At 36.0% G+C, this 105,163-nt stretch overlaps 1 protein-coding gene across 1 annotated transcript; it reads left to right on the top strand.

The window, feature by feature from the left end:
• Window positions 1–40,815: 40,815 nt before the first annotated feature.
• LOC149775536 (metalloprotease mig-17-like) lies at window positions 40,816–97,370 on the top strand. Its single transcript, XM_089944432.1, has 10 exons — window positions 40,816–40,910; window positions 41,290–41,367; window positions 61,634–61,791; window positions 66,353–66,396; window positions 75,204–75,318; window positions 78,801–78,971; window positions 79,593–79,728; window positions 91,306–91,416; window positions 91,747–91,788; window positions 97,294–97,370. Exons 1-9 carry the CDS (start codon window positions 40,824–40,826, stop codon window positions 91,786–91,788), a joined length of 942 nt encoding a protein of 313 aa, XP_089800558.1. The 5' UTR covers window positions 40,816–40,823; the 3' UTR covers window positions 97,294–97,370.
• Window positions 97,371–105,163: the final 7,793 nt, after the last annotated feature.

The following is a 105,163-nucleotide window of genomic DNA, read 5'->3' as shown; positions in this document are numbered from 1 at the left end:
ATTTCAATGAAGTCATTACATTATCTTCATACTAAAATAACTGGTGGGTCAAGAAAACATTATAAAGCATGAATGGCGCGGATATTCGCAATGTCTCTCACAATTCTACGGGCCAAATGTACACCGGCAGCTTCCATTGTAAAGCACTGTCACTGACAATTAAAGCATCTTTTATTCGCATGTTCTCCTTCAAAACTACTGACGGTAGACTCAAAGGAATAGCCGAGGTAGTCCGACTGTATGTTATATTATTTGTTAGTTGTGGAGAAATTTCAGGCGGACCAAATGTATGAATTTTCTGCAAATTATTACTCAGACATATCCTAGGCTTGATTTTATTTCTCTGAGATAACTTCAGTCGTCCTAAACTGTCGTGGGAACACCGGCAATCTCTATCGGAAGTGTCTCTTCTAGATCATATCTTAACCAATGCGATGTTAATCATGCCTTCATAAATGTTACACGGCATAGCTACCAAAACGTTATCTGAGATTAATTTAATTAAACCGGATCCACTGGATTATATTGTCGCACAATGATATGTTATTATGGTTTTAAAATCCTGCACTTGTCCCTAAAGCACATTACATATTGATCGAATTCCCAGGTGTGAAAAATGGATTGAGATATGAGATGGTCATTTTCATTAGAAAGTTTAAGTGCCTAATTTGAAATCATTTACTATATTCGTGTCCTCTAGTCATCGTGTTTGCTTAAAACATGCTAATGCGCTGCTTATCAAGGGATGCAAATAGCTATTTGTTATTTTCTCTTAAATTTGACGACTTGTAAAGGCTATAATGTATGATGTTGAACAAACAAAGCAAGTAGTGCATCTTCTGTACAGAGTAATGGGCACTCTGCACGTTCCAATCGATTTACAATTACCAATGCTAGATCACACATGTTTGCCTTTTCGATGTATGCATGTGGATCTGTGGGATTTTGGAAATGCTCAGACTGTTGAAAATGCTTACTTTAACAGTCAAGGGTTTACAAGAAAACTTAAAAGAGCACATTACTTATTTTCGGCATTCAGAGGTTAGAATTTTTTTTACTTCTATCTTAATTGTCACATGATTGGAATTTGGAACACGATGATCAATGGAAAATACTCCACAATTTCCTCCCATAAGCTGTGCAGTATGATACTGAGTGATATACATTCAGGTTTAATTGATAATTGGATTGAATATGTTTCAAATATTTTCATTTAAATTGGATAAAATATAAAATTTATCAACAATCAGTATGTAACTCTCAGACTATAAAATCAAACGTTGCAGGTTCTTTACATATCTTATTTCTTCAAGACTGAGCGCAGGACTACCGCTACATCGAAGCGTATGTCTTATCAATTACTCGAATGAGAAGGGATCTTTGAAAGGAATTCATATCATAAAATTGTAAACATTTAATCGCCTTTACAAATATTTTGACCTAACAACCACAATCTCCACATCTAACACTTTCCGAACAAATGAAGGAAAACGATAGTGAACGCAGCGAGTGCCGTACGGATGCCATAACTAATGAATTACACTATCTGGTTGTTAGTCATTTGTTTCTGAAGAGAAAAATGTAAATTCATTCCATCTAATTGTGACACTAATCCCTAAGTTAGGAAGATTCATAAACATGCTCAACATTAACACGTCTTGTTAAATTTGTTGACATCAATATGAAATCGATTATATAATTTTCAGCAACATATAAATTTCATACGAATGGAATTTGCACAAGCATACACGTATGAACAAGTATGCATGTAAAGATATTCATGTTATGTGTTTGTGTATGTAGCTATAACCGTATGTACGTGTAGATGTGTATGTATGTACATACATGATATAAAAACACTTACACGTGACTATTTAATTTGGATTGAAACTGAGGGATAGAATACGATGGCATGTGCATAATACGCGGCTGTTATGAGTAACTTTCCATCTTTATGTGACAGATATGTACGTACTTACGCACGCACGCACGTACCTACGTACGTACGTATGTATGCCCATTTATCTCAATATAAGTTTGAACTTGCGTAACGAATCTGAGTTCCAGACGGCCTAATATATGATTGGATTTCTTACATAAGCAACACTTAAAATACTGTAAATGGTTTCACGCTTTTCTTCCGAAGAATGCTGTTTTCAAATCAAAGTAAACACCCTCGAGCGATCTTGAAAAGCTACACTTAACAGTTGAATAAGAATATTTCTTGGGTCTGCTTACATTGCCCAAGGATGCAACACAATGACAATCCGGTCCTGTCATAAACGTGATGAAACCATCGTGCAAAATCCGAGAGCTTAAATATCGATGTTTTGCATACTTTAGACCCAGAATTTTAAGTTACGTTTATTAAGTTAGAAGTTCTTGGGCTAATTTTGATGTCTATTGATTAACTTCGCAACAGAGAATAAGCCTTCAATTTATAACTTCAGAAAACAAACATAATCCGTTAGAGGCTATGACAACTATACCAGAATAACGCTAAATGCATCGTTAATTCCTCTAATATGATGTCAGACTGGTCATGTGTTGCTATCAGTGGTCGTCCATTCGTATTAATACAAAAATATATTAAGCAACAAAGAAATGAATTCCGTGTTCATAGGTTTGAAACCATATAAGTATTATGTTTGTGTATATATGTGGAAAGTATACATAACTTGGTTACATTTTATAAAGGCAAGAAGAAGAACAACAACACTTTAGGGAGTATCAACTATGAATAATAATAATAATAATAATAATAATAATGAAGACTTTGTATAGCACCTAATCTTTAGAAGCTATAAGCGCTTTACAACATTGGAAAACACATAAACTAAATAACAAATATTAAAAAAAACACCATGAAATTAGAAAACATAAAAAGCATGCTGAAAATGTTTCAGGTAGGAAACATTATCTCTTTAAGTTTGTTTTTCCAGTTGAAATAAGTGTGTTTTAAGAGCACTCTTGAATGTGATTACTGTGTCTTTGTGTCTAAGTTCAGTGGGCAATTCATTCCACGTTGCTGGGACCTGGTATGCAAAAGAACGTTATCCATATGACCTGATTGCGTAAGTGTGTACTTAAGGAATTTAAGATGTGTGCTCATATATTTAACTAAGACATAGGAAAAGTCTTGGATACATGTAGGAATTAACAAAATTGTTTTTATGTGATACGATATTGGTAGCTATATAATGTCGTGTTTGAACTGCAAAACGCAGTATAGCGTAAATTTATTTGATCCACGTTTGTGAAAGTTTGATCCACATTGTTCAAAATTCTGATAGCAAACTATCGATACAAACTAATGTGTAAATCCGTACGTAATAAAACTGATAATTAATTGTTATAATTAGCATGCATAACAAATCATAGTTAAATCCCAATTAAAACCTGAGTTGGAAGGTCATGCACATTACAATCAATGCGAGAACTAGTTCTGCTACCCAAATAATTTCACTAAAAGTACAATATGAAAAAGATAACAAAACGTTTTAGTTACTTTTGTTGTTTGCTGTTATTGCTCCGTTAACAAAATCTGTTGAATTGAAAGTAACGAATACTGATGATCAAAAAAAGCTATTATTATTATTAGTATTATTATTAGTGGCATATTATTATTATTTTATAATTTTATGACATTATTAAGGTATCATCATCATCATCATCATCATCATCATCATCTTCTTCTTTTTCTTATTATTATTATTATTATTATTATTATATAGGGCTTTGAGAACTTTGTTTTCTTTTTATTATTTTCTCAATTTCTTTTTATTGAGGAAATAAGAGTAAATACAAGGTAGAACACCACTTAAAAAATAACGTCCAAATGAATGATTAAGTATTCGTTCACCTCGGTATTTATTTTCTTTATTTTACACTAACACTATGAAACTAGGGCACGCAGCATACACAGCGCCTTATAAACGTGTCCTTTGCCAAGGTGTATTATTAACACAATACCAGAACCATTTTCCTTCTTGTCGGTAGCTTGGACAGCTCCTTTTCACTTGGTGTATGTGGCCTCAATCTCAGCGTTTGCCTTCCATATATGTAGCTTATGATGCTTTGCACTGGCAAGAAAAATTTTAATAAAGAATTTCCTAAATAATAACGTGTGTACACCAATCCGCTAAAAAACAAATATGAGAATTACAATTGTTTAAATACAAACCTTTTGGTAACTGCACATTAAGAATGTACAAACGTATATCCTTTAAAAAATACAGAACACAAAGTGAGGCGAGAGTTTAACAGAGTTCAGGATGTGACATGTCCTAAGGATGTTTAGTATTCGTACATGTACGGATATTAGATGTCATCAGGGTGCTTAATATTGGCAGTGTTTTGAAACTCATACACAATCTTGGACAATATGACAGTTACTCTTAGAGGACCCCCGCCCCATCCACAAAACAGAACGTTAATAAATGATGTACATGGATGGATTGTGGTGATGACATTCATAACGTCAGACAGGCTTATGCAATCCAATGCAAGTTTAAATAATGCATGACAATATAGAATACTGGACAAAGAAAACTCAAAATCGAAAAAGACAACGTGGAATAAGCAATACATAATCGTTTGTGTTCATACTATTTGTTGCAGGATCTGCCACAGTTTACGTTTATAAATACGTTATGAGTTAGTCATCACTGTTTTGCTGTGTAACTCATTAAGTATGCAAGCAGCAGACCCAATAGTGCTAATGTAAGCAAACTTGCATATACAGGTAGGGAAGACATAACTCGCCCAGGTAATTTCATTGTCTGCTTGTTATATTGCTAATAATTTCACGCAATGCTGCCTTATTTCGAAAGTTACCAATACTGTATTTTAATTTTGTTTCAAGTAATGAATTGCCCTTGTTACCTTCTCAAGGACAGTAGTTTCTCTTTATACCTCATTCACCCAGTGTTAAACATTCCAAAATATTTTGTAGACAGAGCACTCGGTTTTGTACCACGCTTTTCCCTAAATAGTTCTTCTTTGGGGCTTTTCACTAAATTTATACTTTTCTATAACTTTTAAAATTGACCTTTCAATTCATTTTCTTTCTTGTTCTGAATCACAAAACGTTCCCCATATATGTTACGAGGACAATAACGTTTGCCCCTTTACCTCGCGCACTTTCCAGAAGTTCTTGAAATACAAAGACACATATTTTATTTCAATTTGTTTTTATGTTTGTGTAACTCTTGAATATGCTTCGTATACACTTGAACGTTAAAATATACGAATTATTTACACAATTTAATGTGGCATTATCTTCAAAGATGCCATAGTCATTTAATGGCTCGTACTCTTGTGTAGTACAGAATACGCTGACTTCAGATGATTGTTTTTATCCAATTCGTATTCCTCTGTTTTGCTTAATGTAAATCAAAGTTCCTCCATTTCCTTTAGAACTTTATTTGTTCCCATCGGACGACAGGAACTATTGACAAATATGTAGGATTTATATTTTCCTTTGAAAGAGGTCGTGTCAGTTTGTTACGTTATTTTCGTATCGTTATCTATATATACAACCAATGCTGTAATTGGTCTGACGTGAGACTGTTTTAATCGTTTTGCTTGATTATATTAGTGCTGCTTCGTTTTCTAGTAGTGTTAACTGAAATGGTTGCCAAAAAATGCCATTAGAAACTGTACATTCATATTAGACCTTTCTTGATAGGTTCAGTGTGATAACAGCTATGCTCAAATGTAAGCCATTTCTGCGGAAATTTATCAGAACTAGAAGCACAAAAGTGTCACACGACACCCCATTCCATTCGGTCTTTTGATTGACGAATCAAAGAATTCGCTGCAATATTTTAAGAGAATAACAACGGAAGCGAATATTATTCGATCAAACACTGTTTCACATTATCAGGGAAAATAAAGTAAAATCAACATCTTATATTATTGCAACGATTGTAGGCATATCTGTCCCTCATCATTTTAGACCCAACCAGATTTGTCATAATTATTTCAGTAGCGGAACATATGAAAACAGAGCAACACTAAATAGCAATATAATCATTTTATTCACTAATTAACTTGCTTAGATATTTCAAAGAACCAAAACCTAACCGCTCTACTAAATTGTGTTAAGGGTTTGATTATATTTGTTAGCTGAATTTGTAATAATTCTAGCCCCACAGACCCCTTTGTTGGTATAAAGCAATTTGATATACCAATACTATATGCATATCAAATTGTGATCAACCCAAAGCTCATAAATGCGCATATATAAATATTGTTTCAACATTAGGTCATGGTTCAACAGTAGGCCATAGCTTGTATATTCTTCAGATCTGTGATGACTTACCACTAATTAATCATTCACATGAAATAAAATAACGATAGAAATACAAATAATGTCTAAATCAAGTAAATATGGGGTACATTTTTATCAAAGCCATCTCTGCTTCCCTTTGATCCCTCTCTCTCTCTCTCTCTCTCTCTCTCTCTCTCTCTCTCTCATACAGGAGAGAATAAGTGAAAGTCTGTAGAGTGAGAGAGAAAAAGACATCTGAACTTGCACCAGGTAACCTACAAGAACCTGGAAGTTCGTGACCGTTAGGAGCACGCATTCGTGACGGTTAGGAGTACACGTTTATAACAGTTAGGAGTACATGTTCGTGAATGTTAGGAGTACAAGTTCTATGGGACTATGCAGTGTTCACAATACCAATGACACAAAGCTATAATAGCCTGGCAAGATTATACGGTACATTTGGCGGGGGGGGGGGTAGGAGGAAGACACATATTGTAATCTAGTTAATATTTTGTTTCTTTTTCTTTCTTCCTCCCATTTTATCAAACTCATTAATAAGGGTCTAAAAACAGAGTATTTAATATTAAAATGTCAGAAGGCTGTTCCACCTCCACTCCATCCGTTCTCTCACTGAAGTAGTTGGTATGGCCGAAAACTAATCGACCAATAAGGAAACATAGGGATGGGACAAACATTAATGCCTTCATGGTAGGTCTCCCCAACCGCATCACCACATCTCTCTCTCTCTCTCTCTCTCTCTCTCTCTCGTATGGTCTGTCATCACGTCTCCCTATCTCTATCCAAAGTAGAACGTCACCAGCAAAAATCCATGAAAGAACCGATTGTGACAGATTTTCGCCTATCAGGCAATTATGTCTCTGATAGCAACATGTAGTCATACAAATCAACGGAAAGAGGAAAATATAATTGGAGGATAGAAACAATTGTTCGTTCAGTAGCAATATTAATTAAATAATAATAATGACGTAGATCAACTGTAGTACATTGAACTGGTTTAATTACCACTTGCTGGTTCCTCATTACGATTTGTTTATATTTTCCATTCGTATCAAAATGTTAGGTGATGTGTGAATGGCTACTACGTTCAATGTCCTATTCAACCGGAATGTGTCTTTCATATGCTTTTAAAATCTACCGATTTGAACATTGTCGGTACTTAACTTCTGAATCTTCGAAGTTAGGGTTCAGATTACAACTAATATTTATTGTTATCTATTCGAACATTCAATAATCTTTCTAGAGTTTCACCTGCCAAATATTTGTATCTCATATAATTACAGTATCACATTCATAAGAAATTTGCACCGTCTGAGCACCATCTGCATATCTTTAAGAGCCTTCCTTTACACCAACGCTTTTTCATTGTACAAAGTGCGAGATTTCACAAATAGTGTTATGGAATAAAATGATTAAAAACATTTTAAACAAGACTTTTGATATTTATGTAAATATACCCAAACTTAGATTTAAAGTGCTAAAAATTATAAGGTTATTATCATTATAAATGTGACATACATATTTTTTAAAAATGAAAGAAGAAAAAAAACTAGGATAATATTATTTGTACTTTTCCGGTCATAACTGGAAGTCCACGGAGCTTCAAGTGTTCAGTCTTTTATTTTCTTTATTTAAAGAAGGAATATATTTTCGAGTCTAAAATTGATCATTTTGTTCTCGAAAGAAAATCAATTACACCAAAATATATTCCTTCGTGTAAAGTAGTTTGGTGCAATTGAATATTTCTCGGAAACTGAATGATCATTTTTTTATGCTTTTAACTGTGTTGGGACGATTTCATTAATGGGCAAGTGATTATGTATTCCACATAATATTTTTCCTGTACAAACACAATTAATGTAAACAATGTTTTTATAATGTGTTCATATAAGCACCATGATTATTTCTCCTATCTTAACGAGCCAAAAAACAGTGTTATAAGTTAAACGCTAAAAGCAGGTCTCCATGCCGTGGAAGGGCATACAATAAAGTAAACTTCTTCATTGTGAGAGTCGCAGTTCAAATGATAGCTCGAGAATCAGGATGATGAAGGCTTGTATAGAAATTGGTGTTATAAATGAATAATTCATACATATAAGGTACCCAATACAAGGTGATTATTATTGCGTATGTTGTTACGACTTTACGGTCATAAACTAAGCAATAGAAAGAAGAAAACCCAAGTAGGTTTGTGAAACTTAAAAAGCAATTTAATTATAAATGTCATAAAACAAAATTATTGTAGTAACAAGAATCGTGACGTTACTAAGATAGCGTCGTCCAGAACTCCTTCGAATAATCCACAACATTTGCAGGGTAATATTAAAGTACAAAAATAAGCACTTTCTATTTCTTCTTGAATATTTAAGTACATTATAAACCACGTCTGCAGACTTCAACAGGGACACAATAAATAATAATGAGCCCAAAATAAGGAATAAAACTGATTACTCAGATCTCTCCGTTCATAGACTGTTTATTACGGCTAGTTTCAAAATATACCCCACGTGACGAATCTTACTACTCATTTATTGCAAAATTTCCTATTAAGGCGACTTAGCCAAACCAACAGAAAATTACTTATTTTTTCTAGAAACGTCGAAACCTCATTAGCCAATGAGAAATGAATCCAAAGTACTATGAATAAGGTTATTACTACTAGTTTATATATCCTATGTAATATTACGCTCATGGCAGACTCTGGTCGTGTAGTCAAAATCTAAATTAAGACATTCTATACACTTTGCAGCCATGAAAAATAAATCACAAAAATAAGATAAAATCATGTACCAGGAGTTATAAAAATAGATACATATTAATAAATCATTATGGTAGAACAATAATATTAAAAAATAGATACATATTAATAAATCATTATGGTAGAACAATAATATTGATCATCGTAATAAAATTAATTTACTCTCTAAAGTTAATGTACAATTCATGCGTACCTAAACATTTCTCCCCTTAGGATGTTAGTGTGGTTTATATTTTAGGAGGCCAGCGTCCCCTCATGATCTGAGGTAGGTTTAAAAAGCAGGGGATGAATACAGATTGGAACATCTAAATGAAGATAGAGATCACTAAGTCTCATCCGAGATCATCATCTTAAAGATCACAACCGTCACGTGACCCATGACTACACAATGGGTCGTGGAAGATACCTTCAGAATAGAAGACAAGATAGTATTAATCAAAGGTCTAGAGGATTGTTGCTGACATGGCTTCAAAGTAAAATTGTTTTATGTGTATTTTTAGAGCTGTTCTCGTAAATGATCAGAATAGGTTATGCGATACAAATTGTACTCCAATCTGTCACCCATGGTTTACTATGGATACAGCACATATATGCGGGTTCAGTCATGTAATCATCCATACAACTTCATCTTGAGATATTATCGATATCAGACGCACATGTAAATGGTATCAGCAGCTATCCTGAAAATACCGAAATCAGTATTTATCCGACGAAGGGACGTACTTACATCGAATTTAAATAAAACTTTTCTTTCGAATTGTCATGGTACCAAATGAATGTGATGCCAGTGTGAAACCCAATAAACATGGCTGCCCAGGCAGAAACTATGGGATTTTATTTATACTCCTCCTGAACGGATGAAGATATTAGCTTGAGACCTTTATTTAGATGCTTCTGCAATATGTAGCTAGTCTCCCCCCCCCACAAAAAAAGAGTACATAATTAGAAGTATACGTGATGTAAAACACAAGATCACAAGAAGCATGCAAATGTTTGATTGATGTATATTATATTATATTATATTAAATTATATTATATTATATTATATTATATTATATTATATTATATTATATTATATTATATTATATTATATTATATTATATCATATTATATTATATTACCATGTTGCTATAGTTTTCATGGATCTAATCCACATACAGCTGGCGCTTTATTAGGCAAGGTATTATATTCCCCAACAGGTCATGCAAAATATAGATTATGATTGGATATCCCAACCGTTTCAAGTATGTCAGTGTACAGACTTCTAACGAACCTTTTTTTTAAAATTGTAAAATTAACACAGTATTCTGTAAACCAAAGTAACGCGATAGAAATTAAAATTAACTCGCTAGAATCTAACCCAACAAAAGCAACTCTCAAAGCATTCGATATTAGTTTCAACACATTAAAATATATTTGAACGCGTTAATATAGATTTTTAGCCTGTTAGTGTCTAACAAGTTAGGGCATCACTATATTGATGTAATCGTCATATTGTTGTGCCCTTAGGGAAGGAATTTTCATTCAGCACTCACTCAGCAGCTTCCTTTCCTGATATAAATGAAATACGTCAGATATATATTACACGTGCAAGACACGCGACTAATTCCAGCCTCACGCATAAGACTATAAGTCCTTAAACTAAGAAAGGGAAAATAGCAAAAACCAATAGTTTTGTAAAAGTCAACAAATAATGTATATCCTTAATATACAATGTGAACGTTTAAAAGAAAAGAGAACAGTATTGTGAATTAAATCTCAAATAGGCATAAACGTTCTATGACAAGTCCAAATGTATGAAGTTTTAATTCAATTCTAGTCGTGTGATAAATATGTTTCAATATTCAATGTGTTGATGCGCCTAGAGACTCGAATGTGTGAATATAACAGTGGCATGGAGTGTGATTATGTCCAAACAGTATTTTGATCTATCACAATAATATAATTCCAAATGTCACTATAATTCGAAATCAATGTTCCAGTCCAAGAATAATAATCGGCGCTTTGTAATTCCAGATAATTTTTCAAGTATTTCAATATTCACGTTAATTTACGGGTAAAAGGAATATGGGCATATTTTGTACGGCTTGTAAGGTTGTCTTTTACATCACCATACATTGTTAATAATCTGGAATGAATGAAGTTTGGTCTGGAATGAGAGGCATTTGCTTTTTGTGTCGATTCTACTCAGTTCTGTTGATCATGAACTGGATTTATTAGCTGGGACAATTCCACACAAAGTACAGTCTATAATTTGAGCAGGGAGGGTTCTATTCTGTCAGTGAATGTATGTAATCATAATGTTGGGAAATATGAACTCTTTCAATAATAATTATCATAAAGGACGTCATGGAATATGAAGTTCATTTCATTTCGAAATGCAGTAAGGAGAAGGCTATTGCAGTTGGAAATGTCGAAATTTTATTGCAATTTCGAAGTGTGTAATCACGTTTTAGAATCCATGACATGGCTCATTTAATTCGGTTTTGCTGAACTAAGAAAAACATTTTGGGGAAATTCAAGATTCACAAATTTACTTATGTTTTTGGCATTCACTTTTACCAGCTAAAGAAGACACATGTGTTAGCCATGTTTCTCACATGATCTTTCTTGGGACCCCAGCTATGTTATGACCTGTATGGTTTCTATCAATAGCCTAAATCCAAAAACACTGTTATCAACAAAGTTAATGCTAATAATTGCAAAGCTGCTGGTGTGTGACAGTTCGTTTAGCCAACGGAAATAATATTTCTTCGTCATCTTGGATTACTGGCTCCGAGACCCTCACTTTCCTACCGAAACATTCAGCTGCATTTTTCCACGATTTTTGTCCTTTGACTTATAAAATCTCTGATATATTTGCGATAGTCCTTGCCATCAGTATGCTTTTCTATGCTATTTGTATATACTACACTTGTCATAGTCTACACCATCCCTTTTATGAAATGCTACGAACGTTTCTCCTATATAACTGTTTAAATGATCATAATGGTATTTTCAATACTGCGTCTCTCATACTTCTTTTAGACATTCCGAATATCCCGTTCATTTATTTGCTTGTTTGAATGTTTCATTTGTGACTCAGTGAATTCGTCCACGTTGATAACTTTTATCACGTTTATATTCAAATAGATGAAATAGCTACTTTAGTTCATTCACAAATTTAACAAACTAAAACCTACAGTCTATTACATGCGTGTACATGGTATCTTTATAAGGTAGTTCCTAATACACTACTATTTTTAGGCACACGTGTTGTGCACGTGCGTGCAATATCAAGGTGTTCAGTATCGCAAAATATTCTGACAATGTGAAGGTAAGTAGACAAAAATGAGCATATAATAATGGATTTTACTGATCTGCTTCTTGTGCAACATTCTGGGCTCTCTGTAAAGAGTTAACATTGCAGAGAAAGACTATGGTCGTCTTTGGGCGACCTGATCTAGAATTTTACTGAAACACGAAGAGCACTTTCTTGCTGGTACTTGGTTGTTATTGAGTGTGCTCGCATAACAACCCGAGGTGAGCTTGGCATGTTCTGGTATTTTTGTTCTTGTCGACTACATCCGAAGCCGTGATTTCGGTTATCAAGACTAGAACGAGTTTCTTTGTGTTAGTGTGAGACGAACCAAAATTACATTGTACCTGGCCTAGGTACGTATACCTACACTTATATGTATCGAATCATGCTACGTTTAATAGAAATGGCAATTGGCTTCCTACCGAGCTCTGAATACAGAAAATGACTGGATCATCCTGGTTATCAGCAACATCTGCACATCCTTATGTTTATGTATTAGAGCCAGGTGAGTTGAATCAGACCCTTTTAGCCCTAATTTTCTAGTTGTACAGACCTCGGCAATTGTTTGATTTATTTTTCCCATGCGCTTTCTCATCAAATTTCGAGGTTACGACATCTGGTCTGTAACTGTCTGTTAAGTAACAATGTAGTATATATCCACATCGTTGAACGGATTTGTGATAAAAACTCCTTATCTCTAATTAATTTTAAAAAATAATCTGCTGTACGCAAAAAGCATTTGTGACTGAAAATTATATTATTGCAAGTTTTTTTTTAGACAGTCCATCTCTCTTTCTCTGTCCATGCATTTATGGATTGTTCGATAAAACAAGAAAAATTATAACATCTGTGAAATGTTTGTATTCGTCGCATTTGAAAATTCTGTGAATAAAAGGTTGCGATCGTTTATAGAAAGAAAGTATGCACTTTTCTCAAACATTAATTGTTACAGGATTCATTATTTTTATTCCATGATTTCTTCGGGATATTGAATTCGACATACCTTGACATTGTTTGGCAAAAATGTAAAAAAGTTTTGAATTACAAGGAACTTGTCTGTAAGAAGAGTATGTACCGTTCCCTAAACAAACATTTCTAATGGAGAGCAAAACAAAAAAGAGGAATCTTTCGAATTTCACTAACAATAAATTAATTATTCTCTCTGTCTCTCATGATGCCCCAGTGCTGACATCACTATAAACTGTCACACTGCGGACATCTCTCTCTCTCTCTCTTTCTCTCTGAATATGAAGGTTGAAATAGTGCCACCGTAACGATATACGTACTTAGTATAATTAAATCGGACAAAATGCGTCTCATGGTATTACTTACCACAGATTTACATTACGTTATGATGGTATTTCAATCAGATTGTGTTTCAAGGTATCTTGTTAATTTCGTATATTGTTGTATCATAGCTAATACTGAAACGGCATACAATTTATTACCCTCTTCTCTCTCTGTCTCTATCTTCTCTCTGACCCCGTCCCCTCTCCCCACCCCCAGAATAAGCGATCAAACAACACATCGATGGAAAAACATCAAGGGTTAGGTAGCTAAGACGTTTTATACGGTGTTGAATACATTGTATGTTTAAATATACATGTATGTTGTTGGGCATTTCACTCGTGACAGTCACCGTCAGCAGGACACCAGTGTACTGCTAATGCCCGTGCTTTCTGTAGATGAACTTACGTTGGGTTTTATGCTATCTGCATAACATCAATTAGACACATGACGTATATATAGACAAACTATTGATGATGATAATGATGATGATAATGATCGTATCATAAGGACAGTGAGATAAAATTGTCCAAACGACAGAACTGGCGTTAATATTAATACGTCAATACATACATACATACATACATACATACATACATACATGCATACATAGAACAAGCAAAATATCAGTAACTTTACTGGAGCAAATTTACATATTCATCTATGGATGTAAGAGCATTTTTTAAAATTATTTTTGTATTGGCAGTTATGTGCATTTTTTTCCTAGAATGAGTACATGTGTATAACGCACTTCATCTAGTGTCATATCGTTATGGATAGCAAACTATGTCCGCAATTGTTTATTCAGTCCTTCCAGGACGTTAGTGGACATGTAGATTTTGGACTGTATCCACTTGTCTCCATGAAGGACAATTTATATCCATTGATGGATGGTTGGCACATTATTATACATCATCTTTGACGAAAGGATTCAGTTTCCTTTATGGACCATTGAAAAAGGTTATCCCATGACGACTGTGCTGAAATCTCCATCTGCGAACTGCATACATATTCAACGTTTAGAAATAGCCTAAACTAAAGAGAAGTTTTGTTCTTCACATCTTGATAAGGATCCAGACAGATATCTCGATATGAATATATGAAAGTTCATCATCATTTGTTGAACGTTACAAATATCGGCTAAATGGCTGCAGCTTTCCAGTGAACCTCTGTGTTGAATAATTCATTTCTCCTTCAGCAATCATGATGGCGTAATACAAACAAATAACTAGTACAGCCTGTCTTCTAGTACTCAGTACGTATACTGTTGGTATGTACGCGTAAAATGTTTTCAAAATATGCCAAAAGGAAGAAAGTAAAAAGTGATGTAAACCGTATGAAAATAATGTCTATACAAACACCTGGTGGTTTTACAAGTAAGGATGTTGCTGACAAACCTAATGCGCGTGACGCTACATCTACTGTACAGGATGTAGAAAATAACAAAAGTTCATAAGATAAATAGGCGTGTAAGCAACTAACTGTGCGTATTGAACATTGGGTGTAGAGAAAGATCCGGAACAATAAAGATATAATAACCCTTAGGGATACGTATTTTCAATACAATATCACTTCTAGTGTTAAAGGAATTAGATTCTAATGTAGGAATTTGCAAACATGGATACTTATAAACGGTAGACACGTTTTAAATCTGAAAATCAACTTACAATTTACATTTTCAAACAAAATTTGAACATTAAAACAAATTTAAAGTTTTAAACAATTAAAAAGTAAAAATTGAAAAGCTTTAAAAATAAATTGTACAAAATTAAAAATTCAAATATTTACCGAAATAAAAATTAAATGCATTAAAAATAACTAGCAACAACGAAATACTATTGAATTTATATTAAATAATACAAAGATACATAACTCAGTGATAAAGATATTATTGCCTCTTTTAATGCTTCCAATATAAGTGAGAAGATTGTGCAAATTTGAATTTAGTCATATGAATAAGCAAACTGTGAACAGATTCTTTACGAAATGGCTTTTTATTCATTCAAAACAAATAAAATTGTGTGGAGATTCCACTAATTAATCAGACTGCTAATTATTCTGATTTGTGTGAGAGTAGGTTAATTATTGGAAGGACAGAAGAAAGGATGTACGGGCAGAAGGACTTATTTAAAAAGTATAGAGAGATTTCATCTATAGTTGATAAAGGTGATGACACAGTTCTTTCTAAGTATCCACATAAGCCAGTACTAAGACATTTCAGGCAGGTGATACGAAATGTCTTGCATCAAACAGTAATTAAATATTAGTATAACTACTTGGCCAATTGTTTCGTTAAGTAAACTGAAACGTAGCCGAAACAAACTTGCCTTCAATGACATAATCTTGCCCCAACTAAATGTATATAATTCAGATTCTAATTGCTAAACCGATCCGTGTTCCAACAGAGGCCAGGCAGTACTTGAGTTAACAATGAAGAAAGGTGTATTTTTTCTTGTCGTCTGTCTCATGCTGTATTTCATACCAGGTAAGCCTTTGCTTACTACCAACTCGCTGTCGAAAATATATATATATATATATATATACATACATACATATGTATATTGTTATTAATGTAGCATTGCCCGATTTCTTTTATCAGTTATACTAAAGAGGACTTTTTCTTGCTTGGCCTGAAAGAAAATCTCTAATAATGTATTTTTTTATTATTTCGTTTATCTTGTTCGTTTATTCGGTTTGTATTCTCAGTTTTTTTTTTCTTATTTCTCTTTTACTAGCACATACCGATTCGGAAATGGTATGGCTGAAAGATGTGAACACTAGTTTTGAGACAGACAAACGGACAGTCAGTGACCCTGACCTCCCTAATGAGTTGTCCTTTCATCTCAATCGCGCATCACAAGTTCTGACCTTGAACTTGAAGAGGAATCACGGGATCGATCCAAACGCTGATATCTATGTCGTTCAAAAATTGATAGACGGCCAATCTCATCTGGAAAAAACGAGAAATCTGGGAAAGGAGGTAAGCATTCATACATTAAGACAAACACATATGGCTTTATTTATTTATAGCTTCTTAAAATGTCATTCTTTGATAGTACAATAGATATAATGATTTTGATTCTTAAAATGTCATTCTTTGATAGCACTATCAATATAATGATTTTGATTCTTAAAGTGTCATTCTTTGATAGTACTATAGATACAATGATTGTGATTCTTAAAATGTCATTCTTCGATAGGACTATATATATCATGATTTTGAATCTTAAAATGTCATTTTTCGATAGTACTATAGATACAATGATTTTGATTCTTAAAATGTACTTCTTTACTGGTAATATCCATGTAATGCTTGCGAAATACTCTTAAAAATTAAACCATCTAATGACAAGGTATTTAAGAAAGTGGACTTCTTATACATAATTGTGTTCAGAATTTTTTTGAACATTTGCACTATTTCCTTTCCAGACATGGATAAGATTTCTGAAACATTAGTAAAATCATCTCCAGAAATATACTATCATTCTGTTTCAATTTATTTTGTAGAGACAAAATTATAAAAGGGAGATATATTGACAGTACGAGTTAATTCTTCTTTTTATCTGCGCATTAGTTAATGTTTGCACATTTATAAAAAAAATTTTTTTTAAATACGAGACAATTACAGAAGTACAGAAATTAAATAAATTGTTAATCTGCGCGTAGGTTGTTTAAAAGAATCTTAGAAAAGGTTTGCAAATGTTTAAACATTTTTGACCTCAAAAGAATGTGCACTCAGATAAACCATAATATGTTGTAGATAGCAGTTACAAGAACTGTCCTTAAGCAGAGACACGTCCTTGACATTACAGTCCACCTAACTATTTAAAGCCCAAACCAAATTTTCCAAGAAAGCTAATAAAATGAATCGTATTGTATGTTATCGACAGACACCAATAAGTGAATCAAATATGAAATGTTATCGAGATAATAAACGAAGAAAGAAAATAAAACAAATAATACAGAAACCGCTCCAGTGGCCTAGTGGTTAAAGCGTCCGCCTCGGATGCGGGAGGTCGCGGGTTCAAATCCCGGTCCAGTAATATCAATGACTTATAAAAATGATACTAAAAGGTGCATCGCTGAACGCTCAGCATTTAGCGGTTAGTTTTAGAACTAGTTGGCCAGGTGTCAGCATTCTGTGACTTGATGAAACATGATACTACATGTGTGTGGCATATGCCCCAGTGCTAGACATCACCATAAACTTACACACTGCAGACATAGTAAGGATATGATTGAATTTCTTTTAAAGATACATTAAAAATCCAAATCACACATATAAATAATACAAAATCTTATCAACGAAATGTATATATATAAAGTGGGGCTTCTACAAATAAATACGCTGTTGACAAAAACCTAATGCTAGTGTACCGGATACCTTAAATAACAACTGGGTATAAGATAAAATAACTGCGTAAATATCACTGGATATAGAGAAAGATCAATAATAGGAAATGCAATTTCATGATATCAGTATAATATTTCTTCCAGCGTATGACGAATTCGATTATAATGATAGCATTTACAAATATGAATAATTATAAACGATACAAAAAAATTAAAAGTTTTTAAAATCGATGTACAAGTTACATTTTCTACAAAAATTAAAAAGTAAAAAATACAAAAATTTTTTCGATTAAAATAGGAAAATGAACAAAATTTATAAAACTTGAATAAAAGTATTTACAAAATAAAAAAATGCGAACATTTTTAAAAACAAGAACTAAATACATTAAAAGTAACTACCAAAAACTAAATATGAGTGAAATCTATAACAAATAATCCAGATATACATAACACAATGATGAAGAATTTATTGCTTGTTTTAATGCTTCCAAACTATAAGTGAGACGAAACGTTATACGCCTTTCATACGTATGCAAATTTAGAATTTTTACATATGAATAATCAAAATGAGAACAATATCACTACAAAATGAATTTAGGATTTATTCAAAACAAATGTAATTGAGAGCAAATTCTACGATGTTAACAATCAATTAAGAGTTTTGGGGTATCGATCCGTGTTTAGTCCAATAATCTTCGGAAAAATTCGAGAATTCAGTTATGTGAAGGTGCAGATATGCTTCCTGACGTGTCGTATGAAATAAATCAGTTATGGGATAGAAAACGTGAAAATATATCATTTTACATAGAAAACAGACGTACGAGCATAATGAATACTGGTGAAATGAATGGTGCCTTTAAAGATCATTACACAGATCACGCTAATCATGATAGGCAGGACTACAGTAAAACTCAAGAAAAACTCAGACAGAAACGACATGCTGACATTTTAATCGAATCATGTGGTCTAAACAAGCATTAAGCCGAAATGTACAACTGCGTTGAAAAAAAAATGTTTGCTACAGGTATCATCGCTCCAAACTGACAATCACAAAAACTTAATGTTCTGATGAAAAAATGCATCATTTTTTTAAATACACAAATAAGTTATAAACAACACAGAGACTCTGCATTTATTGTTTATGCTGAATCGTTAAATCTTTCAGTCTCTAAACTGTGCGACACTAATATGCAAGCGTGATACTTATTGAAAAGATGTAGCATTTAAATAATAATAATAATAATAATAATAATAACTACCTTAAACAAAGATGATAAAACAACTAATTCCATGTGCACACACACACACACACGCAAACACACACACACACACATATATATATATATATATATATATATATATATATATATATATATATATATATATATATATATATATATATATGTATGTATGTGTGTGTGTGTGTGTGTGTGTGTGTAATACAAAAATAAGGAGATAATAAACGGAAGGTTTTAAAATGTATACTTAAATATGTAATGTATTTGTCCAATAAAGCTCGTATGACTATATGGTCTTGAACTAAGCGACAGGAAGAAGAGAAATCAAAACGTTTATAAAATTAACAATTAAGACGACGTTACATTTATTGTGAGTTAAATCCTAAATAATCCTGAACGTCCTATCATAACTGCTAAATTATAGAGTGTTCTGAATGGCAACAAAGATGGAATGTGCCGATGTACCAGGAGTTTTCAACAGGTTGGTGTAAAAACAATCTTCATATATCACAATGATATAATCCAGAATGAATTCACAATAACCTCCAGGTAATGACTATATCCAAAATAGTCATAAGAACTTTGTAATTCCAATGAATACTTTTTAAACAAATGATTCCTCTCAAATGTTAGATAAACACAACAGTAACTAATTCCCAAAACTCAAATTCAAGGTGGAATGAATAATATTCTTGATCATAACCTTATACAAGTAGGATAACCAGGGTATGGGTCAGAATGTTGCTTCCAGAACAGCCTAAATTTTTACATCATTTTATACTTTTATCTCAAGTATCAGAAAATAAACAAGTTATAACTAGTAAACTTGACAAAAGGCAGGTACACGCCAAGAAAAATCCTCAGTCAAGGACAAAAATCAAACGATCACAACAAAGTAAATATAAATAACGCATCCATTCATATATGAAAAGAAAGAATTATACAATCAAACTTTCTTTTACATATTTGTCAAATGTACATATTATACAATAATATTTAAAACTACTTATACAAATACACTATACCTAATCAGCCACATATATGATCAATTAAAATCTGTATTACCTAAACAAGAGCCACCGAAACAGCTACACGTGTAACAAACTACAATCAGGCTATTTGTATATTTGGCTGCTGTCATACCTAGATATTTACAAGCATAACTATATATTTCCTGCCTCAATGCCGTTTAATCTAAACTGATACATGGCTACTTTAATAGGTTCTGGCTTACTACCAAGACAGGGAAAATGGGGCATTCATGACAGTAAGATGTGACAAAAGAAACAACGGACAGTGTAACAGAATCATCGTAAGTAAATTATGAAATTAATTAGTATGAAATGTATCGACTGTGTGAGGATTCAATAATTCGATCACAATATATTTCCTTCCTCTGTCTGATTCAGTGATATATCAGTTGTATTTTCAGACATTGACATAGGTGTAGTTGATCAATGACTTACAGAGGAAATAGCTAAGACGAATATCACTCACACATAAACACAGACACGCATACAGAGAGAACACACATACACATACATAGACACACACAAAACTCATCGAAACACACGAGTGCTTGTTAGACATGTCAACTGACTATCTCTCCATTGTTATTACGTTCTAGAGGTAAGGAATAAACTCGAAACATACAACTTGAGATCTTTAGACAAAACGTAGTGTTTTTCTATTCTTTTTTATTATAAAAATATTTCATTTGTATGCAAAGTTTGGAAGATTTTTGTTGGCGCATTAAATGCCTAATGCGAAACATAGCAAAACGTCTATCATATACGAAACTAACACTTCGTAAAGAGCATCATTCTTAACACGCAGTTTAAGCATTCTGGTACGCTTAAATATTTTCAAAGTATTGTAACAACTCGTGTGTCTTAGTTTCTTATATGTCTGTCTTCATTTGTAAATTCAACATATAAAACAGAGGCGATCATTTGATTATAAAGTATTGGTGTTGAGAAAATATTTCTCAAACGGAAGAATCAGTTACTCAAATAGATATCAGTCATCATACGTAGTAATTCTGAGTTTTCTTACAACCAACCAAGCCATACTGTTTTTCTTGTCGGGTTTGTGGGTGTTAAACCTAGACATTGGCAAGATTGACAGTTGTACAGATATTGTACCGCATGGTTCGTCAAATTGAAATTGCTTCTGTAAAAGGCAGGATAATACTTCCCGGTGAATGAGTTTGGTTCGTCTTCAACGAAGAATAATAATACTAATCAGGAGTGTAGCAAAGCTCTTCTTCTGCATCTCCCCTACGTAATATAATGGAAGTTCGTCACGTTCTATGAAACCAGAGTACGTATAGTGCGTTATGATAGGGAGTAATCTCACTATTAAGTTTTCATATCATAGTATCTCCTGACTTTTTAACAGCTGCTTTTAGCGCCTTTAACAGACTCAAATATAGAAAAGCACCACCAGCATCCACAAGATCTGGCTGGTTTATAATCCTATTATTGTTAAGACTGTCTAGATCTTCCTAGTGCGTCGTGTTGACATGTCAATCTTAATCGAATCATGCGATCTAAATAAGTATTAAGTCGAAATGTATAGACACGGCAATTATCATGGGCAACCGAATGCAAACTCACGCGCGATAGACAACGTTCCAGCTTATTGTAAAATAGGCGTATTTTTTCCCGATTAATGGCTGTCAGGATATTCTAAGATCCTTGTCTGATACCACTATCAACGCCAAACCCGTTTATTTTTTATTCCACAGTGGACTCTTCCGTTAATTATTTTATCTCCGGATGCAGAATTTCTCTTCAGTAGTGGTATCACACGTGTCGCTATTGCAGACACAACTGAGGAAAAGATGTTTTCATATCCCTTGCGTAGCACTATTGCTGAAGTCTGTAAAGACAAAAATTAACACAGAAGAATAAATAGAGACAATAGAAACCCAACCTAATTGATACCCTTTGATTACACACACACACACACACACACACACACAAACATATATATATATATATATATATATATATATATATATATATATATATATATATATATATATATATATATATATATATATATATATATATATATATAATTTTCCCTTAAATAAGAACGGAAACATTCGAATAGGAGACGTAAATTATGATCTTGTGCCAGCGGAAACTGATGTCACAACGAGAAACTTGTTAGATGTTCCAGATCGTCGTGGGTCACGCTATTTTCTGCATGACCAAGCAACTGTCCAAAGAGATATTTTACGCAAAAAAGGTAAGTGTTTGTATTTACTTTAGTGTATTTGTATACAATATAGATCATAATTTGTATTGTATAGCCATGAATGTAACATTAAGTAATTAATCTTTTTTCTTGATGATGCTATACTGTTATAATTCCAATTATATAATATTTACATTCTCGATTTATCAGCTACGGTCTAGTGATATATGTTGCTGTCTAGATTTAAAAAGAAGTGACCTTGGATAGAAAAAATGAAACCATTGTCCCTCCCGCTGGTTCAAGTGCCTTTTCGGTTTTGTTTAATTTGAGGATAAAGGCTAGTTACCACATACAGGAAAGCTAAACTCACCTTGCCATATTTTTGTACATGATAAAAAAATATCTCCTCTTGCAGATGAGGCAAATGTCAATACCAAAAGTGTAGAACAAATACTTATGGATTTCCTCCGACGCTTCCCACAAGAACAAGTCAACCGAAACAACTTTCATCCCACGAATTCCATGTTATCATCCAGAAATGTAGCAGGTTTACAAAATAGACGAAAAACAGGTGAGTCAGCTATAATAGACCTAACAAAAAGATTGTTCGATATTATCACACGTAAGGACGCTACGATGTTATACCATTGGAGGATTGTAAGTTATTATCACATTTCAGGATTGTAAGATGTTAACACGTGAGGATGGTAAGATATTAACACATATGAAGATGGTAAGATATTATCATACATGACGATAGTAGTAGTATCATATATGTGGATGGGAAGATAGCCCCAGATGAGCATAATAAAGCTGTCACAACTCAATTCACTATATCTTATTATTCCATTTAATGCTCTGACGTCTTACATTCCTACTGAGAGTATACCTTAGCCTGAAGAACAAATCATTTTACGTGGAACCTATTTTGAACACAACTACATCAATATGTCCTAGAAGAGAAGTATTAACAGGACACATATTTGTATTGGTCATAATTGTTAGAGGATCGAACTATGAATCCATAATAGTTTTGTCATTTCAAATTCAACTCATAGATTCACGGGACAGTATAAAGGAAGTCTACTGGGTTGACATCGCCGTTCTGATAGATTCAACAATATGGGAGCGGTAAGTGTTCATCTGGCATAAAACACACGTGTATGTATGTATGTATGTATGTATGTAAGTATGTATGTATGTATGTATGTATGTATGTATGTATGTATGTATGTATGTATGAGTAATTTCTTGAATAACGAAATATACACTGTTATATATATGTATATCGACTTATATTCAAGTATATGATCCATTTATTTACTTGCCTACTTACGAGCCATCTTGAGTGTATTGTTAAAGTTATCCAACATGCATTCGTCTACCTGAATATTATATATATATATATATATATATATATATATATATATATATATATATATATATATATATATATATATATATATATATATATATATATCATAAGTCATACAACAATTCATATATGTCTCTATCATGTGGGGCTTGACCATGCATTAGTTTACCGGTCAGTTAATATCGAGGATTATATGTTCGGGTCTCTGTTTACATGCATACCACATTATATGACATGCATGGAGCAGCAGGGAAGGCGAACAGACCAATGGTCGAAAAACGTCCAAACGTCGAAAATAAGCCTCCCTACAAATGATCGAAAACAAGAAAAGCGTCGACAGATTTTAAAAAAGCGTCGATACTTTACTGAGAGAGTCTCTATGGAATTTCTAATTAATATTACTTTATTGTCGTTGGTGATTTTTTTCTAGTTTATTATGCACGCGCTTTACGCAATTACGTCAACTTGAGGTCGCGCCCTACCTGCTGCTATTAATTTATCCAAATATCTAATCAAGACCTACGCGATATCGGGATCTAGGATTATATAAATTTATTGTTATAAATCCATGCGGAGTAGCTTGCGCTCGTGAAAAGAAATTTCTAAATTTAATTATATCCATATCTCCGCTACACCAAGTTTGATGAATATTGCGCAACGTATGTGTGTCTACGCCATTAAACACAACTAAAACATTACAGTTATCCCTGATTACTTTCGGAATCTGTATGTATCGCTTAGTAACACATCAGTGTTTTTATGTCTTCCTCGAGAAAATATTCTAGCTGGATTTGATTGTTTGTCTAGCATCACATCATCGTATACAAATAAATTATTAATAAATCCATCTAGATCATCTACAGATGGTGCTTCATCAATATCTATTATAAATTTAATGACATCGTCATCCAGTAATCGCGCGATTTCATTAAAATCTTTAAGCATATCGTAGCATCTCTGATCATCAACTGATGGTGCTACCAAATACAACTTATCCCATTTCAACCATCTCATTATTAAATTAAGCAGTAGTTGCGTCTTACCCGATCCAGATGGACCTATTGTTATCATCCTAATTGAGTTCGGTAACGCTGGATGATGTTTGACCGGTTCTTGTTTCCTTGTCGCTGAGAAATCAATTATATCCATGTTATATATAAAATATTTATGGATCTATATTGTGTTAAATGTAGAGCACGTACTCCTACAATCGACATAACAACGGTCAAAACAAAAAATAATAGATCAGCACTTACTGGTAAGTGTGGACGTTGTGGTACAAAGAAATTTAAATTTATTTCTGGTGATAAACAACCAAAGTCAGATATTATTTTAAAAAGAGAGCCAGAAAGCGAGGAGGTGATATTGCAGGCAAGTTAACGAAAATACCGGAAACTCCGTGGGCTAAATACCCTGGAGAAAAACATCTACCAGGATATAATTATTGTGGTCCTGGTACTCGACTTGATATCAGGCTTGACAATCAGGATCAACCAAAACCAGGCGAGAAACCAATAAAAGCTATTGATTAAGCGTGTCATGTTCATGATGTAGAGTATAAAAGTGAAAATCTACAAGACAGACATATCGCAGATGTGAAATTAATTCATGCGTTAAATTCTATAAAAAATAAAAATATATGAGAATCATTAGCTAATTGGTTAAGATCCGCGATGAAAGGTAAATTAACGCTAGGTGCTGGCAATTAATTATAAATGGAAACGATTTATTATTCCTCAAGAGGATACTGGAAAGGTAACGCAGCAATTAGTAAACTCGCTGTTGCAGCAAAAGTCACACGTGTTACCGCTAAAAAATGGTTATCTAAACAGGCAATATGGCAAATTCACCTACCACCACCGAAACAAATTCAGTATGCATATTTCGATGTCAGCGTCCCTAATGAAGTTCATCAAGCTGATATTCTGTTTTTACCAAATGATACTGTGTGTTAAAAAACGTACAAATACGCGCTAACTATCGTTGATGTTGCAAGTAGATATAAAGAAGCAGAACCATTATTGACAAAGACAGCTGCTGAAGTAGCGTCTGCGTTTGAACGAATTCATCAACGAGGATCCGGACCACAAGGTGGTCTACAATGGCCACAGCTGCTACAGGTTGATCCTGGCAAATAATTTCTTGGTCCAGTTTTATCGTTGATGAAGCAACATAATGTCACCATCAGAAGAGGACATACCGCAATTCATCGTGATTAGGCAATTGTTGAGCGATTTCATCGAACACTCGCTGAGCGGTTATTTGGATATCAATACGCTAAGGAATTTATTCAAGGCAAGAGATCTCGTGAATGGGTTGCAAGATTACCAAGTGTGATAACTGCGTTAAATAATGAAGTAACTCGAACGACCAACATGAAACCTATTAATGCAATTACAAAAAAAATATACCAATACAACGACGTGATTTTTCAACGCAACCAGTATTAGGTAATACCACTGTAAGGTACTTATATGAACCCGGTGAACTCGAAGGTGGTAAAAAAGAGCGACTGATCCTATTTGGAGTGTTACCACACATAAGATATCCACCGTGACAAGATCCTCAGATAGACTCGCAATCTACAGATTAGATGCAGCTGCTCCTCAACGTGGATTCACACGTGAACAATTACAAGTAATTCCTGAGGATACGCAATTACCACCGCGATCACTTAACTAGCACCTCTACGTCGATTACATTCAAGACAGGTCAACATAGTATTTTCTCGTGTATGGCCAAGATTGTTATTTTTTCTATCTACGGTAAATTGTCCTGGATCATTTTTCAGATACCGCCATAACATCACACAATTACAACTTGTACAATGATTATTCTGTTGTTGTTTCAACGTGCTGATAAATTCAACATCAAGATCAAATTCAAATTTTTTTATCGCTTTGTTTATAACCAGCTAATTTTTTTCTTATTATATCATTGTCAATATCATCACTAGTCACTGACTCGTCCAGGACAATTCTCCGCAACTGAGATATTCTTCTGACTGGAGACACTGCGAAATAAACTAAGTTTGACCACTCGATACGATCATCTATAATCCAAACAATTGTATCAGAAATAGTTAATCGCTGAGATGAGTGAATCGTCATTGCATATCCTAGTGTCCACGGAGATTTGTTCAACGATAATGCATCTTCAACAGCGTTGATAACAACAGTGATACTATCATTTAATACTAAATTCTGTTTCTCGGTCTGTCCTGGTATATCAACATCAATATTCTGCCGCCGTGTATCAGCTGGTCGATAACATAACGGAACTGGCAATGTTGGAAATTTTTCTTTATGTAAGTGAAACAATTCCCGTTGAAGTGTATCACGAGCTATTTTTCTACTTGCAACTATCAGATCATTCGGTTTCCACGTCAGCAGAAAGTCGTTCATGGGTGTTTCTGAAATTATTCCACGCATTACTTCACATTGAATTTTATTCGGCTGTAGTCTGATCAATTTCTTTTAACTATTTTAATTCTTCATCAATTGCTCTATGATCATCATTTATTTCTTCGTAATAATCAACGAAATTTTTTAACCAATTATGTGGAGATGGTCCAACAAACAGTGGTGGTTGACCATGATCGCCGCACATTATCACAGCAGTATTTCTTGTTAACAACCAATCTGGAAATGTTTTTAATGTTTCTAACGGCACCGTGCATATTTCATCCCAAATGATGATCCTTGGAATGTATTTTTCTCCCATTCGATCAGGAGTCCATGCATCACCCTTCCATCGGAAGAAGCTATGATCAGTACAAGACTGTATTCCTCGTTGTTTCATCTCTCGCGCGAGTCTGTGTGTGGTTGTCAGCACGATCATATCTGAGTTCTGAAACAGTTCGATCGCTCGAGTGGTTTTACCAGAACACCAGGTCCGTTTAGATAAATTGTTTTATTTCTAGTTATTGGATCGTACACCGATGGTGCAGATGATAATTCTAGTGTTTGATGTTTTTTATAATAAATATCTTTAACCGCAACATCAGCTGATTCGGAATAATCAAGTATATTTTCCTTTTTTATTCTCCACGAACCCCATGATGCACAAGTACCGATATGTAGTTGTTCTAGTAATCCTGAATATTTTTTATTGATATAAAACGAATCCGTAGCGACTCTGACAGCGAGTGTAGAAACCTTATTTATCATCGATAATAGATTTATTGAAACGTACGCGAGCATCAATGATCTTAAATGAGTATACTGATGTGACTCACCGTCCATATAGCTCACAATTGTACCTAATTTAGTTCCATTTGACAAGAAAGCAATTTCTCGACTTATAAACGTATTTCTATTCGTTGTATCAGCGATTATAAAATCTAACTCAGCATCATCCATAATCAATCTTGTACAATGTCGTCTGTGATCATATGCTCCTCCTTGGGTGAACTTGCCGATTATTTTTCTACCGAGATCTTTTGCGATTTTATTCTCGTAATCGGTTTTATCTGGATTTTCATTATCAGAATATTTCTTTTGTTGTGGTAACCAAACTTCGGTTTGTTTCCGGTATGATATAATTGCTTCACTTACAATCAATAGTGTTAATATCGCACAATCAAGCATATACCGTAATAGTACTATTGGTGCCCACATTTTTTCTGAAAAAAGTTTTCCAAACCAGGTATAACAAATCGCATGGAGATCTTTAGACATTTCAAATGACTCGATACAAGCAAATCCAGTTAAGTCAAAATCCGGTAATGGTCCATTTATCAATACTCGTGTCATCTCGTGCGTCGGATGACCGAATCGCTCAAAGTACACAGAACAATCTCCGTAGCCAAGAAAACTTCCATGATAACATACAACCATATCAACCGAAATAACATCTTTATGATCGTATTTAGTATTCCACAATCCACCGTGTCCGTATTCGACACAACTCAGTATTATATCATCAAGAAAATCAGACCGAGTTGGCTTCCACGAATTTTCTCTCTAGCAAAATGAGCCGCAACTGACGGAACAGTAAAACAGTTGCTCAATAGTTCGCCAGTATCATCAGTATATTGCAGCGCAAGATTTTTCATTTTTTCGTGGAGAAGATCTGTTCGATAAATAACGCCATTCGGACTTACAAACTGATCAAATTTATTTTTTTCTTCCATATCTGATTCGTCGTTAGAACTCTGAAACAGCCATACTGACACTGGATCGTTTTTACTTATCTCGTTAAAAAAATCAAACATATCTCCGCGATAATATTTAACAGTTCGATTTCGTGGAAACACTGTTACTGCGCTAGTCCACGCGTGCGCGTTATGGTCAATAATTTCGATCGAAGCTCCTTTTGATTTATATTTTGATTCATATAATATTCTCCTGTTATCGTAGCTACGGTTATTGGGAATTTTAATTTTTTTCCTAACTCAGTGACATCTTTGATAGACGCACCGGTATCTTTAACCATCTCGCCCCACTCGTTTATTATTTTACGTCTTTTATCTGTTAAACCTTTTCCATGGGCCGCGTTTGTAAAATGTCCTATTACTCGTTCAGCCACACAGCTTATTTTTGAAAATTTCATCGGCGCCAGTTTATTAATGCTGGGTTTTTCATTTATCACATAGATTCCATAAATAACTGCTGTCACAGGATACGCTCGCTCATAATGCGGTTTGTCAATACCAGTCAACGCTCCTGGTTTGGAATTTCTACTTAGTATGACAGTTTTTTATTATTGTGGACAGGATAATATTTGTCACTGATAATCCAATTATCTGTTTCTGTTAACACGACAAATGTTATTCTGAAAAGATAACCTCTGTCATCGAGCTGCTCAATAATAGCTGCCGCTCGTTTGTCATTAATCGTAGCGTCGATGATATCTTTGTTGCGTATAATTTTGAACGTTGACCATACATGAGATACACCATCTGCGTGAAATTCTTTCTTGGCGTCGTGAATTTTATTGATCAAACTTTTTATTTTTCTTATCAACTAGATGTTTTATTGGTAAATCAGAAGATATCCTGTCGAGGTTGAATTTATTTGTTTTCCAAGGCTTGATTCTGGATTATCTCTCAAACTCATCCATATTATATTTCAGACAAGTATTTAAATAAAAAATATTATATATACAATGTCTCAACAGAACAAGTGCAAATGGTTGATGATCGGATCATTAACTCCCTGCAATAAATCCTGCAAGAAGGAGTTTTGTGGACAACACTTGCAGAGCGTTCGTAGAGGTTGTTTGGGACCGATACCGTGCCTGCGATGTGGTGTTGGAGTACGAGATAAAACAGAGTTATGTGCACGTTGTGGTGCAAAAAATATCGCGAGCTTAAAAGATATTATGATAAAAAAATAATGTCAGTGACGGAGCTATAAAATGGGTGGAGGACTATTTAACTAAGTTTTCAGACAAATTATGATTTAAACAAATAATATTATTGTATAATGGAGCAATATGAATTTGTCCTACATCCTATAATAACAAACTACGAATCAAACCTTGATGGTGTGATCAGAAATTGTATGTTGAAAAGACCAGTTGGTACTGTTACTAATACTGCTTATCTAATGTTTGGTGCTGGGAAGAAAAAGTATTACTGTCATCGATTTGTGTATGAATGTCATAATGGCTTGATCAAAGACGGTCTTGTGATTGATCATATTGACCGGAATCCTCAAAATAATAATTTATCCATCCTTCAAGCTGTTACACAGAGCGAGAACTCTGCAAGTGGTAATACTGGTAAACATGAAAAAATTGCAAAATCAGTTAAATCTACAAATACAGAAACCGGCGAAGAAATTATATTTCAATCAATAAATTCTGCCGCGAGATATTTTGATATTCACCCATATTCAGTACAAAAAGTCGCGGAAAATATATATAAATCCGCTTTCTCAAAATAATATAAACAGAAAATCATGTTTCAATATGAATAATGGAGATAAACTATTATCAATATCAAGTAATTACGTAGAATTATATTTATTAACCATTTATTTAATTTTTATTTTTGGTACGCTTTTTACCCATATACTACTCATTTTTTCGACTTGAGCGAAAGGGAGATTATTCTGTAAATATATTTCTCCGTTGATTTCTGATTTTTATGGTCGTAATTACTCAATTAACCATCTACGTCGTAAGTAATACTAGTAATTATACTCGTAGAAAGATATTTATGGTTTTTTAACGTACAAAATAGAAGAATAAACGTATTTTACAACGTACAATGTAGCGAGTTATTTTTTAATCTGTTACGAGAGATCGAGGCAAAACACGCTGTTAGTGCAGATATTTACAATATGTTCAGAAACCGCTGTTATAATGCAGAAATATTTAAACCGATCTGTAGGTAATAAAACATTTGATGGTGCAGTGGTAGGAGATGTACATATATTTTATCAAGGCAGAACACGCTGTTTGGCTGCAGATATTTACAATCTGTTAAGAGAAATCGATACAGGACACGCTGTTACATTTATATGTTTACAGTGTGTTCAGAAACTGATCTGTAGGTAACTATAAAATATTTGATGGTGCAGTGGGTGAAAATATTCAGTTTTAGGATACTTTCGCTATTACGATAAAAGACTATGTTTTCAAGGCAGAAATCGCTGTTTTAATGCAGAAATATTTACAATCTATTCAGAAACCGCCGTTTTAATGCAGAAATATACACAATCTATTTAGAAACCGCTGTTTTATTATATCCATACAGAAATATACACAATCTATTCAGAAACCGATATAATAATTTCTGAAACATATATTTGTCAGATGATTCCGTGCCCTATTGCATGCGTGTAGAATTATTGAACGCGAGGCCCCGTAATCGAGTCTCACGACTGACAACTGTCGGTGGTTACGCATATATGTGATTTTTATACTTTCCGCGACACCGTGGCCTGAAATCAAGATCAAACCAAGGCCGGGCGAATATCCGATATCTAACTCAGCATCGTCCATAGTGCTTCATTCTAAAGTCAGTGGAAAAATTACTGGCATCGGTTACCATTGCTCCATTTGAACCTCAATGGAAAATTACTGGCATCGGTTATTACTCCATTTTAACCTGAATGAAAAATTACTGGCACTGATTACTATCCATTCTAAAGTCAATGGAAAATTACTGGCACCGGTTATTACTCCATTTCAACCTCAGTGGAAATTTACTGGCACTGATTACTATCCATTCTAAAGTCAATGGAAAATGACTGGCATCGGTTGAGAGAGTGTGTGTAAAAATCTGTTGTGTTTAGAGAATACCCCCGTGTCGTCATTCAATAAACACACCCAAGAACACGGTGGTATTTGCGGCTGTTTCATTGTTAAAAATTTGATTTAAATATATATATATATATATATATATATATATATATATATATATATATATATATATATATATATATGTACCGTATAATAATGAACTACGAAAATATTAATGATGTTATTTCTGCAATTAAAAAATTGGAAAAAAAAATGGAATTAATATATCTGATGAACTAAATCCTAAAAAAAATAATTTCTGATTTGAAATTTTGCAAGAACATAAGAACCAAGGAATACACACACTATCATCCGAATACAGGTTCATAAAACGAATTCAGGCGGCGATGTTTCAGTCGCTAGCTACTATAGAAGATGATCAAGTGAAGGAATTCGTTCCCCTCTCTGCTGCAATAGAAAAAATTCGATCGGAATTATCCCGCGAGTACGAAGCAAAATAAATAACTAGTACTCGTATAAGACAATTAAGAAAAATTATGTCAGATCATGAAACGACCGAGCTCGTATAATACTTTATCAGAAATATTTATATTATTCAGAAATATTTTATTTTTTCTGAAATATTTATTTTTTCTGAAATATTTTATTTCATTTTATATTGTTCAGAAACATTTTATTTTTTCTGAAATATTTTAATATTTTATTTTATTTTATATTATTCAGAAACATTTTATTTTATCAGAAATATTTATTTTATTTTATCAGAAAGATTTATTTTATTTTTCTGAAGTATTTTATTTTTTCTGAAATATTTTATTTTATCAGATTTTTTTTTATTTTTTCTGAAAATTTGATCATTTTACATAATTCTGAGTACCAACTACCCCATCAAAATTACGAAATTGATTGGTTTGTACGATTCTGAGTATCAACTACCCATCAAAATTACGAAACTGATTGGTTTGCACGATTCTGAGTACCAACCACTCCATCAAAATTACGAAATTGATTGGTTTGCACGATTGTGAGTACCAACTACCCATCAAAATTACGAAATTGATTGGTTTGCACGATTCTCAGTATCACCTACCCCATCAATTTCAGAAAAAATAAAATATTTCAGAAAAAATAAAATATATTTCAGAAAAAATAAAATATTTCAGAAAAAATAAAATATTTAAAAAAATAAAATAAATATTTCTGATAAAATAAAATAAAAATGTTTCTGAATAATATATTTCTGATAAAATGAAATAAAATATTTCTGATAAAATAAAATATTTCAGAAAAAAATGAAATATTAAGATCAAAGATCTGTGATCAAAAATCATTACGATAAAAGTCTTTAAGATGAAGATCTACGATCTTACATGTAGATTTACAATTATTTCCTCCCCACGAAGGTCAATTAATCGTCCTATGTGGTCGGTGAGTTTGAAATTGATTCGTGAAAAATACTGATTATGTGTGCGTAGATAAATATGATTAGTTGGCTGTAGCACAATCAAACTCCCAGGAGATATTTGTGGAGTGAACGTGTATAAAATATATCCATGTTGAGCCTGATTTGACTTTCCAAGATCTATTTGATAGCTGCCATCGATAACATCACAAACAAGATTGACTGCGATCGATGATGTTATATTAACGATTCCTGGTGAGACGTGACGTCTGTCATTTTGTTGATTGTTGTTATATCTAAGGATATCATCAGTCTGTGGAGCTATTTTTCTCCATGCCTCAACAATGTTAGGAAAGATCTCATTGATAAGATCATTGACAGATTTTTTTAATTCGTCTGCGTTATATCCGGGGAATTTATAATTCGGTAGATCAGCTTCTGTTATCGAATATTTGGTTAAAAGTTGTTGCTTCTTGCCGCTCTTATCATCAATTATTGTCTGGATTACTTGCTGGTGGATATATTCCATATCGGATACAAACTGATTTAGTGTTTCTATACTCACAATGATTTTTTCGCTTGAACTTGTTATATCAAAGATATGTTGTTTGAAATATTGCCGTAGTTGCTCTAGTTGTATTTTGTGTCTTTGGTTGATTTCTTTAAAGTATTCAATCATCATAGATAGGGTAATCAGTTCATCAATAATAACACCTCTTTCTTTAAATTGTCCAAAAAACCAAGCTATATTGTCCCTGTCGAGAGAAAACCCACTTCTCAATGTTGAATTTTTTAAATTACGTAGTCGTTCCCGGTATAATGGCTTAATTTTATGATATGATTGCCTATCCGTGACATAATCAGACTTTTTCGGTTCTGGTGGTCCTTCATATGTCGGCATGACTTCAGGCCAACCTAGTACGGATCTTATCGATGATTGATAAATATCAACGGCGTAATCAGGTGAATATATTTCAATCGTTGCTGATAAAGTTGGCTTATGAACGTTAATTGATATTTTTTATTCTTTTCCTGTTATTGATTTTATTCTACGTTGAAATTCTTCTTTGATTTCCTCGACCTCATAACTGGCAGTCGGTATTCCAACAACGACCCAATCAGGTGGTCCATCTGGTTTGTTTTTATTAGCAAATACAACGAATTATTTGCTGGTGTTCCATTAAATGATTTCGAACTGATGTTTGGCCAACTGTAATATACTCGTAATTGTGCTAACGCGATTTCATTTGCGCGAATCGCAGTTGGAAAATTAACACTAAATTCGGGATTAGTCGAGATTACTGAGATCATTGTTGTTTTTGGTAGAGCTGTGTTTGTCACAATCTGTTAAAGTAGCTCTACTGATGTTATTATTAATACTCGTACCTTTAACAGCACTGTTATATATTTTAATAATTTCTGAAAACTCGAAATCAGATATAATTCCATCGCTGAGGTTTGCTGATAACAACGAAGATAACTTCGAGTATGCGGCCGTCGCTGTGTGTAATTTTATTATGTGATCAGATAATTTTTCATTCATGCAGGTGTATTTTTTTTTGATACGATATTAAAAACACCTGAAATTGTTGTTGTGGCTGAAATACAGATTGTTACGGCTACTGGTGCCATCCTTGTCATTGTTGATAATATAGCACCTGTTCGAGCAACAACAGCGGATGCTGAATAAACAATCACGTCGACGATAACCAGTCGTCGACGATATTTTTTTACTTTTACTGTATATTGTTTGATGATATCTTTTAATTTTACGTGCCATTCACGCGCTTGATTGTACCTATAATGAGATGCATCGTCGATTGAGGTACTCATTATATTTTATGCAGTAAATAATTGAGGTGTTTCAGCTACAAATTCCAAACACCACCAGTAAGATCTTGCGTTTAATGTTTTATCAGCTGCTTCTAACATAAATTCTTCTTCGGTTCCTTTATTTAATACAACAGACACAACCCCGGAAAACCTATCGGTGGAATGTCTCAAATTTTGCAGCACTGAACACAGATAGCCTATACACGCCAGTGACTGTTGCGGTATATTTAATAGTTTTATTCTGCGTTGACCATGTTGCAAATCCCGATGATACCGTGTATACGATGTTGGTAATATACCCGGGAGTTATTCCATGTGGAATTTTAATCAGACTAACTTTATTGACGATCTCAGGAATCCCTGTTACGATGTCTTCGAGTGTTTCTTTAATTGTGTCAATATTCGCCTTGATATCAGAGAGTTTTATATCAGCGGTGGGCGGAGTACCCAAAAATTCCTCTGCGGCTCCGCTAAATTTTTGAAAATTTCTACGAAGTCTTCCAAAAGCGCCTACGTGAACATCATGCTCGGCCCGCAACGTGGATAATTTACCATCTACGGTGTTGTAGTTGGTGTCGACGTATTTTTTCGTTGTTGCGTCTTCGTCGGATGTTGGATCTCTCAAAACTACTATCTTATTCATGCTGAGTTCTCTTGTCATTGTGTCGCTGCTGTTTTTCACGCGATTACCAACGCTTCTTGCAATTTCATTTCTGATGGTTGCAAACGACATACTTGAATCCCTGATTTTTCTGTCATTAGTGAACACAGGGATGTTATCCGTGACCGCACCGAGTACTCGTCGAACTATGTCATTCCATTTGATGTTACTCGTTTTTAAAACACCATATCGGTCCTGAAAAACAACAACTTCATCTCGGTCAACTACAGCAAGATTCAAAATATCGGCAAGTTCATCTTTAGTAGCGTACTTTGATAAATCGATGTTATCGGATTTTTTCTTACTTATTTTCTTGTAGAGGAAGATCTTCCGTAAATATCAACCATTATATAAGATCCTTGATCTGTTTAAAACACCTTGTGCGCAACGAAGCGGTTACTTGTATAATCATGCACAACTTTATGTGGTGGTTTGGATGATTTTGATATAGCGTTAAGTACATTAATTGCTTCACGGCCGCATATTGGCGGATCTGTCATTGTTTGTGTTGGTAATGTCGAATACCAAACTTTTTTATGAAGTGGCTCGACATGCTTGATAAATTCAATGGGTGGAGCTAACCCGTACGAATCGAAATAAACAATTCCACGTGGATCATTTGCGTATGATACCCAATGAGTACCGGGTCCTGAATTCGAGTCAAGATTAATAATACCCATTTCGAGTTCATTCGGTTGTTTCGGTAATTGATCTCGCATGAAAACACATCTAAAGGCAGATATTTTTAGTTGTTTAGCAGCATTAAGTAAATCAAAATTTGATTCTGGAACGTCTAACGGATTGTTCCTGGAAGCCTCAGACCTCTTCCCCAACGAGATCCTGCTAATCTTAGGCCACGTCCCTTTTTTGTACCCCTTTCCTGTTGCTTTCTTTAAAGCCATTCCAGCAGCTGTTCCAACAGCACCTAACGCGGCTGCTTTTGCTACGGCTGGAGCAGCAGCAGCTATTAATGCCGGAATGGCCGCGAGAAGTGGAAAAATACCACCTTTTTTAACCATGTCCTTAATGGCGCTCGGAGAAAGATGAAATTGAACTCCGGTTTTTGATTCTAGGGCTTTATTGAGATGTTTAATCTGATTATTTGTCAACGATAATTTGTTTGGAGCGCCACTAGAAATCTGATCTCGCTTTAGTGATATTTTTGTTCGGTATTTGTTGGCGTTTTTTGATTGAAGTTTCTTCACCTGACCGGGAGTCAGAGTGACATTAACATGACTGTACGACATTTTATGATGAATACTTACCACGCTCCAAATAATGATTAAAGATTTTCCACTGGTGCATCAACGACTCTCATTCGGCCGCTACCACCTTCAAGTAACATGGCTTTATCGCTGAGTATGACCGCGATTGCTCCATAATCAACACCACCACCTGTATTTAATGTTGCTTTGAGATGTATATCAACGACAGATTGTTTTAATAGATCAATATGCTCCAACGAAAAATAATAGATAGGATACAAAGTTCTGAAATCATGTTGTGATATTTGCAAACCGGTATCCACATTTTGATCACGTCCCATGAATGACATCAAACGATGATATACACGTCCTATATGATTTTGTTCATAATTAAGTTGTATATTCTCTGTTGGTTCTTGTTGTCCGTTTATCCGTAAAGAAATATCTGTGATACCTAGTTTATCAAATATCATATGAGAGTGAGTTTGTGAGTTTAATCGATCATAGTTCTGAAATGCAAGAAAAATATGCCGCAATGCAGAAACACCTTGTTGTGATGCTATATGCCATGTAAACTGACCGTTAGTGTTACTTTGTATACTATCCGTGCTTGTTGTTAACCATGACAACAGGGATTTACCACCTGTGTCCATGAAAGAAAGTAATCGCTGTTCTTCTGCGATCGTTGGAGTCATCACCGGCATCCACAAGGAAAATTTTGTTAATACTACTTTACCAGCATCACCAGCAGGTCTCCACAGAGCATCGTTACCATCACCCTTTCTTACAAGAGCAACCGTGTGTCTAGCTCCAAAGATAACTTTTCTAACATTTCTACAAAATCCAAAAATATGCGATAGTGGAATTGTACATGAAAAACTTCTATTGGCTCCTAGCAACATATTTTTACGTGTTGCAAATCCCAAGTTGAAATTTGGGTTAGCACCATGAACTACTGGCGTCACATCAGCATCAGCGTTTCCGGCAAAATTTCTTGGTCGTCTTATATTATACGGATCGCTTTCAGGGTGACCAGAATTATCTTTTACAAATATCATCATGGGATCTGCTGATCTTGTATAATCATCCGAATATCTTGCTAATCCTATTATTGTTGTAGCAACGTCGACATCTTTCTGAATCGATTCAATATTTTTTCCATCAATCATATAAGTGGCGCTATCAAACAGTGCCATAATACCATTGTTGACAAAACCAACTTTTACTGCATCTCCGTTATTAGTATCATCCGTTTTTACAATTGTACCTTCTACCTCAATAAAAGCCTCAGCGGGTAAAAAGAATTTACTTGTATCATGAACTTGTAGTTCAATTCTTCCACGTTGATCTGGTAATCGTGCGTCATAAGAATAAAACTGATAATCGCGTACAGACTCATCTTTAAGGACAGGTGCTTCCATGTCCAATGCTGTGTCGGACATGCGCTTGAGCATTTTATTGTAATTATTTTCGTCTAACACGTTGATTACCGCGTTCGGGAAATTCCGCTTCCGGATATTAAACTTGAGATATTATTTCCCGATTCACCGAGTCCTTGATCTGCTAGTTCTGCTAGTTTTTGATTTGCAGCTTGATTTATTATTTTACTGACATCTGCGGGCATCACTTTAGTACTTTTTAATTTTACTGGTGGTCGTTTTCGTCTTATTAATCGTGCTAGTCTATCTTTGATCACCGAGAACGCCTTACCAGCAACACTGATAATTGCACCAGGAGCTTTTTCACGAACAACATCGATAGCTTTCATCGATAATTGTTTTGTAACAGGTGTTACGTTTGGGGCTAATCTTGTAAATAATCCCTGAATAACATCACCAAGTCCATCTCCGTAAATTGCTCCGTAGACTGGTAGTCGTGAGTTTACTACTCTGACCGGTACAGGTCTACGATAATTATTATGTATGATCATCTTATCTTATTTATCATTTATCTAATCGCGGTGACTAATCATCAACGAGTTCATCTATAAGTTCCCGGTAAGCGCGATATCCATAATACCACCTTGGAATAATCGTTGACAAATATCAGCTGCTTCATAAATTATTTCTGGTAAATTATTTCCGGCACGTTTTCCTCCTATGAGAACTTCTAACCGTGACACGTCATTGAGGATAGTATCAGGACAAACAAAATTATTTCCCAAACCTCTTCCCGTTGCTCCTTCTTCCTTACCTGATGAGTATAATCCTTTCCTTCGTCTAATTTCCTCCAATTCCAGATCTTCTTTTTCCCTTTGTTTTCTTGCTTGTTCAATTGTTTTAAGTTTTGACATCAACTTTTGACTCGGTGAAGAAGATTGTTGTTGTTCTATATGTTGTAGAGGTGGAGGAAGTTGATATTGTTGTTCTATTTGTTCCAGTCTCTCTCTCTATAAAGTCATTATACTTTTTCGTCAAGATTTCTGTATTCTAAATCATCATCTCTAGCTTGTTTTTTGTTTCTATATACGCGATATATCCATTTAATAAGATTATCATCACTTACTTTTTCATGACCGGGTTTTAAAATACTAGTTCTTTTAAATATACCAATTAATATTTTTTCAGGTAGTTCTTCACTTTTAGTATTTCTAATATCATCGACAAACCCTTCCTTAAATCTTGCAATCAATTCTACGTTTTCTTTTACTGGTTTGGGTTTAGGTGCAAGTTTTCTTCTTCACGTTGGCGACTTCAGTACGAAGCTTTCCAATACCTTCAAGTATTTCTTCATCGACGGGTGGAGGTTAAGCCGCAGCTATATCAGTTGGAAGATCTCGTAAAATCTTCTTTGTCTGTTTAGTTCTTCTTGCTATTTTTTCAGTTTGTTCTGCTGTTTGTTTTCATACCGGAAGATCTTCTTTGATGACAGTTGTAACTTTGTCAGGAGCTGCAGTGACGGGTTTAAATAACTTTTTAGTGTCTTCCTCGTACTCAACTTGTGCTTCCTGCTGTGCTCGTAAATTTTCTCTAAATGAGTCTCTAACAGGAAGAAATTTCTTAATTGCTTCTAATCGTTCTCTTGCTATTCTTGCAGTATGAGATTCATAGTGAACCATTTTATTATAACAATAATTTTTTTAATTAATAGTAGCAGGGAAGGCGCGACCTCAAGTTGACGTAATTGCGTAAAGCGCGTGCATAATAAACTAGAAAAAATCACCAACGACAATTAAGTAATATTAATTAAAAATTCCATAGAGACTCTCTCAGTAAAGTGTCGACGCTTTTTTAAATCTTTCGGCGCTTTTCTTATTTTCGATCATTTGTAGGAAGGCTTATTTTCGACGTTTGGACGTTTTTCGACCATTGGTCTGTTCGCCTTCCCTGCTGCTCATGGCCTATCAAGTTTCGGCAAATTTTCGGTTGGCTGGAACTTTACGTGCTATTTTATTTTTTAAATTGAAAATGCGACTGGAATATGGAGTTCAATGATGAATACAATCCAACAATTAAAGTAACACATTTTGTCTCTGTATAAATTCTTGCGAATTCTAATCCATGGCAAAAGTAATGCATATCGCAAAGAACCTTAATGGATTCTTTGATAACAAATTGCTAAGATATTTTGTTTCTGAAAGGCGAACATTTTAGAAATTCATACCTGGGAAACCTACGTAGATTCGGTCAAATCTATCCTCACGAGCACCTATGGATAACGTATAGATTTCATCTCTACCTACAGATTTGAAAAACTGATGCTTTCACAAACAAATGCTATCCAAGAAGATGATGTTCAGATAAAAAGAAAAATTAGAGAGGCTTACTCACACATTATCAACGGTGTAAGTAACGGATTCCTAACTTTAAAACACCTTTACATTCTATTAATTTACATCCTGAATTTTTAAAGCAAAGCGTAACAGATTTCAAACGGAAATGTGTAATCCAGCAAGACCTAAACAATCACCTTTTAATTGCCAAAGAAGAATGTCTTTCGTGATATTTGGATTTAAACCAACTGTTTTAATTTCTTTATCCTCTCCGAGTTGTACAGAGTATGGCATATACAGTTGACTATATCCATAAAGTATGTTATGATTGTGCATCCTTTGTTAAAAAGTTAGAAAAAAGTAACAAAATATTAGTGTGTTGGAGTTAATTTCAGAATTTATTATTAATCTGTTTATGGGGTGTTTGTATTTATTTCCCTTTTTATCATAGGTAAACCTGCTCTACAAAGAAATAGACGATACTAACATAGAAATAAATATCAACCTTCGTGAATTTTTCATCTTTAAGGTAAGGAAGTTGCGGGATTTCCACACGTCCATAAGAACTTACGATAAGTGTTCATTTTGTTTCTGAACACATGATTTAATGTAAATTCTTCATTATAACAGCTGTAGCAATCCTATTTACAGTCTGATAGAGGTATGTGTTTTTGTGGACTTGACGATGACTGTAACAATCGGAGTTGCTATCCAACTTGGGGTGTAGTGTGAAGAGACAACGACTGTTACAATCTGACAGTAGTGAATAGGGACGGTCTAGGGACTAGGGACTTCCATGTTAAAAATTTTATATCCTCTCTGGGGACTATGTACAATTTAACATGGGAGAAAAAAATATCCACTCTGGGGACTATGTAATTTAACATGGGAGAAAAAAAATATCCATTCTAGGGACAAGGGGAATTGAACATGGGAAAAAAAAACTATCCATTCTAGGGACAAGGGGAATTGAACATGGGGAATAAATCGTGGGACTGTCTAGGGACATGGGGAAATGGAACAGGGTCGGGACCCTATTTTGATACTGTCCCGACCAGATGGGTCTATGGAAATGGAACAGGCGAAAATTGAAACAGGGAGGGGTCTCTATTTTTTATTTTTTAAACAAAAAAGAAAAAAAATGGGGCTAATCAATGAAAGTCAAGATCTTTTCGAGATCTATGAGTGGTCCTGAAAACAAATGTATCAGACTTCTTTATTACGACCTTCCCGAGCTAAACACTCCAACCCTGTGACTACGCCTACCGTGCCACCCTTAGTGATTTCAAGCAAATCATCATCATCAACAGTACGCAGTCCAGAAGTAGGCCTTGGCCGTGGCAAAGGCTTAAGACAGTTAAAGTCGATTGCTTAAACTCATCCCTACACCAAAAAGGCCCTTTTCAGGGCCACCCACGTCTATCGAAAAGAGATAGACTTTCAATTGCCAACATCCATTCAAACTAAAAAAAAACACATTTTACCCCTATAGTACGTGTGTATGAGTGTGTGAGTGTAGGTTCTTATTTTAAAATCAAAACCCAAAGACACTTACCTTTTTATACCTAATTTATTCTTTTATAAATATTTACAATCCAATTCACAATTCACAACAGAGCACTTTAAAAAGTTCATAGACTTCTTCTGTCTCATTGTTCACTCTCTCTTAATTTCTTCACTGTCATAGTCTTTTCCTCCTCTTCCTCCTCACTTTCTTACCTTCTTTTCTTCTCCTGTTTCTTTTTCTTCACCTGTCTGTTTTCTTCCTCTTCTTCTTCCTTTTCTTCCTCTTCCTCTGAAGAATACCTCTCTTCTTCTGACTAATCTTGTTTCTTTTTCGGGCAATCTGGAGACCAATGTCCTTTTTCTTGACAATAATAACAGGTATCTTGACTTTTGTCTCTTCTAACCCCTTTTTTTCTTTTTTGACGGCTTGGACACTCTGAAGACCAATGCCCTTTCTTCTGACAGATATAGCAAGTATCTTGACTTTTATCTCGGAAGGAAGGAGAGTAGTCCCTCGGCTGGTCTGAAGAGAATTTTCTAATGACTCCTCGCAAAGCTCTGATGAAATGTTCGATCTGGGTAGTCTCTTCCATCGTTGTGCTCGGTTTGAGAGTGAAATGACTAGTGAAAGGACAAGACACATACCCTTTATATACGCTTGTCTGCTATGACTATAAATTAGTCCATGGTGTTTAAACTTTAGTCATTTGACTTTTTGCTATTAAGATAAAACGATCCAATTCATTTGAGAAGAAAGAAGAAAGTAAGAGGCAGAAATGTGATATATCGCCTCGTACCAGGGATGAAGTCTTGACACAAATTCATGCCAGTGATTTTGAAGAGGACATGAGTGAACCAGAATCCAAACCCTCTAAGCAAAGTTCACCACCCTTAGTCAACCCTGAAAAGTACTATGACATTCTAGAGACGGAAAAGCGTCCCTCTAGAAAATTTAGAACTACGGCTTACAAATACAAGGTGAAGTTTAAAGATTTCAAGTCCGAAGTACCGTTAGAGAAAGCAGAAGGGTTCATCACCGAGATGTGGGATTCTTTCCTCACCACACTCAAGCGACAATGTCAACCCAAAGAAGACGATCGCTTGAGACTTTCCATACAACACGACGGCTTGAAATCCCCTGTTTGGATCGAGTTTAGCAGCCCTGCAGAATTGACCGCTTCCAAAGTCATGGACAAGATTCAACACGTGCAACAATCCAATGACCAGTTTGACACCAACGATGGAAAAGCCACACTGGACATGACCCACGTCTCTCCTCCTCAAGGGACCGGACAACGCAGAAAGACCTTATTGGTCAACAACCTTCGCATTACCAAAACAAGTCTCGTCCAAATTAACAATTTTCAAGACCAGATGTGTTTAGCCATCGCGGTGGGACGAACCTATGCCGACAAGAACGACACGGTATAATGGAAAAGAGGCTTGGAGAACATTCGAAAATCGAACCGAGGCAAACAGCGAAGGGAAGAAGAACTTCTGTTATAACAAGCAGGCTTGTCCAAAGACACACCCTGTGGCATTCCTGACATGCAAAAATTGCAAGATGTCCTAGCTCCACGCTACATCTTGAAAGTGCACCCTCAAGAAGTGCGCGGGTCTCTGTTGTTTCGAGGGAAAGACTTTAAGGATGGAAGATACATTCACCTCTATCATCACGATGACCATTTCGATACCATTACCACTATCACTGGATTCCTCGGATACAAATATTACTGTGAGAAATGTGACTATGGTTAAAATAATCGAGAGCAACACAAACATTGTGGATCGAAATGCTCAGGATGTTTGGCCTCTCAACCCTGTCTGAGAGAAGGGCAAGAACCAGTGCAATGTCTTGCTTGTCTGCGCACGTTTGTCAGCCCTGCCTGTTACCAACAACATCTGAAGACGCAAGGTTCACAGCAGAAATGTGCTTGTCAACTGCTGAGATTGTGCCCTACGTGTGGACAAGGTCTATGTACCAACAGTACCAAGGCACACGTATGTACAGGAAAGAAAAAGTGTCACATTTGTCACCACATCGTGGACTTGGAACACCAACGCTACGTGCAAAAATAACAATCCCAACAAGAGAAAGAGGATGGTCACAAGAAGAAGAAGAAAGGCAATTTCATCTTGTTCGATTTCAAATGCATGCAAGAGACCGGCATTCACATTCCTAATTTCTGCGTGGCTCATCGAGAGTGCGAAAAGTGCATTCAAGAACCTATTTTCAGCCATTTCCCTCACTGAAGCAAGATTCCTGGAGGGCGTGAAAAAATCTTTTGAGGACCGAACACGCTAGCCGATTTCGCTCGATGGGTCTTAGACCCCATCGACAAGACGAGGAGAAAAGAGGACATCGAACGTTACGGAGATTGTCATCGCCATGCCACGGTGATGGCTCACAATTTCTCCGGATACGATGGACAGTTTATTTTGAGATACTATACGGAACATGGCACCGAACGTCCTAAAGTCACTTTGAACGGAGCCAAGATCATTTTCATGCAAGTGGGACAAGTGCAGTTTAAAGATTCGATGAGCTACTTAGCCATGCCTTTGAGTCGAATGCCTAAAACGTTTGGAATGACAGAAATGGCTAAAGAGTACTTTCCACACTTTTTCAATACCGAAGCCAATCAACACGCCATTCTACCTCATTTGCCTGAGACTCATTATTACCACCCTGACAACATGCGTACCGAACAACGAGAAGCTTTCTACGCTTGGTACCAGGCTCACACCTCGGACCCTTTCGACTTTCAGGAAGAAATGTTAAAGTATTGTCGTTCCGACGTGGACATTTTACGGCGATGCTGTGGAAAATTTCGAGAACTGTTCATGGAACACGGAGGGGTGGATCCTTTAAAAGAAGCTTGCACGATTGCCAAGGCGTGTTCCTTAGGGTACCGGCAACGATTCATGTCTGAAAACACCGTGGCTGTCATCAGTCCTCAAACGACCAACTATGTCAAACGTCAATACTCGGTCAAAGCCCTACGTTGGTTACATTACTTGTGCGACAAGGATGACAAATGGATTCAGCATGCCCGCAACGGAGGAGGCGAAAAGACCATCGGAACGCATTCGGTCGATGGCTGGGACTTAGAAAACCCCAAGATCGTGTACGAGTTTAACGGTTGCTTATTTCAGGGATGCCCCGTCTGTTACCCTGATCGCAGCACTAAAAAACAGTTTTTACAACGCACCATGGAAGACTTGTACCAGGCCACTTGTCAGCGACGCCTGAAGTTAGAACAGGAAGGATACCAAGTGGTGGAAATGTGGGAACACGAATACGATCACCGTTTGAAAACCGATCCCGAGTTTAAACACCTCGTGGAAAGTTACCAGTTCATGGACCCGCTGAACCCGAGGGATAGTTTGTACGGAGGAAGGACCAATGCCACCTGTTTGCTGTAATAAGCTGACGAAGAGAAAGGAGAAGAAATCAAATACTTGGACGTGTGTTCGCTGTATCCCTATGTGTGCAAATATTGTCGCTTTCCTGCAGGGCAGCCACAACTGTTCACCGACCACATCGACCTGAAAAACATTCGACAATACGAAGGCTTGATCAAGTGCAAAGTTTTGCCTCCCACGAACCTATACCATCCCGTCTTACCTCACCATTGCCAAGGCAAACTGATGTTTCCTTTGTGCCGTACTTGTGCTGAAACGTGCAACCAAGATCAACCTTGTCATCACACCCAGGAAGAACGGGCCTTGACGGGGACATGGGTCAGCGTAGAATTGTTCAAAGCTCTGGACATGGGATACCAACTGTTAGAAGTGTACGAAATTTGCCACTTTCCCAAGACACAACAATACCACAAGGGTGATTAAAATTGTACGAAGCTTTAGAACTGTTAGGTGAACGTGTCCTGTGCTTTGACACGGACACTTACATTTACATCGATCACCCGAGTCAACATCACTCTGACATCGAATGAGACCGTTTAGGAGCCTGGACAGACGAGCACCCCGACGACAAGATTCTAAGTTTCGTCAGTGGTGCTCCAAAAAATTACAACTACGAATACCGGGACAAACAAGGAGAAGTGCACACGAAGTGTAAAGTGAAAGGATTGACTCTGAATTATCGTACCAGTCGAGTGGTGAACTTTGACGTATTGAAAGAAGCCTTGCAGTCTAGAGAAGATGAACACTTTAAAGTGACCACCTATCAGCCCAACAAAATTGTACGTTTACCCACCCATCACATCGTCAGTCGACAGCTGGAAAAAGTCTATCAAATCGTGTACCAGAAGTGAGTGCGACTTCCCAACCACTTTGCCGTATGGACATGTCGGTATAAAACATTGGTTGTAAGAGGATAGCCACCCACCAGAAGGATGACTTCGCCACAGCAAGAATCGAGTGAGAAATCCAGTGAGAACTCCAAGTTCAAACCCTACCATTTTCCAGTTTTCTTGCCTGACTATTGTGATTGTGCCTGTCGATTGGACACGTTTCAAAAATGGCCAACGGATAGGAAAGGATTACCTACTTCGCATGTTTTAGCTAGAACAGGATTTGTCTACTTGGGACCTGAGACTGGATTGGGATACGAAGTACAGTGTTTCAGTTGTGGCCTGAAGTTACGAATGGATCTATGTATTTATAAAGATTCAGCTGTTCTGGAACATACTCGATGGTCTCCGCACTGCCCTTACCTTTCTATGGCCTTTCCACCCATTACACTACAGTATAATTATGACGGCACCTTAGAGACGGTACCTTCCAAAACTAAACATAAAAAAGGAACGATGTACAAGTTTGAGACTGCATTGCGACTAGTATAAAAAGGGGCTATGGTCAAGATCGATAGTTCATTGTGACTACCAAGACCAAGCGACCAAGATGAATACTTTCAGAGAAACACAAAACTAGTTCAGACAGGCACAATTCAAGTTTGTGGCCTCTGAAGTCGAATGCGATTGTGAGCCTTGCGATGGGAACGATGCTGTACGTTGTGACCTTAGCGATGACGTAAAGCATCATGGGAACTTTAGTGTCACTACCCCTATCATGGAAAGTGATGCTGTGCGTGTCAAACCTGAGGGATGCGAAAGCGATGCCGCTCGTCCTCTTGGACACTTTGCTGGGTTTCGTTTTAAATCTGGATGCCCACCTTCACATCTACCCTCTACGGATGTCATCCAGCCTTGAGCAAACTCCTGTCCATGTCACCCAACCCTCATCGAAACGAACCTGTGAAAGACGAATATTCGTTTCCTGTGCGTTTGTCGGAATACTGCGACTTTGAAAATCGTCTTCAATCGTTCAAAGGAAAATGGCCTAAGTATCTGGGAGGACCGAAGAATTAGCCAGAGCCGGATTTTTCTACTTAGGCGAAGGAGATAAAGTCAAGTGCTTCAGTTGCGGTGTGTCACTTCACCACTGGGAACCACAAGATTCGGCTTACCTAGAACATGCTCGTTGGTCACCGAATTGTCATTACTTACCCTTAGTGGGACCGAGACATTGAACTAACTTACCATGTCGTTGAAGAAGAAACCAAATTGGTTAGGAATCAAATGTTGGACATCACCGAGACCAGTATTTAAACTTCATTTCAAAAACGGTATTGAATCATTACCTAAAGAACTGCAAGAGAAGATTTACAAGGAAATTTGGCAGGGTCTTGCCACAGTGAAATCTCAATGGGTGACTGTAGAACTTTTGTGCCGAGAAATTCACAAGAGGAAGGTGAAAAAAGTCAACCAGTGTGTTATATTTCTCTGGGTCAAGGGTGCATTCATCCTATTATATTACTCTAGACCGTTTACATCAAAAGAGTTCAATGAGATTCTTGGACGTTACCCTGAATGGCAGTGGTCAGAAATTACTCACTATGTGGATTACTTTTGCTCTAGGAGAAGATTGTGAATTGTACGGACTGACCTATTCATGGATACTTTGCTAGAGAACATTCGTGGCTTGCCTGTGGAGTTGAGAGAACGCATTTACCGAGAACTGGTCAAAATACAAGTGAAACGTAAAGAACAATTGCATCCGTTACGTCACCGGTGTTTGAACCACTGGTACCTGACTGCTATACAAGGACTGATTCAGTTGAAAGTGTTCCATTGGACAGACATTGATCAACGACCCCCTGGTTTTAAAAAAGATTGGTTTGCTATTGATGATTCTATCTACTACATTGTAAAGTTACTACATCGAATTCCAGAGGAAGAGTTAACGAATTACCAACATCTTTTACACAATGTCAACTTAGTGAAAGAGGAAACTTCTGAACGAATTGCAATGTGTAAATTGGTGATTAAACGATTTAGATTGGACACTAAAGGGAAACCATGTCTGTGCAAACGGTACATTTCTTGTGTCAGAAAGAGAATTTAGTACGACCTATTCATGGATACTTTACAAGAGAACATTCGTGCTTTGCCTGTGGACTTGAGAGAACGCATTTACGGAGAGCTGGTCAAAATACAAGTCAAACGTAAAGAACAATTGCATCCGTTACGTCACCAGATGTTTAACCACTGGTACCTGAATGGTATAAGAGAACTGATTGGTCATAAATTGTTTCAGTGGTCAGACCTTGTTCAACACTTTGAGTTAGTGAATGAACGAAATGTTCATCATTTTGGTTACTTCGAGATACACCTAGTACAAAACATTGAGGAAGGCAAGTTAAAGGATTACCAACATATTTTACGTGGAATCTACTTAGAGGAAGAGGAAACTTCTAATCGAACTCTGAAGTCTAGGTTACAGTATGGAGCATTTAAACTTCCAACTGGAGAACGAAGATCTCTGGGTAGAAAGTATGTGTATTGCTTCCGAAACAAAGAGACTATAAAAACAGGAATCCATGCCACGACTTTTATCACATGTGATTGAACAGATTCCGTGGAAGGAACTCAATGACCATATTCAAACCGTGCATCATTACCATCAATTATTACAAGAACTGTATCTATTCAATTTGGGTCGACGCATGGTGTGTGTCTTAGTGACTTGTTTTCTGAGATTTCGTTTACCAGTCGATTCCTTGTGGACTCTTTATGAACAGTACTTACCATCCAAATGATCTTAAATGGTCACGAAAGACTCCTCTTGCTCAAAGCCGCATACTTCTCGACCTCTACGGGAAAAAAAGATTCGTCAACTTTTAGCTACCGAAGACGTGTATGACGATGTGTGTGTAGCTTGTGACTTACACCCCCATTGGACAGATGTCCGTGACTGGAAAAAAGAGAGTTTTGAGGCTTGGACCCAAGAAGTGGCACAGTATGCTCGAGAGTTGTTCAAGGAAAAAAGTTACTTTTCAACCTGTGTTAGTGACCGTACCAGAAGAAGAACCCGTCACCCAGGACAGGACTGTCGTGAACATGCCAGAAAGACCCTTTCGGGAGGACACTTGTGTGATCTTACCCCCTATAGAACTGGTCAGAACATTACCCAAAACATGTTGTACAGACACTTGTGTTTATTCCACGTTGATGGTTTTCATGTGCCTTTTATCGTTGTACTTAAGCCTTTGGCTTTTATGTATTTTTGTCTTTCGTGTTCATGTTTAAAACATTCAATAAACGTGTCCTGAAAAAAGGATATAAACTCTTGTCTTGTCTGTTTTCGTGTCACAAGTGACATTCCTAACGCTACCTCTGCTGTCTCTGCTCCCTCCTCCTCTACAGTCAAAGTCATCGACGAACACTTAGATTGTGCCAGTGGGGATGCTTTGTATCTTCGCCATCCCTTTAACATGCTCATTGCTGGACCTAGCGGTTCAGGCAAAACCGAATTCGTCAAACGTTTGATCGAACATAAACATCATTTGATCGATCTTCCACCTCAACGCATCGTGGTCTGTTACAAAGAGTGGCAATCGGCGTACAGCCTCTTGCGAGAAAGTCAAGGCGATTCCATCGTGTTTGTGGAAGGCATTCCTAAAGAAGACGACGGAATCGTCTATGACTCCCGTCAAACCCATTTGGTCATATTCGACGACATGTTAGGAGAAGACGAAGAAGACATTAAACTGTGGTTCACGCGCAAAGGGCATCATCGTAATGCCAGTGTCGTTTACATCACCCAAAATTTGTTTCAACAAAGTAAAGCCCATCGCACCATCAGTCTCAATGCGCATTACGTGGTCTTGTTTAAAAGCCATGGAGACAAATCGCAAGTGCAAGTCGTAGCCAAACAGTTAGGAACGCCTTGGCTAACTCAGGCGTACGACGATGCCACTCAAACTCCACACGCTTATTTACTCGTCGATTTGAAACCTACGACCCCCGAGGATTTGCGATTTCGTACCCAACTGTTTCACCACTGGTGCCAAGACGGAGGGCCTGTCCTGTACACGTCTCCGTCCTCGACTTAATTTCACTCCAAAAAAAATGTATAAAAACCTCAGACACTTTTCGTCTGTCTCACACAGTTTGAACATGACGTCCCTTCAGTCGCATCTTCCCGTCAAATTGATTCGTGCCTTGTATGGCATCAGTCGAGAAAAAAATCCACAAATACGGGCTCGTGTCTTAGAAGCTAGTCTCAAAGAAGTCTTACGATGGTTCACGCTGACAGCACGTCAATTACTACAAGGGATCATTCAGATTCCTCATCAAACCAAACGCTTTTTTGATCGAAACAAAGTCACTTTGACCCAACTGGTCCGCATCGACACTCAAACCAAAAAACAAATCATTTTGAAACCTGGAGGGAGCGGTACTCTAGGAGGGGTCATCATTCTCTCCCTCTTAAGATGAGATCCTAATGCTCCCAAAGTTCTCCCCAAGAAAAAGGTCAAACGAAGCTCCAAGAAGAAGAAAAAGAGCCACGGTGTCAAGACCAGGTCCCCAAGGAGACCCGTGTCTCCAAGAACTTCTCCAGTGGCGGGACCCTCCTCTTACCAGTCACCACCCCGGAAAAAGAAAAGCCCCCAGAAAAAGAAGCAGAGAAAAAGTCCCCAGAAAAAGAAAAGCCCACAGAAAACTAGTCGCAAGAGAGGCACTTCGGCCAGGACGTAAATTTACACTCGCAAACCACGACCTGTAACGGCGGTAACCGCGTCTCCGGTAGCCTCAGGTTCATTCACTTCTCCGTTGATGACACAAGAACTGAAAAGTACTTGGAGACGTTGATCACACCAAGAACTTCTCCGTTGATGACCCCTGCACGACGTGTCATGCCTGTCCTCAAGTTGATACGACGTAAAGACAATCAGTGGCGACGCGATCCAGTATAAAAAAGGGCCTGTGACTAAGTAGGGGTATTAGTGTTTTTGGCGCTGAAGACTCAAAGATGTCACCCTCCAGAAAACATCCCTCTTCTAAACCCCAAGGAAAGAAATGGAAAGGACTGCCTCCTCGTTTAGTCAAACATGGGGACATGTTATCTGTCCTGTCCAAAGATTCTCCACACCTACTAAAATAACTCATTCAATCAGCCTCATCGATAGCGTGTGCGAATGTTATTTGAACGTGTAGAAAGGCACGATCCCTTTGTCCAAACACCAGAAACAATGCTTAGGCAAACATCGTCACGTTCTTCGCCAAATGGTTCAAAAGAAAATTCCCATTCGTCAAAAGAAGAAGATGTTGGTCCAACGTGGAGGAATTTTACCCCTCATGCTAGGCCCATTGCTGAAAGGAGTCTTGGGAACCATGTTGGGAGTACTGGTGGTAGCAAGATAAAAAGGCCCTCTGAAGTCCCAAGATCTCAGAATTGACCCTTGACAACCCCATGGAAGGACGAAAGCTAGCTTTAGTGCCTTACAAACGATGGATGGAACACCATCGTTGGCAAGAACAACACACCCAGCATTTACCTCCCAATCCCAATTTGAGCGAGATGTCCCAGTTACAACACGAATTGCAGTCCTTGATGGATCGCCAAGATTTGTCCGAAACAGAAAAATCGCAAAAGTACGGTCAACTCTTGCAACGACTGCAACTCTTTCACCAGAAAGCCTCAGACGAAACAGCTCTTCCCACTCTGAAAGATTTTAAGACCTTGATGAAAAGTCAGCACCATCATCACTACTACCACCACCACTACCAGTGACCAAGACAGAAAAAGGAGAAGAAGACGAAGAAGGGTTTCAAACTTCATCAGAAAAAGTACGCAAGTTAACAACACAACCTACCTCCAGAATTGGATGGATTAAAAAGACGATGACCACCCCTTCTTCATCAGAAGAGAAAAAGAAGGTGAAGACAGATGTGAAACAAGAAAAGATATCCCCTGTTCAAACATCCTCCTCTGCGACAACTAATGCCGGTCGCACACGCAAAGCATTGCAATCCAAGAAAATACCCCAAGAGAAAAAGAGTAGCATCCTCCAAGAGTGGGTGCCTTATTAACAAACAAACAAACACAAAATGGAAAAAGTGTTAGCCAGCATTTACTACGATCCCTCCCATCCTGCAGGAGTTCAGAAATTTTATCGTGCTGCCAAAACGCGACTGAAAAGTCTCCGTTTACCTCAAGTGCAACAATGGTTACAATAACAAGCTACTTACACTTTTCACAAACCCATTCGACGCAAGTTTTCCAGAAGTCGCACCCGAGTGGAAGGCATCGATCATCAATGGCAAGCCGATTTAGCCGATGTCTCTCATTTGGCCAGCTACAATCGCGGCTACAAATACTTGTTTTGTGTCATCGACGTCGTTTCCAAATTTGGCTGGGTCGTACCCTTGACTTCCAAATCGAGCAGTGAGTTAGTGCGAGCCCTGCAACGGGTGTTGAAACAAAGCGGTCGTCACCCTCTTCGATGGCAAACGGACAAAGGCACCGAATTTCTGAACCAAGCTTTCCAGAAAGAAACGTGACATTCATTTTTTTACCACCGAGAATCCAGAAACCAAAGCCAGCATCGTGGAACATTTTCAACGCACTTTGAAAGAACGCATGTGGAAATGTGAAGTACATCGACATCTTACCGCACCTGGTGCAAGCGTACAACCAATCTTACCATCGAAGCATTCGACGTGCCCCGCAAGAGGTGACTCCCGAGAACGAAGCGGAGTGTTGGCCGTAGGAGATTGGGTACGCATTGGCAAAACCAAACGCACTTTCGACAAAGGTTACTTACCTAACTGGACGACCGAATTGTTTCGTGTCACTGGACGAGTGCATGGCCCTCATCCTGCCGTCTATAAATTGGAAAACATGAACGGAGAAGTGCTCAAAGGAACATTTTACTTACCCGAGTTACAACGTGTCACCAAAAAAGAAGACGACGTGTACGACATCGAAAGCATTCTCGAACGCAGAACCCGTAAAGTGGGCAAACGACGTGTCAAAGAAGTCAAAGTACGTTGGAAAGGATATCCACCCAGTTTTGATTCTTGGATCGACGCTTCACAAGTCATCGACTATAAAAAGAAGTGACCATCATGCCCTTTCACACAAACGCAGCTACTACGGCTACCACTCCTTCACCCAGTTCTTCTCTGCAAGATTTACAAAAACAACCCTTGTGGGTGTGGTGTGGAGAACGTGTGCCTAAAACGCACATCGTCTTTTTCTGCCAAATCTTCGCGGTGTATTGTGTCATCGGGGCAGGCATTGCCAATTTGAGTTTGCAAAAAGGAGACAAATAATTGTGGACCATTTTATTGAGCAGCTACATCCGTTACCTGCTTCCCAATCCTTCCCTGAAATTCTCTTCCAACGGGAACAACGGGAACCTTGTGTCCAGTGCCAGTGTCAGTCACCACTCCAACAACAACAACAACCCCATTTTGGGCGGAGATACTCCTCTGACTTCCAGTAACCCCTTGGACAGTCACAGAACTCTGGAATTATGAGTCACCAAAACCAATTTTACTTAACCTTACCCAGTGACAGTTCCATGGAGGTGTTTCCCAACAACACGTTGTGCTGTTACATGGCCAAATTACCTCAGGCCATCCAATTAGATCACGAAGCCCATTGGGAAGTGGCTTTAGTGGAAATGATTCACCCTACACAAATCCAAAACATCACTGAAAAGCAAAACACTTTTGAGGTAGAAATCATGAACGAACAATTTCAACAAGCCATGAAAGAAATCGGGTTTTCAGGGGACACAAGACCATCCAATAATTCACCCTTCAGTATCTACACCTTGAAAATTCCTTCAGGGTTTTATTTTAGTGGCCAACATTTGGTGGATACCATTGCTTACAGGTTCGAGTTAGCCTTTGGCAAAGCCCTGAACAGAATCAAAAAAACTGTCACCCTGGAGTACCATAAAGTGGCTCCTCGCTTACTGATGAAATTCCAGGATACCCAAACGTTGTCCATCGGTTTTAATCGTGACTTGTTTGATATTTTAGGTGGAGACACAAAAATCGCTCCAAATTTTAAACCGAAGATCAACAGCAATACGGAATTTTACAAGTTTGTTCGATTCCCTGTAGAACTGAACGAAGGACTGAATTTGATGTTTGTATACTCCGATGTGGTGGAGTATGACGTGGTGGGACACACCTCCGTACCATTACTGCGTGTCATTCCTTTCAAAGTGGATAGTGCCACAACCAATGAGCAGGAAGGTGGAAACACCTATCACGTACACCGCGAATTTGTAAATCCTCACTATTTGCCTGTCAGTAAGTCGTATTTGGACACGGTCAACATTGCTATAAAAGGAGATCTGGGACAAAATATTCCATTCACCAAAGGAAAAGTCACGGTGAAACTCCATTTTAGAAAACGGTTCTCTCACGATTCGTAAGTCATGTATCCAGTGTACCGAGGGGTTGCTCGACAGCGAGGACACGGTTTAGGAGATATGGTGAAATCGGCCTTTTGTTCGGTGGCCCCAGTCTTGAAACCGATGGTGACACGCGGATTGCACGCCTTGAAAGATGCCGCACTGACGCAAGGCAAAGAATTTCTCGAAAATGTCATCATCGACAAACAAAATCCCAAAGAAGCTTTCATGAGGGCAGGCAAAAATGTCTTACTGCAAAAGGGTAAAGACCTTTTGAGCCGGCGAGAAACACCTATAAATGCCCTGCACGCTACCGAGTTAGGCATTCAGCAAGGACAAGGCAGAAAGAGACGACAAAGAAAACACCCTTTCACCAGACTTCACACGTCTAAAGCTAGAAAGACAAAGAAAAGAATAACCGTCCGAGACTTAGACGTTTTGGATTATTGAGAAACAGAAAAAAATGATGCACCGAGAGTCTTGCGCCTGTTCCAAGTCGGAACTGGATCTGTTTGCTATGCCACCCACCGCTCCCATCGAGTTTGAAATCAAAGGACAGCCCGAAGATTACATAGATCTGAACAGGAGTTACTTGTACCTGAAAGTCAAAGCTCTAGACAAGACAGGAGCTGATATAGACGATGAAGCAGTAGCTCCCGTCAAGAATTTCATGCATTCCTTGTTTAGTGGAGTGGTCTTGTACTTGAATAACAAACTAGTTAGTAGCAGCATGGATACTTACCCTTATCGTGCCTACCTGGAAAATCTCTTGACGTACGGAATAGACGCCAAGAACACTCATCTCAATGCCTGTGTGGTATGGGAAGCTGACGACGCAAACCAGTTTGAAATATTTGAAACTGATACAAATGATAAAAAGAAAGAATACAATGAGGGATTTGTAGAACGAAGAAAGAGAATCATGGGAGCCAACACAAGTTTAGAACTGATGGATCGTTTGCATTTGGACATGTGGTTGCAAGATAAATATTTGCTGAACGGGGTGGATGTTCGCCTGAGACTGAGTCGCAGCAGCACCGCTTTCCATTTAATGGCTGATACTGACGATTACAAAACCAAAATCCAAGAAGTCAGACTCTACCTACGACGTGTGGAAGTGTTACCTAATGTGGGAAACGACATTAGTCACACGTTGAGCAGAACGACTGCCAAGTATCCGATCCGACGCGTGGAAGTGAAAACCTTCACCATTCCCAAGGGGCAACGATCCATGATCGAAGATCATCTGTTCCAAGGGCAGCTACCCAAACGTTTAATCGTTGGTATCGTCGAGAATACAGCCTTCAATGGAGCTGCCAATAAAAATCCGTTCTACTTTCGACACTTTGGTGTGTCCAAGATCGAAGTCAGTCGCGATGGCAAGACCTTGTGTACCCGACCTTTCGGACCCAACTTTGACAAGAATAATTACTTGAGGTCGTACTTGTCCTTGTACGAAACTACCGGACAGTTATCAACCAACACGAGTCACGGCATTACGTGCGAAGATTATGCAGGAGGCTATGCTTTGTGGGCTTTCGATTTCACTCCTGACCAAGGCAGCGACGAGGGACATTTCCACCCTATAAAATCCGGTCAGATTCGTGTGGAAATTCAGTTTGCAAATCGAGATCCTGATGAAACGGTGAACGTCATCCTGTATGCAGAATTTGATAATACGATAGAAATCAACAGTTTGAGTGAAGTCACTCTAGATTATTAGAAGCCATGGAAGACTGTTATCCCTCTTTACCTAGTGGAGAAACTTTAGACATGGAATGTAAGGAGACTGTGGAAGAACAAGAAGTTATCATGATGAAGTCAAGATGGCCAGAACAAGAAGCCCATTTAGTCTCCTGTTATACCAAACACTTGGTCGAAAAAATTACGGAATTGATCAAGAAAGATTGCTATGGATGTCAAAACGATCATCCCAGTCAAATTCAACACGATAAATACCTGATGCTGAGTCAAGAAGAAAAATTGGACGAGTATCTGGACGAAGCTTGGAGTCTCATCTCGGACGAAGTCGTGTTGCATCAGTGGTATAAAGACTTGCGTGAACATTCTTGTCCACCATTAACCACTCAAGAGATCCATCGTATCGAAGCTCTCCAGAATCAGAGTGGGGAGACGAAGCGAAGAAACGGTTATTTGTCAGACATTTTCAAGCAAAAAGTCAGGATCGAATTGATGACTTATTATTACCTGTGAAGAAGAAACAAAACACACAAAACATGGATACCTGGGAACTTTATTACCTTTTGAACCACAGCTCGTACACGGCTTCTTGGAATCCTGTCGTCTGTGCTAAAGATGAACTCTCTCATCACAAACCTCAAGACCATCAAGCTTATGTGATCAACACGGACGACAGTCATCTTTCAGGAACCCACTGGGTAGCTGTCTACTTTCCTTAAGAAGGATGTGTGGAATATTTCGATATTATTGACTTTATGAGAAGAAATGCTCAGACCACCCGATTCAATAATGTGAAATTACAAGGGACAGATTCCTTGGTATGTGGACAATATTGTGTGTATTTTCTGCATCATCGTAGCCTGGGCTATTCATTAGAACATTTAGTGTCTCATTTTGATCCTCGTTCTTCTTCTAGAAACGATGCGAAAGTAGATAAATGGTTTTGTGACCATTATGCTTTTCTTTTGTCTCAAGCTAGGAAACGTAGTGTCCATCAATGGCCTAATGACTTCCAAAAGTGGAAATCACAATTTCATTCACTTCAGAAACAGCAGAGAGAGCAGCAACAGCAACAACAACAGCAGCAGCAGCAGCAACCTGAACCTGACAGAGGCTTTGTCGACTGTCGTATCGACACCAAAGAGTTCTTCTTCTCTTTCCGAAGAAGCAGACCTATCGTCAGAAAGCCTATCGTCAGAGGACGTCGCATTCTTAGAATATAAAAGATCGCCCTAGCTTCAACTTCGCACACAAAAAAACAGCCCTTTTCCGGGCTACCCCAATCTCTAGAAAAGAAACAACAATCGATTGCCTATAATAAGTTAAAAAATAGAAGTGCGTGCATAAGCACATGAAGTGTTTATCTTGCATAGAAAGTGTGTGTGATTGTAAGCACTCACATACGTTTGTGTGGATGGTAGATTATGATAATGTTTTTTTTGTTGTTTGAAGTGTGGGGATAGTAGATTAGGGTTTGATTTGGCTGCTTTACGTATGTGGATAGTATATTATTTTTTAAATGAAAATTTTTTAGAATAGTGATGGGTAGTATAAAAAAGTGAGTGAGTGTTTCTTTTAGGTCCGCACGTTATTTGGTCATGATCTAGGTAATATAAGTTTTGTCTTAGGGGATGTTTTCCTTCACGTCCGCGCTTTTCGCTTAAATTGAAAACTAATCGTCAGTTGGACTACCCATCGTCGACCTGTTATCAGCAAGACAATGAATACAAGAATTGTAAAACTTTTAGAACTCCAGATGCACCTGGAATATGCCAGGCGTATAGTGAATGAGCTGGCTGCGGAGGCCATTGTTGAAGAAGGGAGAATAAAAGAGGAAGAGGAGCAAAAAAGGAAAGAAGAAGAGGAGGAAAAGAAAATAGGAGAGAGGATGTCGTACAAGATTCCAGAGACAGAGGATTGGGGTGATGAAGCCAATCATCCTCCCTCTGCGCTCCCAGTCAAAAGAGTCAACTGGAAAGATTGGAGTAGAAGATGTGTGTGTGGTGCAAGGCCTGGAAGGTGCCATCATTAACCAGGTGCCCTGGAGTTCAAAACAAACAGCCCTTTTCAGGGCTACCCAAACCTTTAGAAAAGAAATAGTAATCGATTTGCCAATGTGTGTGTATGTAGAGTAGTGTATTTATAAACACTGACTCTTTTCCTGTTAAGATTGTATGTGTTTATGTATATGATTGTGTGTTTGTAAGTGCTCACGTAGGTTTGTGTGAATAGTAGATTTGATTTTAATGCTTAGCGTGTGTGTGGATAGTATAGTTTGGGCTTTGTAAGTGCTAACGTAGGTTTGTGTGGATAGTATATAATTTGAGAAGAGAAAAGTAGGAGGATGTTTTCCTTCACGTCCGCGAGTTTTAAGTGATGATCTCGGTAATATAAGATTTGGGTCTTAGGGGATGTTTTCCTTCACGTCCGCACTTTTCGTACAAGAACCCACAACGTTCGTCGTTCGCACCATTCTACGGAATAACGGAAAGAAGAACATGGCAACAGTGACAAGTTTATTTAACAATTTGAGACATAGCTATTTTTGGATCATGGATGGAACTTATGTAGTAGAAAGATTGAATAAGGAAGGAAGATTTGAAGGTAGCCTGAACAATGTTAAGAGTCTTGGAGTAGCAAAAGATCTAATGGGGGAATGATTGAGGAAGAAGTAGAAAGAATCAGAGGATTCATTGACCCACCTTACGTGAGAGTAGGTAGTTTAAAGGAAGCCTTGGATCATGTCATAGAAGTCAGGAGCTTCCTAGAAAATAGCTTTTATTGGACTGACTGGTGGTACGTAAAGTGGGGTTTTCACCAGTTGATAAAAGCAGAAGAACTAATTAGAGAGGTAATGATAGTAGAAGTGATGAAGATAAAAGAAAAATGGAGCAAAGAGAGAAAGGAAGAAGAGAATAAGAAGAAGAAATTAGAGTTTGAAAGATTGAATAACAACTGGATGAAGATCCAACAGAAATTCAGAGAGATGGGTCATCCTGACTGGATGCCAGAAAGGAGAAGAAGAAGACAGGAATAGTGGCAAAAGTGAGAAGATGGTGGAAGAAGTGGAAGAGTTAGAAGAAGAAAACCAAAGGCCCTTTTCAGGGCCACTCATCGGTCTCGAAAAGATCTTGACTTTCATTGCCTAGCCCCATTTTTTTTTTTTGTTTAAAAAATAAAAAATAGAGACCCCTCCCTGTTTCAATTTTCGCCTGTTCCATTTCCATAGACCCATCAGGTCGGGACCGTATTAAAATAGGGTCCCGACTCTGTTCCATTTCCCCTAGTCCCTAGACAGTCCCACGATTTATTCCCCATGTTCAATTCCCCTTGTCCCTAGAATGGATAGTTTTTTTTTTCTTCTCCCATGTTCAATTCCTTTTGTCCCTAAAATGGATATTTTTTTTCTCCCATGTTAAATTACAAAGTCCCCAGAGTGGATATTTTTTCTCCCATGTTAAATTGTACATAGTCCCCAGAGTGGATATACCCTTTTTAACATGGAAGTCCCCTAGTCCCTAGACCGTCCCTATTCACTACTTCTGACTCACAGTTTAAGTTGGGAATGAGGTGTGGGTGATGATAAATGCAGCGCCTTTAAAGAGCCGAAGGGTCTGTAAACTTCATGTTATGACATAATTAAATAATAGCAGAAATATTTAAATATTCCAGCATTTCCTCTGAAAAGGGATTTACCTTACAGACATAAAATTAATATTGGCATCATCTCTGTTGGTTACAGCATACATTATTGCACACGATAATACCATTGTACCAAATAGACTAGAAATATATATGTTAAATGTAGGGTTATCAGTACCATTTTTAATTCAAGCGCATAGTACATGAGGATTACGTTTCATTACATATATATATATATGTGTATATATATATATATATATATATATATATATATATATATATATAGAGAGAGAGAGAGAGAGAGAGAGAGAGAGAGAGAGAGAGAACAGTCTGTGAGACTGATGATTTTGTATTATAAAAACATTGTGACTGGTTGTAGTATTGGTGAAATATTGCCTGAATATTATCAGATGAATATTTTACGACAGATAATCGTTTGCTTAATGATGTCTCTGTTCTTGATTTTTTTAAATATAATACTATCAACTCAGAGATTTATTTCCAAATGGTTATTGGTGTGTTAAAATAATGAATACAAAACTCTCTTTTTATTCTACTGTTTCACACTGGTTCCTCTCTATTTTGCTGTGTCTGTTTCTCTCAGTACATTGCATGTTTATGCATTGTTCATATTTGGAATAAAAGAGATACCTCTGATCACTTTATATGGGGCTACGGATGGTTGAGTGGTCTCAAGAAATCGTCTTTGCCGATCACAGCCATCTTACCTCTGCCCGCGTGGGTTTGAATCTCAGTTTCGGCCAATATGACTATAGGTGAAATCATGCCAATAGCTTCTCGTGGGTCGATGGTTCTTCCTGGGGAATATCCCCTGGTTTTTACTCCACCATTTGTCAGTTACACCATCCGCCATTAACAGCCTGTCGTATGCTAAATATGGCTAAAAATAAACAACAGCAACAACCGCCTTGTTGTATAAGATACTGTGCTGCATTATCTCATCGCATTATATGCTTATGCAGCGTATATATATATATGTGTGTGTGTGCACAAATTAGTATACCTATTACAACCTTATATAAAGTAGCATGTAACATTCTCTCCGTATATTCAACCACCTATGTATTGGAAAAGTAAACTTGCAACCTTTATCCATCGTCACCTGTGTCGCTATTCTTGTGCACACTTTGACACTAAATAAGAAAATGAAGCTTAATACTTACTAATCTTTTCCTCTAATGTTTTTATTCTCGCATATAGAGTGATTATTTCGATTTTCATTTTTTCCATATTTTCCATCAAGGCGAAAACCGACTTCCCACACATACATTCCACCGTAAAGGAAATTCAAGGAGTAGTTTCTATAGAGATGAATAAGTATGCAGACGACATTGCACATTGGGACAGGCACGTGGGTTCAAAATATAATCTAGACTACGACCACGCAATGCTCTTTACGGGGTAAGAATATGTTCTTCAGATATATATTGTGAATACAAGGACTACGTGCTGAATACGCCAACAACATAACAAGTCTCACGGCTAAATGATGGGCAAATCTGAATATTCCTTAATTTCTGATCAGAACTAAAGACGTTGCATAGACTGTGTACCACGCTTAATGCCACATTTAGTTTTGTCTCTTCCAGTAAAATTAACAGTGACAAAAATGTTGTGATGTTTACAAATACGCAGACACAATGTGCGTGCGGTACTTACTTACTTAATATTTTTTTCTCTGAAGCTTTCCACTCAAATTTCATGTTTCATAGCCTACTTTACCTACAAAGAATTTAATAATCAGCTGTAAATACTGTCTTCAGTATAGAACAGACCGGTGAAGCAAACATTATTTCTGTTGGAAATATGCTCAGTTTTAAAAATGTTGCATTTGTTTTTTTGTGTTTTTTGGGGTTTTTTTTAATATGCTGTGTAATATATCACGCTGTCATGCAAGTAAAAGTGTCTGAATAGATTTGTAGGTTTTATCCTATTTTAGAGCCTCGGAATTTTCGAAGTTATATAAAACACCTTTTATAAAATCTACTTCATTGACAAGGATATTATTGTAAAATTTTATGTGGACATTTTTTTTATATGACAGACCAAATACCCCTTAAAGTAAATAATTAAATAAAGACCAGGCGGACGATTGGAGAATCTTTTATTTTCTTCACATTAGGATTATAGTTATTATCATGCTAATTTGTACAGTGCGTTTTGTAATACACTAGCATATCATAAATCTTTAACGCAGTTAGAATATGGCTGTATATAATAGTTAACAAGAATACATTTATATTGATTGTATTCTTCGTCTTTGGATCTTACTAGTGATTTGAAAATAGGGAAAAAAGAATACTTTGGCTCGTATGATGTTGATTCAAAGGAAAGCCTCGATTGGCTGCCCCAAAATGTCCTCTTGACATCCCCGGTTGGTTGCCCCACTATCAATGCATGATTTATGCATAAGCTAAACAAGCTACATCTTAGTGCCTCACAGTATGAACTTACAGTCTGAAGGGGCCTCTCAATTTTATTTTATACCAGATAAGGTTTCTACTGCTTCCCATAGCTTAGGACCTTGCTATGTCTAAATATGGCACTGCCCACTGTGTCTTTCAGACGACCCTATTTGGCTGCGCTAATGTGTCCTTGGGACATCCCAGATCGGCTGCCCCAACGTGTTCGTGGGACATCACAGATTGGTCCCAAATGTGTCATTGGACAATCCTTAACTCCCATTTCATATTCATACGATAAAATGATGAAATAGCTGTTTATAAACAAACAGACTAACGAACAAATACAAATCTTTTTAGTAATCTCCAAAGATAGTATTTCCCCAACTGTATGAGTTTATTATTATTATTATTATTATTATTATTATTTACTTATTTGCATCAGTATTTATTGTCTTTCTGAAAATATTATAAAGTCAGAGATGTGCTAGCTCCCTTTTGTATTGTAGTGTTGTCCACTCATTATGTCCAAACATAAGTATAGCCTTAATCACTTTGGCAATGTTCTTTCCGTCAGCAAAACTAATATGCACATTTTATTTTATGGTTAAGAAATCCAAACTGGTCCCATAAAACTAAGTGTTTCATTATTCTTCAGCTCTGATATGTTCCATCAAACATCTCAACCTTGACCTTGAGAGGAAAAGTTATGCTTCAACTACAGTTGTTTCAGATAAGAACGAACTCTTTCACCATTTACTGTGGAGTAAATATTTTGAGGTGCACTCAAAGCATGAACGTTCCACGAAGCACCGTAATTTCTGTTTTCCAGAGTCATTTCTTTCTTAGTTGTACGATTAAATATAGTTTAACCAGACACAGAGGCGGGTCGCTGACTGTAAATAAATGGTATGCAATAAAGAAGTTTCTCCAGCACTCGATCCCCTCCGGTGACAACTTATCCATGTAATATATCTCCAAGAAGGTGTTTGATTTTTAAAAAAATTTGAAGTGGTCACTGACTCCGTTCCTGCGTCTGCTCGTTGAATCGATTCAGTAGTATTGGCTTCTGAAGTTCTATCTTTTCATCATTTTCTCGTTAAGAGAAAATAGCTCTCACATTTATTTTCTTTCTTTGATCATTTGCATTTTATTTTCCAACGTTCTTGTTCATTGTAGCTGACTTTGTCAAGTCCTCAGGTTTTCAGTAATAGTAAATAAGCAAAACGTATGGATCAAAATTGTATAATATCTAGAGACCATAGTGTTGATAGTGCTCCTTGAGCTAAACTGCTTTTGAAAGTGATTAAAGACTAAAGGATATATTCGGCAACATGTACGTCAGACAAAAAAGTAATTATGTGTTTAGAACGTAGTCCCAAACGGATCTGAGCATATTTCGAGTGTTGCCATTGCATTCGCATTGTTAAGGCTTTACAACTATCAATAAAACCAGATCATCTCGTTTGTGTGTCGTTACATGGCGCCATTTTGTGACCAATTTCTAGACTATCGCTTTTTGTTTTAGAAGACTTGAGTCACGATCAACATTTCTTAATCAAAGGATTGTTATTCCACATTTACTCAGTCAACATTTATTTCGTCTATATATTATATACAATAGTTTTATATGTAATAACATTCTCAGTGATTCCAACATCCACATCCATCACATGTCATTGAATCATACACAGTCTTACAGTCATGTTCTTCACACTGGCTGTCCCAGGAATATTTGGTGAGATATAAATGTAAACAAAACAAACAAACATCGGTACATTATTCTACTTCCAGGACACTATCAATACCTGATTTATCGCTGTTTATGTAGCCAAACCGCACATAGCAAAACACACCCCATTTCTCATACTCGAACGAAGCAGAGTAAAATATTTAAATCAGTACTATACTGATTGCATCAAGGCCAAGGCTCATCAGCAAAAATGTAAGGAAATCTGTTCTCAGAAAATTTAAGAACTGCATTCGTTTGTACTAACTCTTATACAATACTTACTGAGTCCCACGTGCTGTAAATGGTAGGTTTGGTTGCAGACCCGAACAGTCATGATTTTACTGGAAAAAGAGTATTTTGTTAGAGGATAATGTTTAAGGTTTGCATGCATTAACATGACTTGATGCTATGCATTAACCTGGCCTGATGATATGCATGAACCTGGCCTGATGCTATGCATTAACCTGGCCTGATGCTATGCATGAACATGGCTTGATGCTATGCATTAACCTGGTCTGATGATATGCATTAACCTGGCTTGATGCTATGCATGAACATGTCCTAATGCTATTCATTAACCTGGTCTGATGCTATGCATGAACATGGCCTGATGCTATGCATTAACCTGTCCTGATGATATGCATTGACCTGGCCTGATGCTATGCATTCACCTGGCTTGATGCTATGCATTAACCTGGATGATGCTATGCATGAACATGGCCTGATGCTACGCATTAACCTGGCTTGATGATATGCATTAACCTGGCCTGATGCTATGCATTCACCTGGCTTGATGCTATGCATTAACCTGGCCTGATGCTATGCATTAACCTGGCTTGATGCTATGCATTAACCTGTCATGAGGCTATGCATTAACCTGGCCTGATGCTATGCATTCACCTGGCTTGATGCTATGCATTCACTTAGCCTGATGCTATGCATTAACCTGGTTTGATGCTATGCATTAACCTGTCATGAGGCTATGGATTAACCTGTCCTGATGATATGCATTTACCTGGCCTGATGCTATGCATTCACTTGGCTTGATGCTATGCATTAACCTGGCTTGATGCTATGCATTAACCTGGCTTGATGCTATGCATAAACCTGGCTTGATGCTATACATTAACCTGTCCTGATGATATGCATTAACCTGTCCTAATGCTATGTATTAACCTGGCCGGATGCTATGCATTAACCTGGATTGATGCTCTGCATTAACCTGTCCTGATGCTATGCATTAACCTGGTCTGATGCTATGCATTAACTTGTCCTTATGCTATGCATTAACCTGGATGATGATATGCATAAACCTGGCCTGATGCTATGCATTAACCTGTCCTGATGCTATGCTTAAACCTGTCCTGATGCTATGCATTAACTTGGCTTGATGCTCTGCATTAACCTGGCCTGATGCTATGCATTAACCTGGCTTGATGCTCTGCATTAACTTGGTCTGATGCTATGCATTAACCTGGCCTGATGCTATGAGAGCTACATACATCTTTTTTCAAAGAGAGACGATACACTCAAAAGATCAGTTAAAGACACAAATTTAGTTTCGTCGTAACAAGTAACATGTACATAATAGTCATCTATTTGTTGTTGGGGTTTGTAATTACTTGGTGGCAACTTTCCCTCTATTACTGAAAACTTTAACTTTGTCATCATCAGGCCTCTCTAATATATATGTTTTATACATAACTATGAATCGTATGGTCTGGACTCTATATGAAGATACACTATACATATTAAAATGTTGGGGTTTTTTTTGGTGGGCAAAATGGCATAGTGCTAAAGTACACAAAACAACTATTTGTATTTGCAGATATGAATTGTATGATGAAAAAGATAAGAATGGTGGGGCTGCAGGTAAGGACTCTCTCTCTCTCTCTCTCTCAGATATTGAACCATACAAATTAGTCGTACAGTTTGTGTTATGTTTGAAACATACCGAGGACAAACGTCTTTCTGTTCTTGTTTTAGAGTCAGTTTCCATTAAAATCAATGGTACACTAAACATCGCTAGTTGTCTGAGCGTAGAACACATTCAATGTTTTTATGATTACTTAATGACTGTATCTGTTATAGTATGTGCTTGTAGGCAAATATATCGATCCTACTCTTCGAAGTGTCATTTAGAGAACTTAATTTATCCTTATTTATGAAGGCTGGTACAATGGTGCACTAAACATCGGTAGTTGTCTGAGCGTAGAACACATTCAATGTTTTAATGATTATTTAATGACTGTATCTGTTATAGTATGTGCTTGTAGGCAAATATATCGATCCTACTCTTCGAAGTGTCATTTAGAGAACTTAATTTATCTTATTTATGAAGGCTGGTACAATGGTACACTAAACATCGCTAGTTGTCTGAGCGTAGAACACATTCAATGTTTTAATGATTATTTAATGACTGTATCTGTTATAGTATGTGCTTGTAGGCAAATATATTGATCCTACTCTTCGAAGTGTCATTTAGAGAACTTAATTTATCTTATTTATGAAGGCTGGTACAATGGTACACTAAACATCGCTAGTTGTCTGAGCGTAGAACACATTCAATGTTTTAATGATTATTTAATGACTGTATCTGTTATAGCATGTGCTTGTAGGCAAATATATCGATCCTACTCTTCGAAGTGTCATTTAGAGAACTTAATTTATCTTATTTATGAAGGCTGGTACAATGGTACACTAAACATCGGTAGTTGTCTGAGCGTAGAACACATTCAATGTTTTAATGATTATTTAATGACTGTATCTGTTATAGTATGTGCTTGTAGGCAAATATATCGATCCTACTCTTCGAAGTGTCATTTAGAGAACTTAATTTATCTTATTTATGAAGGCTGGTACAATGGTACACTAAACATCGGTAGTTGTCTGAGCGTAGAACACATTCAATGTTTTAATGATTATTTAATGACTGTATCTGTTATAGTATGTGCTTGTAGGCAAATATATCGATCCTACCCTTCGAAGTGTCATTTAGAGAACTTAATTTATCATTATTTATGAAGGCTGGTACAATGGTACACTAAACATCGCTAGTTGTCTGAGCGTAGAACACATTCAATGTTTTAATGATTATTTAATGACTGTATCTGTTATAGTATGTGCTTGTAGGCAAATATATCGATCCTACCCTTCGAAGTGTCATTTAGAGAACTTAATTTATCCTTATTTATGAAGGCTGGTACAATGGTACACTAAACATCGCTAGTTGTCTGAGCGTAGAACACATTCAATGTTTTAATGATTATTTAATGACTGTATCTGTTATAGTATGTGCTTGTAGGCAAATATATTGATCCTACTCTTCGAAGTGTCATTTAGAGAACTTAATTTATCATTATTTATGAAGGCTTTACATTCGAGCTCTTTCACAAAGATATGCTGTATACAGAGAAAGACCATATAATAAATTAAATTATTTGAGTCTTTATTATGATTCCGACTATTCACTACTTTTGCGTCAAAGACCGGGTCACGTCATATGTAGTAGCAGACAAAAGCGAAACCAACAAATTTAGTATAATTTACAAATGATTTATTTCACTAAGTAACGCAGTTAAAATGTATGAGGAACGTACAGTATTCACTATTGTAATTTATATTCTAAATAAGCATATATCCTCTATCACAAATCCAAAAGTATTATAGAATGTTCCGAATAAAGTCCAATACTCTTAAACATGCTGATGAACAAATAGTGTTGATATGGAGCATTGATATAAACCAAAATGTCTCTGAATGAATTCACAAAAATCCCAAAGAAATGTCGTAGTCGGGAAATGAACACTTTGTTATTCCAATTAATATTTTAAATTGATGATTCTTCTCAAATTTTACCTGAACACAACACTATATGATTCCACTGATTAAAGACAAAAAAAACACAAATTTCCGATGGAATTTTTCACTTCTAAACACGTAAAGGTCTTGAAATTCTACTTTAACAAACATTATATATATATAATTATTTGCCGTATCAGTGAAATACCACGAGATGTATACATTTTTCACAAAAAGGAAACGGGGCTTGTCGAGTTTCCTCTTAATGAAAAATGTATACAACGAGTGATATGTCATTGATACAGCGTAAATAATATATATATATATATATATATATATATATATATATATATATATATATATATATATATATATATATATATATATCAGGGAACATGTTGGAAATGCGTTTAAAGAAGGAATGACTATTGTACATAGTACACATTATTTGAGGATCTTTGTGAACTTACTCAAAGACATTCTATATTGAATCAATGTAAATTAGGATAAATGGTAAATCCGGACATTCTGTAATATTGGAATTCATTTGGAAGACTCTACACGTTTGGACTTGCGATAGGACATTTAGGATAAATTTGACTTTAAATGACAGTTATGTAGTGTCGTTTAAATTTATATCTACATTCTAGAGAACGGAATTGTTTGTTGAATTGAACTTAAATAGTTGGCTTCATTTATGTTCTGTTGCGTAAATGTAGACCTAGAGTCTTAAGATATATATTGTTATTTATATTTAGTTTGCTTTGTTGGTCTATTCGGTCTTTTTTGTTCATTAAATGTTACGGGTAATATGTAATATTGTAAAACTGACGTTCTTAAAAATCAGTGAAAGTTTTGCGACAATAGTGTTTACCTTTTTCTGACAGAAGGAAAAAATAACATTAATCAGAAATCTATATCTCTCCCTATGTACACCAATTGCAAGAAGAAATGGAACGTCGTTTATGATTGCTATAAATTGAAAATAGCCACATAATCAAGACAGACCCATTCCAAATGCTTGTAATTCTAAGAGGTCACTGTCACGGTCATGTACTGAAAGCAAAAAGATTGTGCTGGGTCAAAATATCTTCTGATTTTGAAAATTATGAATTATACATATCGATAGGTTCTATACCACTTATGGGTGATTTTAGCCTACTATTTGTTTTTAAAAAAAATTTAAGGTACACGGGAGCTTCAATGAGTCTTTTATTATCAGGTACCTTGCCTTTTTCTGAACAGTCGTCTTCTAATGAAAGTATTAATAGTATTACTATTCAGTGAGTAGAGTGAGGCTTTGGTAATGTTCCCTGCCATTGTGCAAATTTGTCATCAGACTTAGTCTCAGGACCAATCACAGTCGGAAAACTTCGTCTTCACCCATCGATGGCATGCATTTATTAGACGGCAAATACCTAGCAGGAGATAAGATTGTAGTCAATCTAATTGTAATGGACAGGCCTTGTTTGGATGAGAAAATTGATCATAACGAAAATCAAATCCCTTTTTTATATCCAGTTTGTACAATTATTATAGCTATGGCAAACAAAGCTCTTAAATTGATTTTGTCCAAGAAAATGCTTCTTAGCTGATACATTTATTGGTTAGGCTTTTGATGAGGTCACATTTTTTCCGCCTATTGATCAATCGACAGGTACGGTTTACAATGATCCTCTTCTTACTACTCATGATATTTATTCTAATCAGGATAACCAATGATAATCACTTGTTCTAGAACAGGAAAAATATTATGAGGTAACCTGTGCGTTTCAGAGGGCTATTAGCGAAACTGAAGTCACATTGTACCTGTTTGATATTTTGTTCCAAAATGGGATCCTAATGAGATATTTCAACCACCTGAGTACCCACTGGTAACGAGTGGTCAGTGAGTTATCACATTGTTGTTTCAGAATAGCATAAATATGACATTCTTAGCTTAGCCCATGAAACGCAGTTGGCTGGTTGTTTCGGGATCTATAAAACAAATCACATGATCATGAATCATTTGTATTGGCCTCAAACTAGAAGTTATGATTGTAAGTATTGTAGATCCTGCCATACATGTCAAATCGTGGGAAAAGCGAATCAGAATGTACCTAATACTCATCTGCAACATATTCCTGCATTTGCCGAACCATTTAGAAGAATAATGGTACATCCTGTCCATCCCTCACCTACGACCATGCAAGGTAACCAAAACTTATTGACCCTAATGTGTGTCTACAGCATGATGTTCATCACTGTTGTCAGAGAATCAGTTCAAGAACCTTTAGGATTTAATCCTCCCTGAACCAGATTTTGGACAAACTGTCCGTGGACCATTGAAGTTGTTTAAAGAGAAACTTCCTTCAAATGGAGATGGAGAATTTGATCTTCTTGACTGTGTTTCTAATTTCAAGTGTAAGTTGTAAAATGCTTGTGTGGCTGGAAGAACTAATCTGCACTCTAGGCAGTCAAAAACGATGTTAATGTATGACAAAAGTACCAAGGAAAGGAGGTTTCAGCTTGGTGATAGAGTTCTGGCTCTCTTGCCCTTACTAAATCCTCTTTAGGCTAAGTACTATGGTTCTAACACAGCTGAAAAGAAAGCAGGTGATTTAAATTTTACCATTATTACTCCTGGACGGTGAAACATAAAATCAACTTTTCCATGTAAGTATGTCACAGGAATATGTTGACAGAGATAGCCAGGTTAATCATGCAATCAGTTTAGTTCTACGTGTCCAACACAATGAGACCGCTCCAGTGGCCTAGTAGTTAGAGCGGTTGCCTCGGATGCGGGAGGTCGTAGGGTCGATCACCGGCCGAGTCATACCAAAGACTAAAATAAATGGTACTAACAGCTGCCTGGCTTGGAGCTCAGCATTAAGAGGTTAATGTTAGGACTGGTCGGCCTGGTGTCACGATATTGTGACTGGGTAGGACATCATGTTACATGTTTGCGGCATGATGCCCCAGTGCTAGACATCACTATAAACTGTCACACTGAAGACATCGTAGCAAGAGGACTCACTGTTTTTTTAAAGCTACGTTGAAAAATGCAAATCACGCCCTAACAGTGAGGATTTAAGCGACGAAATGTAGTCGGACTGTAACGACTTTGGTGTAACCAAAAATCCTCAAAATTCAAAAGTTTTGTATTCTCTGGACCAGAACTTTCACATCTGCAGCTACAAGAAACTAATGAATTTAAAACAGCAATCACGTGAACATGACACTTGTTTACAGGTATTCCTATGATAAATAAACAAAATCTAACATAACGTTGATATTGTTGATTCCGCACCTTTGAAACTGCATCCTTACAGGACTAATTATCTCAAAAAGGAATGTTGGGAGAAAGAAATTCAGTATTTGCTGAAGAATGATTTCATAGAACCGAGCAAAAGTGCTGGAGTTAACCATGTATTCTTTATCTAAACCAGATACTATTATCCACACAAGCCTAACGATAGAAAAGTGAATCGTGTGAATGAAACAGATTTAATTCCTTTGCCAAAAATCGATGACTGCATTGATAAACTAGAATAGCAAAATATGTCTGCATGTTAAACCTATTGAAAGGATTATGACAAAATCCACTGCCGGAAAAAAGCAATTGAAATTTCGGCATTCTTAACTCCAGATGAATTTTATTAATAAAAGGTGATGTCGCATGGGATGAACGGATCGCCTTATACGTTTAATGAAAACGGTTACATCAGGTGAAGATAACTGTGACGTTTCATCGATAATGTCATCATCTTTTATTGACACCCATTGAGATCGCTTGGAGGTTCTTCAGAAATTTTCAATATAATCAGTGATGCACATTTGACAATTAATTTATCCAAAAGCTAGTTTTGCCGTGCTTGTGTTGCATATCTAGGACATATTGCTGGACAAGGACAAGCAAAACCTATTCATCCTATGGTCAATGTTTTCTCGAATTGCCTCTGTCTATCAGTAAAAGGCAACTGATGCGAATTTTAGGTATGGCTGGATATTATCATGGATTTTCCCCATTTTTGTCATAATTGCTGAGACCCATACGAGATTATTAAGCAAGAAAGTTAAGTTTCATTGGCTTGAAAAATGTCATGAGGATGTTGGCAAGTTAAAGGCCATAACGAAATAGTACACCAGTTATGTCAGCTCCAAATTTCAATCATTTAAAATACCGTTTGATGCAAAATGATGTTGGGGCTGGTTCAGTATTGATTCAAGAAGACAAAACATGTTATAGACCATCCAGTATGCTAGTTTTCACAGAAATTAAAGAAGCGTTAGATAAATTATTCAAAATTCGAGAAGGAACGTTAGGCGTTGATATGGGATTGGCAACACTCTGAAGTATATAGCAGCATATTTTCCGATTATTACATTTAGCGATCTCAAACCCTTTACTTTGGTAAGTTTTAGGACAAAAATCGGAGAGTATTAGGACTAGGTTGAGGAATTGTTTACTGGAAAACGTTTTATTCCTGCAATACCATCGGAAGCAGAAACTAGATTCGTTATTATACAGTATTTCTTTTGGGCTGAAATTTGTTGACTCAACTGATTTATTGACTGAAACAAGTGTTCATCTAAAATATTATTCTTAGAAATAGAGACTTGGAATTACAGTGAAATACAAACAGTGATATATTCTTGGATGATACTATTATGATGAAACAAAAGACTATTCTGGCCATCAACATTTCCAGCTTTGTATTTATTATGGAATACGAGGAATGTTTATATAAAGCTTTCATCATTATCACTTGTGCTAGAAAGTCTAGGAATATTTGGGATTTATTTCTCAGTAACGTATGTTATTTTTTACATTTTCACTTTGTATTTTAAGGTAATAAATTGTTTGTTGAATTTTACAAAACGTATTTTAGAGTAGTGAAAGCCAAGTCTTTGTCATTAATTTCCAACACTTTAAACTAACACTCTGTATAATATGCACACGTGGAATGCGTTACGAGTATATCCTCTTAAAATAAGTAACAGACAAGAGTGAAAGACAACAAGCTTTGTAAAATTTAACAAATAATGTTTTCCCTGGAGTACAAAGTGAAACTGAGAAAAAGGAACTTACGGAATTGCGATTTAAAACCCAAAATAATCCATGAATTACAGACACAATACCTAATAATTTAATGCCCTGAATTATGTAAACTTTACTTAGAAAATTCCAAAACCTATAGCTAGACCCAAATAAACATAGCTACTTCTATTAATGATAGAGAATAACTTAGCTATGTATTAGTTCTTTACAAAGAATAAAAAAATAGTCAGTTTGGATCAAGCAGAAATGAGTTACGTTTTGGACAAGATGAAGTCCAAAATACAAATTTACATTGCCATATCATGTATGCAAATAACAAGAACTAAAAAGAAACTAACAAACAATCAAATCAAATATGCATGACACTTTCCCTTGTAAAGAAAAATAACGATTTACGATAAAAAGCTTTTTTCTTACAATTAATCTAATATACAAGTGGTAAAACGTACATAAGACGAAATATTACGAATGACACAAGGGGAACATGAAACATTATGTTTCAATAACGTGAAAGTGCACCTCTATTAAAATATTTCCCCTTGACGTGTCTGATGTCAGTGTTATATTCCTGCAATATCAAACTCGACCGTAATAATCTCTGACTTTTGCTTTTCATTTTGCCGATGAAAGTAAAGTGGGTGTGATCACTAAACACGATAATCAGCGAAGGAACTGAACTAATGTATACTTCAAAGTGTTGTAATGCCAATATCAAAGACAAACAGTCCTTCTCCTTGTGGAATAATTACTCTGGTGCTTATTTAATTTCTTAGAAAAAATAGCACACTGGATCATCTATACCATTATTGTCTTCTTGAATCAATACTGCTCAAACCCCATCATCATTCGTATTAACAGACAGTTTAAATGATTGACTGAAATTTGGAACTGTAAGAACTGGTGCACACTTCCGTATGGCCTATAACTTATCAAAAGCCTCCTGACATTTTTCAGACCAATGAAACTTGATTTTCTTGCTCAATAAATTCGTCAGGGGTTCAGCAATTATGGAAAAATTGGAACTAAATTTCTGATTGTATCCAGCCATACCCAAAACTTGTATCAGTTGTTGTTTACTGATATGCAAAGGGAATTTAGAGATTGCCTTGATCTTATTATATACTCGTTTAACTTGTCCATGTCCCACGATATGTCCGAGAAAGTTATACTACCAGATGCAACTGAAACATTCACTGCGAAATAGGTATTTCAATTCTAAAGATTTTTTCGCGTCAAAAATAGTTTCTTTGCGTGACAAATTGGTGCCATCGATTATATTATCAAGTCAACCCGTCATGTTACCATGAAACGAGGTCAGGTCTCTTTTTCTACTTCAGTAAAGAACGAATTGTCGTCACTTTATTGTTTCTTGTTGACTTTCATATGCCAGAAACGTTGGATGACAATATACTCCGTATTGATACTTGCTGCTAATGGAGCTAACTCAGGCCAACACAATCACTTACAGCCACTCAGGTCAACACTATCATTCACAGCTACTCAGGCCAACACTAACACTATTGGAATTGTTGAAGTCACTGATGTTATATTACAGTGTTAGAGTGATATACTTGCTTATGTCCACGTAAGTATCATATTATTAGCTTAACATTTCGTTTTAATTTAAATGCTATGATTTTACAACGTATTCCGTGAAATTCGTGTGGAACAACATTTATTTGAGATGAGTACAATACATTCTCACCAACTTAGCATGCATTAGTACGACTTATAATCAGGATATTTAACCATATAATGACAACTAATATTGCTGGAACGTAAATGTTTAAGAACGTAATTATGACATGTAATATTTTTGTCCACTTTCTCATTGTAGGAGTTTGCCTCCAAAGAGGGGGAATATGTAATATTGGTGAGAGATATACTGTTGTCACTACAAAAGATTTCTTTTTCTGGACTGTGAGCACGGCAGCACACGAACTTGGACACAAGTGGGTTCATTATTACTCTGTCTTTGTTCTATATCTTCAACTCATCCGATTAGCTTTTCACATTCCCTTCATGTAAGTGGGTACCTTCAGTGGTCGTTAGTTTCCTCCAACTGTATCTTAATCCACATATGTCAAGGCTTATCATGCGTGTCTTTCACTTGACGTATCATAGGAAAGTTAAATATCCAGTTAACATCTCGGATTGGAGAAAAAGCATCAGCTCACTCGTTATCATAGTGTGAGGGTCTCTTTTCCGTGAAAATACAATATTGTAACATTATCAGAGAATAATAAAATAATTTGTGAAATTTTTATGACGACTGGGTGAGAGATACTGTAGTTATAGACACTTTACATTGTATATTTATCAACCGCAGAAGGCACATGTTAAAACTTCTGACAGACCGTTTTCCAGACTCTGTCGTAAAGCAAAACCTGCAGAGGTGACCTAGTTACGTTCAGAACAGACCGATAGTTCGATGGTCTGATATAGCGGAGTCTGCAGACCTGCTTAAGCTACTGATTAACTGACTTTGTTAAAAAGTAAAATTAGGATCTGTAAACCGTGGGCGTGCCCTACTTAGGTTCCTGACAGACTGATTAACTGACTTTGTTATAAAATGCAAGTATATAGCATAAATCGTGGAGATGACCTACTTGGGCTTCAGGTAGACTGCTTAACTTACTCGGTTATAAAGTACACATTCGTATTATAATCTGTGGAAGTGACCTACTTAGGCTCCTGTCATTCTACTTGACCAACCCTCTGATACAGCGTAAGCTGCAGCAGTGATTTTTACAGGCTCCTGACAGACCACTTGAGAGACCTTGTTATAAGCTGCGGAAGTAGTCTTCGCGGGCTTCTGACTGGACACAAGAACGATCTTGTTTTATAGTATTAGACGCACAAATTGCCGACTGACTTCTGATTGAACGACTCATCAATTGCAAATACCAAAAATCGATTAGGTCAATATTTCCCACCAATCAGAGTAATTAGATACGCCATCCGCCCATTAAATGCGGGGTTTTCTTTATTTAACAGGAATGAAGTGAAGAACAAAACATAACAAAACTTTTATTTATTAAGCAATTCGCAAGCCACACATTGATCGATTATGAGAATGCCACATGTGCTACAATTTATATGGTGACGTCACTTGCCTATGTAGATACGCATCATATCACTGGTTAGAGTTTACAACAGAATCAAACATTCACATGGAATTTGTTAATCGGTACAGAAGTATAATAAATTTAAGACGGAATGCAATAGCAATCCCGGAGTGTATAACACTTGCAAAATAGACGAAATAGCTCATTCTGATGAAATTTGAGAAATGCATAATTCCATAATTATCTTGCTATTTTGTATTCATTATCAGAGTAAATAATTTGGAACCAGTTTTTGAAGAATGTTGCTATTAGTGATGACAAATTAGGTTTGTAAGTTTGCAGTAGAGAGTTTGCGGTAAAAGATCCGCCTTATAGACTTGTTTCTGTCTTTGTGAAAAGCGGACAATGAATAAATAATGGTTATCGTCCCCGATGTCTTTTCTTTAACGATCGTTACATCTTCTGTCCTCGAACAGTGTATTTTCAAACGACCTATTATTCCTTAAGGGAATCTATTACTGGAAGTCTTAAACTGTATCAAATGTAAACACAATGCATTGGTAACAGTCAAAAGTGATATTTCCTTATTAACGTAAATTCAGTTTCATAAGTAATAGTTTCCCATATTCAACGTCAATACATTTTCCAAGTTAACAATAATAAGTAGTGTTTCCAATTTCAACATACAAACTAATTCCTATATAGCAGTAATAAGTAGTTTGTCCATGTTCAAACCTTGTTTTTGACAATGGTAAAATTTTCCCTTAGAGGATAGAGTTGCCGAAAACTGCCATTAGGCCTTTGTAATGTTTCTCTTTCTGTGATATTTTTCTTTTCAGATTATTAACAAATTCATGTGTTGGGAAATGTGGTCTCCCAAAACGTAATCAAAGTATTACTTATGCTATTTATACATTTATACGTCTAAAATGTAGCACTGATCTCTTCAAAAGCATTTGATAATGAAGCCTGTATAGTTTAGCCTAATTACCACTGATGATAGAGATTCACAATCCTCAGATTTGGTATCAGATATTTATATAAATATTTTCCTCCCTATTTCTGAATAAACCATCTTTTACAATTCTATTTAAAATTCTTCATGCATATTTTTAATAATTGTGATAATTGTAAGGTCCCAAACATCACACCCATCATGTAAATTGGACAAAATAGTATTTTAAAAAAGATGCTTTTCCATGGGAAGATTGAAGGATCCAATTTTTCGGCAAAACAGATGACCGGCCTTTCCAGCTTGCAGTCGTTGTATATAACCTGATTTATTTTTTTTATAAATAAGTACAGTTAAATACTTAAATTCAGCACAAATCTCTATTAGATTCATACCAATTGCAAATCTGTATTTATCGTATTTTCGTGTACCAACAATCAACATCATTGTCTATGTGAAATTAATACTCAGGTTGTATAGTTCTAAATATTCGTAAACCACATTTAAAATATTTGGCAAAGATGTATCATCAGTAAAACACGATTACAATGTTAGAGTGATCAGAAAATAGTGTGCATACTAGAGTGCATATTTTCTAAAAAATCAGTTTTCAATGCCGATTCAATGCACGATAAATACGATTGGCAAAACATTTTCACCCTACTTTTTTATTCTATAGTAAATATTGGCATTGCTATCTAATAGCTCCATGTGCAGCCCACTACCCTTCAAGTATTGTCAATAAATAAAATCAATAAAAGCACAAATATATTCCTTTTCCAAATTGTATATATTTATTACAAGCTTTAATATATATATATATATATATATATATATATATATATATATATATATATATATATATATATATATATATATATATATATATATATATATATATAATATATATATATATATATATATATATATATATATATATATATATATATATATATATATGCTTAATTCGAAGACATTGTATGTAGAGATCATATCACATTTAAAAATGTTTTAGTTTAGGAGTATTGCGCCATAAGAAGACACCAGTGAAAATGTATACAAAGTATAGTTTCGAAGTTGCAAACCCAGGAAGAGTTCATTTTTTTTAGTTTGAATTGCTAAGGCTACAGACAGTTCGATGATATATATATATATATATATATATATATATATATATATATATATATATATATATATATATATATATATATATATATAAGTGCGTGTGTGTGTGTGTGTGTGTGTGTGTGTGTGTGTGAAATGAATGTTAGAATTGTTTTCTTCCGACCTGTTATGGAAATTATATTACACGATTTTGCGAGACACATGATGAAATATAAATTGAAGTTCTGATTCTCCAAGTTACGAAAAATCTGGTGTATAGTCATGCGTCTTTACTGCTTGCTATTTCCAGTCTTGGAGCAGTACATGATGGCAGTGAAGGGGCCGAATCGTGCTCAGCTGATGATTCATTTATCATGTCTCCTGATGAACCGTTGTTTGGCGCAGAGGATCCATACTCTAGAAACCCATGGATGTTCTCAAATTGCACAGTGGAAACGTTTAAGAAGACGCTAAAGAACAAGTACGAAATCATCTAGAGACCTATTACAGCATACGCTTGCAATAATTCCAAACGGTCTTTATTACAACTCATTGATCAGTAATCGAACAGAGACATACCCACCTGGTATAGAAGGACCGGTTTGTTTGGTTACTCATGAAACTATGTCCTATTCTTCAAACAACGAGTAAAAGGATAGCTTACCCTCTTGAGAAAGTTGCATTTCCTAATCTATCTCTAAAAAAATAAATGTATGTATATTTATGTAAAGGTGGAGATTGGTAGGCAGTTATGTACATATGACTGATTGTAGGAAGATGAGTTTGTAGGTTTAAGTCGTATATGTGTATGTACCTATCTATGTCGCTATATATCACTGTAGCGTTTCTTCCACGTTTTGTTTTCAGAACATGCGTCTACTTTGTCTATCGGCATTTATGTATGTATGTATGTATGTATGTATGTATGTATGTATGTATGCATGTATGTATGTATGTATGTATGTATGTATGTATGTATGTATGTATGTATGTGTGTGTGTATGTATGTAAGTTTTCATATACGTAGGAAGGTGTGTGGGTACATGCCATTCGTATACATCTATATATCGATAACTGTCAAAAGTCCATTTTGATCATTCAGAACGTGCTTGACCAGAAAGGGTATTCTCTTCAACGAGGAGGAATGGGCGAATCATGTGATGAAACAGCCAGGAGAGGTTTACAATCTAAATGAGCAGTGTGAGATCAATAATGGAGCTGGATCTGTCTTCTGTGGAGTATGTACATTTGGTTTTTGTGATTGTGCATTTTTTTAATTGCTTCCTTACGATTATATTTTGATCAAAAATTATTTGATTACAAAAATTAATTGGAGTAACCAACATACATATACTTACCATAATTTGGAATATAAGCAGTAATATGCATTAAGAAGACCCCCTACTGAAGTTGGCATTACGCTCTAGCGTTACAAATGGCCACTGACAAAACTCGTTACGGCAAATCCTATTTGAAAATTACATTTTGATTGTATGGCCCCCATGGGAAATGTACTGTTAAAATGTCAAATAGGTGCATTTCGTGCAAAGCATTTATTCCTTATTAAAATCAAAGGCCAAGGGTTCTACAGCGCCTCAGTGCCGCACTGTACCTAAATAACTGTAAATATATCATCTCATAATAATAGACGCGTTTAAAAACATATTACAACTGCAAAAACATAGTCATAGACTGGAAATGTAATGTTCATATTTTAGATATACACTCTGAAACGAATCCGTACTGTATAGCTTCCCCCTTTTGACTGCAATTCAGCACAACTATAGTTTTCAGTACCCGCCTTTCATTAAATCTAGCATACTGCACCATCGATAATACCGATCCCACATATTCATTACAATCTCTCATCATGAATCCTCGAGAATCCAGTACCCATCTTTTCATTACAATCTAGCACCACGCACCCCAAAAAATCCAGTACACATCTTTACATCCAGTAGCCGCTTTGTGATTACGTTAAATTATCATTCACACCTACCGTCCCTACAGTCCTGTACCCGATTTTTAATACAATCTGTCATTATGCACCTGTAAAATCCATCAGCCACTTTATTATTATAATCTAGCATCAACAAACACTGCCGCAAACACACATAATCTAGAACCCGCCTTTTTATTAAAATACCTCACACATGCCAGCTATCTAGCACCTAGTTTTGATGTACAACCCAACACGCACATGCACTAAAAAAATTGTTGAATTTTTTATGCAGACGTTACACTGACAGACATATATAATATCAAACATGGGTTGGAGTGTTTATAGTCACACAATGCCCATACTAAAATATTGGTAATATTATAGGGGTCTACGTGAAATGTAATGTACACATGTTTATATATACAATCCAATATACATTCTAATATCCAGCACCCGCATGCCGAATACAATCCATCCAAGACCTGTACCATACAGCACTCGATTTTTGATATACTATCCAACATACACCCATACAAAGTATGTTTCTGCGTCTGAACGTTACAACTCCTACTGCCTGTTCATTGTTTCTTCCGACACTCAAAAGATAAATGACATATGTCCTTACATTGATAACAGGTATCTTTACATATGTTCTTTTTTTCCTGTCTTTGTGGATAATAATCATAAATCTATGACTATGGTGCGATCTGTTTTGACTGTTTCCATCTTCAAAGATCTTTTTGTCCATTGTAGAATGATCTGTGTGTGTGTGTGTGTATATATATATATATATATATATATATATATATATATATATATATATATATATATATATATATATATATATATATATATATATCAAAGAGAGACAGAGAAAAAACGAAAGCGATAGAGAGAAAGAGAGTGAATGAGAGAGAGAGAGAGGGATGTATCCTGGTCAAATTAAGCAAGAACAGAACAGACATTGTGCAACCCTTTACTGTGTTGTCTTAAAATACCTGACAACCTCACAGATGAAAATACATTTCCTAACCCTCTTTACCTTCCCATACTAAGATTTAGTGTATATACGGTCTCCAACTCTTGCTTGTGTTTGGTAGTCTGTTTGTGTGTTTATTCCCCTTCCTTTATTTCCTAACCTCATAAGTGAAGTTTACGTTTGTGTTTGTATATATTCCTCCCCTTTTTTTCGGAGAATCGTCGTTGTTGTTTGGTTTTCGTTTGACGTCATTTCTCGGCGCATAGTAGGCTACAAATGGGAACCACACTAACTGGTGCTGGATGCTGGAGGAACCCAGAACACATTTCTCGAAGAACTACCGACCAACAGGAAGCTACTTGCAGCTTTTTCACATACCTACATTATCCAAGCCCGAGACTCGAACCAACGCGAACAGAGGTGAGATGTCAGTAATCAAAAAAGGCGAGAAATTTAGATCAGTGAGCCACTCAAGACCCTGACGCGTTAGATAATAAATGTGGATATATTAGATAGTTGATAAATTGAAGCTTGTTGGTCTACAAGCGTATCTGATGGCAAGTGTGATGCATTGGTAGCTCCTGCAGCAAGATGCTGATATCTATCACTATATATTGAGTAGTATTTACATGTGTGCTGGATGGCAAATATTTGGGTGTTAGTTACTCCAAGTGGTGAGTTCGTTGTAAAGTGTATGTTTTGGATAGTATAAACTGCGATGGTTGATTAATAATTGGGTGACGGTCACTACAAGCAGAATGTTGATTCTATAGAATCAGTAGAGATCAGTAATAACTGAAATTTTGATAATGGAAAACTGCATGTTAGTCACTTGAAACGGTGTATTGATTAGAAAATGTAGATGTGACCTCAATAATTTTCCGTTAGAGGGCACATAGAGTTCTCGCATATCCATTCCTACGTGGGTTTTTTTCTTGACCCACAGCCCTTATAATATTTGATCACTAGCATAGGAATTATAATATCTAGCAAAGAGTTCAGATATAATATATTTTACGAGTATTATTGTGACGTTTGCCATAGTAATCTGCTGTTTACTCGGGCTGAGGAATATTTACCTGGCACCGACTTCCCAGAATCAAAAATCCAAAAAGCAAACAAAATAACAAACTTAAAATGGAGATGAATATACAAATGGCGCATACCCTGCATTTTTTACATGGCCCACACCTATAAAAAAATGACTCCACCTCGAGTGATGCAAACGTCATGAATACAAAAATGATCACTTCCCTGTAACCATCGACCCGATTCCTGATTCCGAAACATAATTAAGATAAAACTCGAAATAAATGGGATTGTTTTCTACTAGACGTTACTCACATTTAAATACAAATTGCTGAAATACTCGTCTCTTACAAATAAACTATCAACAATGAATAAAAATTATCTAAAATTGTATCGAACATGACACTGCTCTGACCGGCAGGCCAGGACACAAACCCTCTCACAACAACCTTAGAAGTAAATTGTAGGAAAGACGTCTCAACACACAGGTATCTAACAAGTGAAATAAATGTAATATAGGCTGATTCACGTTTAACACGACGAACCCAGGTTGGAGATAGGCTTTCCACCGGCTAACACATCTCTCAAAGGACCTTCGCGCACCTGCGTGAAATATATTAGTCTCTGCCAGTATTCGTCAGTTGATCCTATCTTCTCACGTCTAACTCACCGCTAATTGACCAATGTTACAGCGACTGAAAACGGGTCCAAGAGACCTTACTCGCGTAAGTTGACTCCAAACTCTATCATACAAATCACTAGTCAATGCGGCTAAATTAATTTTCATCTATGTACAGTCCTTCAGAAATCCCCATTGTCAAGCATACGATTAAATCTATGAATGATGGAGACCATAGTGGACCATATACCAATATTAAGAAGGTAGACAACAATTTATAATGTTTTTTATTATCACAAACTTCCCATCTGGCAAGTCTCTAGCAGGTAAAATTAATTTAACACAGGACCATCCTTGTTTACCACGACGAAATCACAGATCAGAGAATGCGTTTTCTTTTCGGAGAATAACACATCCTTTAAGGATCCCAAAAAGTACATCAGTACTTCAAGCGCCCAAACTGGTTTACCATAAATCATCGTCCAGAGACCAAGCCTAGTCTCGCTATTGCCTTCCTGCATCTATATCACCACTAGTACTTATTCTGCAGAGACAGATAACAGTCTGCTTACATTCAAAAATCATAATCTAAACCACATCCTTCCATACTAGCAGCTAACTATAAAGGCAGGAACTTTCATTCACTATTTCCAGATTCAAGCATTATTCAGGTCTTATTCTCTCAACGCACAACGGCCACCTACACCCCCTCCCATTTTAATATACCAAAGTTATGGTTCCAAGCAACGAACAACGACTTTAAAATTTCTGCGGACTTACTTCTGCATATGGTCAATGCCAGAAAAATTATCCATATATAGAAAAAATATCTGTCATCAGATAACTATCTCGCAATCAAATTAGAATCCCACTATGTTCATCGGTTAGAATCAATCTCATTATGTACATGGATTCGAATCCCATTATGCACAAGGATTAGTAAACCCACTATGTACATGGATTAGAATCCCACTATGTACATGGATTAGAATCCCACTATGCACATGGATTATAATCCCTCTATATACATGGATTAGAATCCCACTATGTATATAGCCGCTGTGTACAGATCAATCAGATTTTTTCTACCTGACTTATGTTTCTCACCCCATTGACACTTTGTCTTAACTCATCAATTTCAGTCACGGGACACAAGTGTTACCCTCCCATATTTCTTTTAACACCGCTTCTGTCTGCCCAAAAATGACGTTTTACAACATCTCAAATAAGTATTAGCTCTTGTATGCGGTTTCTCAACTTGGAGCAGTGTTTCTCCTCTTTCTTAATAATCGTGTTCCTAAAATATACAGGCAATGGAGCGAAAGCAAGTGCGTTTTTATCTAAGTGTCCATTCTCGCCTAGTACAAGTCACATGCAGAACATCATTGTCCATTTAGGGGAGTTATATATGTTTCGACTTAATACCTTTAATGGCGCCAACATTCGATTTTGACAGATGGTGGTACTGATGTACCCATTCCAGCGCTGTCTGGGTTATCACAACCCTAACCCTAAACAGTCTTCATAATATCCAGGCAATCCAATAACCACCCGTCGCAACATAACATGACTATTACTTTGTAATAATTTGTTTTACAGGTTATTTTACGCCGTAGCCAGATTTAATAGTGATGTATCGAAAAATATTTTTAGTCTTGCGTTAAACCCTGCACACTGCAAGGTGTTTTCTGGTTTTTGCTGTGACCACTTTCAGTTCAATATTGTAATTTTTCTTCAAATTATTTGGATTATAAGAGATGGTTTCGATCAGTAAGTCTTTATCAGACTCTGACATATAAGTAAATAAATTAAAACTAAAATAAAAGATGGAATTAGAGTTAAGGAAGCTGGAACTACAGAAAGATAAAGCAGAAAAACAAATGCAGTTGCAGTTGCAATTAAAGAGAAAAGAACAAATGAAATCGAAAAAGAGAAAGAGCAACTGGATTTACGATCGGAGAAAGAGGAGAGAGAAAAACAAATGCAGGTACAAAAAAACAAATATAGTTACAGAAAATCAAATCCATTTACAATTAGAGAAAGAGAAAGAATAGATGCAGTTGTAGAAAGAAAAAGAGCAAATGCATTTACAATTGGAGAAAGAGAAGGAAGAGAGGGAATATCAATTTAGAATTTAACAAATGGAGCTGGCAAGTGAAAGTACATTCCTACTTGGGATAAAAGTTTAAGTTTTGATGTTACAAAGAATATTACATTAGTGTCCCATTTTAGACAAAAAGATGTTGCAAATATCTTCCTTTCATTGAAAAAGTTGCTGAAAATTTGAAATGGCCAAGGGAGCATTGGACTCAAACTCAATTATTACAGTGTACAATTTTAGGCAAGTCCGATATATATACAGATATATATGCTTCACCAAATTTGTAAATACGGTCGGTCTTGTCATACTTGTCAAATTGTAGGAAAACCCAATGCATCCCTGTCAGTACATCAGAGTGCTGAAAATGATTTGGTGAAGCATTGCATCTTAAGAAGTTATGAGTTAGTCACTGAAGCTTATCGGCAAAAATTCAGAAACAATAACAAAGTAGCTGGACAAACTCATGTCACATTTGCAAGAGATAAAGAGCAGTTATTTGATAGATGATGCTTAGGCAAGAAAGTTGATCGAGATTATGAAAGTCTGAAAGAACTTGTATAACCTGAAGATTTTAAGAACTCTATACGTACTGATAATAAAACTTCTCTTCACGAGTATAACGTCGAAACTTTGAAAAATGCGTCTCGTGCTGCTGACGAGTATTTTTTAGCTCATAACGTTTCTTTTGTAAATAAGACTTCCATTCAGCAGTCTTCTGGCAAAAATGTATTTCAGCCTAATACAAATCCTCCTAAATCTCCATCTGGCACAACTTTTAAAAATCAAGCTTCTGATAAGCTTGATCAAAAATCCTTGTCTCTTGCTACGTGTACCTATTGCAAGAAGAAAGGACACGTTATTTCTGATTGCTACAAATTTAAAAATAAGCAACAGAATCAAGACAGATCTATTCCAAGTGCTCTTATGTCTAAGAGGTCAAGGTCACGGTCATGTATTGAAAGCATTACATTTGTTGGGTCTAGTAAACCACAATATGATTTTGTTATGAGAATTATTAACCATTCATGTTGAAATGTTCTATATCACTCTTGGATAATTTGGCCAATCCCAACCCTATTAAAATTTTAAGGAACACAGGAGCTTCTCAGAGACTTTTATTGTCACGTACTTTGCTGTTTTCTGAGAAGTATTCTTCTACTAAAAGTGTAAGTATTCAGGAAGTAGAGTGCGGCTTTGCTAATGCTTATATCCATTGTCATCAGACTTAGGCTCAGGATCCATGATAGTCGGAGCAGTGTTGCTTTACCCGTTAAGGGCATCCAATCATTCCTAGGCAACGAGCTAGCAGCAAATAAGATTGTGGTTAATCCACTTGTAACTGACACGCTTTGTTTGGATCAGAAAGTCGATCCAATTGAAACAAATTCCTTGGTTTATACCAAGCTTGTGCAGTGACTAGAGCTATGGCAAAGAAAGCTCTTGAGAATGATGTTGATCAGGAAAGTGTTCCTTTAGCAGACACATATATTGGTGTGGCTTTTGACGAGGTCACTTTTACTCCTTGTTTGGATCAATCAGATGGTATTGATCACAGTGATCCTCTTTTAACTACTCATCCTCTTTATTTTAATGAGGGTAATAAACGTCAATCACGTGTCGTCGAAGGGGAAAAAGATCCTGAGATCTCCTGTTTGTTTCAAAGCACATTAGTGAAACTGAAGCCACTGAAGTGCATGTCTGTTATTTCATTAAAAATGGCATTCTTATTAGAAAATCTAGACCTTCCGAGGTACCTGCTGGTGACGAGTGGTCATTGAACTCGCAAATTGTAGTTCCAAAATCTTTCAGACAGGAAATACTTAGCCTGGTCCATGAAACGCCTTTGATTGGTCTTTTAGGGATTGATAAGACTTATCACGAGATCCTGATTCACTTCTATTGGCCAATAATCACAAGTGATGTTTGTAAATACTGTCGGTCTTGTCATACTTGTCAAATTGTAGGAAAACCCAATCAGATGATACCTAAGGCTCATCTGCAACCTATTGCTGCATTCGACGAACCGTTTAGCAGAATTATAGTAGAGTGTGTTGGTCCCTTTCCAAAGACCAAGTCAGGTAACCAATATTTGTTGACCAATAATTGTGCGTCAACAAAGTTTCCAGAGTCAATTCCTTTGAGGAATATTAAATCTAAAACAATAGTAAAATCTTTCATAAAGTTTTTTTTACTCAATGTGGCCTTCCCAAATCTGTCCAATCTGGTCAAGGGTCAAATTTTTGGTCTGGAACTTTGCAGCTGACAGTGCTTGAATTTTGCATCCAGCAATTCAAATTAAAAGTGAAATTATGGCCTGAAAGAATTACAATGGAGAGAACATTTCAGTCTGGTAATAGGGTTCTGTCTCTCTTGCTCATTCTTCAAAATTTTATTTAGATTAGGTATTACGGCCCTTACAAAGTTAACAAGAAATTGAACGAGTTAAATTATGATAGTAGTACTCCTGGGATCTAAATAAATTCTAAGAGTATATTGAGTGAGATAGCTATGTCAAACATGCAATTAATTTAGTTGCGTGTGTGTGATTAGGATTTTTAACGTAGCTTTAACAATTTTTCAGTAATATCGTTACGATGTCTGCAGTGTGGCAGTTTGTAGTGATGTCTAGCACTAGGGCATCCTGCTGCAGACACGTAGCATGATGTCCCACCCTGTCACATTATCCTGACAGCAGGCCGACCAGTCCTAATACTAACCTCTTAATGCTGAGCGCCAAGCGAGGCAGCTGTTAGTACTATTTTTGTAAGTCTTTGATGTGACTCGACCATGGTTCGAACACACGACATCCCGCTTCCGATGCGGGCGCTATAACCACTTGGCCACCGGAGTGGTTAATTTAGTTGTACCTGTCCCACTCAGTGGATTTAAGTGAAGGAATATCATCGGGTTCTACTGATATTGGAGTGACAAATATTCGGAATTCAGAAATTATAAATGATCTGGACCAGAAACTTTACCATTTGCAACCGCAAGAAAGAAATGAATTAATTAGTTATTATTTGAACATGAGCACTTATTTATAGATGTTCCTACAAGAACAAAGAAAATTTTCCATGACGCTGAAATTGTAAATTCCAAACCTGTGAAACAACACCGGTACAGGATGAACCCTCTCAAACAAGAACACTTGAAAAAGGAAACTCAGTATTTTCTGGAGAATGATTTCATAGAGCCCAGTAAAAGTGATTGGAGTTGACCATGTATACTTGTTCCAAAACCAGATAAAACTTTCCGTAGGTGCACTGATTATAGGAAGATGAACAGTGTGACAAAAACAGGTTCTTTTCCATTACCAAGAATCGATGACTGTATTGAAAAGATCGGAAATGCCAAGTATGTCACCAAATTTGACCTTCTAAAAGAATGTTTGCGAATTCTAATGACGTAAAGTGCAAAGGAAATTTCGGCATTCGTGACTCCAGATGGACTTTATTAATATAAAGTGATGCTGTTTGGGATGAAAGATTCGCCTAGTACTTTTCAACGTCCAATGAATATGATTACCTTTGGTCTTGATAATTGTTATGCTTACATCTACAACGTCACCTGGAAAGAACATTTAGCAACAATTTGGAAATTCGTTGACAGACTGACTGATGCAATTTTTACAATTAGTTTATCTCAAAGTGTGTTCTACTGTGCTAATGTAACATTTCTAGAACATATCGTGGGATATGGACAAGGTAAACCTATACATGCTAAGATCAAGGCTATCTCTGACTTCCCTGTGCCTGTTAATAAAAATAAACTGATGCGATTTTTAGGTATAGCTGGATACTATCGGAATTTTTGTTCCAATTTTTATATAATTGCTGAAACCTTGACAATTTTGTTGAGCAAGAAAAACAAGTTTCTTTGGACTGAAAAATGTCAGGAGGCTTTGTAAACGTTAAAGGCCATACTTAAGAGCAAGCCAGTTCTTACAGCTCCAAATTTCAGCCTATCATTTAAATTGTCTGCTGATGCAAGTAATGTTGGGGTATGAGCAGTATTGATTCAAGAAAACGAAAATGGTGTTGATCATCCAGTGTGCTATTTTTCTAAGAAATTGAGTAAGCACATAAAAAATTATTTAAAAATCGAGAATGAATGTTTGGCTTTGATACTGGAATTACAACATTTTGAAGTTTATATTAGTTCAGCTCCTTCTTCAATTATTGTGTTCAGTGACCACAACCCTCTTACGTTCATCGGCAAGATGAAAACAAAACTCAAAGACTACTAAGGCTAAGTTTGTTGTTACAGGAATATAATATTTACATCAGGCACATCAGGGGGAAATATAAATTAGTAGCAGATGCACTTTCCCGTGTATAGAAATGTATTATTTCATGTACACTTTGTATAATTCATAAACGCTCTTCTTTTTACCTCATTTTTAATTAATCTATGGTAAAAAGAAGGCTTTATTATTTAAATCTTTCTTTTATTTAAGGAGTGAAGTGTTATATATATTTGATTTAACTTATATTAGATTTGATTTAATTGCTTGTTTGTTAGTTTTATTTTTTTAAATCTTTTTATTCCATTATATGCTATTATATTGTAATTTTATTTAGTGGGTTTGATATTGTTTCAGAAATTCAGTTCAGGTTTTCGAAAACCTAACATTAGAACTTTGTATTTAAAGCTGACCTAGTTCGTGACATTAATTCATGATTTAAATTAAACATTTTTTAAAAGTAAATTTATGCTGTCTTACTGTGGGATTCATAGAGTGAAATCGAGGCCGCATGGAGAGTACTTGATAAATAGCTTCTATGTTGTTCTAGAAACGTAGCAATTATTTAGAAATTTTTAAAAGAACCTAAACACGTAACGCTTGTTAATGATATGGTCAGGAGCAAATATACGGAAACCCATATGCAAAATGAAAAGCTAAGGAATGGTTTGATGATGATTTCCGAGCCACATTCTAAAAGCATGATTTCGAATGGATAGGTCATTCTTTGATAATTCCATGATATACACAAATACGAGGTATCTTTTAAAGTCAATAATCAATAAGCATAGTAAAATATGACAAAAGATCCAACTAGTATTTCTCAAGCAGTAGAAACATTCAAGTTTCTGGCAAATTTCAAACAGGTGACTCATGAAATCCATCAAAGATTTTACGGTACACAAATATATACATACAGGAAAACAAATTGACACTAGCTAGAATGTGTGTGAGTGTGAGTGATTGGCTTTTTAACGTAGCTTTAAAACATTTTGAGTCATATGGCTATACTATCTGCAGTGTTGGAATTTTAGTGATGTCTAGCACTGGGTCATCATGCCGCAGATATATAGCATGATGTCCAACCCAGTCATATTATCCTGACATCAGGCGGACCAGTCTTAACACGAGCCTCTTAATAATCAGCGCCAAGAGAGGCAGCTGCTAGTTCCATTTTTATAAGTCTTTGATATGACTGACTGGTGTTCGAACCCGCGACCTTGCGATTCCTTTGACACTATTAATAAAATACATACTATGCAAAAATGTGTCTACCTTCCCTAGAAAAATAAACCTCAACGAGTAAATAGTTCACTTCGAATAATCTCTCACTTAAATTGGGTTTAAGATTTAATCGAGCTTCAAACAAGCTGAAGTAACAAGACTTGCTTCGATGCATGAACGGGCGAATTTTATTACCAAATTAAATAAATTTGATCCTGCTGGTCCCGAGATCTAGCTATTCTATACTTTCATGTATGCGTAGCGGTCGGATAAGAAAACCTCATTTGCACTAAACAAACCTCCAGTAATTTTGTTCGAATATAGCTATTCCGAGATAATACAATACAGCCGATGCCGATAACCTTTTAAATGAAAACTTTTCGTTTTTCGCGTTGATTCTTAATATAAACATGCTATTTTGCTTGCATTGGGGAATGTAATTGATGCATAGGAGTAATCGAAAATGTTGTTGAGAGGAAGAAAATACATAACGAAATTTATTAGCGCTGTCATACCATGAGATTCGTAAATGCTACACATAAATATATGAAACAGTTTCTTGTATCACAAAGCATCTCTAGCCTTTAAAAATGTTTGTTGAACAAAATGTAATTACAGCAGCTGTTTACATAAGTGCCGTCAAAACATCTATTTATGCGTCTCTAATTTGCTTTCAAGGATGTGTCTGCGGATATTTGTCTTTTCATGGAATGTACCGATCCAGAAACCGGTGACTGCCTTTATGAGTATGCCAGAGCAGCTAGGGGAACTAACTGTGGAGTAAATATGGTAATATCTTTCTACCTCTTATCAGAAACATTAGTTGCATTTCAATGTTTTAATAAACTCATGAAATAAGTGATAACTTTACCCAAAAAGGTATGCCAGAAATAATACAATCTTTTTACTGCATGTAATGAGCTATTATTATTTTGAGTGATAAGCGACCCGTTGATTATGATGTACAATAATTCATACTTAGCTATATTCAAGTAATCAGGTAAACAGGTACATGTACTTTCTTACATCTCAATCATAATAGGAATAAGTGGACGGATAATTGGCTATGGATGTAAACCACTTCATTGCTTACCAATCTATATGAATTTTTTTTCGCAGTGGTGCATAGAAGGAAAGTGTGTTTCCAAAACCTCGAAATAGGTGAGTACATCATTTATTGTTGGAGCTCGGTTCCGGAGCGGTTAGCCTACAAAACTCCTGATCATAAGAATGCAAGTTCAAATCCTGCTCAGATCAGGTAGTGTCGACCGCAACGTTGCATTCAACACCAAACAGAAAAGACAAGGACCATTGCAGTTATTTAACAATATAACTGCAGCTACTAATTCATTTCTTAATTAATTAAACATAGCCTCTTTGATAATAACGAAAATGAGGATAATGATAATGATGACATCAACGTCGGTATTATGAAGAGGATGTTAAAATCATTACTGTTTCCAATCGGTAGTTGAAATATTAAGAAATGTAACTTTGCCCAAATAATTCAGCAAAACTAGGTGACAATCACTTAAAGCAGACCTTGTATTTGTCCATCCAAGCTGTAGTGTCAGACACTCAACCAAGTACCAAAACATATTTATGAATACAATATATATATATATATATATATATATATATATATATATATATATATATATATATATATATATATATATATTTATGTATGTGTGGGTGGGTGGGTGTAGTATATAAGCTCTATAATTGATGTACCACGAGATGTATACACTTTTCATTACCAGGAAACGAGGCTTGTCGGTGGCGAGTTGAATTTAAATGAAAAATATATACAACGATTGGTATATCAATGATGCAGCGTACAAAATATACATCTATTTTATGTATATCAGATATCAATATACTTGCAATTCCAATGCAGTTAAGACTGACTAAAAGTAAATGTGTATTCAATGAATGAATGAACTTTGCGCAGTCCCGTTCAGTGTGTCCGCTATAAAATGTAGTTCTTTACCTTCTTGGACTAAATGCATTCTCCTTTAAAACTGATAAGTTGTTTCTTCAGTTTTTAACTTCAGTTTTTCATTCATATTGAATAAATAATTCCAAGATACACTTACGACTTAACAAAGAAGGAAGATCTAAATGAAGAAAGTAGAGCACTACACATACAGCAAGGTCAACTACTTGAAATTATAACGCATTAACTTTCACATAGTTGCTAGTATGTTTAAACAGTTACAAATATAAACGAAGCGAAACGGGGAACCGGCAAGAGGTAATTCAAACATTTAAATGTATGTGCAGTTCATCTATATCATTTTTATGATTTCATTAACATTTCTAACAACCTAACAATTGCTTCTATTCTCAATTTCTAACGTTCCCCTTTCCGTTTCTTGGTATGACTACATTTTCCCATCATTCATAGGTCCAGAGACGTTCGCGTGACACACAAGCGAAAATCCACCAAACTCGTTTCTTAACGGCTTTTCGCTGGTATCTTTCTACGAGCGTGCAGAGGGAGAGAGAGAGAGAGAGAGAGAAGCTGTGGAGACGTACCAAAAAGGCATACATTCATTGCTCATCCCGATGTTTCTTTATTGATTGATTAGTCTGCTGCCTTACCAGCCCGTACAGTGACTTAGAAAGGTTGAGGGATGATAAATCTGCTGTTGGTCATTTTAATATTAAATAATACATTGCAAGACCCTTGTTAATTGGTTTTATGAAACATAAATAAACAAAAATAAACAAAACATTAAAGAGATTGCAGCTTATGTATTCTTCTTTACAGTTAAATATACCTTAACAATCTTGACAGGCTATTGCAAATTTGCATCATTGGTATTGCGAATACAGTATTAAAATCCCATGGAATATTGCACCTAACTGTTATAATGTCCCGTAATTATACGCATATATGAGCGTAAATGCAACTGAGCTGTCCGTTCTAGGCCTATACATCAACGACGAATTTCCACTCATTTATCACTGTGTGTGATTTAGAGCTTTAACAATTTTTCAGTCATATCGCCACGATGTCTGCAGCGTGTCAGTTTAAAGTGATGTCTAGCTCTGGGGAATCATGCTGCAGACACATTATCCTGACACCAGGCCGACAGGTCCTAAAACTAACCTCTTAAAGTTGAATGCATAGCGAGGCAGCTGCTAACACCATTTTTAGAAGTCTTCGGCCGGGGTTTGAACCCGATACCTACCCCATCAGTGGAGGACGCTCTAACCACTAAGCCACATAGGCGGTCAAAGCACTGAAAGAAATTTGTTCTTTAATATCGTTATTTTCATCTGGTTCCTTACATGTGTCATTATCAATCTCATTATCGTTTATCATTCCACAGTTTCCTGACATATATACTTCAAAGCAGCCGCTGAAAAAGGCATAATATATAGTGACGTATTAAAATAGCGATAAAATGTATTAATTGTCCCCGTTTTCAAAATGAGTTTAACGTTATACACAACTTCATTGCAATCATTTCTTTTTTCCATTCCCCCTCCCATCTCATTAATAAGGGACAAAATACGCGGAAATCTGGAGTGAGAGAGAAACATAATTTGGGCTCGATGAAAACCTTGACACTGAAATTACACCAAGTAATATCTACACTTGTATGGTTCGTCGTAATGGTATGTTCCTTGGAAATTATCTACAGTATTTATATAATCAATGATACAAAGTTGCAATAGCCTGCATATGCTACACAGTATATTTCTTTGGTTGCGAGGCACACACACTGTAATGTATTTAATGTTTTGTTGTTATTGTTCTCTTTTAAACTTATTATAATGTTCGATTAATATTAATTAAAACTTAAAATGTCCAAAGGCAGCCCCTCTCTCTCTCTCTCTCTCTCTCATCCTAGCAAGATACGGGCGAAAGGCCATAAAAAAAGATTAGCGTAGAGAATTTTCGCTTTTATCATACGACGATATCTCTGGACCTATGAATGATGGTTCATGTTCAGACAAATCGACCAAAGAACAAGGAGAGAGAGAGAGAGAGAGAGAGAGAGAGAGTGCTATGGTTGGTAGTAATGGTAATTTTAGCAGAATAATGACCTAGATCCACTGTAAATACAATACAAGATTTTTACTACCTTGTGTTGGTTCGTCATTCCACACTAATTTCCATGCGCCGATACATGAATGGCTGAGCGTTTAGTGGTCAAAAAGCGTGTTTCTAGAGCTCTACTTACTTCATTAAAGCCATCTTTCATGTTTGAATCATATGTGTTTTCTTATATTGATTTAATCAATGTGAATAAAAATAGAAACTCAAAACTAAAAACAAGTAACTTATCAATTTGCAAAGGTAATTTTGAATAGCCACAAAAGGCACAGAACTACATTTTGTAGCTGACAAACTTGACAGGGATGTGAGTTCATTCACCCCGCCAATACACAGCTGCCTGTAGTCAGTCTCAACTCCCTTCAAAGGGCAACATCTATGTATATTTAATTTAATTGTATGTTAGTTAGTTGCTTTTTAATTATTTTTTTTAATATTTTTCATTACATGCTATTGTAATGTATCATTGTATGTTTGACTTGACCCAAATTTACTTTTTTAATTTTATTCTTTGTAAACATATGTAGCTTAATTATTCTCGTTGGGTAAGGGATTAAAATCAGTATTATTATGAATAGACGTAAGTATGTTTATTTCAGACTAGGTCTAGGTTTTGAAATTTCCAAAGTGAATTTACATAATCCAGGTTATGGTATGTATTATGTAAACATCAGGATTGTTCCAGAGGGTTATTTTTCATTAGGTAATTTATTTTTAAACAGAAATTGAAAATTGTGACTTGAGGTCTAGCAGAGAACTATATAATCTTGTAACTGAGAGGATTTTTTTCAGCCGTGTTTCAAGATCTAGCACTTTGAGACTGTATTATATATTGTGACCAGCATTTAATTTTCGGGCTGGAAATTTAATTTCTTCAAATTATTCAATTCAATTGGTTATTTGCTCTGGAAATAATAAATGTGCTCTGATAAAATAATTGGATTGTGACATTGACTGGAATTCAAACCTAGAATTATATTAATGTGATTCAACAAAAGACTGGTGACACATCAACACTCTATAAGCTACCACAGATACCTCATCGCCTTCAGTTTTTGGATTTGTTCCGGACTTGTGCTGAATTTTATTCAGGACTTTAAATTATTAGCAATTGTGTCTGTATATCTTGGATTATTTGGGGGTTTAATTTCGAGGAGACCAAATCATTCAGAATATTGTCCAACATTAATTTTCTTTTTTTTAAAATGGATTATCATTAAATGAGAAAAGTAAGAAGGCGGCATTAATTGCATGTAAAACTTTGCTAATATAATCAGTATTGTTGCACTTCCATCCTTGTACGTGGATTTTTTATAGTTTAAAACCATATTTACCATACGTAGCAGTCGACAATCTTTGCTATATTTACCACGAAGACTTTTAAAACGATTCTTTGGTGCTGTTTTAAAGATAAGACACTTATGTACTTGGAAGTGCTGTAAGCGGAGAAAGCTATTTTATAACTAAAACATTACCCTTGAAAAGTATAATGCCCTATAACCATTTATTCAATATTCCACATTGTATGGTATGTTCGGTCAAACTAAGTGAATAGGGTGTTTGAAATGCATAACATTTTCTGAAGATTTTAGCCAATCCATAGTGTACGGAATCATGTTTAGATATACTCAGTGAATGGACTGAATTATTTTTCCACACTGCGCGGTATGTTCAGATATACTTAGTGAAGGAGATGTTTCAACCCTATTACACTGATGATTTTTCCATTTTTCCATTGGTGAGGTATGTTCAGATATACCCAGTGAATAGATTGAACGAGACTGGTAGAATCCCGACTAACCAATTGTCAATCTACTTGTTTTAAATCTGTGATAAAAACATTCTGTTCTTATTGTGGATTATTAGTTCCACGTATTTCTCGACCCTCACATTTCAAAACCACAGTGACATTAATAGCTAAATACCGCACGTTTTTATTTCAAGTGAAAATTATTTTTGAGTTCCCAGACTACAGTTGCAATATCTTAATTGTCCAATGAGAAGAGCGTAAAATAATGTAATACTCTGTGCAGCATAATAAAGTCATAAAGACAAACTGTACTGAACAACATTGAACTAAACTGAATGAAATATACAATAATCTATCGTATGTTTGTGAGTTAAATTTGTTACGATTTCTATTCTTGTCCAGTATAAAAAATGGGATGGTTTCGACTAAAATTACCATGCTATACCACCGCGACTGGATTGTGCCACGAATTTTGTTTTATATTTTGCTTAAACAAGATACTGGCTCGTTTCAATGAAATAATATCATGTTCAAACAAGACAATATTTTGGGTAAACAAAAGATTATATTGTGTAACCAAGAAATAAAACCGAGTAAACGCTGTACAAACTATATGATCCACGAGGCGGACCACACAAAAAAAGTTTACACAGCGTTTTTTCGGTACATAGTTCGTCGAATTGAAACAAACAAGCACAGTTAATCCTTACAATTAAACTCAACAGCATAACTAGTCTTTAAAAGATTCAAAGTTGGATAACATTCTTTCCAGTTATAATATTTTTAATTTCATTCATGAAGGCGCAATAGTCCAGAAAAGATAATCCCCTTGACATATTTGCAGGAAATCAGAGCAATGCGCAGCGGTTGACGACAATACACAACTCGGACCAGCTGTAAGATGTTGGATGTTAACACGTGTTTTATGCAAGTTTAATGTGTTATAATAAACAACAATCCTTCAATGAAATTGTGTTATACGTTGAATAGAACGTGGTGCTAATAATGCGAAACTCATGGGCTAATTCCATCTGTGACAATATTATTCTGTTGTATCTATACTTCTCTTTTTATTGTAATTTGCTATAAACAAAGTTTAAGTTTCCATATTGTAACGTTATACAGATTTCACATCTTACATAAATACACACACTGATGACTTTCACACGCTACCGTCATTTCTTCACATCAAGATATGTAAACGAAAGATTCTTTATTTATTCATTTAAAGTGCATTTTACTTGTAGCATTATTATAACAGATTAGGGCAACCGCTTCAGATGCTGTAGGTCGTGAGTTCGAACCCCAGCCTAGTCATATCATAGACTTATAGCAGATGGCTCGCTTGACGCTCAGCATTAGGAGGTTATTGTTGGGACTGGTCTGCCTGGTGTCAGAATAATACGGTCATGATGCTACATGTCTGCGGCATGATGCCCAACGGCTAGTCACACTATACACGGACACAATGCAGACATCGTGGCGATATGACTAAAATTGTTAAAATAAAGATGAAAATCCTAATCGCAACAAACACACACTTGTAACACTAGCAAATATATCTAATTTGTTTGTTGAAAAGGTACATAATTGGTTCGTAATTAAAATCTTACGCCAGAAGTTTAAGTTTGAGTCATCCTATAGTCTACATATACTCCTCATTCATTGAATATATGTACTGAAACTTAATGCAGTTGGGAATGGCTTTAAAAGAACATTGGTTTCATATATGTAAATTCAAAACGGCCTGGTAAATCAGATGGCTGTAAATCATAATGACGGAAGAAAACTTATATTATTCTTGTTTAAACAAGATTCTATCTTGTTTTAAGGAAATAATATATTGTTTAAACGAAACATTATCTTGTTTAAGCGAGAAAAATATCTTCTTTAAACAAGATATTCTGTTGTTTAAACAAGATATCTTGTTCAAAAATATATGAAAATACTTAGATTGTATCATAATTATATATCTACTGGTTTTGGGGTCAGATTATTTGGATGTAAGTCTTTGGTATTAGTGGAAACATGTTTAGGAGTTACAGTTGTACATTTCAGTGGAACTCTTTTGGTCAGAAGTTAGTCACAATCTGCTTCATGGAACTTAAAGTATTACGCAGGTCAAGAATGCACTCGCCTCATGTATTCCTTCAGATAACTTACTAGCTATTCAGATATATTGAGAGAGTTAAGGAGTAATGCAGATGCACAAATAAATGGTGTTGTTGTTGTTGTTGTTGTTGTAGGGTTTAACGCCATTTTTCAGCACACGATAGGCTATACATGGCGGCCAGTATTAATGGTGGAGAAAGAACCCGGAAAGAACCACCAACCCACGAGAAGCTACTGGCAAGCTTTCTCACATACCCACGTTGGCTGATTCCGAGACTCGAACCCACGCAGACAGAGGTGAGATGGCTATGACCCGTTTTAGACCACTCGGTCACTCGGGGCCCTCACAGATAAATAAAGATAGAGGCATGCTTACACACACACACACACACACACACCCACACATACATACATACATACATACATACATACGTATAAAACCACTTGCATACATCCTTCATCCAGGGCTTATATCATTAATAATATTTAGTTTTGCATAATATCCTTCATCCAGGGCTTATATCATTAATAATATTTAGTATGTTGCCTATAAATGAAATGTGATATAACATGTAATTGTATAAAATGAAAGCACTACTTTCTTGTCTGAATAATGCTCAGCGTGATCTTTGTATATCCGCATTTCTTTCGGTAGAGTGATACGTGTTGTCCTTTTTCCGTCAATGTATCTAAACAGCCACCGGTCATTGTTTCCCTGGAACATAAACTCCAACTACATGAAGAGAGTGAGAGTGATCATAGTTGCTATGTTTTGTGTACTGTTCCTAACATTCAAGTAAACTGCGTATATAGCCCATACCTTTCTCTCAGAATTCATTCTTTATCCGTCCATTGAACGATAAATTCATAAGCAAAGGTATTAGCACAAATTAAATTCTCGTGATAAGTTCAATTTAGTAACTGTGATAAAGTGGACATCGTACTAATTGCTTTTCCTGCGCTACTTACAAGATATTCGAAAGAAATTATAGGGAAGAAAGCTTTAGATGTTCCTTGTTAGTCAATTGGATTATGTCTAAGATAGAATGGACAAATATGACTGACCGAGATAAAAGAAATAATTCGATCATTCGTAACTATTCTTTAATCCTTGTGTTTTAAATAAATACAGTAATCCGGATAGCAGCTTATGGACATACATTCAAAGTATGATCCGTAGAATTGACTTCGGAGTTGAAGATTTGCGTATAAATGGTTTAGCATTAAAGACATGTTTCAAGGTAAAATAAAAGGTAGGAAAATTAGAATGCAAGTGTCATAAATGGTCTGACATTGATATACATTAAAACAATATCTCTTTAAAACATAAAGCGGAAATGTGTTAACACACACGCATTTGTACCAAACCTGTTTCGGCACTAAGTGACACAAGAATATCCTTAAGCATTACCAACCTTTGATAATGCTTAAACTGGCAATGTTCAATGCGAAGATACAATATAGACCGGCAAGACAGAGTATCACAAACGGAGACGAAGATATAGTTCTACTAAAAGATACACATATGTCTAAGATAAAATTTGCATTGCAATCTGCTTCAGGATATATTGAATGATTCTTAAGATAAGCAGTTAGAAGTAACTGCTGTTGAAATGATGCAGAGTTTTTGGCGTGCTTTCTTCTTTTAAAAACCGATCTTAATTTTAAATATTATAGACTAAAAGACGATACCCATTTCATGGCATATATGCATTTATTCAGCAGTACACTTACAAAGTGACACTGACTTATATAAAAGGATACTAGGTACTATTCGTATGGACGGAATGACACATGCAAGAATGGACTGTGGCACTGATGCTATCTATGTCTATAGTTTTGTAACTCTTGGTATATGATTCTATCTCATTGTTGTAGTTTTTATTCATGGCTGTAAAGTTTACTGATTATCTTTATATTTTCTCCACTTCACTTCGACCTGTTGTAGGGTTATTAAAACATTTCAAAATTGTATAGGAACTATAAATAAATAATTACGTACGTCTTGAAAGTTAATAATAATAGAATAATTAGTAACATGTTTACGATATTTGGCCTTTTTCCTTTTTGACAGATCGGTTATAGAAGAATTCAGTTATTTCTTATTGGATGAGTTAGGTTTCATGAATAAGTATTTTGAAAATTAGAATGAGTAGTAAGATCTGTCTCGTGGGGGTATGTTGTGAAACACAGTCTTAATAGAAAGTGGATATAAGGAGGTATGTGTGGGTATGTTGTGAAACACAGTCTTAATAGAAAGTGTATATAAGGAGTTATGTGTGGGTATGTTGTGAAACACAGTCTTAATAGAAAGTGTATATAAGGAGTTATGTGTGGGTATGTTGTGAAACACAGTCTTAATAGAAAGTGTATATAAGGAGTTATGTGTGGGTATGTTGTGAAACACAGTCTTAATAGAAAGTGTATATAAGGAGTTATGTGTGGGTATGTTGTGAAACACAGTCTTAATAGAAAGTGTATATAAGGAGTTATGTGTGGGTATGTTGTGAAACACAGTCTTAATAGAAGGTGTATATAAGGAGTTATGTGTGGGTATGTTGTGAAACACAGTCTTAATAGAAAGTGTATATAAGGAGTTATGTGTGGGTATGTTGTGAAACACAGTCTTAATAGAAAGTGTATATAAGGAGTTATGTGTGGGTATGTTGTGAAACACAGTCTTAATAGAAAGTGTATATAAGGAGTTATGTGTGGGTATGTTGTGAAACACAGTCTTAATAGAAAGTGGATATAAGGAGGTATGTGTGGGTATGTAGTGAAACAGTCTTAATAGAAAGTGTATATAAGGAGTTATGTGTGGGTATGTTGTGAAACACAGTCTTAATAGAAAGTGGATATAAGGAGTTATGTGTGGGTATGTTGTGAAACACAGTCTTAATAGAAAGTGTATATAAGGAGTTATGTGTGGGTATGTTGTGAAACACAGTCTTAATAGAAAGTGTATATAAGGAGTTATGTGTGGGTATGTTGTGAAACACAGTCTTAATAGAAAGTGTATATAAGGAGTTATGTGTGGGTATGTTGTGAAACACAGTCTTAATAGAAAGTGTATATAAGGAGTTATGTGTGGGTATGTTGTGAAACACAGTCTTAATAGAAAGTGTATATAAGGAGTTATGTGTGGGTATGTTGTGAAACACAGTCTTAATAGAAAGTGTATATAAGGAGTTATGTGTGGGTATGTTGTGAAACACAGTCTTAATAGAAGGTGTATATAAGGAGTTATGTGTGGGTATGTTGTGAAACACAGTCTTAATAGAAAGTGTATATAAGGAGTTATGTGTGGGTATGTTGTGAAAGACAGTCTTAATAGAAAGTGTATATAAGGAGTTATGTGTGGGTATGTTGTGAAACACAGTCTTAATAGAAAGTGTATATAAGGAGGTATGTGTGGGTATGTTGTGAAAGACAGTCTTAATAGAAAGTGTATATAAGGAGTTATGTGTGGGTATGTTGTGAAAGACAGTCTTAATAGAAAGTGTATATAAGGAGTTATGTGTGGGTATGTTGTGAAACACAGTCTTAATAGAAAGTGTATATAAGGAGGTATGTGTGGGTATGTTGTGAAAGACAGTCTTAATAGAAAGTGGATATAAGGAGTTATGTGTGGGTATGTTGTGAAACACAGTCTTAATAGAAAGTGTATATAAGGAGTTATGTGGGGGTATGTTGTGAAACACAGTCTTAATAGAAAGTGTATATAAGGAGTTATGTGGGGGTATGTTGTGAAACACAGTCTTAATAGAAAGTGTATATAAGGAGTTATGTGGGGGTATGTTGTGAAACACAGTCTTAATAGAAAGTGTATATAAGGAGTTATGTGGGGGTATGTTGTGAAACACAGTCTTAATAGAAAGTGTATATAAGGAGGTATGTGTGGGTATGTTGTGAAACACAGTCTTAATAGAAAGTGTATATAAGGAGGTATGTGTGGGTATGTTGTGAAACACAGTCTTAATAGAAAGTGGATATAAGGAGGTATGTGTGGGTATGTTGTGAAACACAGTCTTAATAGAAAGTGGATATAAGGAGGTATGTGTGGGTATGTTGTGAAACACAGTCTTAATAGAAAGTGGATATAAGGAGGTATGTGTGGGTATGTTGTGAAACAATCTTAATAGAAAGTGGATATAAGGAGGTATGTGTGGGTATGTTGTGAAAGACAGTCTTAATAGAAGGTGTATATAAGGAGGTATGTGTGGGTATGTTGTGAAACACAGTCTTAATAGAAAGTGGATATAAGGAGGTATGTGTGGGCATGATGTGAAACACAGTCTTAATAGAAGGTGTATATAAGGAGAGAACTAAGTAATCAATATATGTTCCCATTTTGGAAGCCATTTTTATTTCTTATTTTCAATTTGTAACGTCAAGTCTGCATACGTGTTTGATGTTGTACTTAGACATCATTTAAGAGCAAAAGTATTTGTTTGGATTGTTTGTTGGAAATAGAAAGTGTTCATCTGGACTGTAGTATTATCTTGGAACTATTTTGAATTATTCAAAGGATTTCTGGACAAGGCCATTTTGACACACTTAACGATTCATGGCGGACAAGTACATTTCCGGTTTAGAAATGTATACGGAAATTAGGACTTCACCTTTCCTTATCTTTAATGATTTCTTCTGAGATTTTGCTCACAAATGAAATGAGTTGTAATATGTAATTATATAAAATGCAACGGAACATAATCTATTTAAACTAATAACGTGTTTTTTATGCTTTCTTTCGTGAATATATTGTGTCTGTCTGCTAATATTTCATTTGCAACCTAATTTCCGTCTACATTGATTAAAGATGAGTGATCACAATTGACATTATGTTTGAGAATGGTAGGTAGATAATAATAAATGTTTTTGATCCTGGATATCCTCTCCCCACCCCGGGAGGCGGAAGCGAATACTCGTCTTTGAAATTTGAAATCCACCTACACTGATTGTTTGAGGATGATCAAATGTGGTATAATATTTCACGGACATGGCAGATGATATAATAATATTTGGATCACAAATGCAGCCATTTCGATTGGCATTGGTGATACAGAATTTTGTATCTTTGCTATTCTCTATATCTATAGTTTTTGGGGCATCAAGGTAAGGAGTAGATTGGTCGAGTAACGTGGTAACTCCAAATGACATCTTACCGGGACAATGCCACGAGTGGTGTGTTTTACATTACCTGTTGTGCTTGGATAGGTTACACAGTCATACCCATTTCATACTGTCCATCCATCTTTCGTATATGCAGATTGCAATCAAATTCTCCACCTGAAAATTAACAAATTGAAGTTGATTCTGCTACTATCGTCATCGCTTTAAGTTTAAACTGAAGGTGTTATGGCCTCCTGTTGAGTCTATATAGCTAACATTTATCTTCTAATCATGATTATTTGAAGAATATTATACGTGAATATGACACACCTGTGAACCTTAATAGTTTATGTGTAAGGTTAGATTTCCATCTGTATCTGCCAGTTATCCATACTTGTCAAGGAAAATATCTCTCAAAATTTCTTCGGAAGAAAAGGCACGGATTGTTGTCGTCGAAAGACAAAATGGTGTATGAATGAGATAGAGTGCCTAAGATTCGTAATGAAGATGGAATCAAAGGTAAAGCATTGGAACTGTTCTTACCTTGACACAAAGTAACGTGGACTGAATGGGCGAACATACATTTGATATTCGAGATTTTAACGAGACTATTTATAGGAATGGTAGAAGAACTGTATGAGAATAGTCAGTTCCCTTCCTCCACTTTTATCAAGGGTCCATTAAAAAGAGACATTTAACTAATTGGCAAAAAGAGTGTTGAACCGAAGTCTAGAATAATGAAAACATCCCCTAAAACAAACAAAAGTAGTAGCTCTGCAGAATCTCTTCCTTCAATATCTGTCAAAAGAGACGAAACAAAGAAATAAAATTCATCAGACTCAGAAGTCCGACTCAGACCGATTTCTTCAGATGATGTCAGTGAGAGGAAGACGGTCTTACCAATTAATTAATTATTTCCAAACATTAGAAAATGGATTCACATTGAGTAACCTATCATAAAACACTCTGGAAAGGAAGAGCAAGCTGTGACATTCGTATGTTTCCATAGAGGTCAGGCATTTATCAGATGCCTCAGTTTTCCCTAGGTAGTTCAATCACGCGTCAACAAATATACATAAAGCAATCCCTTAAGGACAGAAGAAGGAGATTTTACGATATGGATTAAATAATTATGGATCAATTTTTATGAAAGATGCAATGTAGGAGCTCAGTATAATGTACCTCAACTAGACATAAGAGAAGAGAAGATAAATGGAGAGCAGTAGCCAACATTTAGTGTATGGGTAGTAGAGTGTGGATACTTTTACACTAAAATGGTCACATTATTTATTGAACACTTTCTGTGGGGTATGCAATATATCAGACATATTAGACTCACTTTTCAGGTATATGCCTATATTCATCGTTGACGTGCTACAAAAGCTGCAATTGCGTTTAAAAGTGTGATGACAAACTCCTTGAAGTAATGGACATTCTTAACTGCAAACGACTTCTTACGGAGGAAAACCTCAAAAGCGTTTTGAAGGAAA

Source organism: Sinohyriopsis cumingii, chromosome 19 (assembly GCF_028554795.1).
Source record: "Sinohyriopsis cumingii isolate HCF-2022 chromosome 19, ASM2855479v2, whole genome shotgun sequence".
NCBI classification, from domain to species: domain Eukaryota; kingdom Metazoa; phylum Mollusca; class Bivalvia; order Unionida; family Unionidae; genus Sinohyriopsis; species Sinohyriopsis cumingii.
Note: the sequence above shows the minus strand (reverse complement) of the source record. Positions and strands in the feature narration are given on the sequence as shown.

Coding starts and splice junctions, on each gene's coding strand:
- LOC149775536 (XM_089944432.1), top strand. CDS start 40,824: ATGCTTTCACAAACAAATGCTATCCAAGAAGATGATGTTCAGATAAAA. Junction 61,792..66,352: donor CACGCAATGCTCTTTACGGG/GTAAGAATATGT, acceptor TTGTATTTGCAG/ATATGAATTGTATGATGAAA. Junction 66,397..75,203: donor TAAGAATGGTGGGGCTGCAG/GTAAGGACTCTC, acceptor TTCTCATTGTAG/GAGTTTGCCTCCAAAGAGGG.